Source organism: Lithobates pipiens, unplaced genomic scaffold (assembly GCF_037356315.1).
Source record: "Lithobates pipiens isolate NorthernLeopardFrog02 unplaced genomic scaffold, aLitPip1_a1.2 Scaffold_13, whole genome shotgun sequence".
Lineage (NCBI taxonomy): Eukaryota > Metazoa > Chordata > Amphibia > Anura > Ranidae > Lithobates > Lithobates pipiens.
The window spans coordinates 314,400,293-314,544,471 of NW_027507718.1; positions in this window are offsets into that span (position 1 = coordinate 314,400,293).

Here is a 144,179-nt window from a genome sequence, read left to right on the forward strand (position 1 = left end):
TGGTGAAATGTGTTTCTTGTACACAGAGCACATCGCTCTTAAGCGACAGGGCTGTTTTCCATAGGGATGCTCGTTTAGCCGGGTGGTTTAACCCCTTTGCATTCAGGGATAGGATTGTAAATGACATGGTGGTGAGTGATCGTGAGTGAATATTGGTTGCACTTACAGTTGGAAGATGACTAATTCAGCGTCCGCTGGCTGCTGTTGTACCTTATTCGTACAGGAAATTGCGGTGATTAATCAGTTGCGAGGTTCACGGTGGGAGTAGCAGTATTCGGAGGTGCGATACTGGAAGTATGATGTGTCTCCGATCGGTCACGTTGCGTCTGGAGCTGGTGTACTTGATACACATGAACACTGGTGTAAACTGGAAACAAAAACACACAAAAAAAAAAGAAAAGGAAAAGCGAAAATTTAGCAAGTCAAGATGCAGCTAACAGTGGCTGAGTATTGAGGCAAAACAGGTCAGCTAACACCCGCCTTGAGCGGGAGCTGATTAAACTAGGGGGTAGAGTCTAGGTTCAAGTAGAAGCGAGCCTGGGGCCGGCCCGGATTATACATTGTAGCTCACATTGAGAACGGGCAAGAGTTCTCACTTTGGTTTGGTTTGAAGACGATCCCTCTGACGGCCATGGGGTGGGGAGGCCTGTTTGTTAGGGCCTGGCTGGTTGTTCTGAGGTGATTCCTGGTGTATACCCCAGGAGTTAAGCAGTTTCAGTCCGCCTTCCAGGGTAGAGATCGTGTGCGGGATGCCGTTGTATGCCACCAAAATGGTAGCCGGATGGCGCCACTTGTAGAGCACTTTGTGATTCGTGAGGGCTTTTGTGATTGGTTTCAGTTGTCTCCTTAACTGAAGCGTATACTGTGATAAGTCGGCAAATAACTGGATGTCTGCATAGGGTGCAGGGAGAGTGACCAGTGCCCTGGCCTTAGAAAGGATCTGTTCTTTTGCCTGAAAAAAGTGGATTCTCAGGAGCACATCTCGTGGGACTGACTCCGCTAGGTGCTTTGGCTTGGGGATCCTGTGGATGCGGTCAATTGTCAGTTCTATAGGAGAAAGCTCAGGTAGCATGGCAGCAAACATGGTGCTAGCAAAATTGTGGAGATCTGCGGGGGGCACCGTTTCCGGTATTCCGCGTATTTTCACATTGTTGCGGCGAGAGCGGTCCTCGAGGTCCGCTAATTTGTGTTTGATCCATTCCGTGTCCTCCTTCTGTGCCATACAAGAGTCAACTAAATCATTTACAGTCTCTGTACATTCCTCCATTTTGTCCTCCATATACTGCACCCTGTCACCCATGTGTCTCATATCTGCTGAGAAATTATGTATCAGTGAGGACAGGTTGGACATGAGGGATGACTGGAGGGATAATAGCATGTCTTTCATGGTTGAGTCCAGTACCGGTTGTCCCGATGTGGGAAAGGCCGCTATGGAGGACTGTAGTGAGGCTATTGTATTAGCATTATGGAGGTCTGTACTCACTGTGGCTCCGGCCTGGTAAGCTGCATCCAGGCGCATCCGCGCTTTGGCTGGGCTCTGGGAGTTCGGAGTAAGTGGAGGTGAATCCGCCCGGGGCGAGGATGGGCAATCCCTGGCTAGGTCTCCCGGATCCCCGTCAGGAAGGTCGGTGTAGGCCGTCGAATTCCGTGCTGCTGCTCCGGCGGCGCCATCTTGTCTGAGCCCTCCGTGCTGAAAGGAGAGGGCTGTCAGCTTCTGAACGTTCCGTTCTTCTTTGCGCTTGCGGGACGACATGCCGGCGGGTTGTGCGGGTCTCCCGGTGGTCGGTAAGAGTGTCGATGGGGTAATTCTTGCCCGTTAAGCGGTGGATGTCCGGTCGGCTAGCGGGAGCTTCAAGCACAAGCGGCCATCCGGTTTGTGCGCAAGCCACGCCCCCCCCCCCCCCCCAAGTCAGTAATTTTGACATAGTGTATAGATAGAGTAGGGGCAGTTCAGAAAGCGTCAGGTTAGTGATGGTTGAAAACCGTCTATTTGATTGTGTTACTGCCAGTTTAACGCCATTTACTTCTGTGTGTGTTACTGCCAGTTTAACACCATATAGTTCTGTGTGCATTACTGCCAGTTTAACGCCATATAGCTCTTTGTGCATTACTGACAGTTTAATGCCATATAATCAAAGAATAGAATAGTGCTGCACTATACAGGGAATAGGGTGCAGGAGTAGGCAAGGGAGGTATTGGACTATTTAGCAAGAGGCAATGGTATGCATAAATTTCATAAATATACAAATAAGATTGGATGCAATATTCCATGGAGAAAATAAATATGAATAAAAGAGGTGACACTCTATCTGCGTGAAAAACCTCTTCTAGTAATGTGCAAAAAAAAAAAAAAATAATAAAAATAATAAAGCATTTCTCCAAAATATATAAAGTGCTGGTGCTAATAAATATTGTTAGAAAACATTTGATCTGTATAAAATGAATCATAACATGAAAAAAAGTCCATCAAAATAAATGTCCGTGCATTCGTTGCAAAAAATAAATAAAGTGCAAACTTATAGTGACCCAGTATAAAGCATATAAAGTGCTGGTGCAATAGTTGCAATAGTAATAATGTCCATGCAAACAGTTGCAAAAAAATAGTGCAAAACTTAAGGTGGCCAAAAATATCACAAATCAAGTGCTGGTGCTGGTAAATATTTCTGCAAAGCAATGCTGGAGATGAGTGGTTTCCTCCCTTCTTTGTGATGAGATAGATGGGTGTCCCCTTACCTTACTGCTGTAAGTTCACAGCATAAAAAGAGGCTTTGTAATGGGACCCTTGTGTGTCCCCAGGAGGGGCGTCTCCAATGTGGTCTCACAGGTATCTGGTCATTATGGTGTATAGCATCCCTTTAAATTCCCTTAGAGCAGGTATGTGGCATCCCCTTTAGGATCGCTGGAGTAGGTGAACCTCATAGACAGGGCAAGGGGGATGCTCGATAGTGTAGTCATTTTTAAAATATTTATTGGTAACAACACAGTAAAAATAGGTACATGTTTTGACATCCCAGAAAGCTCACAGTTTCACAGGTGTGTGTAGACTTTTTATATCCACCGTGTGTGTGTGGAATGACTAAATTATATATATATATATATATATATATATATATATATATACACACCGTATTTATCGGCATATGTATAACACGCACATTAATTTTAAGAGGGAAGTTTCAGGAAAAAAATAAAATTTAAAATTTTTGTATTGACGTATAACACGCACACACTATTTGCACCCGATTTTCATGGTGAAAAAGTGAGTGTTATACACCAATAAATACAATGTACATATGTGTATGTATAGAGATCAAGAGTGAGATTGTGTTCATGGTTTGTATTTGCATGTCTTGTGCTAAATTTATAATTACTTTCCTTTATGTCCCCCCCACAGATACTACTGAAGAAAAAATATGATGGCAGGCAGACTAACAATCGGAAGTGGAACATTATCCGCTATGTCCACCACCGGCTGTGGCAGCGGTTTCAACATCAACCAACACTGCTGCAGGTGCAGCACTGTTGGTCGGATGTGAAAAGGCAGAGGAAGGACTTTCTCTGTGCCGTGAGTCTTCACATCGCTGGTAAGTCAATATACTTAAAAGGTGTTTGCAAATGATCTTTGTAAGGAAGTGTGGTGTAGTAACTTTGCAGTTGAATTTGGGGTGGTAATTTTGATGACGGTATGTGCTGATTACCCTGGGTGTGCCAGTTGTAGATCTTTTTCTCTTGTCCTAGCCACAGTTGGTCGCAAGCCAGTGGTGCTTTTGTCTGTTTCCCAGGGGAGGAGGACTGCCTGCCTCAAATTTTTGCAAGCTGGGGCACCCCCTCAGGGACCCCTACAAGTCATTCATTGTAAGCATTATTTGATCAGTCTGATGTGTCTCAATCTATATCTCTCTCTTTCTGTAGAGGACAGAGACCAGGAGGAGCAGGGGCAGCAGCAGGCGGCAGATTCTCCAAATCCCTGTAAGTTGCTTTCACTTGATTGTGTTTGTATGTAGTACCAATTGGTTTACTTGCCGGGATATTTCCAGATTCCAATAAGCCCCCCGCAGACCTCCACAACCACCGGCCAGGGTTGTGGGGATGAGGCCCTTGTCCTCATCAACATGGGGACAAGGTGCTTTGGGGGAACCCCAAAGCATCCTCCTAATGTTGAGGGCATGTGGCCTGGTACGGTTCAGGAGGGGGGGTGCTCCTGTTCCCCCTCTTTTCCTGTGGCCTGCCAGGTTGCATGCTCGGATAAGGGTCTGGTATGGATTTTGAAGGGGACCCCCACGTGATTTTTTTATTTATTTTTTGGCGTGGGGTTCCACTTAATATCCATACCAGACCTGAAGGGCGTAGTATGGAATTTTGAGGGCACCCATGAATTTTTTCTTAATTATTTTTTTCCTTAATGCTAACATGACCTGTGTGCAAATACCCTAAAAAAACCTATAGAATTGAACCAGCGCAAAAAAAGGCGCACATGCTTTGTGAATACGAAAATGGCCGTTGCTCAATGATGTGCTCCGCTCATGGCGCAAACCATTTATAAATCAGCCCCAATGTTTTTTATTACTTGCCACAAATGAGACTCAGGATTGAAGCCTTTTTTTCCCCACAGACCCCATTCAATGGGAAGTGAAGGTGGTAGTGGGCTGGCTGCACCAGCGGGTGAAATATATGGTGGAGCTGATGGGCTTGCCACCCTTGGACGATCAGCCACCGGAGCTCAGTAGTTGTATTTACTTGTGTTCCTGTGTCTTATGGTGTGAATATAAAATAGGCACCTGCCCCCGCTGCCGTTGGCACTGCCCCCAGCCGTTGCTGTCACCGCCCCCTGCCATGGCTCGCATTACTTCCAAGGACATCATTCCAAACCCCCATGGGAGCTGGGCGATGGGAGAGACAAAAAACAGGCCTCTATGTGCTTGATGGAGGAGGGAGACTGGTGACTCTGCATTTTCTATGGCATGGTCACACTGCATTTTCTATGGCATGGTCACTCTGCATTTTGAATGGCAATGGTCACTCTGCATTTCATGGGAACTGGAAAATATTTTAGTACACCATTTTGTTCAGAATTTTTTTTTTCTTGTTTTCAACCTCTTAAACCTAGGTGTGTCTTATGGAGTGAAAAATACAGTAATTTTACGTTTTTTATTTATTATTTTGAGATATTTTTGTAAAGATGTTTTGTTAAAAAATAAAATAAAATAAAGGTATCCAACCCTGCAATACCTTGTCAAATGTCAAAGCCGTTATATCTGATTAAGACTGCCAACTTGAGGCACAATGGGCAGATTTTGCCCACTCCAGCTGCAGTGTTAAAGATTCTCTCAGGTGATTAGTTAAAAACTGAAGGATGTGTAGCAGCTGTTAATAGGAAAACAACCACTTCCAACTTCAGCTGTTACCTTTTTAAAGTTGAGGATTTTCAAGGTTTGAAGATTGAAGATTGTTTGCCATGGATTACAGCTCATACAATATTTAGTTTGGGGATTCTTCTTTTTCAAAATGTAAAACATGGAAACCACATCTGCCTCCTTTTAAATTTGCCATGGATAAAGCTAGCCAAAAATCACAAACAAACTCAATTTTTTTGTGGGTGCAAATTTGGGAAGTAGTTTCCCTTTGGGACTCCTCAGTGGTCAAAGTCTCAAGTTAGCTTTTAGTGGATGTGGCGTGTGCTCCATCTGGAAGTAGTTTCCCTTTGTAACAGCCAGGTTGGGGAAAGAGAAGGCAGCAAACAGTTTAAAGATGCCTTGTTTATGACTTGCAGCTAGGCCAAAACACACTTATGTGCACTGTTGCAAACCAGTCAGGGTGACAACTGTGGATGTAGCTAGTCATTTTTGTCGATAGTCTCCAGACATCACAGGGGAGATGTCGGTTTGAGAGTGTCCAGAGGAGGTGTGTTTGTGGCGGAGGGCAAGGAAGTATAGGGAGTTGAGGCAGGTGCAATGTGAGGTGACATAGGCTGGTCAGGTGGGGGCATATTTTCAATTTGGGAATGGGGAAATGCTGTGTATTGCTGAGAAGTTTAATTGCTGGTTTGAATCACTAGGGACAGATTGTGTTTGAGTCTGTAGGGCCATGTGAGTAAGTGGGGAGAATAACCAACTGTAATGAAAGGGTCCACCAGGGGTAAATCGTGATCAGCCATACCCTGGCCTTCTGTCCCTGGCCTTGCAACATGCACATCTTGTTGCAACACCACACTTTGCTCTTCACTGCCCCTGTAGTGAGAGCGTCTGGCAATTGCTGCATTCAGTTGCTGTACCACTAAATGCAGGGCCTGAATGTCTTCACCACTTTGCATGAGGACTACAGCCTGATTGTTGATGGCTGTAGTCAGTCTTTGACATAGTGAAGCCTGATTCTGGCCCATACGCTGCAATTATTCTTTTAACTGCTGGCAGTCCTGAACTTGTTGGCCCAAGTCTTGCTGTAAGAGTTGCAATGTCCTTTCTACATAATTCATTTGTGTAGGCCAGGTGGCAGGGGTGTTGATCCTGTTGCCTCCAATGTGGGCTGGAAAGCAAAAAAGAAAAATAATCTACAATTTGAAAAACAGTGTTTGCATGGCTGAACACACAAACGGTAGTAGAAGTGTGTGCCATTTGCCAAAGTACTAGAACATGTTCATGTTCTCAAGGCTGGGTTACTTAGCACAGGAGACTTAAACTTAACATTTAACATTTTAAGCTAACTTATGCCACGTACACACGACAGGATTTTTCATCTGAATAAATTTTGATGATCTTTCCGATGGAGTTTCCGATGGAGTTCCGACCAAACGGACTTCCCGATAGGAATTGATTCCGTTGGAAAGATTTAAAACATGTTCTATTTCTAGGTCAGTAAGGCTTTTTGAAAAAAAAATCAGCTGAAGCCCACACACGATCGGAATATCCGATGAAATTATTCTGTCTGACCTTTTCTGCCGGAATGTCTGGTTGTGTGTATGCACCATTAGAAAGACGACAAAAATATGTACACACCATCCAATTTGGGGACACAGTCACACAAACAAAATGCAGCTTACACAGTTTAAAAGCTAAGATCACATCTATGCAAACTGGATGCAGGTTTCCCTACATCCAATTTACTTGACATAAGAGTGTGTCCGGCTATCTATGAAGCCAATTTTTTTTTGTTTTTTCGCTGTTCGTTGTGGACATATTTGTTTACATTGTGAAGAACTTTGATCAATGACACATCCATCATGGGGTACAGGACAGCCAACTGAGACATTCAGCACATGGACATACCCCCTACCTTATAAATAGACCCGATCTGGTGGCCATTTTACATTCTGTCTTTTGTCAGTGTAGGGAAAGGACGCTGTGTGAAGCAGGGACAGTCAGTCTAATCACTGCCCCAGGGGACATGGATCAATGTGAATTTTTTTTTTTTAAACGCCCGTTTTTTTGGGAGCTCTGATTTTAATGACAATTAAAGTGAAAAAAAGTGAAATATTCCTTTAAATATCGTGCCTGGGGGGGGGGGGTATCTATAGTATGCCTGTGAAGTGGCACATCTTTCCTATGTTTAGAACAGTCCCTGCACAAAATGACATTTAACGGGAAAAAAAGTCATTTAAAACTGCTTGCGGTTTTAACGTAATGTCTGGTTCCGGTAATACGGATGAAAATCCTTGGAGGAAAAAAATGGCATGGGTAGCCCCCCCTTCCCACTACCAGCCCCTTTGGGTCTTGTACAGATATTAAGGGGAACCCCATACCCAAATTGAAAAAAGGAAAGGTGTGGGGCCCCCAGGCCCTATATACTCAGAACAGCAGTATACAGGTGGTGCAAACAAGACAGTTTGTTGTGTTAAGTAGAATCTGTTTGTAATTTTGAACTGGTACATTTTTAAAGTGTGGCTCCAGTCAAAAAATCTATTTTTAAGCTTTTTGGAAAATATAGGGAAGGGTTATCACCCTTGTATAATTTTTTGGGCAGTCCGTCTTTTTTCATCTGACTTCCTGTTGCCTCCTTCCATTTGCAAGTAGGAAATGTTTGTAAGTTGAATGTTTGAAAGTAGGAGCTTGCCCTATATGCTCTGCAGAAATGTAGGCCTAAGGTGTTTTTGCCACAACACTGTAAGCCCTCAAAGTGACTCTTGGTGGGCGCAGGAACGGGCCCTGCTGACATCCCTTCTGGCTCCAGATCCTGCTTGCTGTTCCATTATTTGATCCCTAACTTCTGCTTGGCTAACTATCCATTCCAGTTACTGAACTTTGGCTATGTTTTGACTATGTTTTTTCTTTTTACTTTTATTATTAAACAACTGGGATTTAATTGTACTTCTGTCTCGGTCTGATTTCATGGTTTCTGACAGTAGGCGAAGTCCATAAATTCAGAAGATACAGTCAAACCACTTGTTGGTAATATTTTTTCCAGATTGAATGAGCAAGATCACCACATGGATCAGTTTGTATAGCATTACAAACACTCCTGTGTTGGAAGGCTTACCCGAAACCTCCCACTGTGGCTACTCAACCTGAGTTGCAGGCCATCCCTGCTGCGCCAGTCTCTGTGCAGGCACCCGCTGGGAGTATTGCCTCTATAAAAAGTATGTCTGGTTCTGATGCCCCATTAGAAGTCCTATTAGGATGAAAAGTGTAGGGCTTGTTTTTTACCACTTCTCATATTGCTTTTTTTTAACTGTGATCACATTTTTAGCTTGTATGTTGGTTTTTATGAATAAAAACCTGCGTTTTTGATCTGCACCATTGGAAGTCCCCTTCTTTTTTGCATATTCTCCTTGATGTGAGTCTGTTTGACCCTTCCATTCGAACCTTAAGGTCCTGTGACGGAAAGACCTTAGATGGCGTTGTTTTGTCCCCAGTTATCCAGAGGGATAAGCCACTGGTTTCAGTCACTCTTTCTTGGGCTGAGTTATCCATCGAGATACAGGCTCTAATCGACTCTGGGACTGCAGGCCTGTTCATTGATGATGCTTTTGTATCGAAGCGTTTAATTCCGATGCAGCTGTACGACATGCCACTTGCCATTGAGACGATTTATGGGAGACCTCTACAGCCTGCCCATGTGACTCATGAGACAGTTCCATTGTCCATGGCCGTAGGGACACTTCACCATGAGTTAATCCAATTCCAAGTTATTTCCTTATCTAAGTTTCTTCTGGTTATTGGTTATCCTTGGTTACAGAGGCACAACCCCTCTTTTGATTGGTGCCATGCGGAGGTTCTCTCCTGGGCACCACAATGCAATGAGATATGCTTCCAGAAGGTAGTCCTGTGCACCTCTTCACTCGCCTCCCTGCTGGTGGAGTAACATGATTTTAGAGATGTCTTTGACAAAGTTAAATCCAGTAGTTTGCCTCCACAGCGGATGTATGATTGCACAATTGACCTTCATCCTGGTGCAATAACCCCCCCCCCCCCCGTGGCCGAGTTTACCCTTTGTCAGTCTTGGAGGAGTATGTTGCAGAGTCACTTTGTCACTTGAAAATCCTCATCTTTGTGAAGAAGAAGAGCAGTGAACTGAGACCTTGTATTGATTATAGAGGTCTCAATTCACGATGAAGAATGTCTATCCGATTCTGTTCATTACAGAGTTATTTGACCGACTCAAAGAAGCAACGGTTTTCACAAAGCTTAATTTAAGAGGGGCATACAATCTCGTGAGGATTGTCTTTGCGGAGAGGGAGGGGACTCTGGAACCCCCTTTCCCTCCCCAGCTCCCCTCTCCTCTTCCTACTTTTTTTTTTCCATCTTTCTACCTCTTTCTACCTCTTCCTCCTCGCCCTATAAAAAAAATAAAATAAACACATACTTTTTTTTTAAATCAACAATATCTCTTAAAATATAAATAGAGCTTTAGATTATATATTGGCATTAACAACCCTATTTTATGTTTTTTTTTTTCGTTTTTCCGATTAGAGAATAATAAATCGAGCTGTTCTGTTACAAATATTATTGCTCTTTAATATATGTTTTTTTTTGTTTTTTTGTAATCCTCTAAAACTCATGTGACTCAATTAACTACCTGTTAAATTAATGTTGTAATAATCTCAAAATGTGAGATATGTTACCTGTATGTATCTTAAACTTCAATAAAACATTTATGAAACAAAAAATAAATGAAATTAAATGAAATGTATTATTATTATATGTATTATTATATGTATTATTATATGTATTATTATATGTATTATTATTATTATTATTATTATTATTATTGTTATTACTATTATTTGTATTGTTATTATATGTATTATTATTAATTTATTATTATTAAAATCTTTACTGAATTACAGTTTTCCAAAGCACTTGGCGTCATATACATTTGTATTTTTTAGAAACCACTGTTTCCACAGTTTTGGGTCATCTTACTGTAACTGGCTCTCTTCTTCTTTTTTGCTGTCTACATGCATGCTGTCATGGAGCAGTTGCACATCATTGCTCAGAATGGGCTTCTTGATATTGGTAACAATAAAGGCAAATATCTACGCAATACGAAATTATGACAATGGAAGACCGCAATAGGCAGACAGAATGTTTTCCCCCAAAACAGGAAGTGCCTAAACAAAGGCATTCATTGCTGGATCATCCAGGCGTTATTTCATGAAAAATGTAGTTTCAAAAATATTTCACATACTTTTGGTAATTACATAAATGTGCTGAGTATTATATGAGATTTTAGTGACAGCATTTTGAAAGCAATTGTCTGCTTGTGTTATTGTTTGCATTATATTTGTTTGATCCCACTTGGTTTTGTAAAAAAAAAAAAAAAAAAAGAAGAACAATGAAACCACTAGGGTTCTTTTAGTAAAGTGTGAAAACACAGCCTGCAGCTGTAATGTCACTTTGAAATGAACTGAATCTTCCTCTGAGCAAATACTTTTTTTATAGTTAGTGTATGAGTTACCCAAGCCATCCAGACACAGCAATGCATAAAGGTTCAGGATGCTTAAACCTGGATATTAGTTATAAAGTATATGCTGGCCATAGTGATAAAAATATTCCAGGATGATTAAGAAATGATAAAAGAATACACAAAATAAAACATTTCTATTTTTAATTGCAAAATACACATAGCAAAACTGGTGAATGGCTAATCAGCAATTCACTATACAGAGCAATATTTAAATGTGGCATATTTTGCTTTAGGCTTCTGAATTATTATGACACAGGATCTTGACAGCAAGTACAAAGATGTGCTTCCTCTTTCCAGCCCTTCATCAAAATAGTATAATTGTTAGTTCAGCCAGTGAAGAGGAAACAGATACAGTATATGTGGGTCACAGTGAGTTCAATCTAAAGACACTAACTCCACTTCAAAGTACCATGAGTAATACCGTCCATACCATGGGCTAGTGTTGACAGGATAAGGAAGGCTAAAGTACTACTTTCTTATTCATGCATAAATGATTCAAAGAGATGCAAAAAAAAAAAAAAAAACTCAAAAAGAAATCCTTAACGGATACATGATTTTCTCTTGATGCAAGTGTACTATGTGTAAAATATAGTTGTTTTACACACACAAAAAAAAAAGTACAAAATAAACAAAGTCAAGAAAAAACACCAAAAAGCAGCTGCCAGTGATAACTTAATTGTTATTTATATTATATGTGAAGACATTATTTTGCTTAAAGGTAAAAATCAAACATAGTTAAGTGAAAACACTATAATAAGCCAGAAACTGTTTTAAAAATTAATTTCTAAACTATGTAAAATAAACAGAAGTGGCTATTTGCCTGAAATGCACAGTTGCACTATTTGTGTCAAATGCACAACTTATTTATATGTTGTTTTATTAGAAAAATCAGTAAAATCAGATGAGTTATGGATATTTGAATGAAACAAGCATTGTACCTCCTATTCTATTTTTATTTTTTATTTCCTAATCCTGTATAACAGATACCTTCAGTGTGACTGGGATTTTTGAGAGAGTTTTATAAAATAAATGACATTCAATTAAGTTCAATGCTTTGAAATGCTCATTAATACATTGATAGCTGGGTAGTTTAGGTTCTGACTATGATTTTGGAAGGTGATACAAACCTGACCACAAAAAAAGTAAAAAAAATGCATAGGACCCTAAATTCCTTCGTTAGGTGTGAAAAGAACCTCAATATAGGATTTGTCTGTCTTTGTGTGCCCATAATAGGTGGAAATCAAACACTAATGCTATTTTGCATGTTGACATTACTGTTCAGGAGAGGATTTACAGATAGTTGTCTTTTGTAACCTCAGATAAGCCACTAAAAGTCTTCTGTTAAATAGCAGTAAAGCTTTTTTTTATAATTGTTTTTTTTTATTGAAAATTTTCTAAAGAGATAACAAAGTATTTAAACAGACAGTAACAAAATTGTGATATGAAACAAGATGTTGGATAAGAAAAGTCCACATATGCAGGACACAGGAGTGAACTGGAAATCATATGTAGAGATGGGGACAACTCATATGTAGAATAAAAGATAAAATAGAGGTCATACATGAATAACAACAATATAAGCTAAGGTAATACTGGAGAGATCGTATAAGACTTATACCTTGTACACAAAATCTGTCTGATTTTTTCTGACGGATTTTGTCCTAAACTGGTGTTGTATACACACGGTTGGACAAAGTTGTGGGAAAACCTGATCGTTCGGAACATGATGACGTTCGTTCGTTATGACTACGTTGAGGCTACTAGCCAATAGCTTTAGTCTTGTAATTTTATCTGAGCATGTGTGGCACTTTGTCTGATCAGAATTCTCTAAAAATGATCGGAAAAAGTCCAATCGGATTTTTTTGTTGGAAAATTTGAGATACTGCTCTCAAATGTTTTCCATCTGAATTCCCAATGGAAAAAGTCTGATAAAACCCACACACAATCGGATTTTCCGACCGTGTGTATAAGGCATAAGAGGTACCATAACGCAAACATTTGGGAAAAAGGAATTCACAAAAGCAAATTGTCGAAAAGAGGGTTGGGTCTTTCATGACACAGTGGCTGGCAGGGGAGTCCCAAATTCCGACTGGTCCCATAAATCCCAGATTTTATTAACCACTTCCCGACCAGCGCACGACAATGTACGTCGACAGAATGGCACGGGCAGGCATATTGGCGTACATGTACGTCCAATATTCGTTGCCGCTGTGCCATCGGGAGCCGCCGCCGGCGGTGCGCTCCCACGCTGGTCGGGACCCCCGTGAGTCCGGTCGCGGGACCCGCGGACTCGTTCGCCGCGGGCATCCCCGCGATCGTCTCACGGAGCGGCCGAATGGAGGAAATGCTGTATAAACAACATTTTCCCATTCTGCCTAGCAACTAGTGACGCTGATCTCTGCTCCATGTGATTGGAGCAGAGATCAGTGTACACTAAATGACAGCCCAACCCCCCCACAGTTAGTAACACACCCCTAGGAACACTTAACCCCTACACTGCCACCCACTGGTTAACCCTTTCACTGCCAGTGTCATTTACACAGGAATCACTACATTTATATAGCAGTGATTACTGTATAAATGACAATGGTCCCAAAAATGTGTCAAAAATGTCCGATGGGTCCCCCACAATGTCGCAGTCACAATAAAAATCGCAGATCGCCGCCATTACTAGTAAAAAAAAAAAATAATAAAAAATTATTAATAAAAATGCTATAAAACTATCCCTATTTTGTAAACGCTATAACTTTTGCGCAAACCAATCAATAATCGCTTATTGCGATTTTTTTTACCAAAAATATGTAGAAGAATACGTATCGGCCTAAACTGAGGGAAAAAAATGTTTTTTTATATATTTTTGGGGGATATTTATTATTACAAAAAGTAAAAAATAATGTGTTTTTTTCAAAATTATCGCTCTATTTTTGTTTATAGCGCAAAAAATTAAAACCGCAGGGGTGATCAAATACCACCAAAAGAAAGCTCTATTTGTGGGAAAAAAAGGACGTTAATTTTGTTTGGGAGCCACGTCGCACGACCGCGCAATTGTCAGTTAAAGCGACGCAGTGCCGAATCGCAAAAAGTGGTCTGGTCTTTGACCAGCAAATTGGTCCGGTCTGAAAGTGGTTAAAGTAGGAACGTTATCATGGACGCAGGCCATCAAGTATTCCATTCTGCGAATGTCAGCTATAAGTTGGAGTAATCTAGACCCTGGGGGGGTGGTGATGGATAGCCAACATGGGGGGGATCATTTTCTTAGCAGCTAGGAGAATATATTAAATCAATTGATTACCATATTTTGTAATGCTTGAAAAAGGGAGGCCTAATAAATAATATAGAGGATCAAGTGGTAGGGACACATCTACCACGTTCTGAATCAACAATATCACTTCTTGCCAAAGGGGTTGGATCATAGAGCACTGCCAAAAAATACGAAACAGAGAATCCACTTCCAAACCACAATGCCAACATTTAGCTGAGATCGAGGGGTCATATTTGTTGATGACTTTGGGAGTTTTATACCAAAACATAAGAACTTTAATGGACGTCTCCTTCTGCAAGACGCACTTGGAAAATGTAAAAGTCGAAGACCATATCCTGTTCCATAACTGAGGAGTAATGGGCCTGTATAACAGTTGAGCCCATTTTCTTGTGTATAAATGAGTGACCTCAGTAAGGGGAGTTGACTCAAGGAGGATGCAGTGGATAGACGATACTGAGTGAAATTTATGGGGGACCTGAGCACATAAATATTCAAAAGGAGTGGGTTTATCTAGGGTCGGAATCAGAGATCAGGAATGGGAAAAGTGCCTGATTTGTAGGTAAAAATAGAATAATTGAGAGGCAATATCGAACTTCACACGGATAGTGTGTCAAATGTGTGTAATCGATGGGAAATCAGGTTAACTAGATTACAAAGTTGAAACAAAGAAGCATTTACCCATGGCAAAATACATCCCAAGGATAAGCTGTCTGGGGTGGATAGGTTATATAGTACATTCATGGGGGGGGGGGGGGGTGGGGGGGGCAGGTAGACGGGAGAGAATAATTCTGTTAACATTTATACCATATAGATAGGGAGAAGTTCATAGGGGCCGTACATTGACGTCTAAAAATAGGATCTGTGTGCAGTAAGAGAGACCAGATCAGGGAGCATGGGTGGACCAGATTCAACACTCCTTTCTCAATGTCGGCCCAGTGGCTGGGAGCCTGCAAACTGGACCAGGAGGTGATAACCCTTAGCTGAGTTGCATAATAATATTTTATAATATCTGGAGCACCCAGTCCCCCAGATCTAAGGGCAAAGACCACCAAGCTCGTAATGCGGTGGGCCCTACCATTCCAAATAAATTTTAGGGAACTGCTTTCAATTGCTTTAAGTTGAGGAAGGGGAATGGCCACGGGTAGTGTTTCAAAATAATACAATAACCTGGGTAGAATGGACATCTTCAGTACATTTACTCTACCTAAAAGGGAAAGAGAGTACTTAGTCCACCTTTGCAGGGGTTTGTTGATATCTAAAATTAGAGAGGGAAAGTAAGTTAACAGAATAGAGGGTGGAGTAAGTAGTTGTCAGAGGGATCAACAAATATTTAAGGGAGGTGGAACACCATTTATAATGGAAAGAGTGCATCAGCTGAGATATATGAGGAGGAGGGATATGTAAAGAGAGGTCCTCGGTTTTGGTAGGGTTAACTCTATAACCAGATACTGCACCAAAGGAGGAGAGAAGACCATGTAATGAGGGGAGGAACAACAGCGGTTGGGTGATAGTTAACAGAATATCATCTGCAAACAGTGATAATTTCTATTACCTCTGTCGCATCACCACCCCACAAATATCCAGATGTAAAAGGATGGACTCAGCTAGGGGCTTGAGGCATAAAATGAAGAGCAATGGGGATAAAGGACACCCCTGCCAAGTGCCATTACTCATGGGGAAGCAAGGCGACAGAAAAGAAGACATCTGGACTTGGGCCGTGACTTGGAAGAGGCCTTTAAAACCAAACCTAAGTAAAGTAGAGAACATATAAAGCCAGGTCAGCCTGTCAAAGGCTTTTTGTGCATCTAGACTTAAAACAAGAGCTCGACGTGAGGATCTATTAAAAAGGTCGATCAATTCTATGGTGCGGCAGGTATTATCTCCCGCGTGCCTAGTCAGAACAAAGCCTACCTGATCCCTGTTGATCAATTTTGGGATGTATTTAGAAAGTCTAGAGGCAAGTATCTTGGTAAAAATGTTGTAATCTGAATTTAAAAGAGCAATAGGCCTATAATTGTCAGGGAGGGAGGGATCTTTTCACGGTTAAGGAATAATGGAGAGGAAGGAATGAGAAAAATGGAAAAATGGAAGTGCGGGGTTGACCTTTGAGGAGGGTGCTATAGAGAGTCAATAAATGGGGGGGATAGAATGTCAAGGAAAGTTTTGTAATAGAAGTAGGGAAGACCATCTGGGCCAGGGGATTTATGAAGTAGGAGGTCCTTAATCGTGTTGTAAAAGTTCCTCCGCATTTATGGGAGCATACAGGTCAACAAGGACGACAATTTTGGGAGTCTAAGACCATCAAAAAAATCATAAAATTTTTCTTTAGTGGAATTAAAGTGATTTTCTGGTGTTAGGGAATTTAATAGCTTGCGATAGAAATTACAAAAATCTTGGACATTTCAAGATGGCAGTGTGTTCTGGTTCCTTCACCCTCGAAAAGGAAATCAGGGAAAGAGTTGAAAGGGCATGGGAGTAGCTTGTTTACTAGCATCCTGTGAAGTTTATTTGAAAACTTGTAGAATTTTTGTTTGACCCAGAGTATAGATTTAGCTGCCTTACTAAGATTGATAGATTTAATCTGTTCTCTGAGGGATGTAACCTTGCAAACCTTCAACACTGTGGGTTTGCACAAAAGCTGATGTTCTGCTGTCACCAAGGCAGACGTCAGAAACTGCAAAAGTTTGTTCCTATCTTTTTTCAGGCGAGTGCCCTCCACGATGCACGCACCATGGAACACCACCTTGTGTGCCTCCCACAATGTGAAAAAATCGGAAACAGAGCCCGCATTAAGCAAAAATAATTCCTCAAGGCCTGCAGCCAGTTTAATGTGGGAGGGCTCAGAATGCAGGAGTTGGTCATTTAGACGCCAGTGACATGACCTAGAAAGTATTTGAGACAACATGACATGCAGTCTGATAGGGGCATGATCAGACCATGTAATGGGAGATATGTCAGAATCAATAATATGGGGGATGAGAGGGGCTGAAATGAGAAAGTGATCTAGGCAGGAGTACATTTTATGGCCCATGAAGTAGAAAGTAAATTGCTTAGCAGTGGGGTGCTTGATCCTCCAAGAGTTAAACAATTGGTGGGACCTAACACATTTATGGAAGGCATTAGCTTGGGAAGCCGACTTCTGCTAGGGAATGTCATTTATGCGTATACAAATACAGTTTCCCTATCTCTAGTAGGAGACATGACCAGATTGAAATCCTCTCCTACGATCATGAAGGTTTGGGAGCAATATTGGGGTAAGCCAAATATCTTATTAAGAAAATCCACCTGACTGTTATTGGGTGCGTATATGTTAACTAAAGTGAAGGAGGAGGGCATACAGTCACATTTCAGGATAATAAACCTCCCCTGAGGGGCATCATTTGTACTTTTGACACTAATGGGACAGGATTTTTTGACTAAAATAGCCACTCCAGCCTTGCCTGTAGAGCCAAATGCCAGGTAGGAGGTAGGAAAGAACTTTGAGGCAAATTTCAACGAGCCCCCAGCCCGAAAGTGCATCTCCTGGAGCATAACTATATCTGCACCTGAGGATCTAAACTCCTTCAGAGCAATCCATCGCTTCCGAATAGAGTTCAGGCCCTTAATATTATATGACAGAAGCTTTAAGGCCATGGTGTCAAGTCTGCAGCAAAGGGCAATAGTTGCATATTAAACCTATACAGACATATGGCATTACTGACATAAGAAAGGGTATGCATATAAATTATAAAAATATAGTGGAAGAGACAAACCCAACAGTACTCAAAAGTGGTCCAGTATACCTCAAAAACAGCAGTGTCTATAAAAAAACAAGCACAAGAAAGAAAATACAAATTTGGTGAGGACAGTCAACCAAAAAAGCATCAAAAAGAAAGTGTCAAAAAAGTAATACCCCACCGGGATGGGAACAAATTACCCCCGAAAAGGTTCAGGGTAACACTTGAAAACTGAAGTCCAGATCACAGCACTGTGTATTCCATGGACTAAAAGGAACAAGAAACAAATAAGAAGGCCGGCCGCAGACGGGCCTGAGTTTGTAGGAGGAGTCGGGGGGTATTTAAACCCGCCCTCCTCCTCCTTGCTCCTGTCGGCGTGTTCAGTGTTTCCCACCCTCCCGTCCCCCTTTTTATTTCTATTTTCCTTTCTATTTCATATTTGGGTATGCCCCATTTAGGCATACTGACCACGTGACCTTTTGGCACACCTCAGGTCTTTTCCTTTTGTGCTCTTGCATATCGTTCTCATAATTACGTTAAGACTCCGAGTACAAATGAGGGTCAGGAAGTCTTATCCAGAGACATCAGGGAGGTTGCTTGGAGGGTCGAGAGTGTTGAGGAGTGGAGAAGTGTTTCTTCGGCTTGCCCCTCACGGGGGTCCAGAGACAACTGGGTGTAGATGGAAAGGGATAAGTTTGTGGAGGTGCGGATTGTAGATCATCATCAGACAGTGGAGGGAGAGCGAGACTTTTCATGAAGGCTTCTCCTTTCTGGAGGTCACGGAGGCTGTGTTGGACACCATCTTTTGAGACAATGAGGAAGGGGAACCCCCAATAATATGAGACCCGATGTTGCTGCAGGTGGGCTGCTATTGGGCGCACTGAAGATATGTAGCTTGGCCCCCTTATAGGTAATTTGGGACTTGTTGCGTGTGGCCAGGCTCAGGGCTTCTTTATTGTCATAAAAATTAAACCGCACAATGACATCCCTGGGCCTAGCTCCAGCAGAGGGTTTTGGGACTAGGGAGCAATGAACCCTGTCCAGGTGCCAATCCACATCTACCACCATGGGAGCTAGAGTATTAAAGAGCCCCAGGAGATATGGGCGCAAAGAGGAGTCTCCCACTGTCTCGGGGATACCACGGAACTTGATGCTCTGGCGTCTCTCCCTGTTTTCCAAATCTTTCTGTTGCAATTGTAACTGGGTGACAGAGTGTTTAAGATTATAGTTTTCCTCCTCTATGGCCTGCGCATAGTTCACCATTTCATCAAATTTATGCTCCAGAGCATCAGCACGTTCCCTGATTTGATTGATTTCCTCCCTTAGTTCTGTGGAGATTTTGCTCACCTTTTCCAAGATGTTCCGGGTGATCTGCTGGAGAAGAAGCTGGAACTTGGCATCTAGGTTTTCATCCAGGATGTCCGGTGTTAAAAAACCCTGAACGGGGGGAGAGCGGGGCCCAGAGTGTGACCTGTAGCTGTAGAGGGGTTAGCCGCATCTCCTGTCCCCAGAAGTGGATCCATTATGGCGAGGGGTCAGCGGGAGAACTCAAGGCCAAGGATTGCGGCCTAGTGATGAAGCGATCCATGCCTGATCCTGTGCACGGCCAAAACAGCAGGTTGTATTATTGCTGCTGCTTGCCAACCTTTCCCATAGTGTGCCTGCAGAGTAGAGTGGTCAATCAGGCTTACCCCCATTGATAATGCTGCCTATCATTACTGAGCAGAGGTCTCGGAGAGCAGACAGGACCCAGAGCGCACTCAGACCATGTCTGCCATGCCAGGAAGCCGCACATGCTCAAAGCATGACGCTTTAAATATATGTGTCCAGGGGCATGGCTAGCTGGCGGAGTGGATGGCTGCATACTGAGACAGCTCCTAAGAGCAAGCAGAAGATAACTTCCTTACCAGAAGACGCCGAGGAGGTAAGCTGCTTTAACTCCTCATTAGACGACACCAGGGAGTTACAAGACTCCATAACTGACTTTCCCGCTACTAATCAGCCAGTCATGGACATCACGCTTAAAGATATGCTGGTGTCCCTGTGCTCCAATTTACATGCAGATATAATGGCAACTCAGCAATTTAAATCAGAGGTGTCTGCAGTCACTAAGAGAGTATCTCATATTGAATCCAAAATGGGGGAATTTGCATCTACTTTCAATGACATGGTTGATGCTCACAATGACAGGGATGACAAACTAGTGATAATAAAAACCAAATTGGCTGATTTAAAAGATGAATCAAGACAAAATAATATTAAAATCTGGGGATCCCCGAATCCATGAGCATTCACATTTATGATACCCTATTAATCCATTCCCTGATGGCCCAGGAGAATGCCACAAAGTTTTTTCTTTTACCTCCCAAGCTATAGCGGTTAATTTTCCGCACAGATTCTAAACGGAATCACTTGTTTTTATAACCTTGTTTGTTTTTCCTTTTTGTTTTTCATTTAAATGGACATCTCCTGCAGGGTTTATCCAGGACGGACTGCAAAATTGACACATTGGGATGATAGTTGACAACTTCTTCTAACACAGCATATGTACCTGCCACCATGACCATGACGACAAACTCTGCACCAGGTAACTGAAGGGCAAAGCAGCCCACCTTCATACAGCAACATCACATACCTCAGTGGTGTCTAATATCACATCCTTCAATGTGAAGGGTTTGAATAGCCCTCACAAACAACAAATGGCCTGGAAAGAAGCGATCAGGCTCAACAGTAACATGTTTGCTTTCAAGAGACTCACTTTCTGCCTCACAATCCTCCAAAATTTCAGAACCACAAATTCCCACGTGTATATTTGGCCAATGGAACCAAAAAAAAGGGGGAGTCACAATAGCCATCAAAGGTTCCACACCATTCAAACAATTAGATACTTATCTAGATGAGTTGGGCAGATATATAATTCGCATCTGTGAAATCAACAAAGTCAAGTATACGTTGGTTAACCTCTATCTCCCAAACACGAAACAGCTATCTTTTTTTTAAAAGAATTGGAAAAACGTATCTTCCATATGACAAGGTTATGTGGGGACTTTAATACAATTCCAGATAAAGACTTAGATCTCTCAAGTTTCACACAAATTCAACAATGCAGGGCAATGCTAGCCCAGTTTATCTCATCCTCTTGATTGTTTGACGTGTGGAGATGGCATCACTGCACAGAAAGAGACTTTACGTTTTTTTTCCAATGTGTACCTGTCATAAGATGCGCATGGGTAAGGCGCTCTGGCGCACAGTTGTGCGCAATAGGAATGCACTAAAGCGCATGAGCACACGCACACAGGGTGTGACCCCTCGCTGACCTATAAAGGAAGTGAGGTCATCCAAACACACTGCTGGTTCGTCTTCAGCTTCCTGAGATTCCCACGTCTGCTCTTGTGATCTGTATTACCCCTTGTGACCCAGATTGCCTCATCGACCTCGCTCATCTTCTCCTGACCCGACCTCTGGCTTGACCTTGAACTCCCACTTTCTGAACGTGTTTGACCCTCAGCCTGTATCTGGACTTACCTGCTATCTCCTGTGATTGACCCCTGGCTTGTCTTTGGATTACCCTTCTGTCTCAGCGTTCCTGGTACTTGTTGTCTTCTGATCTGGATTGTGTTTGACCCCCGGCCTGCCTCCTGGATTCGGCCTTTGCCTTACGGACTTGCTACCATTGCTTCTGGACCTTCCCACGGGACCTCACCTTTCAGCTCTGCTCAAACTACCTGCTGATCTACTAGCAAGTGACTCTCCTACTGGTAGCTTGTGCCTCTTGGTGCCAACCACCCTCTGTGCCACCTTCAGGGTTGATCTGCGCTGAGTCGCAACAGCGACTGCTCTCGGGAACTTGGCCTTGGTGATTACATTTATATGATAGTATGAACCAGCCATGACAGAGGCCAACAGAGCGGGTTCTCCCTTAGAAGTCCTGTGCCAGCAAGTCTCAGCAGTCACAGAAGCAGTACAGAAACTACAGGATGGCTATGCACAGATCGACAGCAGGCTTCAGCAACTAGCCACAGCTCCGGCACCCACAAATCCTACGCAAGCCTCTGCCAGCGGTGCCTCCACACCTCAAGTCCAGCCTCCACCCACTATGATGATGGTGGTACCCGAACCACGAGTACCCACGCCTGAGCAATTTTCAGGTGAGCAAAAGAAATTCAGAGCCTTTAAAAATGCATGTTCCTTGTACTAGGCCTTGCAACCCAGGACCCTTTCTTCGGAGATCGTCAAGGTCGGGTTTATTATTTCTCTTTTGGCTGAGGAACCCCAGGCCTGGGCCCATAGCCTTATGGAACAGAAAAGTCCCTTGTTAAACTCCATGGACCCCTTCTTTGAAGCCTACATTGACGAAAATCTTGAAAAGGGGTTCATTCACCCATCTTCTTCGCCAGAAGGGATAGGTATTTTAGGCCATGTGTTGACTACAGGGAACTTAATAAAGTTACAATCAAAAACCGATATCCACTTCCACTCATCCCTGAGTTATTCCAGCGCTTCTGATCTGGCAAAATATTTTCCAAATTGGACTGGGCCCTACAATCTACTTAGAATCCGTGCTGGGGATGAATGGAAGACAGCCTTCAGATCGAGATTTTGCCACTGTGAATATCTTGTTATGCCCTTTGGCCTGTGTAATGCCCCGGCCACATTTCAGCATTTAGTAAATGATATCTTCAGAGACTATCTTGATGATCTTATAGTGGTATATTTGGATGTATATTTGGATGATATCCTTATTTTCTCTGCTTCTCTTGAACTCCACAGGGTCCACGTATGGAAAGTCCTCACCATCCTCCGACAACATAGGCTGTACCTTAAGGCAGAGAAATGTGAATTTGAAATAACTACAATTCAATTCTTAGGATTCGTCATTTCTACCGAAGGCATCTCCATGGACCCCCAAAAGATCAAGGCAATCTTGGAATGGCCTGCTCCAAGGGATAAGAAAGCCGTGCAAAGGTTTATAGGCTTCGCTAATTTCTATCGCAGATTAATCCCTGGGTTCTCTTCAATAGTCACCCCCATTACTCAGCTAACCCGCCAACACACCTGTCATGAAATGTTCCATCCGCTGATAATATCTGTCTTTTGGCATGCAGTACTGAGGTCCACCAGCAGGTGTCTCCTGGCAGTTTGGAACTGCCAGGAGAGCTTTTCCCTGCTGATATGTCATCTTTGGGCTGCAGTACTGGCATCCACCAGCGGAGGGATCCTGGCAGTATGGAGCAGACAGCACCTCCTGCAATCAGGTGTCACTTGAGGCCAATCACAGGCCTATAAATAGCTGGCAAGCACTCACATGTTTGCCTTGGTATTGTCCTTGTGCCCTGACCTGCTGCTGCTGATCCTGATCCTGATCCTGATCCTGAACCTGAACCTGAACCTGAACCTGTTTCCCTGTCCCTGTCCCTGTCCCTGTCCCTGTCCTGGTCCCTACCCTGTCCCACCGGTTACCATCATCCCTGCCCTGCAGTCTGATCCATCCATCCTTTCCCTGTCCTGTGTTCCTTACCCCATCTGCTGATCTCCCCATGTATGACCTTGGCCTGGCTTGTGTCTCTGATTCTGGACTGCGCTTGTTTATCTACTGATCCGCTGTGCATGACCCTGGCCTGCCTATCATTTATAATCCTGGTATTTCCCATGTTTTGTACATATCTGTCTGTTGTTATTTGGGGGTCTCTGTTGGTTGATTTATTGCACTGTGTGGTTGTACTTATATTATTCACTTTCCTTAATAAATCATTATATTTCACTTATACACGTTTGGGTTTCCTCTGTTGCAGTCCACACAGTTCTGGTCTTATCTGATATATCACAGAGTACCAAGGCCATCCCTGACCAGAATTGGCTACACAGAGGAACCATCTTGGTTCAGGTTGCTTACTGAAATTAATTCAGAGGTGATTCCTTATTATGCTTTGCTGGCGTCTGAGAGTAGTGACCATCTCCGTCAGACACTGAAAGAGTGGACCAGTGATCAGCTGTTGGAAACCATTCGTTTAGCTCACTCCTGGGTTGATCAGAGCTGTATGCTGTTTGGGGATGTTCCGCCATTAATTCAAATCTGCACAGAGCTGGCCCTGCCCTGCATCCCAGAGGGCCATGATGATTGTTCTCCCCCTTTCACTATTAATCAGGTCACATCACTGGTATGGTTTCTGGAAGATGATTCCCCTTATTTTTTTGAGCATTACACAGCCTGTTCCCAACAGATGATAAAAGAATGTGTTGATTCCATACAATCCCTTGTCAGACAGGCAGTATGTAACCCGCAGTTTGTACAACCACTACTTTTAGCATGGTCTGGTATTTTGCAATCAGCCACAGCCAGCCCACAACAAACCATCTCTGCTACCAAACTCCTGCCTGCCCAAGAGTCTCTTCCTCCATCACCTATAGGAACCTCAGTTTCAGCCCAATATACTCTAATCCCCACCAAATATCAATACCCTGTTTCTTCCTGCTGCACATACCCTGCCTTTAATCCAACTGCCTCTTTCCCATGGCCTACTATCCCTCAAGAACTTCCCCCAGCCACTGTTACCTCTTCCCTGTCATATTCCAACCCTTCTCTCCATTCTGCTTCATCCCCTACCTATAGATCTGCAGCTACCTATAGGACTTCAGTAGCTAAATCTAAAAAGAGATGGAAGTTCTTTCCTAACCCATTTGATCCTGCCAGTAACTCTACCTGCCTCCAACCAACCAACCTGCTCCAGTCTGCCTGCATGCCAGCTGAACCTGATCACCCACCTGATTCTGCCAAACATCTGCCTGCTATCCAGCCAGTGTCTCCACCTGAAGTTCCTGTGCCCCAGTCTGATGTGCCTGACGTCCCAGTGCCTGCTGTCCAGCGTGATGTCCCAGTGCCTGCTGTCCAGCCTGACGTCCCAGTGCCTGCTGTCCAGCCTGACATCCCAGCCTTCCAGTCTGATGTCCCACTGCCGTCCTTCCAGTCTGATGTCCTGGCCTTCCAGTCTGATGTCCCGCTGCCGGCCTTCCAGTCTGATGTCCCGGCCTTCCAGTCTGATGTCCCGCTGCTGCCCTTCCAGTCTGATGTCCCGGCTTTCCAGTCTGATGTCCCACTGCCATCCTTCCCATCTGATGTCCCGGCCTTCCAGTCTGATGTCCCGGCCTTCCCATCTGATGTCCCGGCCTTCCCGTCTGATGTTCCGGCCTTCCCGTCTGATGTCCCGCTGCCAGCCTTCCAGTCTGATGTCCCGGCCTTCCAGTTTGATGTCCCGCTGCCGGCCTTCCCGTCTGATGTCCCGGCCTTCCCGTCTGATGTCCCGCTGCCGGCCTTCTAAGTCTGATGTCCCGGCCTTCTAGTCTGATGTCCTGCTGCCGGCCTTCCCGTCTGATGTCCTGGCCTTCCCGTCTGTTGTCCCGGCCTTCCTGTCTGATGTTCCAGCCTTCCAGTCTGATGTCCCGGCCTTCCAGTCTGATGTCCCGCTGCCGGCCTTCCCGTCTGATGTCCCGGCCTTCCAGTCTGATGTTCCACTGCCGGCTTTCCCATCTGATGTTCCGGCCTTCCAGTCTGATGTCCCGGCCTTCCAGTCTGATGTGCCGGCTGCCCAGCCAGAGGTGTTCCTGTCTGCTGCACTGCCTGATGTGCCTCTGCCAGCTTCCCAGTCTGATGTGTTCCTGTCTGCCTCCCTGTCTGAGGTGTTCATGCCAGCTTCCCAGCCTGATGTGCCAGCTTCCCAGCCTGATGTGCCTCTGCCAGCCTCCCAGCCTGATGTGTCTCTGTCAGCCTCCCAGCCTGATGTGTCTCTGCCAGCTTCCCAGCCTGATGTGCCAGCTCCCAGCCTGATGTGTCAGCTTCCCAGCCTGATGTGCCTCTGTCAGCTTTATGTGTTCCTGTCTGCTTCCCAGTCTGAGGTGTTTGTGCCCGCTGCCCAGCCTGAAGTGCCCACTGCCCAGCCTGAAGTGCCTGTGCCCGCTGCCCAGCCTGAGGAGCCCACTGCCCAGCTTGAGGAGCCCATGCCTGCTGCCCAGCTTGTTGTACCGTGCCCTCTACCCAGATTGATGTTCCTGTGCCGGCTGCCCAGCCTGATGTGCCTGTTGCCCAGTTCAAGGTGACTGCCGCCCAGCCCGACAACCCAGACCCTGCCAACGAACCGGAGCCTGCTGCCCAACCCGACGACCCAAAGCCTGCCGCCCAGTTTAATGTGCCTGCTGCTAAGCCTGTTATGACTTCGCCTGATGCCCAGCTTGAGCTGCCCATCGCCTGGTTTAATACTTTAGATTGTCTTCATATCCAGCTTAATGTGACTCTGCCTGCTGCCCAGCTTGATGCCATGGACTTGTCCCAGCAGCAGCTAGTTGGAGCGTCCAGAGGCCGCTCCTTTGGGGGGGGTACTGTCAGGAAATGTTCCATCCGCTAATAATATCTGTCTTTTTGCATGCAGTTCTGAGATCCACCAGCTTTTCCCTGCTGATATGTCATCTTTGGACTGCAGTACTGGCATCCACCAGGGGGTGGATCCTGGCAGTATGGAGCAGACAGCACCTCCTGCAATCAGGTGTCACTTGAGGCCAATCATAGGCCTATAAATAGCTGGCAAGACATGTTTGCCTTGGTATTGTCCTTGTGCCCTGACCTGCTGCTGGTGATCCTGAGCCTGATTCTGAACCTGTTTCCCTGTCCCTGTCCTGGTCCCTGTCCTGGTCCCTACCCTGTACCACCTGTTACCATCATCCCTGCCCTGCAGTCTGATCCATCCATCCTCTCCCTGTCCTGTGTTCCTTACCCCATCTGCTGATCTCCCTGTGTATGACCTTGGTCTGGCTTGTGTCTCTGATTCTGGACTGCCCTTGTTTATCTACTGATCCTCTGTGCATGACCCTGGCCTGCCTATCATTTATGATCCTGGTATTTCCCATTTATTGTACATATCTGTCTGTTGTTATTTGGGGGTCTCTGTTGGTTGATTTATTGCACTGTGTGGTTGTACTTATATTATTCACTTTCCTTAATAAATCATTATATTTCACTTATACACGTTTGGGTTTCCTCTGTTGCAGTCCACACAGTTCTGGTCTTATCTGATATATGACAACACCCGATTTCAGTGATCTCAAGAAGCCCAAGAAGCCTTTACCAAACTAAAGACTTTGTTCACCTCAGCTCCTATTTTACGGCACCCCGATCCAGTAATACCCTTTGTACTGGAAGTACTGTAGATGCCTCCGAGACAGCCACAGGAGTCATCCTCTCGCAACGACAAGGGCCTTGTTACACCTGGTGGCTTTCGCATCTCGGAAGCTGAGCCCACCGGAGAGGAATTATAACGTAGGCGACCGAGAACTATTGGCCATCAAGTTTGCTCTGGAGGAGTGGAGATACCTCTTGGAAGGAGCCACTCATCCCATCACAATATTCACAGATCACAAGAATCTTTAATATCTGTGGATTGTCAAGTGCTTAAGACCCAGTCAAGCCCGTTGGGTGCTATTCTTTTCAAAATTTCAGTTCCATATCTCGTACCGGCCCGGATCCAAGAACAACAAAGCGGATGCTCTCTCGCGCATGTTCCCTGAGTCCTCCCAGGTAACGGAGCCTAGTACGAGCTTGACGCCTCAAAACTTCCTTCTACATCCACAGCCTGACTTAATTACGGCCATCAAAATGGCTTCAGTCCATTGCAATGACCCAGTCCTATCTACCTTGGAAAAATCTGTTTTGGGCCCAAAACAAGGTCTTCCTTCCCCTTGAGATTAGGACTCAAGTTCTAAGGACTTGTCATGATCACAAATTGACCGGCCACTTTGGGACACAGAAAACAGCAGAACTGATCTCTCGTTCCTTCTGGTGGCCAGGTGGGAGACAGGACTGCCAGACTTACATTGCCTCTTGTGTACTGTTCCAGCGTAACACGGGTCCCAAGACCAAGCCCTGGGGCCTGTTAAGGCCCTTGCCCATTCCTGACCGGCCTTGGGCAGATGTGTCAAAGGATTTTATTGTGGAGCTACCGCCCTCACCACAATCCTGATAGTAGTCGACCGTCTTTCAAAGATGGCCTATTTCTTACCTATGGTCAGTACCCATTCTGCTCTGGAAACTGCCAATTTCTTTATTAAGGAGGTTGTCAGGCTCCATGGGGATCCCAGCAGTATCACATCAGATGGAGTTCCTCAGTTCACCTCTAGATTCTGGAGAGAACGCTGCAAGACACTGGAAATCAAGATCTGTTTGTCATCGGCAAATCATCCCCAAAGTAACGGGCAAACTGAATGGCCAAACCAAACCCTTGAGCTTTTGTTCAGGATCTCAAAATGATTGGGCGGCCCTGTTGCCATATGCAGAATTTGCCTACAACAATTCAATACATACAACTACCAACCAGACTCCCTTTTGGATCAACTGTGGGTTTCACCCTTCTTTACGCCATCCCAGAATCGACTGTTCCTGCGCTCCAAGATCGGATAACCGCCATCCAATCTAATTTACAAAGGATCCAGGAGACCATACAGAAGGCCCAGGATGATTACAAGAAATACCATGATAGGGGAAGGAAGGAGAACGCTACCTTTAAAATTGGCTGGAATGTCTGGCTATCAGCCGCTAATCTTAAACTTCCTTGTCCCACACGCAAGCTGGGTGCCAGTTTCATAGGACCGTTCAAAATCAAGAGAGTAATAAATCCTTTAGCCTTTGAACTAGCTCTCCCTGGATCGTACAGGATACACCCTGTTTTCCATGCCTCCCTTTTGAAGCCATTGGTCCCTAGTCCTTTTCCCGGAAGAGAAGTGCCTCCTCCTCCACCCATCAAGATCGATGGAGAAGATGAGTTCAAAGTGGAAGCTTTACTAGGATGCAGGAAAGTCGGTAGGCAAATACAATACCTGGTAAAATGGAAGGGGTATCCTTCAGAAGATAACTCCTGGGAACCATCCAAGAATCTTCATGCTCCCAGATTAATGAAGACATTCCATCAGCAACATCTGGAGTTGATGGCTAGCTTGGGTGTCCGGAGGCCGCCCCTTAAGGGGGGGGGGGGGCACTGTCATGACTTGAATTTTCTTCAAAGAATTGAGTTCATACTTTCTTTTTTTTAATAGATGTTAATGTGATTTATTGAATGCTAATTTTTTGCTTTGTATTTATGTAAACTATACACAATTTTATAAGAGTAATATTTAGGTTACATCTGGAGAAAGATAAAAACTGGAGGGTCAATAACAGAATAATTTCCTTTTCTCAACTTTGTGTAATGTGCAGGGATGATTAAGTGCACATCCATCCTTCATCTTTGGAACAATCAGCCAGTATCCTTTGAGATACCATTTAACAAGCCAAATGTATGACCACAATGTAGTCGGCATATATCAAAGGAAACAACCAGTGTAACATGCAATAATCTAAACCATACAAGTAAGAGTTAAAAATATTTTATAAACTGACCATTTTGCGTAAAAAAAAATACAATTTAATTTTCTTTCCACATTTTCCGAAGACTTGTGGAAAAAAATTAACTCTTCAAAAGACTAATTATGCCTCATAGAATAGACGTTGGGGTGTAATTTTGTGGGTAATTTAACTGTCCTGGTGCTCCAGGGCCTTCACAAATGTTATAGGTGGTTAGGAAATTAGAGGTGTAATTTATGCTTCTAGAACCCCTGATAGTGCTCCCTGCATGTTGGACCTCTCTGTGTGGCCAGGCTGTATAAAAGTGACACAAATGTGGTATCGCCATACTCAGGAAGAGTAGCAGAATGTATTTTGGGGTGTAATTGGAAGTATGCATATGCTGTGTGTGAGAAATAACTTGTTATTATGACAATTTAGTGAAAAAAATCGTAATTTTCCCAAGAATTGTGGGAAACAATAACAACTTAAAAAAACTCACCATGCCTCCTACTAAATACTTTTGCCTGTCTTTCAAAAAAGGGTCATTTGTGGGGTATTTGTACTTTCCTGACATTCCAGAGCCTCAAGAAATGAAATAGGTTGTCAGTGATCAGGTGTGATCAATTTTCAATGATTTGCACCATAGCTTGTAGACTCTATAACTTTCATAGAAACTAAATAATATCCACTAATTTGGGTTATTTTTTTACCAAAGAGATGTAGCAGTATACATTTTGGCCCACATTTATGAACAAAAAGGACTTATTTGCAAAATGTTATCACATAAACTAAAAAAAATGTGTTTTTTTTTTCAAAATGTTTGCTCTTTTTTCACTTATGTCACAAAAAATAAAAAAATCCAACAGTGATTAAATACCACCAAAAGAAATCTCTATTTGTATGAAAAAAAAATGATAGAAATTTTGTTTGGGTACAGTGTTGCATGACTGAGTAATTGGCATTCAAAGTGTGAGAAAATGCTGAAAGGTAAACATTGGTCTGGGCAGGAAGGGTGTAAAATTGCCCTGTATTGAAGTGGTTTAACAAGAAGTATTTTTTTCCAATATAAAATTAAGCATTTGAATCAAGAATTCAATTGTAAGCACAGAGTAAAGACAACATTTCTGAAGTTTACAACCATTAACCCCATCATCATGGAAAATAGATCTATATGGACTGGCGACGCCCCAGCTAACCAGGTACATTTCCATATTCAGCAGTGCCAATGTTTCTTTTTTATATAATCACTTTTTCTTTATTAAGGCAAGTTCCAACATACAACATAAAATACACATTGCACAATATATCTATATAAATCTTTTCATTAACATACACCACACTAACCCCCCTAGCCTGAGAAAACACACCGTGCCAGTGATCATGACCTCTTCAAAAGAGAAAAAAAAAATACCCACTTACCTATCCATAACCAAAACTCAGGTTGTGCAAAATATTATTCAAAGTACCGTATATACTCGAGTATAGGCCGACCCGAATATAAGCCGAGGCCCCCAATTTACCCCCAAAAAAACTGGCAAACTTATTGACTCGTGTATAAGCCGAGGGTGAGACATGCCTGTCCATCCCTGTGTGTGTGTCCGTCCATCCCTGTGTGTCCGTCCATCCCTGTGTGTCCGTCCATCCATCCCTGTGTGTGTGTGTGTCCATCCATCCATCCATCCCTGTGTGTGTGTGTGTCCATCCATCCATCCATCCCTGTGTGTGTGTGTCTCCATCCATCCATCCATCCATCCCTGTGTGTGTGTGTCTCCATCCATCCATCCATCCATCCCTGTGTGTGTGTGTCTCCATCCATCCATCCCTGTGTGTGTCTCCATCCATCCACCCATCCCTGTGTGTGTGTGTATCCACCCATCCCTGTGTGTGTGTGTATCCATCCATCCCTGTGTGTGTGTGTGTGTGTGTGTGTGTGTGTGTGTGTGTGTGTGTGTGTGTGTGTGTGTGTGTGTGTGTGTGTGTGTGTGTCCAGCCTACCTGTGTCCCGAGCCTTTGTCCCGAGCCTCCGTCCCGTGCCTTGCCTCCTTGCCTCCGTCCCGTGCCGTGCCTTGCCTCCGTCCCGTGTCATGCCTTGCCTTGCCTTGCCTCCGTCCCGTCCCGTCCCGTGCCGTGCCTTGCCTTGCCTCCGTCCCGTGCCCTCTTCGTCGGCGCCTCAGCGGCCATTGTAAAATTTAAAAGCCGCGCCTCCTCCTTCGCCTGTGATAGGCGGAACACTGAATTTCCCAGCAGCCTGTGTTCCGCCTATCACGGACATCGTATCATCCTCGTCCGTAGTACGAGGATGATACGATGTCCGTGATAGGCGGAACACAGGCTGCTGGGAAATTCAGTGTTCCGCCTATCACAGGCGAAGGCGGAGCCGGAGGCGCGGCTTTTGAATTATAGAATGGCCGCTGTCTGTCTGCTCGACACGCTGATCGAGCGGGCAGACAGCGATGACTCGAGTATAAGCCGAGGGGGGCACTTTCAGCCTCAAAAAAGAGGCTGAAAATCTCGGCTTATACTCGAGTATATACGGTATAATTAAGAAGGAGGCATTATAGTGCCCTATTATGTGTGTCAAACAACCAACAATACAAAAAAAAAAGTGTTTACTTTCGATTGCCAATTTTTCTAACATTTTTTTAATTACTCCCCCATGTTATAGGTCTCCCTATAGGATGAGTAGGATGTTTATGCACTTTAGGCAATGTGTAGAAGATGGATGTAATAGAATGCTGGACCCAAAGAAATTCAGTTAACTAATGGCTGGAATCACATGCAATGCTCCTTAACCCCTTCAGCCCCGGAAGGATTTACCCCCTTCCTGACCACTTTTTGCATTTCGGCACTGCGTTGCTTTAACTGACAATTGCGCGGTCATGCGATGTGGCTCCCAAACAAGAATTATGTCCTTTTTTTCCCCACAAATAGAGCCTCCTTTTGGTGGTATTTGATCACATATGCGCTATAAACAAAAAAAGAGCGACAATTTTGAATAAAACATTTTTTTTTTACTTTTTGCTATAATAAATATCCCCCAAAAATATATAAAAAATATTTTTTTACTCAGTTTAGGCTGATATGTATTCTTCTACATATTTTTGGTAAAACAAAATCCCAATAAGTGTTTATTGATTGGTTTGCGCAAAAGTTATAGCGTCTACAAAATAGAGGATAGTTTTATGGCATTTTTATAAAAAAAAATGTTTTTTTGCTAATAATGGCAGCGATCAGCAATTTTTATCATGAATGCGACATTATAGCAGACACATTGGACAATTTTGACACATTTTTGGGACCATTGGCATTAATACAGCGACCAATGCTATAAAATTGCATTGATTACTGTAAAAATTTAATTAGTAGTGAAGGGGTTAACCACTAGGGGCGAGGAGGGGTTAAGTGTGTCCTAGAGGAGGGTTTCTAGCTGTCTAGGGGATGGGCTGTGTGTGACGTGACACTGATTGCTGCTCCCGATGACAGGGAGCAGACAATTAGTGTCCTGTCATTAGGCAGAACGGGGAGATGCTGTTTACATTGGCATCTCCCCGTTCTTGAGCTCCATGACACGATCTCGGGTATCTCCGTGGCGATTGAGTCCATGGTCCCACGTGCATGGTCACAGAGCTTGCGGCAGGCGCATGTGCCACCGGCGGCATGCGAGTGGCACCCGGTGGGAAATTCAAAGTAACGTACGGGTACGTTACTTTGCCCAGCCGTGCCATTCTGCCGATGTATATTTGCCAACAGCAGTCGGCAAGTGGTTAATATGTACACAGCAAGTGAACATTTCCTGGAATACTTCTTGGAAATATCCCATACTGTGGGGAAGGTAGGAACTTCAGTGGGAAATCTTTTTTTTAAGTGGATGTAAATAGAACAGACAAACAGATTTCATCTGTTTACATCCATTTATGTCCACAAATCATCTGAAAAAAAGACAGATGGATCTCTTTTATTTTTTATTAATTTTTTTTATTCTTTATTTTCATTTTTTTTTTCCAGTATTACAAAAAATACAGTCTATACAACAATTCTTTATATTAATTACTTTACACCTATTTCCCTCCCCCTCCCCCCAGAACAACTTACACCCGTGAGGGCTTCCGTTGTCCTTTTACCCCTTTCTCACTCGCTCATTGCTTCTTTATATCCTCTAACATTCAAGTAACTTCAAATAATTTTCCGTTTCTCTAAATTGCAGCCATTGCTGCCACCTGTTATGGTATCTCTCCTCTATTTCCTCTGTCTTATATATTATTTCCTCAATGTTTTTTATTCTTTCTATTCTTTCTAACCACTCTTTCATTGATGGAGGGTCCTGAGTTTTCCATCTTTGCAGTATTAACGCCTTCACTAAATTCAATAGACAGGGGACCAGGGAGTTCCCATATTGCCTCTCCCCCTCCTCTGAGTCGTGAAACAGGCAAACCCATGGGCTCTTCCTGATCTTTACTCCTGTTACTTTAAAACTAACTTAAATTATTTTTCCCCAGAAGGTCTGTATTTTGGCACAATCCCACCACAGATGTGAAAAAGTTCCCACTACCGGCCAGCCTCTCCAGCATGTTGAGGGGTTCTCACCATTTATCCTATTCCCTTTTTGTGGAGTTATATACCACCTTACTAATAATTTATAAGACATTTCTTTTGTTTGTGTATCCTTAGCCACCGAATAAGTTCACCTTAAAATGTTATTTATATGTTCGTCATTCCATAGGGGTCCCAGCTCCCTTTCCCACTTATCTAAATATGGAAGGTATTCATACTCTGTCTCGTGTATTAAAATTTTATATACTTTAGATATCCTTTTTTCAAGACTTTGAGAGGTCTCCAATAACTTCTCTAAGGGTCTAAGTTTCTCCTTTCCCCTCAGTGGCTGTGGTAAGGACTGGGTAAAGTAGTGTAATTGTGTATATCTCCATTGGTCAAGTGCTTTATGCCCCCAATTCCCTATAATTTCCTCATATGTGCATACTCTATTACCTTCCATAATATCCTGCAATCGTATATTATCCTTTTTTGCCCACCTACTAAAATACATGTACTCCTCTTCCCCTGGTCTAAAAAGTTTTGTGTCGAGTAACGGGATTAATGGTGAGTTGTGCTCCCAATTATGTCTCTTATTTATTGTGTCCCAAACCCAAAATGTGTTTTTTGTCAACATACTTGTGTTAGATCCTAATTCTCTAAATCGTGCAGGTATCCATATTAATTCCCCTATTTTCCTCTTACTTAAATTAAATTCTAATTCTACTCAGTCCTTACCCTTTTTATTGTGAGTCCAGTCAATTATTCTAGATACAACAACGGCCTCATAGTATTTTTTGAAATCGGGTGCTGCCAAACCACCTCTGTCCTTTCCTCTGGCTATTATATTGTATGCAACCCGCGCACGTTTACTTCCCCAAATAAATCGTATAATCATGGTTTTTAATTTATTAAAATATATTTGTGAGAGAGAGATTGGGACCATTTGACATATACATATAAATATTGGTAGTACAAACATCTTAAGAGCGTTTATTTTACTAATGAGAGGGCTTTATATTGGATCTTAGTTGGTTCTTAATTTTATTCAGGAGGGGGATGTAATTGGCCTCAAATAGCTATAGAATTGCACTCTGATCCTCTTCAGGTAAGTTTAAGTTTAATATCTCTGATGTTCACTTTAAAATTGGAAATTTTTTCAAATTTCAAGAGTTCCTTCCAGATCGCCGGAATAGAGGTTCTAGGATTGGAGATATAAAGCAGTCTTATACTCCCTCCCTGCAGCCCATATGCCTTGGATGTCTTGGTTCTTCCTTATGGCCGCAAGAAGAGGTTCTAATGTCACTATAAAACAAGAGCGGGGATAATGGGCAACCCTGTCTTGTCCCATTAAAGAGATCAAGGGGGCAGGACAGGGTCCCATTAACTCTTATTCTAGCTTTGGGACAGGAATACAGGGCCTCGATCCATCTCATCATCCTTTCTCCTATCCCTCGATGTTTCAAAGTCTCAAGGAGGAACCCCCAACTGACCCTGTCAAATAAATGTATCTCAACAGAACACCTGTGTGACATAAACAGAATGGATGTATATTTACAACTGTATAAATCAGTTCAGGTCTGTCTGAAGGGTAAAAAAAAATGCAACTGTGATGCTTTAAAAAAAATGGACCTGAATGGACATGTGTAATTTGCTTTGTTCCAAATTATTATTTTTTTAATAAAATTCAACAACATTTCTTAATTTGGAAATATCCAAATTAATGAAAACATGTTTAACAAATTTTTCTGAATATTCATAAATTTGAATATTCAAAAATTCTTAAATTCCTAAATTCGAAAATTCCTAAATTCAGAAATTCTGAATTTGAAAATCCAAAAACCTGAAAATTCGAAAAATCTGAAATAATAACTAACTAATAATAACTTAACTATTACTAACTATTAAATTATAGGTATTGGAATTTCCTTTCAAATTTGGCTGTTAGTGAATTTAACAAATATGAATTTATCTGAAGTTATGAATTATGAGAAATAATTCATGTTGTATCTAAACGTAATGATTTAATAAAAATAAAAAAACAATACAAATAATACATTTTCATTATTATTATTATTATTTATTTTTAATTTGTTCCATTCCATTTGTTTAGATGCGACATTTGTTATTTTGGATAATTCTTAACTTTGGATAAATTAGTATTTGTTACGTTCACTATCAGGCAAATTTGAAAGGAAATTCCAATACTTATAATTTAATAGTTAGTATTGTTAGTTAATTAGTTAGTTATTACAAATTTTAAGATTTTACAAATTGACAAATTTTCTAAATTTTAGAATTTATGAATTTTCTAATTTATGAATTTAAAAATTACAATCATAAAAAATTACCTGAAAAAAAAAACGAATGAAACTAAAGGGGTTAAATGTGTTCCCTCAGTGTGTTCTAACTGCCTGGGGGAGGAGAATGATCATTGTTCCCTTATCCAGGCATGCATTCAATATTGGGAGGGTACCTTGCAAAGGGGGACAACAAAGAACCATGTAATCCCCATGACAGCCAATTATAGTGATCACATGGGTTTGTTTACAAGACAAACTCATAGAGCTGTTTTTGTGTCTAACACAGAAAAAAAGGCACACTGGCTTCTTGCTGGGGCCATTAGAGCAAAGGACAGACCAATAAATAAGTTAACTAAAACAATTTTCAAATTAATATAGAATGTTAATTGTAAAAGGTTTCCATGTTATATGGTCCCAAAATGTAAACCATTTGCCCTTCTTGTTCTTTAACCACTTCCCGACCAGCGCACGACGATGTACGTCGACAGAATGGCACGCCCTGCCATCGGCCGCCCTGCCAACGGGAGCGCGCCGCCGGCGGCGCGCTCCCACGCTGGTCGGGACCCCCGTGAGTCCAGTCGCGGGACCCGTGGACTCGATCACCGCGGGCATCCCCGCGATCGTCTCACGGATCGGCCGAATGGAGGAAATGCTGTATAAACAACATTTCTCCATTCTGCCTAGCAACTAGTGACGCTGATCTCTGCTCCATGTGATTGGAGCAGAGATCAGTGTACACTAAATGAAAGCCCAACCCCCCCACAGTTAGTAACACACCCCTAGGAACACTTAACCCCTACACTGCCACCCACTGGTTAACCCTTTCACTGCCAGTGTCATTTACACAGGAATCACTGCATTTATATAGCAGTGATTACTGTATAAATGACAATGGTCCCAAAAATGTGTCAAAAATGTCCGATGGGTCCCCCACAATGTCGCAGTCACAATAAAAATCGCAGATCGCCGCCATTACTAGTAAAAAAAAAATAATAAAAAATTATTAATAAAAATGCTATAAAACTATCCCTATTTTGTAAACGTTATAACTTTTGCGCAAACCAATCAATAATCGCTTATTGCGATTTTTTTACCAAAAATATGTAGAAGAATACGTATCGGCCTAAACTGAGGGAAATTTTTTTTTATATATATATATTTTTGGGGGATATTTATTATAACAAAAAGTAAAAAATAATGCGTTTTTTTTCAAAATTGTCGCTCTATTTTTGTTTATAGCGCAAAAAATAAAAATCGCAGGGGTGATCAAATACCACCAAAAGAAAGCTCTATTTGTGGGTAAAAAAGGACGTCAATTTTGTTTGGGAGCCACGTCGCATGACCGCGCAATTGTCAGTTAAAGCGACGCAGTGCCGAATCGCAAAAAGTGGTCTGGTCTTTGACCAGCAAAATGGTCCGGTCTGCAAGTGGTTAAACATGTATTTTGGAACTTTTAAAACAATTTTTTGAAATGTTGTATTTTAACATGTACTTAGAGTCATTAAAGCACAATATGTTTGTATATCCATATATACTGTATATTGATGTGTATTAAATTAATACTTTGCTTTCTTCAATAATTTACATGTAAATGCATTTAAAAGTAAAATGACTATTGCTTTGAAAAACAAATTAAATAAAAATCTTGGAAACTAATAAATCAAACCTATCCAGATTGACACGTTATGTTTGAACAAATAATTGATCATGTTAGCAAAAAGGTGTTGTTTATTCTGCTGAAATGATGCTAATTCACATTAGCGTAATTCAAATTAACCTTAATAATCTTGAAGAGTGACTATTTTTTTTATCTTTACTTAAGTTGCAATTAGATATACATTGTTTAAATGCCCAACAGCCTTGCATACACTAAATGTTACTTTAGATTGAAATACCAATTTACACATCACAGCTTATTACAGTAATTGGCTTTAGAATTTACTTTTTTTACAGAGGCATATTTTGTAGCGTTCTCTTTCTCAACAGGTTGTACAATGCAATCTATGCAAGTATGTAATATATGATACAGAAAACATTCTTATAAGTAACACAAGCACAAAACTGTATCACCACCTTTTAGCAAGGATATTTCCAACAAAGTCTGGCTCTAGAAAATATGCTCTTGCCCTCTTTCATACATGAACAAAGAAAAAGAATATGTGCTGTCAAATTTATAGCATATTAAACAACCACAAATGAAAACTAATAGATATGTTAGAACAACTGCTAAATAAGGATACACAGCTGGAATACGAGTAGGAGGTGAACCTCACTCAGATTTGCTCACCAGACTGAGGCACCTATTTGAGAGTTAATTACTGCCAATCACCACCAGCTGTGAGGAAAGATATTTTTATCAGTGACATTGGTTACAAACATAAAGTATCTTTTATTTGTTAGAATTGTGCATTGAAAATATACATATAATTAGAAAGAATATTTATATTTTTAAAACTGATGTTTTCCAATAACTGTACATTAACAAGGACTATTTAAACAATTTTGTCTGCAATACAGGTATTAAAGGCTAAGTTCACCTTTTTGGGCAGAATTTCACTTTTCATTATAAAAAGAAACCTTTTGTACTATCATTTCTGTCCCAGTCATCTCTCACTCTTCCACAGAGGGTTTGACATTTCTTGGCAAAGGGCGACACGAGGGGTGTACTAGAACACTAAATTTCAAAAGAGCAAACTTTTCTCAACTGTGCTCAATGCTGCAGGATATTAAGTGGGACCAAATCCTTGAAACATTGAACACAGAGGAAAAATGGAAATGCTTTAGGAATATATTAAATGTATCACTGAATGCATTCCAAGGGGTAATAAATATAGAAGAACAAAGATAAAAACCTGGGTGGCTGAACAAAAAAGTAAAATGTCATAAGAAGGAAAAAAAATGGCATTTAAAAAGTACAAAGCGGAGGGGTCAGCATCGGCATTCAAACAATACAAGGAATACATTATGAGGTGTAAGTACACAATCAGGGCGGCTATAAAAGACTTTGAGAGACATATAGTGGAGAAGAGTAAAAATAATCTCTAGAAGTTTTTTAAATATATTAATAGTAAAAAGGCAAGGATGGAACCCATAGGACCCATAAATGATGAGGAAGGGAAAGTGGTTACAGATGGCAAGGAAGGCAAGATGGCAGCTGTACTAAATGCTTTCTTCTTCTCAGTCTTCACCAAGGAAAAGGAGGGGTATTCTGACCAGGACAGTATTGTTAGCTATACGCCACAGGATCTACCTTTGTGGCTAACAGAGGCTGGAATCCAGAAATAATTAGGCCGCGTACACACGGGCGGATTGTCTGCCCAACTAAGTTCGTCAGACAATCCGACAGACAGTCCGTTCAAAATTTGAATGAACGGACTTGACCACACACGATGAGCAGACAGTCCGCTGAAAGCGTGCGTGATGACGTGTACAGCAAATACGACGGGACTAGAAAAACGACGTCCTATACACTGCAATGCAACCTTCGGCCGTGTAAACCCTTTCTGAGCATGCGCCATACTTAGTCCATCCAACTTGCCTACACACGAGCGGACTGTCCGCTGAAACCAAGTTTGGACGGACAAAACCAAGTTTGAACGGACAAAATTACGGAAATTCCGTAAGACTTTGTTCGTCAGACAGTCCGCTGAAAAAGTCCGCTGAAGCCCACACACGAGCGGATTGTCCGCTGAAACACGGTTCAGCGGACTAAGTTGGACAGACAATCCGCCCGTGTGTACGCGGCCTCAGAGTCGATCTTGCCAAACCCACCTATTAACATTCTACGAGGAAGTGAGCTCCCATCTGAACAAAGGTAGGTCGGTGGATGTGGTGTATCTGTATTTTGCAAAAACATTTGATACAGTTCTCCATAAACGCTTAATCTACAAGCTAAGGTCTGTAGGCATGGACCATAGGGTATGTGAAAAATAATTTAAACTTTGCGGCAAAATTTTTTTAGAGTAATAATATTAATCCCTATAAAGTGGAAAAAAATATATGAAAAATTACAACTGCTGACCCTCGTGCTAGACAGAAAATCTAGATTGAACGTGATAAATGTGATGAGGTGCACTGAAACAAATAAATGTTGCCACTAATAATAATGGCTGTGGCTATTTATAAGTGTGTGTATGTACCTGGATAGAAATTTTAAAAGAAGACCCGAATAAAGTAATTGAGTGGGCTACTACATGGCAAATGAAATTTAATATTGGTAAATGTAACTTTGGGGGGTGAAAATATAAACGCAAGTTACTGGGTGGTGTCGGCAGGAAGTATGGATAGATTTAAAAGACTCTTGGACGTGCATCTTAATGTAAACAATTTAAGGGGATATGGGAAATTATTTTTCTACACACATATACCTACACAGTTTAAACTGGATGGGCTGATGTCTTTATTCAACCTTACCAGCTGTGTTACTATGTTACTAGGTTCATGTCATTCTTTCTGCTTGAATCACTTCCTGTAGGTCATCTCCCATCATTCACTGTGTTGTTGCATCACAGAAAAGGGTGTGATAGGGTGTGTATTACCAGTCTTGACCACATACACATTACTATACCACCTCTTTTTTTTATTTCTATCTAATTTCTTACTTCTTCCCTTAAGGTGACCAAACACATTAGAATCTGATTGCACAAGCTCCGTTAGAGCTCCCATTTGCTATGTAGTGAAAGGGCCTTCCTGATTTGATACAAATTAAATTGATTGTTCAGGTGGGTCCTCTTATTCCATAGTTCTGGTAATTCATACAGATATTGTGCAATCAGATTGCATAGTGTATGGCCATCTTTATACAAGTACATAGGAAGGAGTGGATGGAGACACTCAGCTGTCAGGCACCATTCACATAGCGAGAATTCATGTTCCCACGCGCTTTTCTTTTTTTGAGGGCTGGGGGCATTTTGGAGCATTTCCAGTTGTCGTGCATCGGGTAACCTATTTATTTAAATGGGCTGCCCTACACGCAACAATCACCCCAAAGAAGCTACAGAACTTTTTTTTTTACAGTGGAGCATGGTGCATTTTTTACAGTGCTTTTTGGTGTGTTTGCAGCAAGTTTCTGAAATGTACAGCAAAGCATGTATTTTCTATGCAGTTTGCCAGGCTTTCAGAAACACACAGAAGTGAATAGAGCCTCATTGCTGTTGTGTAAACACACCAATTCCACTTTCATGCCCCATTTACATCTAGCATAGTGGGAGCATATAATTTTTGGCTTGTTTTTCCCAAAACATGCATAGGGCAATCTATTGATTTCATTGGGCTACCTTACACTTGGCAGCCCATGAGCATAGTATCTCATCGGACAGTTTGGCATGTTGTAGGCTATACATTTTTACTGTGCGGTTTGCTGTGTTTGTTGTTTGTTTTTTCACGTGGCAAAATGTGTGTTTGCTTCTGTGTTTGGTATGCCGTGAACAATTAATGCCACTGAAAGCACAGCTAGTTAAGGTGTGTAAAGTGACCATACACTATACAATCTGATTGTACAATCTCTGTATGATCGTCTATAGATTTAGCAAAACTATGAAATAGGGGGACACATCAGCTACCCAATCACTCTGATTCCAATCAAGCAGGCCCTTGCACTACATAGTTCATGGTGGATCTAAAGGAAATTATACAATTGGATTGCATAGTGTATGTTGAGCTTCACAGAACCTAGGGCATATGTCTCCTGATTTCACTACTACAGCTCTATCTAAATAGGCTGTTATCTGATCACTCAGATCCTGCACACCCTTCCTAATGAATGATATATGTCTATGTATTTTGTGAGAACGGCATTCACTGATTACATTGTAAAAACATACACCTGAGGAGGTGGATGGTAGTGATCTGCTGGAAAGGAGGAGGGGTGGATGATGCAGGGTGTGTGCTAATCAGTTTAAGGCTGGGTTCACACCACAGCGATGCGGGAATGCAGCGAATCCGCTGCGTTTTCCCGCGCATGACTCCCGCCGGCAGTTCACACTGCCCTATGCGAACGGCTGGGAGTGTCAATGAAATGTTAATGACACCCCCAGATCCGTCCGCATATCGCAGTACGATCTGCAGACTCGCACAGGAATCGGATCGCATGGTGTGAACACCCATGCGATCCGATTCTGCTGCGGACCAAAAAAAGGGTCCCGTGCGAGTTTGCTGCAGGAGCGATGCGAATTCAGCCATACTATCTGTATGGCTGAACTCGCATCGCTACGGAGATCGGATGTGATTTGCACTGCAGTGCGGTGCGAATCACATCCGGATCTCCCCCCGCAGCAGTGTGAACCCGGCCTAATTGGTGAACTCTCTCCTGTGTCACATCCTAAGGTCTATCCAGGAGGTACTGAAGAAGTAATGGAGAAGTTAAAAAATAAACAAACAGCTAGTTGGACACTGAGGTAAGGGGTGTGTAGAATAAATAGAAAGCTTTTTTATTTCTGCAAAATAAGTACATTAATGGTGTATTGGTACATTAAGAAGCTGGAATTTAGAAAAAAAAAGGTGAACTTACCCTTTAAATACTTTAACATCTTAAAGGCATTGCATATGTCCTTTGGGCCATCTTTACAAAACATTGGCCATTTTTATGTTTAATATATTTTTCCACATGAACGATGGGAGTTACATCTAAAAAGTGGAAACCTTAATGCTACAGCTTGTGCTGTATCTAAATGTGTCCTGGCAGGCTTAGATCTAAAAATTGTAATGTGTTGTCAGTAAATACAAACTATCAGAATTTCAGCTCTATTAATATTTTCTGGTGGGGCATGGCCAAGATGGGCATGTGAGTGTACATGCTTCACATCATGGCTCCCTGCTTCGATCCTGCTGTTATCCTCTCCCTAGCTCCGGTTCTTCTCTGTACCACCAGTGACTGATTCCTCTTCACCTCAGCTCCCTGATTTTTGAACTCCACGCCAAAATGTAAAAAAAAAATTAACGTGGGGTCCCCCAAAAAGCCATACCAGACCCTTATCTGAGCAAGCAGCCTGGCAGGCCAGGATGGGGGGGAAGCCCCCCTCCTGAACCATACCAGGTTGCTTTTCCTCAACATGGGGAGGGTGCTTTGGGGTCATCTCATTTCTGATCTGCTCTCCGCCCCTCACCTCCTGCTGCTATAATAACTTTGTTTTCTTCCTAGAATTGCCTTGTTTAATTAAGTTATGTGCCCCAGTGTATGTGCTTTAAAAAAAATGCAGCTTTATACCTTATTTCAGAGCGCTGCTTGGCACTTACGTGATGACCCGCCACTCTCCTTCCTTCCTCCTGGCTGACATCAGCAGGAGATTCTGAACCCCTCCAACTGTAATTTTCAGGTCGGGTGAGGAGAGTGGCGGGTGGTCACGTGAGTCCCAAACGACATTCTGAAAAAGGTTATAAAGCACATACACTGGGGCACATAACTTAATCGAACACAGGAGATTCTAGGAAGGAAACAATTCTGCTGGATGTGTTGCTTTGATTCACACTGTAGCGAGCAACAGGGATTTTTTGAGTTTGAACATAATGATATGTCTGCTGCTGCCTCACCTGTGGAAAGGGAAAAAATAAGGCCTAGTTTTAGTATACAAGTCTGTACAGGGCTTTGTCAAGCTACATAAAGGTGACCCCTTAAATGTAATAGTGCTTGTTTTTGCAAACAGACACCTAAATGAGATTGATAGGCACCTTGCAAGACCCGATGACCATAGTCCACTATCTTAATTATTCCTGGAGAATGCAGTTAACAATTGCAAGCAGTACAATGATCAGGCAAAAGACGAAGTGTGTTTTTCAGCTGTGGTTCTTGTTAAGGATGCATAATCTTTTAAATGTCAGGCTTTTCATAGTTCTGTTAACGCTTTCTCAAACTGTTCCCCTACCTACAAAAAAATGTGCCTGTCTTGATATTACTTCTATTCAGTGGTTCTGAAAAAAATATTTAGAAAATGAAAGAAAAAGTATGTGTTAGTTTTTGATTGTTTTTGGCTTTAGACCCCTTTTAACCACTTGAGACCCGCGCTATAGCCGAATGACGGCTACAGCGCGGATCTCCTTTGCCAGGACGACGTCTATTGACGTCGTCCCGTACACGAGCGGCCTGCGCGCCCCCTGAGGGGCGCGCGCGGCACGCTCTGTGATCGGCGAGTCTATGAGACTTGCCTGATCACCGATCCGAGCAAGGGGTCGATCCCGACCCCTTATCACGTGATCAGCTGTCAGCCAATGACAGCTGATCATGTGATATAACAGAGCCGGTAATCGGCTATTATTCCTCCTCGCGCTGTCAGCGCGAGGAGAAAAAAAAAGAGCCGATCACCGGCGGCCGTGATCGGGACATCAGTCCCGATCACGGCCAGCCCTGCCAGTGCCCACCTGCCCCCTGCCCCCTGCCAGTGCCCACCTACCCCCTCATTACTAAACATAATTAAAAAATAAGTGCCCCCGTCAGTGCCACCCAGCAGTGCCCATAGTGCCACCCAGCAGTGCCCACAGTGCCACCCAGCAGTGTCCACAGTGCCACCCAGCAGTGCCACCCAGCAGTGCCCACAGTGCCACCCAGCAGTGCCCACAATCTGTCTCACCAAAGGTGCTGCACCCCAGTGCCACATATCCGTGCCCATCAGTGTCATCTACCAGTGCCCATCAGTGCCCAGCAGTGCCACCTATCAGAGCCACCTATCAGAGCCACCTATCAGTGCCCATCAGTCCCATCTATCAGTGCCCCTTAGTGCCACCCATCCGTGCCATCTTATCTGTGCCCATCTTTGCCCATCAGTGCCGCCTTATCTGTGCCCATCGGTGCCGCCTTATCTGTGCCTATTAGTGCCGCCTTAACTATGCCTATCAGTGCCCACCAGTGCAGCCTATCAGTGCTCACCAATGCAGCCTATCAGTGCCCACCAGTGCAGCCTATCAGTGCCGCCTCATCAGCGCACTTCAATGAAGGAGAAAAATGACCTGTTTGCAAAATTTTATAACAAACTATTAAACATGTTTTTTATTTTTTTTTTGTTTAGCAAAAAATAAAACTCCCAGCTGTAATTAAATACCACCAAAAGAAAGCTCTATTTGTGGGGAAAAAAATGATAAAAATTTCATTTGGGTACAGTGTTGTATGCCCACGTAATTGTCATTCAAAGTGCATCAGTGCTGAAAGCTGAAAATTGGTCTGGGACTGAGGGGGGTTTAAGTGCCCAGTAAGCAAGTGGTTAAGACACCTGTGCATTATCAATGCCAAGCCAAAAGCAGATGCTCTGGAATACAGTACATATATAACAGTGTTTTTTACAGGGGTGGTGGTAGGTAGGATGACCCACTTCTGGCAGTTTTTAATATAGATGGGCCAACCACCCCCTGTTCATTTCGCTCCAGAATTCCCTTACACCTGAAACGTGAAGCCCATTGAAGTCTATGGGACCTGAACTTGAAAAATCAAAAGTCCCCATTTTGAAGGCTTATATGCAAGTTATTGGCCATAACATGGTTAAGGAGGCCCAGGTACTGCCCTGAGGGACATGAACCAATGCAAAAAAAAAAAAAAACTTTTAAAAAATATTGTTTTTAAAGGAGCAGTGATTTTAATTATCCTTAATGTGAAAAAATAAAAATGTAAATTTCTTAGTGTGTATAGAACATGCTGCAGCGAAACTGACAGTTATAAAGACAAACATGACATTTAAATTGATTTTCCCTGCAAGCCTTTTTTGGACAAGTTGGAATTTAGATGCTGGGCATGTGGGTGGCAGCGAGTGTATTTATTTATTTTTTTGCAGCAGGTGGGGCAGAGAAATTTGCCTGCTTTACTCTACAGCTGGTGATGTGCTGCTGGCAGATGTGTTGCACGAACCTGTGATACCCTTTGCTATTCCATCATCCCTGTCAGTGGAGCTGCTGAGAGGTCATGGGATATAGCAGGGGTAGACATAAAAGCTGAGGACTGAGGAGAAGAAATTAGTCCCTTGTGTGTGGCTTTCAGGTGCTCTTGCCAACGGGCTGAGTGGTGGGAGATTAAATGCCTTGTCAAGCATGTGGTACCCAAATGGCTGATGTTTTTGCCACGCTTGATCTGCTTGCAGCAGAGATTGCAAATTGCAACAGTGCGATCGGCTGCACATGTGCTAAAAATCCCACACATCAGAGTTGTGAGAAGTGGGCCGGGATATAACACCTCCACAATCTGATGGAATAGGGTGGCTGCTCTCTATTCATGTTGGCTGCCTGGAGGATACCCTGCATTTTTTCTCCCCCTCACTTTCCTCCTCTGCTCTATCCAGCACCTAAGTTGCATCAGCAACCTCATCATCATCACCCCCTCCATCCTCATCATCGCTGGAGCCAACTTGGCAATATGTTTCGGCTGGGGTAACAGCTATTTTTCCCTCCTTGTAGGTTCCCTTCCTCTACCTTAGATCCAAAATCAAAATCAAGTAATGTCTGTGCATCCCCAATAATCAAGTGGCTGATACTGTGTTCAAATAATTCAGCTGACTCCTCCATGCATGATGCTGGAGCTATGGCAGGAGTAGCTATGGACAAGAAGGCAGAATAAGCCACTCTGGCAGCCACGGCAGACTGTGCGCTAGTGTCAGCTTGAATGATAGAGTGTGAGGATGATTTAGTAATCCAGTCCACCTCCTCCTTTGCATGCTGTGGCTGGATAGCACAGGCAACATAACCAAACAGAGACAAATGTGCCCTGCCTAAGTAGGGACCACATCCAACTTTGCCTATGGACACAGACGCCCTCATTGTGGCATGGGAATGTCTGCCTCCCCTTGTTGGCCTCCCAAACATGATGGTGGGTTATTACCCAAATTTGATTTACTATATTGAATGAAAAGTGGTGTTTGGTGCACTTTAAATTGAGGACTGATGCTGACATGGATGTAAAAACTATAAAAAAATTAAAAAGGGGGAACACCAACATCGCAGTCAGAAAAACTGTGGCTGACAATTGAAAAAAAAGGGGCAGGCACTATACAAACTACTATTAACTTGTCTATTCCTATAGTTTATAAAACCCTGCTAGGCACACTGATACAAGGTTAATTATGAAAACACACACACTGCTGCTAGTAAAACACTATCTTATTTATTTCCCATGAAATTGGGAAAGCTAACATTAAGTATTAAAAAGACATTACAATATCACAAAGCTTACAATCAGAACATATAATACAAGAATATGAAAGATACTTGCTACTAGATGCACATGCTAGTAGCTGGCCTTGTGATGGAATAAGAGATCTGGCCCACATGGTTTAGGCCTGAGCCATCACCTAGGGTAGGCCTCAAGATGTCCGAGTTATCAGATTAGCAGAGAACACAACCTCATGGTAAGGCCACAGGGAACAGAGAGAGACAGAACTCTCTGTAACAATCCTTTTTTTACAATCACACACCATCCAAACTGCATCCCACTGCCAGCCCCATTTGCTTTGGACCAATCAGTGTTCACATGAAAATCCTCCTTATATTACTGACTGTACTGCCATACTTGGCTTCTGGGGACCGTATTGCAGTCTATGTGCGCTGGTCCGTCTTTTTCATCATCATTCTATTTGACGCTTCGTGTACACCAGGTGGGCTGAAGATAATTCCTTTTGCAGATTCTGTTTGGTGCCACATTCCTCTGTACCTTTTAAAAGTGTGGGACTGCAAGTGTCAATATGGCTGATCTTGGCTGTACAAACAGATATGTAGAAAATTTAGAAATATAACATTAATTCATGCTGAATTCCAACAAGGGGACAAAAAGAAGACAAATAAAAAGAAAAAAAACACACAGCAACCCCCCGCCCCCCCCCCCCCAAAAAAAGGGTATACAACAGTGTATAGAATGCTATGTAATTCTGTGTTAAACACTACACTAACACTACACTAACACTACACTATACTCATACTTAGGGATGAGCCGAACAACCCCCGGTTCGGTTCGCACCAGAACTTTCGAACGGACCCCACGTTCGTTACCAACGTTAGAACCCCATTGAAGTCTATGGGACTCGAACGTTCGAAATGGAAAGTGCTAATTTTAACGGCTAATATGCAAGATACTGTCCTAAAAAGGGCTTGGGGACCTGGCTCCTGCCCCAGGGGACATGGGTCAATGCCTAAAGTGTTTTTAAAAATGGCCGTTTTGGCGGGAGCACTGATTTTACTGACGATTAAAGTGAAAAAAAAAGTGAAATATTCCTTTAAATATGGTGCTTGGGGGGTGTCTGTAGTATGCCTGTGAAGTGCCACGTGTTTCCCGTGTTTAGAACAGTCCCTGCACAAAATGACATTAAACGGAAATAACATCATTGAAAACTGCTTGCGGTTTTAATGTTATATCTGGTTCCTGCAATATGGTTGAAAATCATTCAGAAAAATGGCATGGGTAGCCCTCCCTGCCCATTACCAGCCTATTTGGGTCTTGTACGCATATTAAGGGGAACCCTGTACCCATATTAAAAAAAGGAAATGCGTGTGGCCCCCAGGCCCTATATACTCAGAACAGCAGTATACAGGCGGTGCAAACAAGACAGGGACTGTGTAGGTTTGTTGTGTTAAGTTGAATCTGTTTGTAATTTTCAACTGGTACATTTTTAAAGTGTAGCTCCAGTCAAAAAAACTATTTTTAAGCTTTTTGGAAAACATAGGGAAGGGTTATCACCCCTGTATAATTTGTTTTGTCGTCCATCTTTTTTCATCTCACTTGCTGCTGTCTCCTTGCGTTTGCAAGTAGGAGATGTTTGTAAGTTGGATGTTTGAAAGTAGGGGCCTGCCCTATATGCTCTGCAGAAATGGCGGAACAAGGTGTTGGTTTTGCCACAACATTGTAAGCCCTGAAAGTGACTCTTGGTGGGCGCTGGAGCGCCCTGCTGTGAACGATTATATCAAGAATTGTAATTACATGCCATTGTTGAACAGTGGTAGAAAAATTGACCTTTGGTGGTTGTGGTGCTGGTGCCACAACACTATAAGGCCGCGTACACACGGGCAGACTGTTCGCCCAACTTAGTCCGCTGAACAGTGTTTCAGCGGACAGTCCGCTCGTGTGTGGGCTTCAGCGGACAGTTTCAGCGGACAGTCTGACGAACAAAGTTTTTCGGAATTTCCGTAAGACAGTCCGCTGAAACTTGGTTTCAGCGGACAGTCCGCTCGTGTGTAGGCTTGTTCGACAAACTAAGTTTCGCGCATGCTCAGAAAGGATTTACACGGCGAAGGTTGCATTGCAGTGTATTGGACGTTGAATTTCTTGTCCCGTCGTACGTGCCGTTCACGTCATCGCGCACGCTTTCAGCGGACTGTTCGTTCATCGTGTGTGGTCAAGTCCGTTCATGCAAATTTTGAGCGGACTGTTTGTCGGATTGTTTGACGAACAAAGTTGGGCGAACAGTCCGCCCGTGTGTACGCGGCCTGAGTCCTCACCGTTACTCTGGGTGGGCACAGGAAGGGGCCCTCCCGTGAAATATTATATCAAGAATTGTAATTACATGTCCCTGTTAAACAGGGGCAGAAAAATTTGGCCTTAGGCACTGCTGCTGGTGCCACCACACTGCAACCTCTTCCATATACTCTAGTTTTTTTGCTGGAATTAGCCCTGCTGCAAAGCATTGCATCAAAAATTGTACTTAAACGCCCCTGTTAAACAGGGGCAGAAAAATTGGGCCTTAGGCACTGGTGCTGGTGCCACCACACTGCAACCTCTGCCATATACTCTAGTTTTATTGCAGGAATTAGCCCTGTTTTATTGCAGGAATTTGCAGGAAATAACCCCAATTGGGCTCAAATAGAGAACAGCTATGTAGGTGGATTATAGCGGTATGTACTGGGTACAGAGCACGCAGACAGCACGCACTATCTCCTAACACTACTGACTGCAAGCTCTATTATTAAAGATAGATCACTAGCTATATAGGTGACGTGAATATCGCGGTGTATACTGCGGTCAGGGCACGCAGACAATAACCAGAAAACAGCAGAGATAAAGGGGTATATACAGATGTATACTGTGCTGTGCTGGAGGCACACACAACTTCCAATAACTCCTGCAGATGGCAATTGGGCTCAAATAGAGAACAGCTATGTAGGTGGATTACAGCGGTATGTACTGGGTACAGAGCACGCAGACAGCACGCACTGTGCTAACACTACTGACTGCAAGCTCTATTATTAAAGATAGATCACTAGCTATATAGGTGAGGTGAATATAGTGGTGTATACTGCGGTCAGGGCACAGACAATAACCACTACACAACAGCAAGATAGGAAATCAGGCAAAAACGATCGGTGTGTACTGTGTTGAAGGTACACAGAACACCCACTGCTTCAGATGCCAACATACTACACGAGGCCGCCTCAATGGCGGCCTTATATAGTGTGGGGCGTGCACTACACAGCCTGAGCTATGATTGGCCACAGGCATCCTGCCTGTGGCCAATCATGGCTCTCCTCGCTGCTGGCGCTGCGATTGGCCAAGCATGCAGGGTCACAGTGCATGCTTGGCCAATCATGAGCCAGCAATGCACTGCGCCATCGCAGTGCATTGTGGGCCGTGAGCGCCATGCGAATTTTGACGCGAACGGACCAAGTGTTCGGATTTCACCGAACGGACGAACAGCCAATGTTCGAGTCGAACGTACGTTCGACTCGAACACGAAGCTCATCCCTACTCATACTATACTCACACTACACTATACTGACACACTATACTCACAGTATACTAACACTACACTAACACTCTACACTCAGAGTCACAATAAGTGAAAACACTAACTCGCTAGTAGCAAACAGAACCCTGTTCTATCTACTGTATCTCCACTCCAATAACACACTGCAAATGCTTCTTGTGGGAAGGAACCTTTTATAGTGTGAGGAGGGACACTGATCACTTTATCCAATCAGGGCTCTGACAGCTCTCTCTGCCCTAGTCTTGCACCTTCCAGTGGTCAGGTGCAAGGTTTCATCCAATTACGGCCCTAGAACGCTCAGCATGCGAACATCCCGCTGAGCGCCTGGCTAATTCAGGTGTCCGCTGAATTGGGGAACAGGCGATGTTTCGGCTAAACGTTTGCTCAGCCCAAAACAACCATTCACCAAACTCTAATTTGTAACCACTTTCCCTCTGTAACACATGGGTATTTCAAAAGATCTCAGCCTCTCTATAGATGAAGTCAGAGGACTTTCCTGATTCTTTCACAAATACAGTGGGATTGAATTACTAAAAATGGAGAGTGCAAAATCTATTGCAGCTCCCAGCTCTGCAGAAAAAACATGAATCCTAGTGCCTCAACTCAGAGGGGTCTTGGACTTTGCAAGTGGTACATCACCCTGAGAACACCATGTCTCTAGGCAGTAACATATACTTTGTTTTGTGTATATATTTAGGTACAGTCCTTAAAGCGGACCTTCAGTAATTTTTCCAAGTTTTCATCTATTAAATCCTCTGCCCTTGTTGTTTTAACTTTGGATAGTAAAACATTTTTTTTCTGCAAGTAAATTCCTTATACAGCCCACTTCCTGTTTATTGTCTGGTCAGTAGCCTAGGCTTATGGCATCATGAACAGCTCTCTCACTACCTCTTGTGAGAATTTTCCAGGAAGCGAGGGGTTGAGTCATAAGAGGCCAATTAGATCTGCAGGGCTTCTCTCATTGACCAGACCTGGGAAAATTGGTGAGCCAATCATACAAGCAGACAATTATGTGTCTGGAGGGTGTTCCGTACACACTCTGTATACAGTACAGCTCAAGGTAGCCATATTGCATTGAATTTTCAGAAAATTACAGAGCTGTAGATTGAAAAGGAAAGTACATTTTTTTTTGTTTGTTTCAATAGTTTTTATTGAAGTTTTACAGAAAACATCAATAGGTAATGAAAATTGTCATATATCTAGATTCATTATTGTGAAGTTCGCTATACAGGTATCTATGACATAGTAGAATACGAACATTTGTAAACAATTTCAACAAAGATATACAGTATGGGTGCTATGGGTAGGTTTAAGAGTGCCGCCTATCAACCCCAAACACCCCAACTGAGTACTTACTGTGTCTGGAGGAGGGAGACAACGTCTCTTGTCCCTGTGCTTTAGAGGGAAAGGTAGGCAGGAGCAGTAGGAACACAAGTAGAACATATTAGTCAATTCAGAGGTTGACAAGTTTTTCGTACCAGTTGATCCAGGGAAACCAATTTTTAAGCAGTTTTGCGTGAATATGAGCCTCATTCGTCATTAGACGATCATAGGTGAAGTGAGTCTGTACCATGGTAATCACATCTAGTAATGTAGGGATTCTATCAGTCTTCCAATTTCTAGCAATCAAAAGTCTTGTAGCTAATAGTTCTATACTTTATCGGATTAGGTCCATCCGGCCCAGTTGGTCGGCAAATATTTCCAACATGTTGGAAATTTGGATCAGATGGAGATTCGGACGGAATCAGTCCGATGCATACCACACACAGTCGGATTATCTGACGACGCGATCCGATAAGACTCATTCCGACTCTCCGACCGTGTGTACAAGGAAAGCCCCGAATCTCCGTCCGATCCAAATTTCCAACATGTTGGAAATATTTCCCGACCAACTGGGCCGGACGGACCTAATCCGATCATGTGTAGAGCATTTTGATCGGACCAAGTGCCACGCATGCTCAGATCAAATTCCTACATCAAAGCTATTGGCTACTAGCCTGAATATAGTCCCATCGTAAGGAAATTACGTCATCACGTTCTGAAAGATCGGATTTTTCGCCAACTTGGCCCGACCGTGTGTATGCAACAGTTTCGGACACAATCCGTCAGACTAAATCCGACGGGCAAAATCCGACGGATTTAGTTGGCAAAATCTCAGACCGTGTGTATGTGGGTTAAGAAGGACTATTTTTTTTCTGTTCTTGTCGATGTCAGGATTGGATTGGTTTATTTTCTCTAATTCTTTAATGGGTGAAGTGAGAGAGTTTAGACACTGCCCCCTTTTCCTCTTCTCGCTAGCACTTAATTGAATAAGGATTCCTCTTATTAATGCCTTATGGGCATTCCAGAAAGTAGCACTGTCTGAGATGGATCCTTTCTTGGTGGTGAAGAATTAGCCCAGTTGCTTGCATAGATAGGTAGCATATTTGAGAGATTGTAAGATGGAAGAATTAGCTCTCTATAGTTTTGCAGCTGTGGACTTTGGTAGAGTGTCAATACTGATGGTAGTAGGTGCATGGTCTGACCATTTTATCATAGAGATGGTCAATTCAGTGATGTTGGGTAGTAACCATTTGTCTATGAGGAAGTAGTCAATTCTACTGTATGAGTATGCCGGTGGTAGAAAAACATGTAATCACATTCAGTGGTGTGATGGCATCGCCACACGCCATAAAGATCATTGTTTCTTAAGAAAGATCCCACGGGTGACGGGTATCTGTTGGTTTGGGAGGAGTTATCTAATATGTTGTCAGGTACCAAGTTAAAGTCCCTGCATATTATAAGATGGCCCTTTCTGAACTGGTAAATTTTTTTCTTGAGTTTTGTCAGGAATTTGAGTTTCCTGGTGTTAGGAGCTTAAGTGTTAACTAAAGTACATCTGGTATTGCCTATGGTGCACTCTAGGGCTAGGTATCTCCCCTCAGTGTCTATAAGGCTGTTGTGGTGTGTGAAGGCTGTAATATACTTAACCGCTATTAGTACCCCATTTTTTTTATGTGGACCAGAGGCCCGTAAAGATGTGGAGGAAATTCTTGTTGGTGCAGCGGAATTCTTTGTGTAGCTTAAAGTGTGTCTCTTGTATACACAGCATGTCACACCGAGATTCGTGGGCTGTGTGCCAGAGCGAGGCTCTTTTAGCTGGGTGGTTCAGTCCTTTAGTATAGAATGACATGAATTTTGGCATTTTGGCTGAGGTGAGAAGACTGGTGTGGTGTGCATCAGAGTTACTTACAATTGGAGGAGGGTAGAGGCATCGAGGTCTGGATCTCTAAGTAGCGGTAAATTGGTAGACAGGATTCGCTGAGCATAAGATACACGGAAGCCTGTTCTGTGTTTTTGTGTGTTCCCAGGAACAGTACTCAGAAGGATGGAAAAGATAGAGAGTTAACAGTAGGATATACAGTAAATGTTGAGAACTTTCCTACGGAATTAAGCAGGTTTTGAGTTAAGAGCTACTGAGCTAATTCAGGGTAAGAGTTTGTAGACTAGCTGAAATGAGTGTAGCGTGGAAGCAATCACATTGAAGCAATAGAGTTGACATTTGCGTGAGGGTGTTTGAAGGAAGAGGGGTTGTTTTTTCCCTGTGTATCCTGCACTTGGAGTGTAGGATCAGGAATGATACCCCAAGACTGCAGTAGTAGGAGGCCTTCTTCTACTGAGTGGATGTTGTGTTTTTTCCCATTTTTAGTGCCCATTAGTTTCATAGGGATTCCCCATTGATATGGGATCTTGTGGTTATTGAGAGGTTTGATTATTGTATTCAGTTGGCACCTGAGTTGTCGCGTATATTGTGATATGTCAGCGTACAGTTGCAGTTTGGAGTACGGTGGTGGGAGTTGACCCAGTTGCCTTGTTTTGGACCGAAGCTGATCTTTAGTGTGGTAGAAATGTATTTATTTGCATTAATACATCATGGGAAACGTCGTCTGGGAGGTGAGGGGATTTGGGCAAGCGATGGATCCGATCAATAATGGTTTCCATGGGTGACAGCTCAGGAAGCAGGGTTGAGATTATCTGCCTGTTGTATGTATGTAGGTCGGATGGTAGGACACTTTTGGGTATGCCGCATATTTTTACATTATTATGACAGGACCTGGCCTCCAGGTCTGCCATTTTGGCCCTCATCCACAGATGTTGCGTATGTGTTTTTGTGTAGGGTTGAGCAGACACCTGGATGTTCGGGTTCGATGGGTTCGACCGAACTTCGCAAAAAAGTTTGAGTTCGGTACCCGAACTTGACCCGAACTTGACCCCGAACCTGAACCCCATTGAAGTCAATAGGGACTCGAAACTTTTGAGGATTAAAATGGCTCTAAAAAAATAATGGAAAGGGCTAGAGGGCTGCAAATGGCAGAAAAATGTTGTTAAGAGCATGACAAGTTCTCTGCAAACAAATGTGGATAGGGAAATAACTTAAAATAACATAAAATACATAAAAATAAAAAATAATATGCTGGAAGCCCCCTTCTCAGAAGAAGAGGTACAGGAAGTCATTAAGAACCTCAAATCAGGTTCTGCTCCAGGCCCCGATGGTCTCCCTAACCCCTATTACAAGACATTTACCACCACTCTGACTCCCCATTTGACAAAAAATTTTAACAAAAAGACATTCATTCATTCATTCATTCATTCATTCACATAGGGTGGGGGGCCGGGATCCGGGGGCCCCCTTATCAAAGGGGGCTCCTGGATTCCGATAAGCCCCCCACCTGCAGACCCCGACAACCAATGGCCAGGGTTGTCGGGAAGAGGCCCTTGTCTTCATCAACATGGGGACAAGGTGCTTTGGGGTGGGGGGCCGCGCAAGGCACCCCCCCATGTTGAGGGCGCACGGCCTGGTACTGCTCAGGAGTGGGGGGGTGCTCGCTCGTCCCCACCCCCTTTCCTGGCTGGCCGGGTAGCGTGCTCGGATAAGGGTCTGGTATGGATCTGGGGGGACCCCCACACCGTTATTTTGGCGTAGGGGGTTCCCTTTAAAATCCATACCAGACCTAAGGGCCTGGTATGCTCTCGGAGGGGGAACCCACGCCAAATTTTTTTAAATAAATTTGTCTTGGAGTTTCCCCTTGAGAGCTCATTCTCTGATTTGCCGCGGCAAAAGTCGCCTGGCCTGGGGCGACTTAAAGTCGTGTTGTAAGTCGCCCCAAGTCGTGTTCAGGTTGTGTCCAAGTTGCCTCCAAATGTCGTGTTGAAAGTCGTGTTGCCCCTGTGTGAACGAACCATTAGTGTCTGATTTGTCCTCCGCAATGTTGAAGTCCTGCTATAAGTTGCTGATTGCCACCATTACTAGTAAAAAAATAAAAATAAATAAAATTTCCATGAAAATATCCCATAGCTTGTAGATGCTATAACTTTTGTGCAAAGTAATCAATATACATTTATTGGGATTTTTTTACCAAAAATATGTAGAAGAATACATATTGGCCTAAATGTATGAAGAGTTTTTTTTTGAATTTTTTGATTGTGTGTATTTTTTCAAAATTGTTGGTCTTTTTTGTTTATAGTGCAAAAACTAAAAACCATAGAGGTGATCAAATTCCATCAAAAGAAAGCTCTGTTTGTGGGGAAAAAAGTGAATCAATTTTGTGTGGGTACAGCGTTACACAACTGCGCAATTGTTAGTTAAAATAACGCTGTGCCATATTGCAAAAATGGTCATATGGGGGGTAAACATTCCAGAGCTGAAGTGGTTAAATATTATTGTTTTGATCGCAATCTAAAAAAAAGGAATCGCATATTTTTATTCAAAATGCTGTATCTTAAAGCATTCTAGTCATGGGTGCCTCTCACTAAAGAGTTTGTCGACTGAGATTGCAGAAAAGAATGATTTTCCTGGTCTAATGCAATTATCCTTAAATTAGAAGTATATCCCTTGGTTTCTTGGATTTGTAATGCAGAGATGAGATGCAAATGCATCTTTTTTTTTTTTTAAAAGACAACACAGCACATTACAATAAAAAAACTAACAGGATTTTGTTTTGATATATCCCCTGGGCCTGTGTAAACCAAAGGTTGAGTATCCAGCAATGCTATATCAAGGTCCCCAGCACACATTTAAAGGGGTTGTAAAGGTAAACATTTTTTCACCTTAATGCATTCTATGCATTAAGGTGAAAAAACATCTGACAGTGCCGCCCCCCCTTGCCTGCCGTTTTACTTACCTGACCCCTCAAAAGTCCCGCACTCGCCTCCGACATCCTCTTCGCCGCTCAGCCTGGCCATCGATTGGCTAGAGTGGATGGATTGAAAGCAGCGCTGCTGTCAATCACATCCAATGACGCGGCGCGCCGGGGGGCAGGGCCGAGTGATACAATGAGTGGCTATAGCTGCCAGCTGTATCACGGGAGCTCACCCGCAAGCACTTCTCACCATGTGAGGGAGCTCGCATGAACGTGATAAGTATTTGTGGGAGGAAGCCGAGACAGCCGCCGAGGGACCCCAGAAGATCAGGTTCGGGGCCACTCTTTGCAAAACAAGATGCATAGTGGAGGTAAGTATAACATGTTTGTTATTTCATTTTTTTTTTTTATTCCCTTTACAATCCCTTTAACCAAGCCAGAAAAAAAAAAAAAACAACCCCCCCTCCAAAAAAAAAAAAAAAATAGATAAACTTTCAATGATATAATAAATACATTTATTTTGGTATTATTTTTGTTGTTAAAATACAAACAAGATTTGAAGAATGCTTTTGTTTCAGAATTCTTTAAAAGTTACAAAATGTTTTTGCTGTACAAATGCATCCACATTTGCTTTCTAATTTCAGAAAGATGTTTTTCACAATGGTAAGTGTACTCATTACTGTTTTAGCTAATTCTACCTTTTTAACCGCTTGCCCAAAACACCCGTTGTGCAGGTTTAGCACAATAACTGATTAGTTGTGTAATTTTCTTAATAGCTACATTTTATTTCTGTGCTTTCTTCAAGTATTCAACTGGCTCATTTTACATGCACAAATTCTGTAAAAAGAAAAATGACAAATCTTGGAGGAATCAGAATTTGACAAGTGGTAGGTTAATCAGATGGTTAAGAGAAAGAAAAGTGAAGAGAAAATCCACTACAACTATAAAAAAAAGGGAAGTCAGTGGTAAAGTATAAATTACAAATGTCACATAAAGAATGTTCAAAATAAATGAAAAAAATTGAGAGGACAAGATTAACTTGTGAAATTGTAATACTATATACACATCAAGTTATCAAGCTCCCAAGACAAGCCACATAAGAAGCTGTTAAACTCCAGTGAAAGTGAAATACTAGAGAATATGCTTGCTGCATGCTTGGATATCCAAAAATCCTGACATAAAGATAGGACATATTGAGAGAGGAAAATAGATTGAAACAAATGTGTAGGTTTGTTAACCCTACCTTTAGATAGTGGCCGCTGTTTAATTTGATTAAGACAAATGCTATTGGGGTAGGTTTTCAGTATACCATTCCTTTTCCCAGTTTTTTCTCACTCTGATGTCATGCCTTAAAACCAGGAATCCAGTTTACTACATATGTTTTTTTTTTTGTACATGGATGTAGTCCTTATGAGGAGGTCTGTATGTGTTACTGCATGTAAATAAATAACTCATCATGTGTGTACAGTGTATCGATGCACTATATATATTTTTCTATTTGTTTCCCTTATCAAGACATTTCTTTAAACTGCATTTTCTTGAGAAGGTTGACAATGGACATTGGATCTACATATGCAGGATCTATGTCAATGCATATTATAGATATGAAGGTAAACATCATGTGGTTGATTTACTAAAGGCAAATAGGCTGTTCACCACATTAACTAAACATAAATTCAGTTGCAAAGAGAACATGCTCTACTTTTATAGTAAATCAACCACTATATCTCTATGAACCTACAGTATGTAATGATTTTAAGATTTTTATACTCAGATTCTGATTTTTAAAACATTTGCTGTCTAATTACTGCATGCCACAACTTCTGTAAAATGAGTATGCTTTCATTTTATGATAAGTTATGTTAACATCACTTTATATTCTCCTTGCTGTGTTTAAATTTCAGCAGTGCCAGGGATCTGTAAAATTGCAACAGGGTGAGTCATCATGTTAAAGGGTTCAACATCATCGGGTGTTGCTCATTGTGATTGTTGAGAATTTACACCCCTGGATGACATGTTAGATTTATACTGGGGGACATTTTTTCTATTAAAAGATTTTTTTGCACAGTATTGGTTTTATTTACTACTCAATTATTTTGTAAATGAGTAACACGAGAACTATGTACCCCATACACATTCACCTAGGAGGAGTGGATATGTGGGGCCCCTTAATTTTAAGCACTTCCTGATAAGAGCACTTTTTGCGATTTGGCCCTGCTTCGCTATAACTGACAATTGCGCATTTTTTTCCCACAAATAGAGCTTTCTTTTGGTGGTATTTGATCACCCCTGTGGTTTTTATTTTTGCGATATAAACAAAAAAGAGCGACAATTTTGAAAAAATGCATTATTTTTTACTTTTTGCTATAATAAATTTCCCCAAAAATATATAAAAAATATTTTTTTCCCTCAGTTTAGGCCGATATGTATTCTTCTACATATTTTTGGTAAAAAAATCTCAATAAGCAATTATTAATGGGTTTGCGTAAAAGTTATAGCGTTTACAAAATAGGGGATAGTTTTATGGCATTTTTATTAATAATTTTTTTTTTAAATGGCGGCGATCAGTGATTTTTATCATGACTGCGACATTATGGCGGACACATCGGACATTTTTGACACATTTTTGGGACCATTGTCATTTATACTGCAATCAGTGCAATACAAATGCACTGATTCCTGTGTAAATGACACTGGCAGTGAAGGGGTTAACCACTAGATGGCAGTGTAGGGGTTATGTGTGTCCTAGGGGCGTGTTGATAACTGTGGGGGCGTGGTTGGGTTTTACATATCACTGATCTCTGCTCCAATCGCAAAGATCAGTGTCACTGTTGCTAAGCAGAACAGGGAGATGCTTGTTTACTTTAGCATCTCCCTGTTTTCTCTCTCCGTGAGGCGATTGCGGGTATCCCCATGGTGATCGAGTCAGCAGGATCCTCGACCCGACTCACAGCCCATGCCCCGCCGCCTCTTAAAGGGCAAAGTATGTGACTCTACCTGTACATGCCTTCTGCCGACGCATATCGGTGTGAGGCGGTCAGGAATACACCTTCCAAAAAGTTACATTTTTGTCTCAACAGTCCACAAAATATTTGTCTAAAAGTCTTGAGGTTGGGGAGATGTGAGATTAGCCTGTGTGTTCTTTTTGGTCGGCAGTGGCTTTGGCCTTGGAACTCTCTGATGCATGCCATTTTTACCCAGTCTCTTTATTATTGTTAAATCATGAACACTGATCTTACCTGAGGCAAGTGAGGCCTGCAGTTCTTTAGATGTTGTTCTGGGTTCTTTTATGACTTCCTGGATGAGTTGTCGTCATGCTCTTGGAAATAATTTTTGTAGGCTGGCCACTCCTGGAAAGGTTCACCACTGTTCCAAGTTATCTCCTTTTGTGGATAATGGCTCTCCCTGTGGTTCACTGGAGTTCAAAAGCCTTTAAAACCCTTCATAGACCAATACAATTAAATTAATTTGTTTCTAATCTGTTCTTGATTTTTTTTTTAGATTGTGACATGATGTGTGGCTTTTTGTAATCTGTAAGCATGCTTCACTTTGTCAGACATGTTCTATTTATGTGATTTCTTTATTCAACAAGTCTGGCAGTAATCAGGCCTGGGTGTGGCAAGTGAAATTTAAACCTGCTTTCCAAAACATTGTGGTTAATCACAGTTCATTCATGATTCAGCATGGGAGGAGGCAATTACTTTTTCACATAGGGCCAGGCAGGTTTGAACAGGTTTTTTTTCCCCTTAAAACTGAGTTCCAGCTGAAATACAGTACGAATTTTAAGATAAAAATACCCCTGGAATACTCATGCCTCCTGCAATGTAACAAAGGTATGCTGTAAACTTTGCCCAGTTTTCTATCTGTGCAGCATTGTTTTCTTACTTTGTGATGTTTCTGCACAACATGGCCATCTCCAGTGTCGGCATCTGAAGCCGCAGTGTCCTTCTTCCTGGATTCCGCTCATGCTGGCTACCCATTTTGGTCAGCTTGGCATTTCATTTTAAGTATTCACATTAGTGCTACATGATGAGGAGTGAAAAATGTGGGTGGAACTTTGCTTTATTAAATGAAATAAATAATTTAAAAACTGCTTCTTGGATTTACTCGGATTATCTTTGTAATATTAATAATTAGTAATATAAAAATTTGTTTGATCTGAATTGTTTAAGTGTGAGAAATATGCAAAAAATAAAAAATCACCAAGGGGGAAAATACTTTTTCACAGCACTGTAGATCTGCCACTTATTGGCTAAAAGAGAATTATATGATCCTTCTGCTAGTCTGTATCATGAAAGCTCAATAAAATGTGTGTCATAGCTGCAACTACAAAAACTCTAAGCACTGTATGTTTCCAGGCTATTTCAGTGATATCATTTAAAGCATATCTATAGCCATTTTTGTAGTTTTCATTGACAATTGTATTTTTTGTGTTAGTCCCAGTGAGTAGATTTTCCTTTACTTCTTAATTTAAGAATCATGAGAAAATGAGATGTAACAGAATTATCGGACCTCACGGGCACATTCCGGCTCCCATTCTGGAATGCACTGCAGATACATAACTTTCTCCAGAGTATCCCAAACCCCTAATCTTATTCTAGACCCCTGACCTCGTTCGAAGAACTTTCTGCAGGCACGGAACCACTTAGCCCTTGTACACACGGTCGGAGATTCCGACAACCAAATGCGTCGGATTTTGTCCATTGGATTTTGTCCGACGGATCTTGTCCGAAACTGTTGCATACACACGGTCGGATAAAGTTGTCGGAAAATCCGATCATTCGGAACGTGATGACATAATTTCGTTACGATGGGACTACGTTCAGGCTAGTAGCCAATAGCTTTGATGTAGGAATTTGATCTGAGCCTGCGTGGCACTTTGTCCTATCGGAATTCTCTACACATGATCGGAGTATGTCCGATCGGAGCATTTTGTCAGAAAATATTTCCGGCAAGTTGGAAAATTTGGTCCGACGGATATTCCGACGGAAACAGTCCAGTGCAGACTACACACAGTCGGAATATCCGACAAAACGCTCAGTTTCGGACACATTTCATCGGAATCTCCGATCGTGTGTACAAGGGCTAACACGGGTCCTCTCCAAGATGTATACCCTACTGAATACACCCTCCCAGCCACCGAGTCTACCCTGCATAGCAAGGTGGGAAGCGGCGCTCCACCGCACCTTCACTACAGCCCAGAAACAAGACATGATCGGTTTCTCCCTCAAGACCTCACTGTGTACTAAAATACAGGAGACCAATTACAAGATCCTGATGAGGTGGTACTTGACGCATAGTCTTTTACACACTATTTTCCCTGACACGTCAGAATATTGCTGGCGGTGTCACGAGGAAAGAGGAACGATGCTGCACATGTTTTGGTCTTGCCCCTAGCTGACAGCGTTCTGGACTGTAGTGCGCAATATATCCCAAAAATTCACAGACTTTCAGATCCCAAATGACCCAGCCTTCTTCCTATTCCATATATCCACTCTGCCCTCAAGATGCTACAAAAAGTCCATATTGCGCCACCTGACTAATGCAGCCAAGTCTTGTGTTCCTATACTCTGGAAGCAACAATGTCCTCCAACTGCAGACATGTGGTTGAAGAAAGTAGAGGATATAAATAAAATGGAGGATTTGATACTAACAGCCCAAGATAGACATGACGCATACAAGAAAACCTGGTCCCTATGGAACATGTCCATACATTCAGAAGAAGGAAAATCCCTACTTAAGACCTGAGATATTATAATCTGACATAATTAAGAAAATTTATACCGATTCTAACACCATGGAAATGGAAATTAGCTGAACACCTCTTACTCCCCCACCCATCGCTCCCCTCCCCCACCCCTTCCTCCCCCTTTCTCTGCTACTTATCTTTCTTTAATTCTTCTTTCTCTTTTCTGGTAGTCACCTCCTGACCTATCTGGAGACAACTCTATTTATACATGCAGACTGACACTTGGAGACTCAGGGCAGTCAGTAATCTTACCTTCTTTGTGTTGTTTCTACCTCCAGGACAATGTCGCCGGGTGATAGTTAGACATATCTCCTGTGGATCCTTCCTGATACATACTGAATGCTATAAACTTAATTTTCAGTTACTAAGATATGTCACTGGGAGGCTGCGACCTCTATTGTTAAATTACTGTTGTATGTTTGATGGGCTCTTGCCCTAATTTTGAAAAATTAATAAAGATATATTTGCAAAATAAAAAAGAAAATTAGATGAGATTGTTTTACTTTCAATAGTTTTTTATTAAATTTTCAAGAAATTTTACATGAAACATACACATAACAAATGCTTTCCAGCAAATATTAGTACAGCCGACTTATAGACAGTAATCAGAACATATAAAACCTGAGGTTACACATAAGATCTTCTGTAATACAGTAATAGTAACAGTAAAGGAGGAGAATCTTTATAAGATAGTGCTGGGCTAAGCCCAAGGCGTCTGTGCACACCCCGAGCTACGCCTCTGTCAATCGTAGGCCCTATGGGTCCCCTGCCCCCGACCGCCCCAAAAGGGATCACACTGCAGCCGGAGGCCGAGGACCCGCCCTATATCTCCTCACAAAATGCAAATAAGTGATGAAACATTTGACAGCAGCAGCAGATTTAACCTCTAACTTGCTTCAACCTAGACCCAAACTAGCTCTTAGAGAATACTCAAACATCCCAGTCGGATCTGTAATCATGAATGTGCATCAGTATCAATATGCGAAATAACATAGAAAAAAGAAAGAAAACAAGTAAAAAAGAATAGAGATGAAGGAGAAAGAGAAGATAAAAGAGATCAAAGAGGTGTAGGTACCCAGGTCCCATTTGCCATTTCCATTTACACGGTATTGCGCCTATTACCGTATTGTTTATACCATTCCACCCAAGGCCGCCAGATTTGAATTCTAGATTGGAGACTGTTCTGGGAAGTGAGAAACATAATTTCATACGTAACATGTAAGTTAATTGTCTCGATTACTTTCGCTACAATAGGAGGGTCTGGGTTTGCCCATTTCCTCGTTATCTCTAATCGTGCCCCTAGTAGGATTTGAGACCGGACGTGTCTATGTGAGTGGGGGAATGAATCTATACCTAAGGATAGGAGTGCAAGACCCGGATCACCCCTCCTGTGCGTACTTAAGACGCCACTTATAATTTCAAAAACATCCCTCCAGAATTTTGTTAGTTTTGGGCAGGCCCATAGAATATGTTGTAGGGATCCCCTCTGCCCGCACTGTCGCCAACAAAGAGGCGACCTGCCCGGGTCGAACCCAGCCAATCTTGTGGGCGTTAGATACCACCGCAACAAGATTTTCTGGTACAATTCCCATAGATTTACGCTTTTAGTGGCTCTATAAACAGACGCTATAGCGGTCTGCCATTGCTCGATGGTCCAATGCTCTTGTAAGTCTAATTCCCAAGTTCTCATGGAGGGGGATTTAAGAAAGACCTTCTTCTGGTGTAGGGAACCATAGAATAGAGAGATACCTCGGATGGAGGTTTTTGAATTATGGAGGTAAGCATAAACTTGCTGAGGAATAGCAGTAGACATGTCCCCAATGTTCTGCAATAAGTGCGCGATTTGGGCATATGCATAGTGATCCCTTGGCTGCAAAGCGTATTCAATCTGGAGAGTGCGAAAAGTTTTAAGGGCAGGCCCAATTTTCAAATCGTCCACTAAGACGATTCCCCTGGGCACCCAATGAGCAATGTGTAAATTCGGGATCAATACTTGTAAGCTCGTAATGGAATGCCGTACGACTCTGACCGGAGTTGTGTTTAAGGAATCCTTAAGAAAGAGATTCCACGTCTGCAATGTTGCCTTGACAGTGGGTGGCAAGTGTGACGGGAAGCGTTGCATGAATCTGCTAGACATAAGTAAGTCGCACAACCTTCCATTAGGAGATTGGTATGATTCCATGTCCCTCCAACGGGGAACATGGTCCTCCAGAAACCAGCATTTCAATTGAGCTAGAACTGCCGCGACGTAATAGTCCTGGATAAGCACATGTCCCACTCCCCCAGCTAACCTGGCTTTAAGCAATTTGTGGAAAGCACATCTCGCCCTTTTCCCCTGCCATAAGAATGCATTCAATTTAGCTTGTGCTGTGCGGAAAAAGGCGCTTGGCACTGGGATGGGCAGAGCCTTAAACAAATAAATGAACTGGGGGAGTACCATCATTTTGAAGGCCGCTTATCGGCCGGACCATGTCATTTCCAACTTGCTGATTGTCTGGAGCTTCAGGGGAAGTTCATTCAAAAATGGCAAGATATTTAATTCCCCTGGCGCTCCAGACATAAGGAAATTGAGCCCTGAGCGTGCTGCTAGTATAATTATCAATACCCAATCCCAGGATATAAGACTTTTTAGTGTTCACCTTATAGTAGGACACTTGTCCAAACAATTTCAAAGTAGCATGCACTGCCGCCAGGGAGGGGCCCACCTCTGTCATGATTACAACTACATCATCCGCAAACAAGCTAATAGAGTGCGTCTGGTTACCAAGAGGGAAACCCTTAATATTCGGATGGGTTCTAATAGCAATGGCTAAGGGTTCCATCAGTAGATTAAATATTAGAGGTGACAGAGGGCACCCCTGCCTGGTACCATTCGAGATTCTAAATGGGGTCGAGAGGATGCCTGATGTGTAAACCCTGGCTGAGGGTTCCGAATACAGGGCCAGAATCGTGGATAATGCTAAATCAGAGAAACCAAAGGACTCCAGAGACAGGAGCAGAGAAGGCCTTCGCTGCGTCTGCGCAAGGTGAATAACATTTATCATGCGGCGCGTGGCATCTGAGGTTTGTCTGTGCTTGGTAAATCCGGTTTGATCCGGGTGTATAATCGTAGGTAGTATGTCAATCAATCGTAAAGCTATCATTTTAGCATAAAGCTTAATGTCAGTATTCAATAATGATATTGGTCTAAAGTTTGCCGGAGAGGTGGGTTCCTTCCCCGGCTTTGGCAGCGCGACAATCAAGGCCTCTAACATTTCCCGAGGAAAGGAGGACGAGGCAGCAGCAGATTGGAAAACCTGGAGCAATAGAGGTGACAGTGTAGCTGTAAATGCTTTATAATATTCCCCACTAAAACCGTCTGGGCCCGGTGACTTATTGATCGGAAGCAACTCAATAGCCTTTTGCACTTCCGCTATAGTGAACGGGGTATTTAAGTATTGAAACTGGTCCGCTGTCAATTTGGGTATCGGTAAAACTGTCAGAAATTGTTCGATAGTCTCCGATGTAGGTTGAGTAGTCAGTGGGTCGTCCTTCAAGTTGTACAAGCTACTGTAGTAACAGCTAAAGGCGTCAGCTATCTGTTGTGGGTGATAAAGTTTCTGATTAGTAGTGGGGTGTAGAATGAATTGAATTCTATGTTTGTATCTATGCCCTCGGATAGTGTGCGCTAGCAACTTCCCTGCCTTATTACCCGTGGAATAATAAGTCATTTTGAGTCGTTTAGATGCTTTTTCAAAGTTTTCCAGCAAGTGTAGTCTAAGGTCAGACCTGAGTATAGACAACTTTTGGGAGTTAGAGAGGGAAAATTGAGTTTTATTTTGCGTTTCCAGGTCCGTTATCTCTTTAAGTAAAGCGTTAAGTCTCTGCTGCCTCCTCCTCCGGACCCCCGCTCCCAACTGAATAAATATACCCCTCATATATGCTTTTTGTGCATTCCATAAAACACCTGGATCAGTCACTGACCCTACATTATCGCTTAGAAAATTCAATAAATGTGTGCTTAATTTTTCCTTCAATTCTGGTTGTTGCAATAGAAAGGTATTCAATCGCCAGACCGGTGCTGTACCCGGGTTATACGAGTCTGCCACGGACAGGGTTATCGACGCATGATCCGACCACGTTATCAAGTTCACACCAGCTGAAGCTGTCTGTAAAAGTAGCTGTTGATCCACCAAAAAAAATCAATTCTTGTATAAACTCCATGTGGTGGGGAAAAAAAAGTATAATCCTTTTCATTGGCGTGTAAACAACGCCAGGCGTCATATAACCCCTGCCCGTGGACAGACTGTGACAAGGAAGGTTGGGTTCTAGAAACACTGGAGGTGGAGTCCATCTGAGGATCTAGAGTGATATTAAAATCGCCACATATAAGCAACCGACCCTGCTTGCAAGAGTTAACCCGTTTCATCAACCTGTTAAAGAAATGCACCTGTCTACTGTTGGGGGAATAGACATTCACTAAGGTGTATACAGTAGAATTCAATTCACAAATCAGTATTAAGTATCTACCCAAGGAGTCTGATATCTGCTCAATTAGTTTAAAGGCCACCGTATCTCTGATAGCCACTAAAACACCCTTGGTCTTCGTGTCCGCATTTGCAGTGAATATAAAGGGAAACCGTTTGTGCGTGCATTTGGGTGGTGCCTGCTTACAGAAATGTGTTTCCTGCGCACACACAATGTCACTATTATACATGGATGCCTCTCTCCACAGAGATTTACGCTTCACAGGGTGATTCAGACCCTTGGTGTTAAGTGAGAGGATGTTAAGTGGCATAATTGGATGGGAAATATGATGATTTGATCCTGCCGGGTCTCGGTGTCATAGCGTCAATACTCACAAAATAGGGCACCCAGGGAAACGCAAGAAGCGTCGACACATCAAACAAGTCCTTCATGTACCGAAGAGGAAGGCAGGTCCGTGGATCGAGGAAGTTCAAAAGTCGGGACCGAATCGCATCAGTCAGGTACCTCAGAGGAAGAATAGAAAAATAGGAGGAAGATGAAAGAAGAAAAAAAAGATGAACAAACAAAAGGGAGAGCATAAATGCAGCAGGTGGGAAAGCCCCCGGATGGTACGAGGCGTCTCCAAGTCACTGCCATCCATCCTCGGGGAAGGTGATGAACCTTTTAGCAGCACGAGGCCGAACCCGTGCTGGGGGGGTAAGTTCAGTTCTGGTACAAAAGCAGTCCTGGACCGGGACTGATGGTAAAAATAACAAAGCTGTTTGGCCCGCTTCAGTTATGCGAAGTAGCATTTTTAGCGGTGACTCGTCTCCATTCCTGTGGGAGGCCATGTGGCGTGCTAGTGGTGGAGCCCTTCTCATCTTCAGCCGACATAATGCCCCATTCTCTAAGCAAATCGATCCCTTTTTCCAGGGATGTGATGGTAAAGGATTGATTATCTTTGGTAATAGAGAGCTTAGTGGGATAACCCCACCTGTACAAGATCGTGTGGTTGCGTAGAATCTTTGTCACTGTGTTGAGGTTTTTCCTCTTTTGCAGAGTATATTGCGACAAGTCACTGAAAAATTGCAATCGGTGATATTGTGGAGGGAGCGACTCTTGTTTCCTCATAAATAGCATCAGCTGCTCCTTTACATGGAAAAAGTGTAGTCTCATAAGAACATCCCTAGGCACTTGTTCCGATAGGTGGGATGGTTTTGGTAGGCGATGGATCCTATCAATAGTAACGTCCAAGTCGCTGAGATCAGGGAGCAAGGCTTTGAACATATTGGCGACATAGAGGGTGAGGTCCGACTATTGTACTGATTCAGGGATGCCCCTTATTTTAAGGTTATTCCTCCTGGATCTATCCTCCATGTCCGCCATCTTTGCTTTAACCCATTCCATGTCAGTTTCCCGCTCATCATGAGCATCTACCAAATCGTTGATAGTGCCTGCAAATTCCTCCATTTTTGCTTCCACATGATCCACCCTGTTTCCCAATGCTAGTATATCCGTGTGGAATCTGTGCATGTGCTTAGCCATATCAGATTGCAATGTGCTACGCAAGGATAGTAACATATCCTTTAAAACTGTGTCCAACACAGGCTGGTTTTGTGTAGGAAATGTCTCAATAGGTTCAGGTAAATCTCTAGTGTCCTCCCCTGAATCCGAGGCCTGGCTCGCCGCCGGACTCAATCCATCCTCATCTAGCCTGGGTTTAGCTTTAACAGGGCTGCGGGATGATGGGGTGGAGGGGGAGGCAGATTTCTCCTCATCCAAGTCTGTATTTAAGAGAGATGTACCTTTCGCCGTCGGTTTGTGTTTAGATGCCGGTCTCCTCACTGTGTAGGCCTCGGCGCCATCTTGCTCCACCTCTCTCCCGCTGAGCGGATAGAAATCGGTTAAGCGTTGCGGTTTGCGGTGCTGGCGACGTCTCCCCGACATGGTGGGCAATGCTGTGGTGAGTCCCGCTGCTATAACGAGGCAGAGGGCCGTTGAGCTGAGTCGCTATTAGCCGCTGTAGTCCCGGTTCGCTCGGAGCTCTGGGCTCACACGTCCATGCAGCTCCGCAGTCAGGCCACGCCCCTAGATGAGATTGTTTTAAAGTACAGAACAAATTATCTTACATATTTTTTACTGGAACAAGCATTCCCACTGGAGGATTTACCTTCTGTTCCCGTTACCATGAAAAGTAAAATTTTTAAAATTTTCCCCACTTTTAACAATGGCAATAATGGTCACAGAGGACATATAGAGAGAATGAATATCCCCAGCAAGATCACAGACAACATGTAAAAACCTAATTCGGGTCCTAATCAATCCCCAATTTATCTAAAACTAAAAAAAGGAAGAAAAGTTGGCTTTATTATTTGACACATATAGTATGGGTCACAATAAAGTTTTCTTTTATTAACATTCAGCTATCATTAATAAAAATACACTTACATAAGTACTTAAATTTACATGTGTATGTAAATTTCACATTCATTAACTGCATCATAAAGGCACATCTATAGCAAGAAGACTCAATAAATATATATTACACAAAGAGAAAATTTGCTTTTCATATGAAAAAAATATTTGATATTTATTTTTACATGTACTATATTAAAATGAAAACGACAGTTGCATTTTTCATCAAAGATATGACATTAAAATTAATAAGCAGTAATATTCCTGACTGGTTTCAGGCTTTGGTTGAAGGTAAAACCAAATGACTTTTCTTACAAATTAAAGAACAGACTTATTAAAAAGAATTGTTTAAGCCTTTGAATGCTATATATGTATTACGTTATAGCAATGAATATTTCCAAGGTTAGATGACAGTAATAATAGCCTTCTACAAAATGCAATTGTTTCCCTTATTTAGTATATACAGTTCCATAGGTATTTCCTAAAGGAGTTGTAAAGGTAGAAGTGTTTTTATCTTAATGCATGGTATGCATTAAGAATAAAAACCTTATGTGTAGGGCGCATGTGCGGTAGCTTCCAAGATGGCCACATAAGCCCGGATCTCCACACAGCCTCAGCCATCCAGCAACCCTAATGCCGGATCGTGACCAGCAGGACCCCCACAAACAATGGGAACCGACCGAGGAACCCCCCAGGAGCACCTTCATGGCGAGCTAGGTGAGACCACGGACCGCAATTCTCCACCGAGAGCAAACGGGCTGAATCCATAATGGCGAACTCTACTCAGCCATGAGACCAGCACTCAGGAGGACAGCAAGAACACAGGCAAGTCCTGACTCCTGCCACACTGGCCTATACCCCCTGGCCTCCACTAAAATTAATTAACATTGCCTCCCTATCTCTTGCCTCAGACAGAAACAGACTCAGAAACAAACAGAATCGCTTATTGAGTGATCGATGGACACATACAGGCTCTCCTATATGGGGGAAACCCCAGCCCGCATGGACAATATCACTACCCAATATCACTACCCCAGGAGGCCCAGAGAGGGACATCCCCTAAACGCAGGAGACCTATACCTCAGATTATCTGAGCTGTTTTATAGGGGTCTCATTCACACTGCCTACAAAATTACCAATGACATTCTTTCTGTCTTTCAAAGCCTGGGTTTCAGAATGGAAGCGATCAAACACAAGCTTGACGTAACATTGTCCAGGGTCAACCAAAACACTGACCATATACAAGTTATACAGGAGCAACTGGACACAGCCCTTGCCAGGATCTTGAAAATGGTTCAAGGAGGGATAATTTTAGAATTGGAGGCCTGCCAGAATCCATCACTGACATCCCCAAGACAGTCCAGGAACTCATCAAAACTCTTATTCTGTCCATAGCACCACACAAACTTGAGCTGGATAGAGCACTCATATCTCTGGGACCACCCAGGAAAGATGGAGCCCCCAGGGATATAGTGGTCAAGCCTCACTATTGCAGGGTGAAAGAGGACATAATGAAAATCTCACGCCAACATTTACACATCTCCTTTCAGGAAAATAACATTCAGATTTTCACAGACATCTCTCCCATGACCATCCAACATCACAGATCTCTTAAACCATTACTAACAATTCTATCACAAAAGGAAATCAAGTACTCATGGGCCTTCCCCTTTGCCTTAAAATTGTCTTACAAAGGCAAAACCCACTCCTTCACCAGCTTCCCAGAGAGTGAATGCGTGCTACTTCACCTGAAATTCATCACCCAAGACTCCACAATGGATACCACAAACCTCCAATTAGAATCTATTAAATCGTCCACACCCACAAGCCCAATCTCCCCTTCGTGGAAAACCACAAAAAAACAGGAGCGTGAAAGAAGCCATGCCCACCTGAACATGACAACATGATTATCTCACTGCCACTTTCTACAGCTCGGCATTGCCTAGCTGATTGTACTGTGGCCCACCTCCCAGAAACAGTTGAACCCCAGGAACCACATTGGAACCCCAATCCAATTTTTCTTCCCAAGCTGTTTTTTTGAGACTCCTGTCCTGGATCACCTTTTTGTCCCCAACACAATGACGACCAATTGGAGGATCTCGTTCTCCCCACACTTTACGGAATCATTTATACACTTTGATGATGCCCTTACATGAATGCTCTCCAAACACACCCTAGATGACTTGTGGGAAGATACCAGACTTTCGCAACCCACTGGGAGTTGACCAGAGGAACTCTTCTTTCGAGGTCCCTCAACTTTATCCAATCTTCCACTTGAAAGGACTCGGGTCACCCCTGAATAACCAATTCCCCCTAATACCTAAATATGACCTAACGGCCTAGTTCTCTCTACACCCGCTAGTTGCGATTCTTAATTCAGTTAATGTTACATTATTTACAGTTTTTATGTTTTCTTTTTTGCAAAATTGCTTCCTTTCCAGGATTGTCTTTGGCTGAGGCAGCAGTCGTGCGCCTCCACCCATCTTTCAACTATGGATAATCCATACCCGAAGGATGCGACTAAAGCCCAATTTGAGGGCTATGTTTGTTCAATGATTGGTGAGACATTTTACTCTCTCCTTTCACCTTTCACCACAGGCCCAATACGGGCTACCTCTCTTTATGCTTTCTTATCCTCTCTCTATCTCCCACTAACCTCTCTTCTATTTTTGCCAGTGCACAGACGTCACCACACTTCTCAATTCCTCCAGGTCCCAGGCTCTTCTTCCAGCCACAGCTTGATCCTCCCTTGACCCCAAAGCTAAGGGTTAATGATGCCTGTAATGATATTGCCTTTTTCTCCGTCTGCCACACCACATAGTCCCACACCTACCCCTGCACTCAGAGTAGTCTCTCACAATGTTCAGGGCCTAAACTCAGCAGTCAAGAGAGAGAAAGTGCTCCAGGCTTATCACTCCCAAAAAGTGGATGAGGTAATGCTACAGGAGATGCACTTCCCAAAACGGTACATGCCCTCTTTCCTCCACGCTCGCGTTCCACAATTCTATTTAGCGAATGTTGAAGATGAAGGGGGTGGCCATATTATTCACAAAGAAATGCAAGTTTTCAGTTTAGCTTGAATATAGAGACCCAGAAGGTAGATACATCCTAATAAAGGGAATATTGAATGATCATCTATTCTCCCTCATCTTTTATTAGGCCCCTAATAAGGGTCAGGTAAAGTTTTCCAGACAACGTTCCATTCACTAGGACCAAAGTTAGAAGGTACTGTCATCTTCGGAGGAGACTCCAACACAGCTTTTGATCTGTTGCTAGATAAGTCGAAACCCCGGGCCTCACGACTAACCAGAAGTAGCTGTAACATTGTCAAACTAATATACCAACAAGGTCTTGCAGACATATGGGGGGATCTTGCAGACATATGGGGGGATCTTAATCCCACAAAACGTGACTACACACACTAGTCGTGCCCTAACCAATTTTACTCCAGAATTGATCACATATTCATATTCATGTCAGCAAAGCCCACATTAAAGACTCATCACTATCTGACCACTCCATGGTTCTCATTACCCTACGAGGGCAACATTATAAATTAGCGACCTCGGACATAGATAAACTAGATAAGGAGTTTGCGATATTAAGCAATGCCACAAGCAAGACCCCTCTTCACCACTCATAGCACAACTTGATTCTGCTTGCTTAGCCTTAAACCTAGCGCTCATGGTCAAGGTCGAGAAATCCAGCCATTGGAATGGAGCAAAATTCTACCAGCACAAAGACAAGATGAGCACTATGCTAGCCACCAAACTTACCCCCAAGTCTCGGTCCCGCGCATTACCAAAAATGTTTCTGAAAGACGGTTCTATGACCCTAAACCCCAACGCATACTACAAACATTTCAATAATTCTACTCCAAACTGTATCAGGGAGAGACCAACACTGACGAGTCTGAAATGCATTCCTTTTTAGACGACTGTTAAGGAAATTTGTAAGTTCTGTATATAATTGCATTCTATTATATATATATATTGCACACTGCCCTCACTTTGCACATGGCGCTAATAATGTTTTAAGTACATGTTTGCATTCTTTTATCCTGATTAGAATTATCCTGCCTATGTAATGCCCCTTTGTTACCATAAATGTACAATTGAAATATTAATGTGATACCTACGTAATAATGTGTATAAAAACCTTCAATTGCATCATAATAAAACAGAAAAGTTATTTTGTGTCTGTTCCCTACTGCAGTAGTTAATATTCATTTGGAACCACTAATCAATGAGGGTTGCCTAAGTACAAAATGTTCAGGTCAGGTGGCAAGCTTTGCCTAGGAGTAGGATTTACAGGTGACCCTGAGTATCACAAGGAGCTTGAGACAATCCGGGAATTTCTGATAATCAGCCGGCTGAGGTAAGCCTTTTGCTTACATTTGAGTTATTAGACTTCCTTGATCGATAAGGCATTTTTGGGACAAAATGCCCTGTCACAGTGGATAAGCATGATACGATTAATCTTATCATGCTTATCCACTGTGACAGGTGTCATTTAGTGTTTTATAAGCAATAAAATATTTTGGAAAAAAATTATTTGATGTCTCTCAATTTGCTGCCTTAAAATCCCACGGGGAACATTTAACCTTACCTCTATTAGTCCAAGATTATATAAAGAAAAGATTCGACAGAGAGAAAATATTCGACATAGAGAGAAAAGATTCGACAGAGAGAAAAGATTCTGGAATTGGGTGGGGGAAGTAAAATAAAAATAATGATGATGATGAATGTTATTGGCTGATTGTAAACAAAGAGGAGGAGCAGTAAAATAGCTAGAACTAAGTACACACGTACAGCCAACTTACTTTCACTTACGATTGCTAGCAGAGAGAGACACACACACTGAATCATTTCAGAAGACAGTCAATCTTAGCTGGTCCGTCTGAATTGTCACTTGTCAGAGAACCCAAATTATTATTAAGCATAAGCACAGCAGCAGAACAATAGTGAAGCAAGCTACAGTTCAACTTAGCATTTTCCTAATAATCTGCTGCTATTGTGTTAGTGTGAGAACCTTATAGTGATACTAGTGTTGCTGCTAGTGTTGTTGTGATAGCCTCAGGGGCTGCCTGTGTTGTGGGGGGGATTTATTATTATAGAATCTTGTTACCTGTCTGATCAGTGAAGCTATCACCAGTCCACCAGTTTCTGTTTGAACGAGTATATAATATATACGGTATACAGAAACACTTCTAGATGGCCCAGGAATGTCCTCCAGTGCCTCCACGTCGCTCTCACAATGGGTTGCCCCCATATTCGTTATTATCAGTCACTCACTTTCTGACACCTGACACTGTGAGGCTTAGACCATTCATTCAACATGAACAACGGAGATTCAACAAAGCAACCAAAAACACACACACGTTTATAATAATATTCAACGGAGCATCAAAACTGTACGACGCTGCAATCGTACGTTTCTGGAGTCAAATGCTCTGCCTATAGGCTATATAGAGTTTAGCAGCTCCGTTAAATCTTCTTTATACATTCGACAGACACCATAAGCCTTCAAAGACAGATTCGACCGTAATTCATGTGGATTTTCGGACGAATGCAATTTTTGAACAAAAAACAAAATAAGTAAAAACTAATTTCGGGAGTAACTAAATACATTTTATTTTTCGTACGAAAATGAAATTCCGAAAATGAAATATTTTACTCTGCACATGTCTACTGGCCAGTCATTATGGGCATTACATTAAGTAACAAAATGAAGGGTAAGAGACCCTCAAAAATGCCCAGCGCAAGAGGAGCGCTATATAAGAACCAAAGGTGCGGTTCCGCCTATACTGAGCTCCTATATGAATGGTTAAAGTGGGTAGGGATCCACAATGGGTAACTGGGTTACCACCAAAGTCCACAGGGACTAAGAATCATGCAGAGTAAACAGCTAGAGAAACAGCTATCTATGTGACAGGATGGATCAAGGGTGACAATTAACACTAGACAGAAAGGAACATTTTGATGTTAAGTTGTGGGATAAATTTGGGGTCACTACAACTAGTAAGTCATGACAGAGAAATGAGTTAAAACAGAATGCTTTATATGTTGTCAGAGACAGAAGATGGCATGAGTGCTATGGCTACCTCATAGGTCATAGAACAATATAAGCTAGAGTATGTGACGTATGGTATTATAATACATGGGATGCAAAGATATCACAAAAAAAAGGAAAGCAGAATTTAAGCAGAGAAATATTGAAGAGAGTTAAAAGAAAACGATAGAATCATATGCATGTGTCGTGTACAAATGGGAAAAATGTAAGCACTTTTAGAGAGATGTGTGTGAATGCTGAAACCTTTAGTTCTATTTGTGTGTGTGTCATGTATGCAGATGTAACCCCCTCCTTTGCATTCTCATGAAAGAATGTAGCTGGGATGAGGGTCAGTGATAAGCTGGAAAGACACCATGCCAATTTTCAGTTTTTTAGACAAGACATTTATAACAAAATGTGGCAGGTTAATTAATCTAATGATAAACAATGTGATCACAATTGTTTTTGAATCTGTTTTCCAAACATGGTAAAATGAAGGTTACGTTTAACTGTGTATTAGACAAATTGAATATCCTTTGACAGTGGAAAATGACCTCCTTTAAGGAAATGTATCTGGGGATATTTATTAGTATTAGGGTGTGATATTGAGATTATCATTTGAGTATTCATTTCTGATATGAGTTTAACAATTTTATTAATAATATAGATATATTGTAACTGGTTTAGACAACCTTTGGTTGGAAATGAAATGCAGGTTATTCGGGAAATTTGTAAGATGGGGTTAGTTTAGTTTAAGATAACAATTTTGTAATTTTACATTTATACAATAAGCCCTTATTGAGAGAAAAAAAGTTTAAGATGAGGTTGTTATTTGGAATACAGCTGCCATAATATTTAACAAAGCCAAGATGGATGGGATGCAAAGGAAGTCTTTCTACAAAAATTAGATCTAAAGGTCTGATAATAACTTGATGTGCGGTCCATGATGTGAGAGTAATAATAAATAAAATGTAAAAATAACAGACCCATCACATCAAGTCTACACACCCTGTTAGGATAGATCCCACCTGCAGCCAATTGTATAGCTGTTGATGTGGCTGAGAACTTTCTGGTACATCATATACAGATTGTTGGTCCTTTTGTTTTTATTTATTATTATTTTTAATATCCAAAGCAGAATGTATGGATTGTGAAATGATGTGCCCCTTTTCCTTGTAAGAGCAGTGGTATAAGCAGAAGAATATTTTGGATTTATAGACATCTCTCCATGACTTCAGGGTATTGTTATCATTTATTATAATATTGCCAGGAAAAGTTGTCTTTTTGAAACATGAAACTGGAGTTCTTACACAAACAGCATGATAGAAAACAAGCCATTGCAATATATTTATGCAAGCTGGACCCGGTAATGAAGGGTGCACCCCGATATATCAGAGCTGTAGCTTTATGCTATGGTGCTTTTAGACAATGTTAGACATTATTTTGGTTAAATATTTAATTTTGGTCCCACATTCTGCACACCAAATATACAGCTAATGAAATGTTTGTCTAAAGAAAGGTTCAAAATATGAATTGGCTTTGTTTGTTTATGTACAAATATAATAATGAAAAATGTGTACATTTGAATCTAGCCACCTTATTGCCTCTATTGGAGGAGGCTGTAGACAAAGAAAGCCACATGCGATAAATTGATGACGTAGGAATCAGCTGCTGTGAGCCCAGTGCAGGACACACTCCCTGAAGACCCAGATGTTTAATTTTTTGTAAAGTCATTCCTAGTTTTATACTGAGGATGCAGTTTATCACCCAGAAGGATACTCTGTATTCAGAATAATTAGATCCATTTTCCCCCAGCTCAAGAAGCAGAGCTTCAAGATTTAGCAAGCCTGTGGTGGTGACGGAAGCAGACACGTGGAGCCGCTCACTGACGGAGAAGTACTTAAATCTTCCTGACTACACTACTACTGCTCTATTGAACAGATTAGCACAGAGAAATTTCTCGTGTTCAAAAACATATTCTGTTCAAATTTCATCTGACAATATATGGGGTCCGCTGGTACCGGGCACGTCCAACTGGTTCTAGTTTAGTCACCCTCTTGGTATCACCAGATTCATGGGGGGGGGAATGGGGGATCCCTAATGGTGCTCTCGCCGCGATCCGCCTGTTTGATGGTAAAGGAGGAGAAGATAATTTATCCTCGCCTAAGCACAAATTGATGTGTATAATATTTGGAAACAACGATAAACATTTATATAAATTCATCAGCTATATGGGTTTTCTATTGATTGCTGTATGCTGCAATTGTCCTGAGGAAGCTCAGAAGAGCGAAACATGTAGGAAAGAAACAATGCAGTTTAAATCGTATATGAATGTGGTAATCTGTGGAGTCTTGTAGGCTTATATACCAACTTTTGTATACCCGCATTTTCTACTCTGTATGTAAATGGATGAAGTTGTCTTTTTGTCTGAAAGATGTTCTCTGTACACTAAATAAAACTTTATCGATTTTACTTACCGTTTAAATATATTTGGTGCCGTCATAAAAGTCCCGGGGGTTGATTACCCTCCAGTCCCTTTTCTCAATTTCCCCTTATCTCTAAATAAGAAGAACAAGTAATCCACAGGGGGCAATTTCTTATAAAACAGAACTTTGGAAAAATGTGATCTTTATGTCTGCCAACCACTCTCTTCCCTCCAGCTTGACACATGGACCGTGTCATCAGTCACAAGAAGTTATGGCTGCCTTAGTAAATGAGCATGGGATAGATCCAGGATTCTCCACAGTTTGGGGTAGCAACTAAAGCTACCCCAATTGCTGGTGTTCTCATCTCCCTGCAGGCCATTAGTATGTCTGGAAGGCCAACAAGGAGAGACAGGCAGTCACAAGCCAATAAAAGAGGGCAAGCAGGCTCTATGTCTAGTGGCAACAGTGCTCGTCGTGGACGCGGTGCATCCTCATAAGCACATGGCCATGGGACACGCTTGTCCTTATTTTTGGCAGCTGGACGTGTTGAGCTGCAACATGTCGAAGACTTGGTAGAGTGTATGACCAAGCCCTCCTCATCCTCCTCATCCTCTCTCCCCCAGGCTCAGGGTAGTGGCAAAGCAGCTTCCAACATGGCCTCTTCCCTCATCTCAATGGCATCAGTCACTCCTTCCCTAGACCCACCATGTCCTCCTGAGGACTCCCCCAAACTGTTTGAACACCGTGTTGGGTACATGCTCCAGGAGGATGCCCAGCGTTTTGAAGGCTCTGATGAAGATACCAAGCTAGAGAAAGGCAGTAGCGTGAGCCCAGAGAGAGGGGATGCCCAAGAAGGACAGCAATCTGGCAGTCATATTCCACCAGCTGCAGTATACTGCCAGGTTTGCTCCAGTGATGAGGAGGAAGGGGATGATGAGGTCACTGACTCCATGTAGGTGCCTGAAAGGAGAGAGGAGGAGAAGGCACATCTCCAATGAGGCAGGATGCCCTACAGGGGCCAGTTTAAGGGCAGCACACCGACTGAATCACACTGCAGAGCTCCGCCTGTGCAGGGCGCTGCCTCTGCACGTTATTCCAAAAGTTCTTTGGTGTGGGCCTTTTTTGAGATTAGTGCATCAGATTGCATCATTGCTGTTTGCAACATATGTCTCAAGTGTATTTCACGTGGCCAAAACATCAGCCAATTGGGCACCACATGCTTGACCAGACATATGTTGACCTGCCATGCAGTTCATTGGCAAGCGTACCTTAAAGACCCACACCAAAGAACAAAGCGGACCTCTCCTTGCTCCTCATCAGCTGGGATCTCCAACCCCACTATACCTTAAGTCCTCTCTGAAACCTGCACTGAGAACCTGTCCAAGAGCCGCCTAATCTGTGACATGCCCACCAGGTAGAACTCAACGTTGGCCATGCTGCAGCAGCTGCACACGCAGCAGAGGTCCATCAATGAGTACCTGTACCAATGCGACTACGGCACCAGGACAGGGTCAGGGAGCTCGGTTTTTTTCCCCAGGCCTGTGGGCCATAATCAGGGATGCACGCACTGTCCTGTCACCATTTGAGGAGGGCACGAGGATGGTGAGCAGTGACAGTGCATGCATCAGTGACACTGTACCTCTTGTCCACATGTTGGAGTACATTCTGCGTGAAATAATGGACAGGGCACTTGAGGAAGAACAGAGGCAGGAAGAGGAGGACTTCCTTGCCTCTCAAGGCCCTCTTTATCCAGACAGTGTTTCTGCTGGCCCGCCGATCACACAGGAAGAGGATGAGGAAGAGGAGGAGGAGGATTGTGTCAGCCTGGCACTCAGCATCGGCAACAGTCTTTTAGGGATGATTTACAGCCCCAAGAAACCCATGGATTTGTACGTGGCTGGGAGGAGGTGGCTGCGGATCATGTCATCTTTAATGACCCAGAGGACTCCGGACCAAATGCCTCAGCTAACCTATGCTGCATGGCCTCCCTTATCCTGTAAAGCCTGGGGAAGGATCCTCATATTCAGCGGTTCAAGGAGAGGGATCATTACTGGCTGGCAACTCTCCTTGATCCACGGTACAAGGGTAGGGTTGCAGACCTTATCTTGCTGTCACAGAGGGAGCAGAGGATGAGACATCTCCGGGAGGCCTTGCAAAAAGGTCTGTGCAATGTGTTCCCAGAGATTGGGAGGTTACAAATTCCTGGTCCTGGCCAACATGTCGCTGAGGCTTCAGTCACTCACAGAAGGAAAGGTGGAGAAGGTGGCCGTCTGACCAATGCGTTCAGACAATTTTTTAGTCCGCAGCCCCAAGGTATGATCGGTTCCAGCAACCATCTCCAGCATCTGATTTACATGGTGCAGGAATACCTAGGGGCAAGATCAGACTTGGACACCTTTCCCACCAAAAATCCTCTGGGTTACTGAGTCTTGAGGATGGATCACTGGCCAGAGCTTGCACAATATGCAATTGAGCTACTGGCCTGTCCTGCATCCAGCGTTCTTTTGGAACGCCAATTCACTGCTGCTGGAGGCTTTGTAACTGATCACAGGGTGCACCTGTCTACCAACTCGGTTGATCGACTGACCTTCATAAAGATGAATCAGTATTGGATCACCTCCAGCTACCAAGCACCTGAAGCTGATATAACCGAATAATTTTTTTTTTAAATGTCACATTCCTTCAAGACTGCCTATGCTGATGCTGAGTGACTATCCTGTTATGCTGACTGACTATTCTCTTCCTCCTCAATTATCCTGCTGATAGCTTGGAATAACATTTTTGGTTCTGGGCGCCGCCACCAGTGGCTAAGTCCCAATTTTTCAGCCCCTGTTTAACAGGGGCATGTAATTACAATTTTTGATGCAATACTTTGCAGCAGGGCTCATTCCTGCGCTCAAACTAGAGTATCTGTGAGGGGTTGCAGTGTTGTGGCACCAGTGCCTAAGGCTCAATTTTTCAGCCCCTGTTTAACAGGGGCGTGTAATTACAGTTTTTGATGCAATATTTTGCAGGAGAGTTCGTTGCTGCGCTTAACTACAATATTTGTGAGTGGTTGCAGTGTTATGGCACCAGCACGAGTGGCTAAGGCCCAATTTTTCAGCCCCTGTTTAACTGGGGTGTGTAATATACATTTTTGATGCAATACTTTGCAGTAGGGCTCATTCCTGCACTCCAACTAGAGTATCTGTGAGAGGTTGCAGAGTCTTGGCACCAGCACCAGTGGCTAAGGCCCTATTTTTTAGCACCTGTTTAACAGGGGCATGTAATTACAATTTTTGATGCAATACTTTTGCAGCAGGGCTCATTCCTGCTCTCCAACTAGAGTTTATGTGAGGTATTGCAGTGTTGTTGCACCAGTGCCTAAGGCCCAATTTTTCAGCCCCTGTTTAACAGGTGCATGTAATTACAATTCTTGATATACCGTAATATTTTACAGCAGGGCCTGTTCCAGCGCCCACTGAGAGTAAATGTGAGGACTTTACAGTGTTGTGGCACCATCACCACCACCACCACCACCAAAGGCCCAATTTGTCTACCACTGTTCAACAATGGCATGTAATTACAATTCTTGATATAATAGTTCACAGCAGGGAGCTCCAGTGCCCACCAAGAGTCACTTTGAGGGCTTACAGTGTTATCTTGTGGCAACACCAACACCTTAGACCCAAATTTCTGCAGAGCATAGAGGGCAGGTCCCTACTTTCAAACATCCAACTTACTAACGCCTCCTACTTGCAATCGGAAGGAGACAACAGGAAGTGAGATGAAATCTACCCATAGGAAGGAAAAATCTCTCCTGCAAGAGTTGATATGGGAAAAACCTGTCTCCTCTCCACTGATGCTTTATCCCAATCCTTGTTTTACTGAAAACCCCAAATTTTCAAAAAACATTGGTCATTGGGACAGAAAGTGGGGTGAAATCTTCTGAAAAGGTACACAGACGGAAAAAAATGTTACAGGGGTGATAACCCTTCCCTATGTTTTCCAAAAAGCTTAAAAATAGATTTTTTGACTGGAGCTACACTTTAAAAAATGTACTAGTCCAAAATTACAGATTCTACTTAACAAGAAACCTTGTCTTGTTTGCACTGCCTGTATACTGCTGTTCTGAGTATAATAGGCCTGGGGGACCCACGCCTTTCCTTTTTGTTTATTTGGGTATGGGGTTCCTCTTAATATCCATACAAGACCCAAAGGGGCTGGTAATGGGCAGGGGGGCTACCATGCCATTTTTCTCAATGATTTTCCAGAACCAGACATTACATTAAAACCGCAAGCAGTTTTAAATGATGTTTTTCCATTAGAAATGTCATTTTATGCAGGGACTGTTCTAAACACGGGAAACACGTGCCCCTTCACAGGAATACTATAGACACCCCCCAGGCATGACATTTAAAGGAATATGTCACATTTTCCACTTAAAGCGTCATTAAAATCAGTGCTCCCGAAAAAAAACGTCTGTTTTTAAAACTTTTTATGCATTGATACATGTCGCTTGGGGCTGGACCAAGGTCCCGAAACCCTTTTTAGGAAAATAACTTGCATATTAGCCTTTAAAATTAGCACTTTTGATTTTGAATGCTCGAGTCCCATAGACTTTAATGAGGTTCTAAAGTTTGCACAAATTTTCGGTCCATTCATAGTTTCTGGTGCAAACCGAACCGGGGGGTGTTCGGCTCATCCCTAATTAAGATTAGAAGGCCAGAGGTGAGAGTCCACGCTGAGTAACATCATCTGAGGAGTTAAAGAAAGAGAGAGGCCTGTAGAGGAGGTGATGAATGTTGTTATGTCTGACCAGAATGTCTTCAGGGCAGGGCAGCTCCACCAGACATGTAACATTGACCCATGGTGACCACACTGCCTCCAGCAGGTGGGGGAGGCTCCTGGGTATATGTGGGCCAGTTTAGTCTGGGTCAGGTACCAATTGTGGAAAATTTTATGTGCAGTTTCCTAATGGGAGACGCAACGTGAGGCTTTAGAAGCAGAGTTTAGGGCCAGGTACCATTGTTCCGTAGTATAGGTTGTATAGGTTGCTCCCAGTGACACATGGAAGAAGATTTACTGCAGAGAAGTAGGAGTCTGTATATATTTCATATAACTTTGGTGGATGGTCGTGCAATGGTGTAGAAGTAAATGTGATTCAAGGTGACAGTATCAAAATAAAACTGCAGCCTATGAAGCGCAGACCATAGTTGGTACATGTAAAATTGCTGGGGTCTGAGTAGATATGACCGACATTGTTGTTCAAATGATTTGAGTACTGAGTTTGTGTAAAGTGACCTTAGAGTATCGAGGCCAGCTTCAATCCATAATGTAAAAGATGTATTTGGGATAAGAAGCTCCAGTGTAGTAAGGGGGAGGTGGAACAGCAGTGCAGGTGGAACACCATTGGATTTTTGATGAGTTGCTTTCCATACTCGAGTCATAGCTGTAACAGTGTCTAGAAAGGATCTAGTTGGTTGCATGTGGCACTGAGTAGATTTTTTGGGGATGTTGTCAAGGCTGCACTCTTGATTTGGAGCCAGGTCAGTTGGTGGAAAGGGGTCCACCACCCTTTAGCTTGATCCAGTATGGCTGCTTTATAAAAGGCTCCAATGTTGGGGACACCCAGACTGGCAAATTTAGTTGGTGTGCATAGTAGTTTGCGGTGGATTCAAGGGCGATTGTTTTTCCAGATGCAAGTGTTGAATATGGCTTGAAGTTTTGCAATGTGCGATGAAAGGATAGGTACAGGTATTGCTCTAAATAGATATAGTACATGTGGTAGCTAGGGATGAGCTTCAAGTTCGAGTCAAACTCATATTCGACTCGAACATTGCCTGTTCGCCTGTTCGGTGAACAGTGAACAATTTGGGGTGTTCGCGGCAAATTCGAAAAGCCTGACCCCCCTGTTTGAAATGGTAAGGGGGTACAAAAGTACCCCTACCATTTCACAAAGAAAGTGTAAAAAAATAGTTAAATAAGACAAACACACTTTTGAAAAATTCCTTTATTAAAAATAAAAAAAATAAAAAAAAGATTCCAGCGGTGGTAATCCACTCTTGCTATCCAGCGACGGATGATCATCTCTCCGGGGTCCAGCGATGGCTGATCTGATCCAGTGACAGGTAATCTCTCACTCCAGTCCAGCGCAGAGCAGTCTATCCATGCATCCTCTGTCTCCACTGTCGGGAACACTGCAGAGATCCCGGCGGCCTGACGTTTCTTATATGAGGAGGGCGGGGACACACGTCACCTGACCCCACCCCCTCTGATGCTAGTACTTTTGTACCCCCTTAACATTTCAAACAGGGGGGGCGGGATTTGGGGGTCCCCTTGTTAAAGGGGGCTTCCATATTCTGATAAGCCCCCCACCCGCAGGTAAGGCCCTTGACCCCATCAACATGGAGACATGGTGCTTTGGGGGGGACCCCAAAGCATCCTCCCAATGTTAAGAGCATGTGGCCTGGTATGGTTCAGGAGGGAGAGGCGCTCTCTCGTCTCCCCCCCCCCCCCGTCTTTTCCTGCAGCCTGCCAGGTTGCGTGCTCGGATAAAGGTTCTGGTATGGATTTTGTATGGATTTTTAGGGGGGCCCCCACATCAATTTTTTTTTATTTGACGCGGGGTTCCCCTTAATATCCATACCAGACCTGAAGGGTCTGGTATGGATATTTAGGGGGAGCCCCACGTCAATTTTTTTTTCAATTGATGCGGGGTTCCCCTTAATATCCATACCAGACCTGAAGGGCCTGGTAATTAAATTTGGAGGAACCACACACTTTTTTTTTATCAATGACTTTCAATGAGTGTTCACTGTATTACGGGAGCTGACAATTCATTATTGCCACGAGTGCTTTTAAATATCTTTTTTTTCTGCAGAAATGACACTTTGTGCAGGGACAGTTCTAAGCACCAGAAACATGTGCCCCTTCACAAGCATACCATAGACACCCCCCAGATATGAAATTTAAAGGAATATTATACTTTTATTGTTTCACTTTAATCATTATTAAAATCACTGCTCCCAAAAAACTGCAGTTTTTAAAACTTTTTTTTGCATTGATACATGTCCTCTGGGGCAGGACCCAGGTCCCCAAACACTTTTTAGGACAGTAACTTGCATATTAGGCTTTAAAATTAGCACTTTAGATTTTGAACGTTGGAGTCCCATAGACTTTAAAGTGGTTGTAAACCCTTACAACACACTTTGACCTACTGGTAAGCCAAGATTAGGGCTTACCTGTAAGCCCAAGAAATATCTCCTAAACCTACATGGTTTAGGAGATATTTGCCGAAAGACAGGCACCGCTGTCTGCGGCGCATGCGCCGTAGACAGCAGCACACAGGCGCACACCGAGGGCGGCACCCGTCAAGGGCGATATGCCGTGCGTGGCAGCTTCCGTGCGCATGCATGGGAGTGACATAATCGCGGCTTTGCTGAATGACGGCGGCGGAGCGGCGAGACCCACCGAGAAGATGGATGCGCCGGACTACAGGGGACAGCGGTGACTTCGCTGGCTCCTGTGTCAGGTAAGTGACACATAATGGGCTACTATGCGATGCATAGTAGTCCATTATGCTTTACCTTTGCAGGGAATGAAAGAGGAAGTAAAGCAATCAGGATAAAATTACCTTTTTGGATGTCCAAATGAGGCGCACCCCCGAGAACCAAATTTCTACCACTCTTTTCTGAAAAAGCACCGCAGGAAACATGGTGCTCCATGCGGAAAGCTTTCATCCCACAGTGCTTAAAAAGTCCAAATACCTTCGGTTACGTAGGAATTGCTCTGACAATTTTCTTTTCAAACAAGAAGCCTGTAATCTTCAAACTAGACTGTTAGCACGTGGCTACAGTTGCTCCTGCCTGCGTAAGGCCTACAATAGAACGGTCGTACAATCTTGATGCGACTTACTGTCCAAGAAGAGGGTTGGGAAGAGTCCTGGTATGGATCCAACCAGGATCATCCTATGTTTTTCCAAGCAGCACAATGTGATTGTCACGTACCTAGTGGTGAGCTCGGAATGCAGAAGGAGACCTCTCTTGCGTCCCCGACTCACGGCCCCTGATGATGATGACAGGAGGCGCGGGAGTCAAAGGTAGCACAAGTGCCTAGCAGGATCAACAGCCGGTGGATGGATCAGGCTGGCTTCAGGAACAGTAGCTGGACAAGCAGGCCCCAGTGGCAGTGGACAGGGACCAGTAGACAGCAGGAGACCAACAGGAACAGGTGGGTCACTCAGGGGCAGGCACACAGAAGAGTCAGGCAAGCCGGGTCAAACCAAACAGTCAGTACAGGAACAGATGCAGCAGGCAGAGGCAGGAACGTGGAACAGGCCGGGTCGGTAATGAATGAGCACGGATGGACCAGAGGACGAGACAGGTGCAGAGTCGTAGACAAGCCGGATCTCAGAGGCAGGCAGAAGGCAGGGAAGGTCACAGGTCAGGCCGGGTCAATACACAACAGATCAGATTCAGGTAGTAGTCTCAGGAACGCTGTAGATCAAGCAGCAAGATCTGAAGGGAGAACTGGGTTTAAATAGCCCACCTTGTGCGCACGCCACCGCGAACGCGCGCAGCCGCGAACACGCACACCAGGCACCCGCAGGCGCGCACAGACAGGTGACGGACCACTGTCCCCAGCCAGCCTTTCCTGACATTGCCCCCTCCCAAGGGGCAGCCTCCGGATGCCCAACCGGGCCATTTTCTCAGGATGGGATCTCTTGAAGGCTTGTATCAGATGCTTGGCATGTATGTTGCTTTCAGGCTCCCATGAGTTTTCCTCGGAACCGTACCCCTTCCATTTAATGAGAAATTGGACACAGTTATTTCTCTTCCTGCAATCCATTATTGCCTCCACTTCGAACTCCTCTTCACCATTGACCAAAATAGGAGCAGGGGGATCTGTGGCTCGTCCTGGTAAAGGATTAGAGATGGCGGGTTTCAGGAGAGAAACATGAAAAACCGGGTGTACCCGAAGTGATTCTGGCAGTTCCAGTTCGTAGGCCACCTCATTGATTCTCCTCTTGACTGAGAAGGGACCCAGAAACTTAGGGCCCAATTTCTTTGAAGGGCAAGCGAGTCGGAGATTAACTGTAGACAGCCAAACTTGGTCTCCAGGTTTCAGAATCAGTTCCCCCCGTCTGTTCTTATCAAAAGTCTCTTTGTTTAGTGCTTGTGCTCTGGTCATGCTTTCCTGCAACAGTTTATTGTTGGTATTGAAAAAATCCACAGTCTTGAGAACGGCTGGCACAGAACATTCAGGAACAGAGTTAGGTAGAAATAATGGGTGGTAACCATAATTGGCAAAAAACGGGGTCTGCTTGATGGTAGAATGGATGGAATTATTATAAGCAAACTCGGCCAGTGGCAACAGAGAGAACCAGTCGTCCTGAGAAAAGGAGGAAAAGCAGCGAAGATACTGCTCAAGAGTCTGGTTAGTTCTCTCTGTCTGCCCATTTGTCTGAGGGTGGTACGCAGAAGAAAAAGATAGCTCGATGCCAAGGGAACTGCACAGTGCTTTCCAGAAACAAGAGGTAAACTGCACCCCCCTATCTGATACAATGTTGGCTGGAACTCCATGAAGTCTGGTGACTTCCCTGATAAAAACTTGTGCAGTTTCTGGTGCCGATGGTGTTCCTTTCAAGGGGATGAAGTGTGCCATCTTGGACAGCCGATCCACTACCACAAAGATGGCCGTATGGCCTTCTGAAGGGGGGAGTTCAAAAATAAAGTCCATGGAGATTAATCTCCAGGGTCTCTCTGGAGCATGTAGAGGTTTGAGCAGGCCCCAAGCCCTGGCCTTATTACCCTTATTTCGATTACAGGTGGTACAAGACTCCACGTATCTTTTGCAGTCCTTTGCAACTTGCGGCCACCAGAACGTGCATTGCACGAGGTCGGACATCTTGGAGACACCGAATTGGCCGGCTAGTACATAGTCATGGCAGAGCTCGAGTATGGTGGCCCGAAGATTTTCTGGAATGAAGATTTTGTCCTCAAGCCAGAACAGACCGTCTTGCGCAAGCAGCCTTGCTTCTGCCGGAGAGGGGACTTCACTGGAAGCTTGCTTAATCCGACTTAAAAGATCTTCCTGAAGAAGGAGAAAGTTTCCTTCCGACAGAATAGTATCCGGAGAGGTAGGTACTTTGGGATCATTGAACATGCGGGACAATGCGTCCGGTTTGGTATTTTTTCAACCCGGTCTGTAGGTGACATGGAAGGCAAACCTGGAAAAGAACAGCGCCCACCTGGCTTGACGTGGCTTCAACCTTCTAGCAGATTTCAGGTACTCCAGGTTTTTGTGATCCGTATAGATCAGGATCGGGTAAGCTGCTCCTTCCAGAAGGTACCGCCACTCCTCCAAAGCTGCTTTTATTGCTAATAGTTCTCTGTCTCCCACATCGTAGTTTCTTTCAGGAGCAGAAAGCTTGCGTGAAAAGAAGCCAACAGGGAACAGAAGAGACTTGGGACCTTGTCGTTGTAAGAGTACTGCCCCAACGGCGACTTCGGATGCATCAACTTCCAGAACAAACGGGAGAGCCGAGTCAGGGTGTTTCAGTATGGAAGCGGAGGTAAAAAGTCTCTTAAGGGTGTCAAAAGCAGTTTGGGCTTCGGGAGTCCAATGAAATCGAACTCCCTGCTTGGTCAGCTGGGTAATAGGTGAGATGATGGCTGAGAATCCTTTAATAAATTTCCGATAAAAGTTCGAAAAGCCCACAAACCGCTGAACACCCTTTTTATCCACAGGAGCAGGCCACTCAAGGATAGCGGAAATTTTTTGAGGGTCCATTTTAATGCCCTCAACAGAACTGATTAGTCCCAGAAACTGTATGCTCTGTTGTTCAAATTCACATTTCTCAGGTTTTGCATAAAGGCCATGCTGACGGAGTCACTCCAACACACACTTGACATGTTGACGATGGCTACTGATGGAGGCAGAAAAGATCAAAATGTCATCCAGGTAGATGATGACGAATAGGTCCAGGAAGTCTCTGAAGATGTAATTTATAAAATGCTGGAAGGTGGCAGGGGCGTTACAGAGCCCAAAAGGCATAACTAGGTATTCGAAATGTCCGAATCGGGTGCGAAAAGCTGTCTTCCATTCATCACCCTCCCTTATGCAGACCAGATTATAGGCCCCCCGTAGGTCTAATTTAGTAAAAATGACTGCTGCCCCCAGTCTCTGGAAAAAATTTATCTGGGGCAATTACGTCCAAGACTAAATTATACCAGACTCACATTCCCAAAATTAAAAGGGGGCTTAGGTGTGCCAGACCTAAAAAAAAATACCGACAAGCTTGTCATTTGACTAGAATTATTGATTGGAATATACACCCTGACACTAAGGACTGGGTCCATCTAGAAAGCTCCTTCTCTCATATCCCTATTGCCCAAACTCCTTGTTTAAATGACACTCACATTCCATCCATGTATAAGTCACACCCCTTGATTGGCCCTACTCTATGAATACACTTCCACTAAAAACAAAGTATCGTCGACCATAGGCCCAATGACCCTGATTAGACTGAACCCAGCGTTTCTACCAGGAATGTACACTTCATTCTTGGCAGAGACTTGGCCACAACTGAAATTGCAGGCTACCCAGTTCTTCAAAGAAGGCAAATTTATTTCCTATTCCTCCCTCATGGTAAGTATACAACCGAAAGTGATCCCATACTGGATGTATCTACAAATCAGACATTTTCTCGAATCGACAGCAAAAAGCTTGGAATAGTCGAGACCACTTACTCCATTTGAGGAAATGTGCCTAAAAACTGATCCTCATAGACACCTTATTTCTTTTGCTTAAGCACTACTTTTTTCTGATTCAACCTCAACCAACCACTGGACCAACGATCAATGGGGCAAAGACCTATCTATCAACATCTTAGACAAAGATTGGAAGTCAATATATTCAATTGCTCACAGATCCTGGCTCTCTTACATCTTTGGAGGACTTGCTCTAAAATTCAACCTTTCTGGACAGAAGTACATAAATTAATATGCAAAATCACCACATACGAACTGGACTTTACTCCAGCACAATTTTTGTTACACCACTGGACACGACCGATGCGTAAATACATTCATTCATTGACTATGCACATGATATCAGCAGCTAACATGTGTATTAGACATGTGCATGCATTTTCGTCCGAATTTCAGCTATTTTCGTTTTCGTTTTAACGATAACGAAAGCACAGAATCCGAAAACGAAAGATCCGACATAAATAAATGCTTTATTTTCGTTTTAATTGTTGAAACAGTTCGATATAGAATAGGAGATTCGACGTGACTCTGACAATAACAATCTGTGTCTATAGAACCTGTGGTCGAATGTGCCTAACCTTACCTCTATTAGTCCAAGATTATATAGAGAAAATATTCGACAGAGAAAAAGGATTTGACAGAGAGAAAAGATTCTGCAAGTTACTGTCCTAAAAAGTGTTTGGGGACCCGGGTCCTGCCCCAGGGGACATGTATCAATGCAAAAAAAGTTTAAAAACTGCAGTTTTTTCGGGAGCAGTGATTTTAATAATGATTAAAGTGAAACAATAAAAGTGTAATATTCCTTTAAATTTCGTAGGGGGGGGGGTGTCTATAGTATGCCTGTGAAGGGGCACATGTTTCTGGTGCTTAGAACTGTCCCTGCACAAAGTGTCATTTATGCAGGAAAAAAAGTCCTTTAAAATCACTCGCAGCTATTATGAAAAATCTGATCCAGCGCAGCGGATCCATCCATCTTCTGTCTTCACGAAGGAGACACTGCGGGGATTCCGGCGGCCTGATGTTTGTTATATGTGGAGGGCGGGGCCACCCATCACCTGACCCCACCCCCCTCTGATGCAAGGGGAAACCCGGGTTTCCCCGTGACGTATGGGTGACCCCGCCCCCCTCTAATGTAACACAGGCAGGTTTCCGTTACATCAGAGGGGGCGGGGTCACCCATACGTCACGGGGAAACCCGGGTTTCCCCTTGCATCAGAGGGGGGCAGGGTCAGGTGACGGGTGGCCCCACCCTCCGCATATAACAAATGTCAGGCCGCCGGGATCCCGCAGTGTCTCCTCAGTGAAGACAGAAGATGGATGGATTCGCTACGCTGATTCAGATCAGCCGTCGCTGGACCCCGGAGAGATGATCGTCCATCGCTGGATAGCAAGAGTGGATTACCACCCCTGGAATCTTTTTTTAATTTTTTTTTATTTTTAATAAAGGAATTTTTCAAAAGTGTGTTTGTCTTATTTAACAATTTTTTACACTTTCTTGGTGAAATGGTAGGGGTACTTTTGTACCCCCTTACCATTTCAAACAGGGGGGGGCTGGGATCTGGGGTCCCCTTGTTAAAGGGGGGTTCCAGATTCTGATAAGCCCCCCGCCGGCAGACCCCCACAACCACCGGCCAGGGTTGTGGGGATGAGGCCCTTGTCCTCATCAACATGGGGACAAGGTGCTTTGAGGGGTCACAGACCCCCAAAGCATCCTCCCAATGTTGAGGGCATGTGGCCTGGTATGGGAGGGGGGGCCGCTCTCTCGTCCCCCCTCTTTTCCTGCGGCCTGCCAGGTTGCGTGCTCGGATAAAGGGTCTGGTATGGATTTTTAGGGGGAACCCCACGTCATTTTTTTTTTTATTTGACGCAGGATTCCCCTTAATATCCATACCAGACCTGAAGGGCCTGGTAATTGAATTTGGGGGACCCCCACGCTTTTTTTTTAAATGTATTTATTTTTTTATTTTTTTATCAATGACTTTCAATGAGTGTTCTCTGTATTACGGAGCCGATGATTCATAATAGCTGCGAGTGATTTTAAAGGACTTTTTTTCCTGCATAAATGACACTTTGTGCAGGGACAGTTATAAGCACCAGAAACATGTGCCCCTTCACAGGCATACTATAGACACCCCCAAATGAAATTTAAAGGAATATTACACTTTTATTGTTTCACTTTAATCATTATTAAAATCCCTGCTCCCGAAAAAACGGCCGTTTTTAAAACTTTTTTTGCATTGATCCATGTCCCCTGGGGCAGGACCCGGGTCCCCAAATACTTTTTAGGACAGTAACTTGCATATTAGCCTTTAAAATTAGTACTTTAGATTTTGAACGTTGGAGTCCCATAGACTTTAATAGGGTTCTAAAGTTCACACGAAGTATGCTATATACTAGCTCCGTCGAATCTTCTTTATACATTCGACAGACACCATAAGCCTTCAAAGACAGATTCGACCATAATTCATGTGGATTTTCAGACGAATGCAATTTTTGAATGAAAAACTAAATAAATAAAAACGAATTTCGGGAGTAACTGAATAAATAAATTTTTCGGACGAAAACGAAATTCCGAAACGAAATATTTTACTCTGCACATGTCTAATGTGTATCCCACGCAAATAGTGCTCCCCAGATCCACCAAGCATAAAAGGCTGGCTTAGCCGTATCCAAAAGACAGCAGACATGGAAAATTTAATCCACTAAGCCAGAGAGTCACCCTCCAAATACCTTCAGATATGGTCTTGCTGGATACGATGATAAATACTTGGTAAATACTTATGTTCACCTTAATACCATATCTCGCATACGCTGGTAATATACCACCATCTAGATTATACCTAGAGGACAGAATTAATGCTGTATAAGATACTCAAATGAAAATTGACTATCAATCGGGAAGCCGCTATCTGCAATCTTCCATTTAACACAATTATCTCAGATGTCCTCTCAGGGAGCATAGAATTCACCCAGGCACATCTCCCTCCCTTATCAAACCATAAACACACACAGAAGACACTGACACTTGAAGAATGGACCACATAATAGAACTAAGGTCTACGACCTGAATAACATAACCCTACCCCTTTTAGAAACAACAAACATACAATTTATTTTTGTATTTAAACATAGGTACTGTTTATGTTTTGTTACTTTGACTGTTAATCTTTACAATAGACAGTTTATATACCCCTAAACCTTATAGCGGCTGCGCCCGCACTTGATTTGTTTCGTTCTTTAAACGTTCGGTTTTCTCATGAGATCATACCCGTTAAACACCTACTGGAGACGAAGCTCACATCTCCGACATCAAGCCCTGGATAAACAAAAACTAGGACGAACTCACACTCTCGATCCACAGCCGGTCACAGGCAGATCCCAATTGGGGTGACCGAACGTGGTTGATACTGCCTAGGATGTAAGCTCCTAATGCTAGCCAGAGCCACACACAGGTAATCATTTCCATCCTCTTGTACAAAGAATCAAAATTAGCATGGAACACCTGCTCAGATCTAGAAGCAAACACCTGCGATCCCATCTTCTGCAAATGTTCACTTCCACTAGGTGTTTAATACAACATGACTGCCCGCAACTCTTATGGGGGTATGTAGTATATGTTATATGCATCTTCTTCAATTGTTTTGCCGATTGTACAACTGTATCTTATAAGTATAATTACTGTATACCAATTTCATGTTAATAAAATGCATTTAAAAAAGTAAATAAATAAAGTCCAAAATAAAGTCCAAAAAGTCCAAAAGAAGAAAAAGAAGAGATGTTTGGAAGAGAATCTTTTCCATTTATTTTTGCAATAGCGAGCACACAGAGTGTCCTATAGAATAACACTGCCAGGGGGGCAGCCTAGGCCATTTTTGGTAATATATAAAGACAAAGACACTATACTTCAAAGAGCAAGAGAAAATAGGGATATATTCTATAATGGAATTAGAATTTAGATATTTCCAGACTTTTATCCAGAACTCCAGAAGAAGAGGACTAAATTTGTGGAGGCTAAAAAAAGATAGCAGCAGTTAAAAACAACATATGCTATGCTGTATACCTCACAGTTATGTGTAGCTGCTCTTGGTGAAACACATTTTTTTAATACACCAAATGAGGCACTGGCGGGGCTGGAAAAAAATTACTCTATATAAGACTAAATATGGATCCAGAGTTGCCGACTTGGAGGAAAGATCACATTGTAACAATCCGAAAACCTGAGTACCAGAGTCAATCCAGCAATCACAGCTTTCGCAATATACACAAGACCTTTTTGTGTTGGTTCTACCATCTATCACATCTTATGATTTTACAATTGACAGGATACACAGCATCCCCAAGCCTGATTACCTTACTCTTCATGTACCAAGAGAATCATCCTATGTGTCCACTTGTCCACGTGTCCACAAGTGAAGGAAAAGGAACTGGAGGCATCTTGGCATACAGACCAGTTCTCTGAGAGATTTTTAAAACTTCAACCTGATCTTTCTAAACACACTCTTTAGCAGCACAGGAATCTCTTAATAATTACCAAAGCCCTTTGCAATCACAAAATCCTGCACCATTGGAAATATTCTGCCTAGTTGACCATTATGCACAATGGAGTGACCAGGGCGCATGTGCGGTTCTTGTTGATGGTGGACACATAAACTCGGAGCTCTGGTTCCTGCCCACTCTCCGTAACCCTCGCGTATCTTCTATCTTCATCAGCAATGGGGGTATGGGATAAACCTCTTCCCCTCAGCAGTCCCCTGGACACCCCAGGGACAAGATAAGGAAATAAAAAAATGCCTCTACGCTGCCCCCAGAGGAGGTATGCAGCACTTCCTCTCTAGGTCGCTATCCCTGGCCTCAATTACATAACAGGACCAGGGCTAACCCGCAGACCCCCTCCTGGGCTCTGAGATGGCAATCCACACCCCACAGGCAATTACAACACAAGCCTCTTAGATGCTATAATGCCTGAAATGTTTAATCAGAAGCTACAGCTTCTCCTTTGTTAATTGACCCACAATATTGTCCTGGAAGTGGGGAAACTTTCACAGGAGCTCCGTGGGGAGATAAATAAAATTGGGGAGCGCACGGATGCCCTGGAAACAAAGTTTGATGAGCTAGTGAATTATGTCCAGGTCCTAGAGGAGGAGAATTCTACTTTAAAATACACCGTTTCTCAGCTGCAACTTCAGCAGGAAGATCTTGAGAACAGAGAACGCTGCCAAAATTTGCGCGTAGATGGGGACCTCTCCTCCTTCCATCCTGTATGGAGACTGCCATGTTCCCCCATTTTTTTCCTGGCTAAGGCCATGGAACCCTGAGACATTGTTGCCTCTCAGGCTTATTCCTGTTTTTGTCCTTTCAATTTTTTCAGGTCTTACCTGATCTGAATTTGACTACTATATGTTCTACAAGTTCCTTTGTTTTTTCTTTGGCATGTTTTACTATGCTGGGGCCTACTTAAACACACCAATTTATTGTTTACCTTTTTCTATGCATGGTTCTTTCTCCTTGATTTGCTCTTATAGCTTTGAGGCTAGCCTTGAAGGAGTTAAAATCTTCTGGTGCAGATATAGTCTTGGTTTAGGAGACAGTGTGCCCGTGGATCATTCAAATTTGCTTCTAAACATTTTCTTGTTTACTATGTCTCCTCAGACTCTGAGAAGGCAGAAATAGCAATACTCATCAATAAATCTTGCCAACTGCAGGTTAAAGATTAATTTATTGATCCCCACAGTCGGTTCATCGCCCTGAACTGTGACTAGGTGTCTTCATCCTTCACCCTTATTACTATATAAGCCTGGAACTCTGGACAAATCCAATTCCTTGAAGATGCTTTCAAAGCTATTTCTAAGTGTACACTTGAATTTGATCATGTCTCCACATAAAGACAGGCAAATATTATTCCACATTACTCCCTCACAGAAGGTGTTATCCCAGGTTTCCTCCTTTCGCAAATGTATTAGAAGACAAAAGCCCCTGAATTCCTGGAGAATTAAACAGACAGCTTTACTACTATTCTGCCCTCATAAAATGTTCTCTAGATCGGACTGCTTCTTTATCTCTGCCCCGTTACTGACCCACACGGTGGCCTCTGAAATGTTCCCTATTATCTAGTCTGACTATGCTCCCATTACCCTAGACATTACCTTAGTCACTTCCTCTTCAAAAACTTGCCATTGGCATCTTAAAGACTTTCTACTTCAATCACTGACCTCTAAGGCTAAAATTACTATGGAACTGGTTTTTGTATTTTTCCAAATCAATACAGGCTATGTGCAGGATGCTGCCACACTGCGGGAGGCTCATTAGGTGTTTTTTTTTCGGGCTCTGTGTATCTCTGAGGGCTCTCATCTCAAGTGAGAAACCTCCAATCTTAAGGCCACTTTACTCAGCAAATTGCAAGCCCCGGAAAAGCTACTTTTGTGCTCCCCCATTGTGACGTGACTTTGCACGGTCACCTCCCTTTGCAACTAGCTAAAATCCTTAGCCATGAATAAAAATGTGAAATCTCTATTGTGGGTCAAGCAGAAATTCTATGTATTTTCTAATAAACCCCATAGGAGGATGGTAAACAAGCTTTGACCTCGCCCTTTCCATTCCTTCCCTGATTTGCTTTTGCAAGGGGATGGTACTTATTGTCCTTGTGCTATGACCAAGGTTTTGGGGCTTTCTATAATTATAACTAACTATCTGGAAATTATTGTATCAGACATACTCTCTCTCTTCAACATATTATTCAACCCAGTCATTTCTGAAAATGTTCCAAAATCTTTTCTATTTCTATCTGCAAGCCAAGAACTTCTTCCAGTCATTGTCACCGTCTCTTACCCTAGATAGACCTACTACCTTTGAATATGTATGTGCTCAAGGGCCCTATCAACCCCATTTATTTTTTTCTATATACAAAATCCTCTATGAGGTAGCCCCCCTCACAGAAGTAACCTACCTCCTATATGCAGAATTGGGCACACATTCTTCAAAGGCCTAGCAAACTACACCTATGAAATAAGATTTGGATGTCTGCTTTTAAATAAGCCAGATGTGTGGTGGAGAGATAGACTGTTTTAAAGATACTAATATTCTGGTACAAGACCCCAGAGGTAATACATCGCCAAGATACTTCACTTTCAGGCTTGTGTTAGTAATTAGCTGGATTCACATTATCATATCTTCTGGCAATATACTCCTATGAAACTGTTCTGGACTGATGTTAGATTGTTATTTGAACAGTTGTTTCATGTGTCTTTCCAATTGGACCCCATTCATTATTTACTAGGCCTTCCATTCACCAGTCTTGCCAAATATGCTAAGCGTCTGATTTTCATACATACTGCACACCCGGAGAGAAATTCCTCTCTGCTGGATGTCCACCGATCTAGTCTTCAACTTCTACATATTGTGACCAATATTTGTAAAATGGAATTCCTTACTGCCACTGCAACTGACAATCGAATGAAATGTAATAAATGCTGGGAGATTTGAGACTAATCTGAGTATGGCGATTCATCTCTCCCCATTACCTCCGACCCCAACCATTTTACATCTTGTTCATAGTCATTGCACTCCAACCCCCCGTCCCCCCCCCCGTCCCCCGTCCTTGATGTGTGTTTGTCAAAATGCCCTATTTTTCATTCAGTCATATCATGTTGTTTTGATGCTCAGTAAGCTGTATCTTGGATTATTTCCTTTCCCTGACATATGTGATGTTATGTTTTCTTTTTCTGTTTCCTGAAAGCCTTAATAAAAAATATATAATCACAATAGAGTGACCAAAACCATAACCCAGCTGGAAGAAGGTATTTAACTTCTTTGAACCCTCATCTACTCAGGCCGCTCCTGCACACCTCTCTCTAATGGCCCTGGAATGGCAGAGGGTGTAGCGTGAACACCCTCCATCAAAGAAAGTTACAGAGGGCTCATGATGGACTTGCAGAAGTTTCCTTTCATTTGAAGATCTCCGGCTCCATGAGAGCTTACCATTCTACTCCAATCCCCAATCCTTGGAAGCAGTGAGTACTGCCTATGGTTCTAGCTTAGGACCCTACTGTTTTTAATATCTACCTTCTTAGTTTGACTTCTTAGTTTCTATTCAGTTTGGCTTCATTTTGTTGTTGTTATTTAGCCTGGGCGAGGTATATTTGGTATACCTTGCCCAAGTTTGACTTTCTACCTGTTATTAGCCATGCAGAAACAAGATTATATGAACACTGGTGCTACCTCTGACTATTCTATTCAGACTCTACTTAGAAACAAAAACTTATTTTCCTTTTTTTGCCTACATATTATTATGGGACCTAAAATTATGTCTATTCATACCCAAGGGTTGAGTGACCCAGCTAAGTGTTAGAAGCTAGAAGCACATAATACCCACAATGACATTGTATGCACCCCAGGGACACACATCCACCTTCACACCACTCCTAAGTGCATGCATAGAGATTTCCCACCCATCTTTGTGGTCCAAGCACCATTAAAAAATTCTCACCATTAAGAACTCCTTAGCCTTTACACTCCAGGATTTTATCACTGACACCGAAAGGCCAGTACTTAATTCTTCTTTGTGACATCAACAATCATCCTTATATGTTGGTAGGAATGTATGTCTTGAGCATGCACCAATTATGGTTTATAAGTAGGTCATTTAACATATAGTGTTGGGTGAACAGTTCAGCCCGAGCATGAGTTAGAGCCGAACATTTGCCTTTTTCGGCTGTTCACCGAACACCCGAATTTGCAGGGTTTTGCAGCGTACTCACCCTTTGGGGTCTCTGCCCTCACCCCAAAGCAACCTCTCCCCATGTCAATGGGGACAAGGGCCTCATCCCCTTCTACATGCTGGGCCAGTGATGGTACAAGGGAGTGGGGCCACCAGGTGATGTTGGCAGATGGCTCCGCCCATACTTATATAAGAACTGTCAAAGCTCAGAGGAGGCATTCAGCAGTCAGTTGTCCCAGACAGCAATGCAGCGAATGGCATGATTGAGGATGGATTTATATCAAGGGAGACAGTTTTTTTTATTTTTTAATAAATTATTTTTTTGTACACTTTTTTGGTGAATGGGTAGGGGAACGATGTACACATGGGGGGACCTGGATCTTGGGGCCTCCTTGATAAAGGGGACTTGCAGATTCCAATAAAATTGGGACAAGGTGCTTTGGGGTGGGAGACATTTAATTTTTGCTGCATGTTACACATAATTAAAATCACTTCTCCTGAAAAAAACAATTGTTTAAAAAAAATATGTTTGCATTAATACATGTACCCCAGGGCAGTACCCAGACCCCCATACCCCTTTTATGGGCAATTACTTGCATATAAGCACTTTTTATTTTTCCTGTCCTCCCATCGACTTCAATATAGTGTTGGTTAGAACATTTCCCTCGTTCGGGAGTTCTGTTGCGAACAGAACAGGGGGGTCTTCAGCCCATGTCTATTAACAATCTTGCTAAAGTGAAATATGGCAACCTTGTTTTATGCAGGGATTTTAGCCTAACAGTATACCTCCATCGAAACATTACCTCTCCTATGTGGCATTGTTTGCCCTCAACCTCATTACTAAGCCTGATGTGTCTGTAAAATAATTGATTAGCATTATTCATCTCTGTTATATGATTTTTGTTACTATGTATAATGCCAAATGGTAAAGTTATAATGATTACTGAATGTACTCATTGTTAAGATGGTTACTCCATATAGAGCAACCTTGCCAATGTTTTCTTAAATACTTTCTATTTTGTTACTCTGAATTTTCAATAAAACTCTTTTAACAAGAGAACTAATTTTGCCTAGGAAAAAGCAACTCTTATGCTATCTTTTTGAAATTATGGCAACCCTGGGTAGACTGGAGTAGTGACGATACTGCTGACTGAAGTTTCCTACTTGAGGTGTCTCATTGTACCATTGTAATAATATCACTTTATTGAACCCTATTGGCTGTATAACAATGTTTATTGTCTATTGTTTTGTTTTTTTCTGTATTCTGTGCAAGGCCTTTGACAACTGCACCCTGGTGTGTTCTTGTACTATCTATGAAAAACCTAATAAAAAAAAATATTGCTCTAAAAAAAAAGAAAAAGGTTATGACATATTTTTCAGATTATGATCACTATTGTGTAATGTATGTTTAACATTATATACCGTATTGACGTTTTTGTACAAAAATATTTACACAGTAATCTGTTCTTGTTTGTCATGTGTGACATTTCTATCAATGACAATTGATTCATGTAAGAACAAGTTTATGCATTGTATTATTTCATATTAATCATAACTGTTTGATATGTTTTGTAAGTGTTTGATTACATTTTCAATTAACTACTGTATACATTGTTTCCTTTTCAGATAATTGTTTTCTTTAATACACATGTTACAACAAGTATAACACTGACACAAAAACAAAACACTTGAAAAATGTAGCTTGGTTTTGTTGATGTTTATTATTAACATCATTATTATTATTTTTATTCAGTGACACTAAACTCTGGTTTAAAAACAAAATTTGTTCAATTGAAGTAATGCATTGCTAGATATTATAATTACTTGCTAGATCTTTTAATTACAAATTATAGAGATCTGATTGCAGATGAGGAAATATGGGACATTATTCCTAATCTTCATGGACAACATACTGACAGGATTGGTACCAGCTGATTGCCGAAAGGCCCATATGGTACCAATATGCAAAAAAGGGGGCATATCCAAAGGGTGGTGATAAATAGCGTATACTCAGAATGGTCTAGAGTGGTTAGCGGGGTGCCGCAAGGCTCTGTCTTGGGAGAAATTTTGTTTAAATTATTTATAAATGATATAAAGGGTGAGATAAATAGCTCAATCTCATCGTTTGCTGACGACACAAAAATATGCAGGGCAATAGCAACACAACAGGATATAGAAAATTTACAAGAGGACCTGAATAAATTAATGGAGTGGACTACTGCATGGCAAATGAAGTTTAACAACTTCAATACCAGGCACTTTCCCCCCCTCTCTGCCCAGGACAATGTTCAGCTTTCAGTGCTGTCACACTTTGAAGGACAATTGCATGGTCATACAACACTGTACCCAAAATACATTTTTATAATTGTCTTTTCACAAATATAGATTTCTTTTGGTGGTATTTTTGAAAAAAAACGTTTCTTTGTTTCTGTTATAAAATGTAATTTTCTCCTTCACTGACGGGCACTGAAGAAGCTGTTTTAATGGGCCCTGATGAGGTGGCACTGATAGGCACTGATGAGGTGGCACAGATAAGGTGGCACTGATGGGCACTGATAGGCGACACTGATATGCAGCACTGATGGGAACTGATAGGCTACACTGATATGCAGCACTGATGGGCACTGATAGGTGGCATTTATGAGCACTAGGGATGAGCCAAACACCCCCGGTTCAGTTTGCAGCAGATAATGCGAACAGGCAAACAATTTGTGTGAACAACATTAAAGTCTATTAGACGCAAACACGAAAAATCAAAAGTGCTAATTTTAAAGGCTTGTATGCCTTTCAGTTATTGCCATAAAAAGTATTTGGGACCCGGGTCCTGCCCCAGGGGACATATATCAATACAAAAAAAGTCTTAAAAATGGCCGTTTTTTTCTGGAGCAGTGATTTTAATAATGTTTAAAATGAAACAATAAAAATGAAATATTCCTTTAAATATCATCCCTGGGAGGTCTCCTTAGTCGGTCTGTAAATTAGCACATATTTACCATGTTTATAACAGTACCACAGCAAAATGACATTTTTAAAGGAAAAAATGTAATGTAAAACTGTTTGCGGATGTAATGTATTGTCGGATCCTGGCAATATAGATAAAAATCATTGTAAAAAATGGTGTGGATGCCCCCCAGTCCATTACCAGGCCCTTTGGGTCTGGTATGAATATTAAGGGGAACCATGTGCTAAAAATACAAAAAAAAATTGCGTGGATGTCCCCTCCAAGATTCATACCAGGCCCTTCAGGTCTGGTAGGGATATTAAGGGGAAACCCACATCAAAATTAAAAAAAAAAAAACTGCCATGGGGGTCCCCCAGGCCCTCAGGCCCTGTATACTCTGAACAGCAATATATTCTATTTGGCCTGCCCTATATACTCTGCAGAAAAATTGGACCTTAGGTGTTGGTGGTGCCAGAACACTGTAACCCCTCACAGTTACTCTTATGGGTGCTGGAACGGGCCCTGCTTTGAAATATTACATCAAAAATTGTAATTACATGGCCCTGTTAAACAGGGGCAGAAAAATTGGGCCTTTGGTTTTGGTTGCACCAAACACTGTAACCCCTCACAGTTACTCTTGTTGGGTGCAGGAACGGGCCCTGCTGTTAAATATTATATCAAAAATTGTAATTACTTGCCCCTGTTAAACAGGATTAGAAAAATTGGGCCTTTGGTTTTGGTGATGCCAGAATACTGTAACCCACCACAGATACTCGTGTTGGGTGCAGGAACGAGCCCTGCTGTGAAATATTATATAAAGAAAACATAATTACATGCCCCTGTTAAAAAAAAGAGTAATTGGGCCTTGGGTGGCGGCGGTGGTGCCCTAAACCAAAAATATTGTTGGAAGCTAGTATCATCAAGATTGAGGAGGAATAAGTCAGCATAGGCAGTCTTCAAGAGATCCCACATCCATAGCAAATTCAATCAGTTATACCAGCATCAAGTGCTTGATAGCTGTTGATCCAAGATTTTTTTTTAATGTAAGCCATCTGAGTCTGGACAGGTACACTCTTTGATCCCTTAAAAACCCTCCAGCAGCACTGAAATGTGCATTCAGAAATCACGCTGGATGCAGGACAGGCCAGTAGCTCAACTGCATATTGAGCAAGTTCTGGCCAGTGGTCCATCCTCAAGACCCAGTAACCCAGTGGATGCTCTGTTGGAAAGGTCTCCAAGTCTGCTCTTGCCCCTAGATATTCATGCCCCATATAATGCAAATGCTAGCGATGGTTGCTTGAACCTACCAGACCTTGGTGCTGAGGACTGAAAAATTGTTTAAAGGCATTGGTCAGCCGGCCACCTTCTCCACCACTCTTCCTCTGCCTGAACGAAGCCTCAGCAAGACGTTCTTAAGCACAAGGATATGGTAACCTCCCAGGGTCTGGAAATGCATTGCACAAACCTTTCCTCAAGGCTTCCTGAAGATGTTTCATCCTCTGTTCCCTCTGCAAAGACAGGATGAGTTCTGCAACTTTACCTTTGTAACATGGGTTGCCAGTCAGTAATGATCCCTCTCCTTGATACCACAAATCCTAGGGTCCTTTTGCAGGCTTTGCAGAATCAGGGAGGCCGTGCAGTGTAAGTTTACAGATTCTGAGTCCTCTGGGTCACTACGGATCACATGATCTGTAACTACCAGACTGAAAACTATCCCTTGAAGACTGCTGCTGAGTGTTATCCTGTACATCAATGCTGACAATCCTCCTCCTCCTTCTCTTCTTCCTGTGTGTTTGGCGGTCACACAGGAGTGCTATCTGGATAAAGGGGGCCTTGAGAGCAAAGGAAGTCCTCCTCTTCCTCATGCTATTCTGCCTTAAGTGCCCTGTCCATGATTCCACAAAGCGTGTGCTCCGGCAGGAATACTAGAAGGATAGTTTCACTGATGCATGCATTGTCGCTGCTCACCATCCTTGTGGCCTTCTCAAATGGTGACAGGACAGTGCTTGCATCCTTGATCAGTAGCCACTGGTGTGGCAAAAAGAAGCCAAGCTCCCCTGACTCTGTTCTGGTGCTATACTTGCACAGGTACTCATTGATGGCCCTCTGCTGTGTGTCCAGCTGCTGCAGCATTGTCAACATTATGTTCCACCTGGTGGGCATATCACAAATGAGATGGGAAGGTTGCATTCCCTTTGAATATAAAAGAAACAAAAAAGAAATTGCACTAAGATGTATAAATGCAACTAGACAGATGCACCAAAACAACATAAAATTTCTATGAAAGATAATGGAAGCAGCAATTCTCCTGCATAATATCAATACAGTGAATGGAATAGAAAACTAGAATCACGCTAAACCTATGAATATAAAGTGAGTATAAACCACTAAAATAACCCACCGATTGAGGAATAATCCGAATTTGGCGTGAATATACAAATCTACATGTGTTATATACCAGAGCTAATAAACTCATATGCATAAATACACATAGAAAAAGGGACTTCTAAACCACCAAATAATAAATAATCAGAATTTGGCTGTACCAAATAACAAAATGTGTTTGACATATATATAAATGAAAAGTGCATAATGTCCAACCGTATATGTATAACTAAAATATATGTGACATCCACCCGTGCAGATTAAGTGAAATAAAGTCCATCTTCAAGTAAGATGAATCTTCAATGTTGGTATAGAGAAGATTGTGCTAAATCCACCACCTGTGTAGCATCGACGGTAAAATGCTGCAATTTTTAGTGGCGTTTTACCATCGGATTTGTAGCACATTTCGGCCACCAGCAGGGCGCTTTTACCCCCCACCAGCGGCCGAGAAAGGGTTAAAACCGCCCACAATACACCGTAATAGCTGCGTTTTTCCGGCGGTAATGCAGCACTGCCCCATTTATTTCAATGGGGAGCAGCGGTGGAGGAGTGGTAAACACACCGCTCCAAAGAAGCTGCTGGCAGGACTTTTCCTGACGTCCTGCCAGCGCACTGCTCCAGTGTGAAAGCCCTCGGGCTTTCGCACTGGAGTGAATGGAGCAGCAGTTTGAGGGTGGGTTGCAGGCGCTATTTCTAACGCTATAGCGCCTGCAAAACGCACTCGTTGTGAAAGGGGTCTAAAAGTGAGGAGGCAACCATCCTCAGAGGGTGTTCATAACCTCTGTAGGCAAACAAAAGGAAAAAGAAGGGGGGAGGGGTTGGAGGCACCAACTCTAGTAGTTCTATCACATAATTACTTGTTAGTTTTTGACTTACTGGTTCACATGTTCATAAGGTGGCGGTGCCCATCAGGGGTTGAAATGTCCAGGGGTGTGCTGGTGCTGGGGTGCAGGCTCCACTGGCAGTCCTTTTGCTGTGGAGATGTTGGTTATTAATGGCTATTCCATGTTTTCCATGGTGTGGGAAGCTCCACGCTAACCACCCTGGAATGCAGAAGTGGAAGTGACATTAGCAGTGCTCGGCAGACATCCAGACACAAAGTAAAGAACATACAGGCTACATGCTCTGGGCTCACAGCTCCTTCTACTGGCCTGTTTGCTCTCAGGAGGAGAGCAACTTAAATACAAGTGCAGGACATCTAACTGAGAATATGGGCAGTCCGCGGCTGTGGAACCATAACAGCCAGCTGACCTGCATTTTTACAAAAAAGTGAGTGAAAAAGGAATTTGGCCAAGCTAGCATTTAGAAGCTGAGCATGTGGATGGCTGGGACCAAATTTCTTTTACGGTTCAGCAACTGGTGTAAGGAAATTTGCCTGCTAAAATCAATTGGTGGTGTACTGCTAGCAGATTGGCTGCAAGTACTTGGGAAACATATTGCTATATATTCATTCCTCTCAGTGCAGGTTTTTTGAGAGGACTGTAGGTATAGTAGGGTTGGAGATCCCAGATGAGAAGCAAGGAGAAGTCTGCCTTTTTATAGGATGTGGGACTTTCAAGTTCTGATTGTGATATGTCTGGTCAAGCATGTGGTGCCTGAGCGACTGCTGTTCTAGCCATGCTTGATCTGCTTCAGACATAGGTTGCAAACAGCAATGGTGCGATCTGCTGCACAGGTGTCTAAAAAGGCCCACACCAAGGAACTTGGTGAAGTCAGCAGGGAGTCAGCAGCGCCTTGCACCTATGCCCTTAATCTGCCCCTAGAAGAAATCCTGCCTCATTGGAGTTGTGCAATCTCCTCCTCCTCTCGTCTCTCAGGCACCCAAGTACAGTCAGTGACCTTATCATCCTCTCCCTCCTCATCACTGGAGCAAACTTGGCAGTATGCTGCAGCTGGGGGAACATGACTGCCATTGACTTGTCCTTCTGTGACACCCCATCTCTCTAGGCTCACGTTACTCCCTTTCTCAACCTGTAAACCAACATAGGAGCATTCAGATCGCTGTGCATCCTCCAGCATCATATAACCGACACTGTGGTCGAATAATTTTGGGGACTCCTCCCTGCATAATGGTGGGGCTACCGATAGAATGACTGTGGACAAGGAGCCGGTGGAATAGGCCACGTTGGTAGCTTTATTGGAAAGCAAACTACTCTGATCCTGGGTGATAGAGGATGAGGAGGATGAGGACGGCTTTGTTATCCACTCCACCAACATGCCTGCATGTTGTGGCTCAATAACATGGCCAGCAGCAGAAAAAAAAGGACAAGCGTGCCCCACGGCCACCTGCAGAGGATGCATCATGTCCACAATCACCACTGTTGACTGTAGACACAGAGAATGCTTGCCCTCTTTTAGTGGCCTGTAAGTGTCTGCCTCTCCTTGGTGGCCTTCTGGACATGATGTATTTTTTTTTTTTTTGCAACACTACACTACACTGTATTATATACTGTGTACACCGCTTGAATTATACTAGAAACCTATACACCACCAAATTCACTGTATATATAGGCTACACTTAATATATATGTATATATATATATATATATATATATATATATATATATATATATATATATATATATATATATATATATATATATCAAATACACTGCCACTAACTTAGTGCCCTGCCTGCTTAATCTAACTCAAGCTATCTCTCTGTCCACGCTAACAATACTACATACGGCCGCTATGTAAGCAGCCTTATATAGTGTGGGGCATGGACTTAGTCCTCCTGAGGAACCCTGCCTTTAGCCAATTATGTCTCTCTCAGCAGAGTGCGCTGTGATTGGCCAAAGCATGCAGGTCAGGTGTATGCTTTGGCCAATCATCATACAGCAATGCACTTTGATCACGCAGTGCATTATGGGGCATTCATTTCATTTTAGAATAAACAAACACCCGATGTTCCAGACAAACTTACGTTTGACTCGTATTAAAGCACTTTGGGTTGAGACAGAAGCACCATTTGACAAAATTTGCAGGCACTGAAGGGACTGTTTATATTCATGCACTATATATATCTATGCACTATGCACTTTTTTTACAGGAGGAATTAATGCACTTGTGACATTAATAGTATATTATGCCATAGTGTGGTTTATACTGTATGTGGTTTACAAAAAGTATTTTTGCACATTGTTGGAGTTGTTTTTTTGTGGATTACTTTTATTCACAGCAACCCTATATAATTTTGGGTATTTTAGTTATTTGTGGTCTGAGTGGTCTGAGTAGGATAAATTATATATACATTCTTTTAAATATTTGATACCAGTGCAGAGGTTGGTGACCTAGTTGACAGGCATACCCTGCAGTGGTACCATCAAATTTTTTGAGTTTATAGTTTGTGGGAGCGGTGTGTTTTTGGTAGTGGTATTAACCTATTATATAAAACATGTAGTCACAGCTTCCCCCGAGCCTACGATGTTCCACTGCTGATTACTGATGAGTTCCTGTTGTTTCCGGCTTCCCTTTGTTTCCGTGGTAACACTGATGTCACCCAGTGCGTCCGGCTCCTAGTCTGCCTGCTCAGCTCTTTTGGCTTCCTTCTCCCTTGTGGTTGTTTCTGTCTAGCCTTCGCACAGCTCAGCTAAGCTACACAGCATCCTCATAGGACCGTCCTCCCACGTCCCATGGTAGGGCTTGCTGTGCCCATCCTTACCATGCCTACATGTGTGTTTGTAGGCTGAGTGCTTTCATCTGGCAGCTATAAGATTTGAGACACCATCCTCCCCCCTGTCATACTGGGATTTTCATACCATCTATTGAGAGTTGTGACAGCCCTCTCCACGGTTCAGCCTGAAGCCAATTGGTTGATGTTAACCCCTTCTCATACTGACTCAGCAGTGGTATTGTTTATTATTTATACCTGTATCTTATTTAGCTATATGCTTTTATGACTGTTCTGCAACCACCTACAAGTATTTATACTACTATTGACTGTTGCTGCAACTTTTTATATTTGACTCTTAGTGCAATAAATTCATCATGTTACTTATATAAGGACTAATACTAATACGTTTTCATGCGATTTCTATCGTGCGCTGCTTTTTGATTTCTGTCTCCTGATATCCATTTTTCCAGTGGTTGGTAGCCACACTGGAACTTAGTTGACTTGATATTTTTCAGGTTGTACATGCCAATGCACATGACTAATGCCACGTATACATGACTGGACTTTTCAAGGGACTAGGTTTGACGGTCTTTCCGACTGACTTTCGGCGGAGTTCCGACAGACTTTACAAATGAACGGACTTGGCCACACACAATCACACCGAAGTCCGACGGATTCGAACGTGATGACATACGACCGGACTAGAATAAGGAAGTTCATAGCCAGTAGCCAATAGCATACACACGAATGGATTTCTTGGTCTGGCGGAGTTCCGGTAGGAAAATTTAAAACATGTACTATTTCTAAAGTCCGCTGGATTTTTGGCAAGCAAAGGTCCGATGGAGCCCACACACAATCGAATTGTCCGACTGACTCGTTCCGTCGGACCTTTGCTGTCAAAAAGTCTGGTCGTGTGTACGTGGCATAATAGTTTGTAGCGCTAATAGGAACTGTATATATGATTACTGAACATCAATACTGCTCACTGATTAGTTGCTAGAGGTTACTGGACATCCTTACTATTCACTAATTGGTTTCTAGAGGATACTTCACATTATTATTGCTCACTGATTGGTTGTTAGAGGTTACTGCATATCCTTACCCCTCAATGATTGGTTGCAAGAGGTTAGTGAACATCATTACTGCTCACTCATTGGTTGCTAAAGGTTACAGCATATTATCTCCCCATTGCCTGTAAAACCATAGACAGAAAACTTCTAGGGATCATAGGACTTCTTGGAACAGTGCCAATGCTGGGCAGTTGATGGGATCAGTGGCAGTGGTGGGAGATGAGATTAATTAGGAGGCAGTATACTGTGGCAAATTCAGAATCATGTAGAGCAAAGCTGAAAAACTTTGGCAAGTATATAGTGGGGGATTCTACACTGATCACCAATGTGAGGGGGGATTTACACGGACCACCAATGTAAGAAGGGAATTTACACTGGCCAACATGTAGCCGGGGATTTTTTTTGCCACCCACCAATATAAAGAGGGGTTTCTACACTGACACAATGTAATAGGAGCATTTACACCAACCACCATTGTAAGGGGTAATATACAATGACCTCCATGTAAGGGGGAATTTACACTGACAACCATTGTTGAGGATATTTGTGCCGACCACCAATATAAGGTGACACTTCTACACTGACTACAAATGTTAGGGGGGGATTCACACTGACCACCAATATAAAGGGGGATTTAAACTGACCACCAGTATAAGGGCAATTCCGCACTTACCACCAATGTAAAGGAAAATGTACACTGATTACCAATGTAATGAAGAATTTACACTGAACCAATGCAATGGGGGATTATACATCAACAACCAATAACTGGGGATTTCTACATTGGCCACCAATGTAAGGGGGGATTTACACTCACCACCAACTTAAAGGGGGCTTTTTTGTGGACCTCCAATGTAAGGGAGGATTCAAAACTGAGCACAAATAAAAGTTTTGATTTTAATAAAAAGGAGTTTCTACACTGACCACCAATGTAATGGAGATTTACACTGACCACCAATGAAAGTGGCCATTTGCTTACCTTTGTAGAACAGCCTGATGTTAGGTTTAAGGACCACAGTTGTCAGGATTTTCAAGCATGTCCCTTTACTGGACAGCATTGAGCAAAATTAATGGTGGATATGACCTCAGGGGGGCATGATATACATATGAAAGCTGCCTCTATTTACATAATAATGCAGGTCATTTACATGTAAACACAAGGTCTGCAGGTGAATCATCTGGGGGTCTTGGCAGAAGGCACACTGAGCAATAGCAGGAAATATCAAGCTGCAGCAAGCAAAGCCAGCAGACTATTAGCTTGCATAAAAAAGGGAATTTACTCCTGAGATAAAACAGTTATCCTGCCACTTTATAAATCTCTTCGGCCACATCTGGAGTATTCTATCCAGTCCTGGTCACCAGTCCTTGGGAGGGACATGGTAGCGCTGGAAAAAGTCCAGAAAAGTGCAACTAAATTGGCAGGCAGATTGGAGGACCTCAATTATGAAGAACAACTACAAGCACTGAAATTGTTCTCCCTGGAGAAAAGACGCTTGAGAGGAAATATGGTAGCAATATACAAATATCTCAATGGTGATCCCAGCATAGAAATTTAACTTTTTTTCACTGTCAGGGCGATAAGGATGTGGAACTCTCTTCCACAACTGGTAGTGTCAGCTGGGGGAGTATTGATATTTCGAAAAGACTCTTGGCTGTGCATCTTAGTGAACACAATATACAGGGATATGGAAAAGTATTATCAACGTTGACACACATACACCTACACAGGTTGAACTGGATAGACTATTGTCTTTATTCAACCTTACCTCCTATGAAACTGTGAAACTATGAATGAAGAAACCAATTATCATATATATAGTTACATAGTAAATCTGATTGAAAAAAAGACACAAGTCCATCTCATTCACCCAATAAAAGGGAAAAAGAAAAAAACATATCACAACACCAAGTTCACTATATGGACCACTTATGTGTTTATACATGTTAATCATATAACCCCTTAATCTTCTCTTATCAAGAGAGAATACATTCAGTTCCTCTAATCTTTCCTCTTAGTTGAGCTCCTTCATGCCTCTTATCAGTTTGGTTGCCCTTCTCTGCCATGTACAGGACCCCGGAAACCAATCACAGCCTTGTCTTTCTTTCTTAAGGGCGTAAAATGGTGATTTCACTTCTTCATTACCTATCACAGTTTCAGAGGCCATGAAATACCCAGATAGCACAAAACTTCCCCCAAATGACCCCATTTTGGAAAGTAGACACCCCAAGGTATTTGCTGAGAAGCATGTTGAGTATTTTGCAGATCTCACTTTATGTCACAAAGTTTTGAAATTTGAAAAAAGAAAAACAAAATGTTTTGCCTTTCTTTATTTTACAAAAATAATAAGAGCTGCAAAATACTCACCATGCCTCTTAGCAAACACCTTAGGGTGTCTACTTTCCAAAATAGGGTCATTTTGGGGGGTTTGTGCTATCTTGACATTTCAGAGCCTCTGAAACTTTGATAGGTAGCGAGGAAGTGAAATCACAATTTTACGCCCTTAGAAATCCTGAAGGTGATGATTGGTTTTCGGGGGCCTGTACGCGGCTGGGCTCCCAAAAAGTCCCACACATGTGGTATCCCCATACCCAGGAGAAGCATCAGAATGTATTTTGGGGTACAATTCCACATATACTCATGGCATGTTTGAGCAATGTATCATTTAGTGACAACTTTGTGCAAAAAATAAATAAATAAATAAAAATAACACAAAATCAAATAAATGGTGCTGCGCTCCCTTAACCAATAAAATACGTGAATAAGTTAATCTGTATCAAGTGCTAACAATTAATTATACATAAAGTACCAGTGAGTAAAATCTAATTATCGTGACCAATCGTGATCAGTAATTAAGGTGTCTTGTGCTAACATATAATAAACATATAATATATATGTGCAAAATTAGAATATCTAATAAAATATGCAAAATCGCATAGAGAACACACAGTGGAGGTGATAAATACAAGCGAAACAATACCTCACAGAGTGTAATTAAAACTAAATTAAGCTAAATTAACATATATGTGAATCACACGGTGCAATTCAAACAAAATAAATAAGTCTTTTGGAATGCGGCATAATATAAAGTGACATGTGATCCGTAAAGTGCTTCTCAAAGTAGCAGGTGCCAACAAAACCACACAAGGTGTACACACTCTGGTGTCTCTTCAGTGTCCCACACGTATCGAATAAGGTGGCCCCTTACCTTACTGCTGTAAGGCAAACAGCATATAGAGGACAAGGTCTCAGATGGTTTAAGCGGTGTACCCCTAACTCCAAGTAAAAGGTCTTATCTCCACATCAGTATGTCACAATGGCAGGATCTAAGTGACCTGCACTGCAGCAAGTCATTTGCTGCAGTGCAGGTCACTTAGATCCTGCCATTGTGACATACTGATGTGGGGATAAGACCTTTTACTTGGAGTTAGGGGTACACCGCTTAAACCATCTGAGACCTTGTATTTGATTTTGTGTTATACTTTTCAGTGGTAGGGTCTATACCTCTGTCGGTGTTCTGCTGCAACCCACTCTTAAATTTTAGGTAGATTGTATTTATGATAGCGCAGGGATACTTTTATTTTCAAATAAATAAAAAATGTTTGCCATTTTCCCAAAACATGCCTCTCAGCACATAGCTTGGGGTGTCTACTTTCCAAAATGGGTGTCATTTGGGGGGGGGGGGGGGGGGTTATGCTATTTTGGCATTTCATGGCCTCTAAAACTGTGATAGGTAGTGAGGAGCGAAATCAAAAATGTACATCCTTAGAAATCCTAAAGGCAGTGATTGGTTTTCGGGGTCCTGTACGTGGCTAGGCTCCCAAAAAGTCTTACACATGTGGCATCTCCATACTCAGCAGTAGAGAAGGAACAGAATGTATGCATATACCCATGCCATGTGTGAACACTTAAAATACCTATCAGCAAATAGCTTGGGTGTCTACTTTCCAAAAAGGGGTCTTTTGGGTGGTTACATGTGCACATCATTAGAAGCTTATGCCACACATCACCCACTCTTCTAACCACTTGAAGACATAGGCTTTTCTGACACTTTTTGTTTGCATGAAATAATATTTTTTTTTTGCTAGAGAATTACTTTGAACTGCCAAAAATTATATATTTTTTAAGGCCCTACAGATTTAAATGGTGGGTGTTGCATTTTTTTTTTCACCCTGTATTTGTGCTGGGATTTTTCAAACGCAATTTTTGAAAAAAAAAAACTATTTTTTTTAATTGTAATGCACGAAAACACAATATATTGCCCAAATGTTTGTTAAAATATAAAAGAAAATCTTATGCTGAGTACATAGATACCAAATATGTCATGTTTTAAAATTGCTCACAACTGTGCAGCATCGACAAACTACAAGAAATGTTAATAGCCTTTAAAAGCCTTTACAGATTACCACTTTAGAGGTCTACTGCTAGAATTATTGCCCTTGAATTGATGTTAGCGTGGTGCAATTGCTGTTTACATACGACACCGATGCTTACACCTTTGCGCACGAGCATGAGGGGACAGGGGTGTTTTTTTTTTTTTGTATTATTTATTTTGCTTTTTTTATTTTATTTTTAAACTGTTCCTTTCATTTTTTTTATAATTTTTATTGTTATCTCAGAGAATTTAAATATCCCTTATGATAGCAATAGGTAGTGACAGGTACTCTTTTTTGAAAAAAAAAGATATCTCCTCTGCCCTCAAAGCATTTGATCACACCCCGAATGGTGTGATAAGATACTTTCCAAATTTCTCAATGGCGCTGTTTATATCCGGCGAAACCGAATATAAAATCATGAATAAGTCATGAAATGCTCATAGCTTTCGGTTTCTTAGGCCATAGAGATGTTTGGAGCCATTCTGGTCTCTGATCAGCTCTATGCTCAGCTGGCGGAACCACCGGCTGCATTCTCAGGTTCCCCAGTGTGACAGGAGAGCCAGAGAAATCATGGAAGATAATGGGAGGGGATGATCCGTCCCACTGTTTGGATACCTAAATATTAGAAACAATGGCTTTGAAATGACAGAGCTGAATTCTTTGAATCGTAACTCCAAAAAAAATTCCTCCCTGGGTCACTATGTACATTTAAGTATTTTAACAAACTGTGTTGCTGATTCCTCCCTTTTGTTATTCTGAAGAAATCCCTGTGTCTGTGTAGCAAAGTGGGTCTAATGGGAGTGGCCTCATAATTTTCAATCAGCAGCAGCTGCATAGTTTTAATGAGGAAAGCTGCTGGGCCTGCATCCCTTTATACGTGATTTCCTATTGGATGTATCTCACCAAAAATGACATTTTTGTTGCAGGGAGTGCCTGAAATCTGACTTGTATCTTAGTGCAGATTTCTTGGACAATCAGTGGGTACAAGCAGGAATTTATGTTTCTGGGGGGTGGTCAGTACACATTCAGTGTACAGAACACCTCCAGGTAGCCATTAGGGATGAGCCAGCGTGTTGAACGTACGTTCAACTTGAACATCGTGTGTTCGTTTGTTCTAATACGAATCAAACATATGGGGCCTTCACTGGAAATTTGAGCACAGCGGAATGCCCCATTATACACTGCGAGATCGCAGTGCATTAATGTTGGATGTTTGGCCAAAGCATACACCTGACCTACATGCTTTGGCCAATCACAGCGCATGCCTTTGGCCAATCATGGCTCAGAGGAACTAAGTCCACATGCCACACTATATAAGGCTGCTTACATAACAGGCATGTGTAGTGTTGTTGGCGTGGGCAGAGAGATAGCTTGAGTTAGATTAAGCAGGCAGGTTATTCCATTAGTGGCAGTGTATTTTATATATATATATATATATATATATATATATATATATACACTCTGCATTCAGTGTAGCCTGTATATACAGTGTATTCAGTGGTGTATAGTTTCTATCTAATACACTTCAGGCAGTGTACACAGTATATAATACAGTGTCGCGTGGTGGAGGGGATAACAAAGCCATCCTCATTCTCCTCATCCTCTGTCACTCAGGCTCAGAGTAGTTTGCCTTCCAATGCAGCTTCCAAAGTGACCTATTCCCCTGGCTCCTTGTCCACATTCTCTCCTTCCATAGCCCCACCTTCATACACGGAGGAGTCCATAGAATTATTCGACCACAGTATCGGTTATATGCTGATGTTGGTTCACAGGTTGAGGAAGGGAGTAACATAAGCCTATAGAGAAGGGGTGCCACAGAAGGACAAGAAACTGGCAGTCATGTTTCTCCAGGTGCAGCATACTGCCAAGTTTGTTTCAGTGATGAGGCGGGAGGGGAGGATGAGGTCACTGACTGTACTTGGGGGCCTGAGAGAAGAGAGGAGGAAAGTGAGGTGACACAACAACAACAAGGCAGAATGTCCTCTAGGGGGCAGCTTAAGGGCAGCAACCCTATTGTATCACACCGCAGAGCTACATAGGTGCAGGGCACTGCTGACTTCCCACTGACTTTTAAAAGTTCCTTGAGATGGGCCTTTTTCGACATGTGTGCAGCAGATCGCACCGTTGCTGTTTGCAACCTATGTCTGAAGCGGATCAAGCGTGGCAAGAACAGCAGCCACTCTGGCACCTCATGTTTGACCAGACATATGACAACCCACCATGCAATCCATTGGCAACAGCACTTGAAAGGCCCACATCATAGAAAAAGGCGGACTTTTCCTTGCTCCTCGTCTGGGATCTCCAACCCTGCTATACCTCCAGTCCTCTCAAAAATCTGCATTGAGTGGAATGAAGGTCTAGCAAAAGGTGTCCCAAGTCCTTGCAGCCAATCTGCTAGCAGTACACCACCAACTGATTTTAGCAGGCAAATTTCCCTTCCCCAGTTGCTGAAACATAAAAAGAAATTTGGTCCCAGCCATCCACATGCTATCTTGGCCAACTTGCTATTTTTTTTTAGATTTTGATACAATATTTTTGATATAATATTTCACAAGAGGGCCTGTTCCTGCGCCCAAAAAGAGTAACTGTGAGGGGTTACAGTGTTGTGGCACCCCCATCACCACCCAAGGCCCAATTTTGCTGCTCCTGTTTAACAGGGGCATGTAATTACAATTTTTTTTTTTTTTTTCAAAAAGAGTTTATTGAGATATCACAATAACAAGCATGCGAAGATAACATATTGTACACTATATGTTAAAAGTCATGAAATTGTAGGACCCGATATACATTTACACAATAAGTATTCAGCAGGGAACGTATGCTGCTAGTACCTGGGATCACAGGCTTAGGGTCCTGCAGCTATGGTCCGTGATCCGTGGGTGATAAGGTCCGGTAAGTCCGGAGGTGAGCCATTCCCCCCAGACACCCCTATGGGCTGTGCCTAGGGGGGATGCAGCACCACCTAGCAATGACGAGACAAGTATGACAATGTGTAAAAGGTAGTCCCTCAATATCTAGTAGGTAACTGCGAAAGATATCTAAGAGCTACACGTGGAATCTAGCTAACTTATAACAGATAGATAAGTAACAAAGGACAACAATCAGGTGATTCTCACTGCCGGCTCTATCTGGTCTGGGTGGAATGCTGAGAGAGGTCATGTGAGGGTTATGCAGCCAGGGTGGGCCAGCCAGGAGGACCAGTGTTTGTCAAATCTAGGTTCTGTCATGTGAACTTTTGAAAAAAGAAATTCCATGCGACAATGTTCATTGAGGGTGGCTATGAGCTCATTAAGGGATGGAGGAAGGGGTTTTTTCCACGCACGGGCTATGAGCAGGCTGAGATTAGTATATGATGTATCAGAGGTAAACTGGTGATGGGCGAGTGAGTGGGGAAGATAGCTGCTAATTTGTCGGGTGTGTAATACCACTTATGAAAGATTTTCATGAGTGTTTCCCAATGGGAAATGTTCTTGGAGATGACTAGTGGGGTGCGTAGAACTCGATGCCAATCGTCTGTCGAAAAAGAGTGTCTTAACTGCGATTCCCAGTAGATCACATTCGGGGGTTTAGTAGAGGAGGTAGGTCTGGCGAGAAGAGTGTAGATGAGGGATATTCCTTTAGTAGCACTAATGGGACGGTTGTAGTATTTAAGAAGCTCCTTGGAGGTGTTTTCTGTCGAAGTCAACACTTTGGAGAGGATATGTCTGATTCTGAGATATATGTAAAAGTCCTTATGCGAGAGCCCGAATTCCGAGGACAATCGTTGAAAACATTTTAAGTCCGAAGAAAGATAGAGATCTCCAATCGTTTTGATTCCAGTTGTATACCAATGCTGGATAGGGAGGTCTGGGGACAATAATTGTAGTGCCATGAAGGGTAGATTTCTTAATGATTCTCCATGGATACCTTGTGGGGCAAGACATATTGCGACCCATTGCTTTAAAAAGGCATGAACTGTGGGAAAGACAGGCCGTGTGATGGGCAGGGACATCCAGATTGCTGCTAAAGACAGTTGAGGGCTATCAGTAAATGCTATTGATTCTATTTGTTTCCACCTCGATTCCGAGCTGGGCGACCATAGTTGCTTTCCTTGATCCAATATTACCGCCTTATAATATTTTTTAACCTCTGGTGCTCCCATCCCACCATGAACAGTGGTGACATAAGACGGATGACTTTAAGCGGGGCTTACGCCCGGCCCAAATAAATGAGTCCAGGATACGCTGAATTCTAGATAGGTCCGCAGTCAGAATGGGAAGTGGAAGAGTTCGAAAAAAATAAAGAACATGCAGGAGGAGAAACATTTTAGTAAGAGCAATCCTGCCAACCCATGATGCTTTTACGGGTGCCAAAGTCGAAGGCAGGCTGTTCAGCTTCCCCAATAAAGAGGCTAAATTGTTCCTAAGCATTACAGAGGAGGGGGAAGCCAGTTGAATGCCTAAATACATCATAGAAGCACTGGGGGCCCAGGAGAAAGGAGAGATTTTTGATATTTCTAACCTCAGCGTTGGTGGGATATTAATGCCGAGCATAGCGGATTTTGTGTGATTCAATTTGTACATGCACACTTCACTAAAATCATGCAGGACTTCAGTCAGGGCGGGTAATGACTTAGCCGGGTCAGTGAGAGCTATGATTACATCATCTGCATATAATCCTATCTTATGACATGTATCTTTCACATTTATACCTGCAATCTTAGGGTGTAAGCGAATCGTCTGGGCCAACGGTTCCATCACCAGAGCAAAAATCAATGGTGAAAGCAGGCATCCCTGCCGAGTACCATTAGTGATTTTAAATGGGTTGGAAAGGATGCCCGAAGTACGAATCCTTGCCGTGGGTGTTGAGTACAGGCCCATAACAGCCTTCAAAAAATTGCCCTCCATCCCAAATTTTCTCAACACTGCTTCAAGATATCCCCAGTGAACCCTATCGAACGCCTTCTCTGCATCCAAAGATATCAGCAGAGAAGGCGTTCGATTCAGCTCAACCCAGTGGATGAGGTCTACAAACCTACGGGTGCCATCCGAGGCTTGACGTCGGGGGATGAAACCTACCTGGTCCGGGTGTATTAGGTGAGTCATGTGTTGTGACAAACGCGTAGCCAAAAGTTTGGCAAATATTTTTAGGTCGGAGTTGAGAAGTGAGATCGGACGGTAGTTTGCTGGGTCGTGCGGTACTTTACCCGGCTTATGTATAGTGGAAATAGTGGCCTCTAGGGATTCCGTGGGGATCTCCCCGGTGGTGAGCATTCGAGTTACATAAATGCGGAATTAATGTTTCTGCAAATGTTTTGTAATATTCATTGCTAAAGCCGTCTGGGCCCGGAGCCTTGTGTAAAGGTAGGTCCTTAATGGCATTCCTAATTTCCTGGGGCGAAAAAGGTAAAGCTAAGTCAGTTGATTGTGAAGGGGTTAGGGAGGGGAGAGATACGTTGGAGAGAAAAGTCTGGATATTTGTGGTAGTGGGCTGTGTTTCAGTCGGGGAATCTTTTAAGTTGTATAATTGTTGATAAAACTAACCAAAACAGTTGGCTATATCTTTGGGATTGGTAAGCCTGGCCCCTCTAGGATCTTCCAAGTATGCAATTGTGTTTTGGGCTGTCTTACGTTTATATTGCTGGGCTAGGGTTTTCCCAGACTTGTTTCCCTGTGAATACCATGTAAGCTTGAGTTTGCGGAGGTAAAACTCATGTTTGTTCTGCAAGTGGGCACTCAATTCTGACCTAAGTTTGCCCAGTTCAGCGTGGGCAGCATCAGAGGGAGCAAGCATGTTTCTGCGCTCTAGGAACTTTATTTTGTCAAGAAGGGTGTTAAGAGTCGCAGAGCGTTTTTTCTTCTCCTGGCCCCCCAGCTTTAATAGAACCCTGCGAATAACCGCCTTATGGGCATTCCAATATGTAGTGTCATTGGAGACAGAATGTTGATTCAAGGTAAAATATTCATCTATGGCAGACTTGACCTGTTCCTTAATGTCCTTAGTGCTGATTAAGTTAGCGTTCAAGCGCCACAATGTGAGTGGGGAAGCGGACGAAGATAAATTGATAACCATTGAGATAGGGGCATGGTCAGACCACGAAATTACTCCAATACCGGTGGAGGACACCGCTTGAAGCAACACTTTAGATGTCAGGAACAGGTCAATCCTGGAATATGATCTTTGGGCATTAGAATAAAATGTTTAATCTCTCTCAGTACCATGGTGACACCTCCAAGGGTCATAAAGGTCTTCTAAACGAAGCAAGGAGGAGAGGGCGGTAGACCGCCTCCTTCGAGGGGTTGAGGAGTCAAGCGTGTGATCAATCACTGTGTTGAAGTCCCCGCATATGATAATTTGGTCTCTCGGATAATGTTGAATTTTGGCCAGAATGGATTTGAAAAAGGGTTTTTGATGTGAGTTGGGAGCGTAAATGTTGACAATTACCAAGGGCTTATTATTGAAACTAGCAGCTAGAATCAGGAATCTACCATCAGGGTCTTGTTCTACGTTGGATACTGTGAGTGCGACATTAGATCGCACTGCTATCAACACACCTCTGACTTTTTTATTCGTGCAGGAATGGAATATATGTGGGTACCATTTATTGGTACATTGGGGGGGATTCTGGGAAGACAGGTGGGTCTCCTGGATACATAAGATGTCTGATCGGGAAACAGCTGCTTCCCTCCATAAGAGGGAACGCTTAAAAGGACTATTAAATCCCTTAACGTTAAGGGAGGTAATAGTAAGGGACATGCTATACCAGATGCAGTTGTCACTATGGTACTGAGGATGAGCGAACCTTATTAGGAGGCAAGTGGTTGTTAGTTAGGCTGTCAGCATAAGAGCAATCGTAAACTTTAACAAATACTAGTAATTATTACTAGAAATAACAAGAAATTAATACAACAACAAAACTGTGTTTTCGCCTTAGTATCACTGACTGGGTGACACAGAGGCGGTAGCAACTTAATGAGCGGTACCTGTAGGGAGTACAGACAGTGAGAAAAAAAAAACAACAAAAAGGAACAAAACAGGATGCCGTGTGCCTAGCACACAATGGCAAGTTGGCGTGGAGGGTTCGAGGGAGGTGAGACTGTCATCCACACTTCACTCGTGTACAAAAAACCAGCCAATAAAGAGGGTGAACTGAGGCGTACCCCGATGTCCTCGGAAAATTATGCTTTAGCTTTGGTAGCCCATTTAGTAGGGATCCTGGTGGATCTAGCATTTAGTGGTGGCGCCTGTGGAATGTTAGGCGAGATGCCCCAGTTATGTAACTGTTTGAACCCGTCTTTGGGAGTCAGGAAGGCGACCTGTTGTTGCTGGTAGCTTACCAGGAGCTTAGTGGGGAATCCCCATTTGTATGCGATTTTGTGTTCAATGAGTGTCGCTGTAATCTGTGAAAATGCTTTGCGCGCCTGTGAGGTGGCGGCCAAGATATCATTATACAGCTGAATTTTAGTGTAGGGATCAGGGAAGATGTGCATGGTTCTTGCGGCTCTCATAATCAGTTCCTTAGAATTAAAGAAGTGTATCCTAGCCAGGATATCTCTGGTAATGAAGTCGGGCAGGTGCTGCGGTTTGTGGATTCTATGTGCTCTATCGATGAGGAGATCCTGCGGTGTTAAGGTAGGCACAAGCTTACGAAATAGTTGATGCAGGTATGGGGTTATGTCAGGAGGTGACACATTTTCTGGCACTCCGCGGATTTTAATATTGTTCCGCCTCGAGCGGTCTTCAAGGTCTGCGACTTTAAGACGCAGCTGTTGAATGGCAGCAGAGTGTTCATCTTGAATGTCCACCATAGTATTATGGGAACTGGTAGCTGCAGAGAGGTGGTGTTCAATGTGATCAATGCAATCTTCCATGTCATCAACTCTGTCTAATAAGTGGTTAATGGATGATCTAAGTTCTTTCTGCATATCTGCTTGCAAAGAAAGTAGCATGGCCTTCAGGGTGTGCTCAGAAGCAGGACTGTCAGATGTATTGTAAGCTGCCAGAGAGGAGCAGGAGTCTCCTGATGCTGCTGTGGGACTAGAAGTGTCAGCGCAATGCTGTCTCTTCACTAGGGGCGGCTTAGAGGGAGAATGTGCTGGAGACATCGCTGATCTCTTACCTCTATCAGCCGGTGACAGACTTGGTGGACGCTGCTGAGCCCCAGATTCCTCCATATCAGAGAGGGGATCCTCCGTGTGTGTGAGGGCCGCCGAGGCCGCAGGATTCGCCAGAGGCGCTGGGGGTCCATCCCGTTCGGCGCCATCTTGGGCCTGTATGCTGGCGGGCTTCATATAAAACTCGGTGAGTTTTCGTGCTCCGTGGTCGGCGGATCTGCCGCGGGTCATGTCCCTGGTGATGCGGGGAGAGCTCTGTCTGTCCGCGGAACCGATCGGTGAGGCTGATGGGGCTGGATGCTGCTTGTTGCTCGGTGGATGTGAGGAGCTCCGAGACTATGCGGCCATTCCAGTCAGCGGCCAAGCCACACCCTCCTTTTTCTTTTTTTTTTTAAGGTTTAAAAGGTATTTATTGAAACAAAGATGATACATGGAACAGCCCGCTCTCACGCAGGAGAGTCAGTAGTAAGGCACATTTTAAGGAGCAAGAAACAGTATGCCAAGGAAACAATACAAAGGGGGAGGATAGCACCTGCGAACAATATCCACGAAGATAAAGGCTATGGATGCAGGGCTCGTATAAACTAGGGGGGAGAGAATGATGCACATGGGAATCCGCTACCATAAGAAAAGTCAAGGAGAGGGGGAAGGGGTACGGTTTAGTAGTAGGGGGAATATACAAGTTTCTTTGGGGAGCCCGGCTTCCAGACACCCCACATGGGCTCAGACTGTGCCTGGAGCTCAAAGCCCCCCAAACCCCCAACCCCCTAGGAATACCGTGTGCATCAAACCTGACATAGGGCAACTCAAAAGGAAGAGTGTCAACCATACAAACGCAGTGAATAATAACATAGTAATTAATGCGATCCGACTCTGGATCCCCCAAAAAGAAAAAAAGGGGGGGGCAGAGTGGGATTGGCCCTACGGGCCAAAAGACAGCAGTGCCATTGCAGGCAGATAGGTAGGAGCGAGTACTCTTGCTCAGACTAGGCTCTGATCTTGTGCCATAAATTCACCTCCTCCCGACGAAAGATGTCGAGGGGAGGGGCGGAGTAAAGAGGGAGAGAAAGACAAGACAGAAGTAGAGGGGACAGAAGAGGAGGAGGGGGAAAGGGGGGGGAGTGGGTCGGGGAGGTACCTATGTCAAGGGGAGCTCCTTAGGGAAGACGGGGATCTCACTGTGGCGTTGGTTGTCAAAATTGCGTCCAGTTCTAGGTCTAGAGGAGAACCCCTACGTAGCGAGCCCAGGGATCCCAGATTTTTTTGAATTTTTTAGATTTATCAATGATGAGACTAGAGGTCCTTTCTTGGAACATAATCCAGGAGATTTTTTGTTTAGCTGCTGGGAACGAGACCCTTGGGGACTTCCAAGACCGGGCTATGGTCATCTTGGCACTTATGAGAATGTAGTGGATCAAACATTGTTGGTATTTAGAGATTTTAGGGATTGGCTGGTTCAGGAGTGCTATAGTTGGAATTTGGGGGGCCGCAATGTCAGTGACCTTGCGGATCAAGGAGAAGATCTTGTTCCAGTAGCTTCTGACCCGGGGACACTCCCACAGGATATGGAGAAGGGAGCCCAAGTGACCACAGCCTCGAAAGCATAGAGGCGAGGTTTGAGGGTAGAATTTAGCTAAGCGGGTCGGGACCAGATACCACCTAGTGAGGACCTTAACGTCTGCTTCAATGAGAGAGACATTAAGAATCCCTGCGAAGGCCCTCGTAAAATAGGAGTGCCAAGTGTCCATGTCCCATTCCAAGTCGAGGTCTCGTTCCCAGCTCTGCATATAACTTGTTTTCTCCGAGGGGGTGGACAGAGCTGAGTAGATCAGGGAGATTCCCCCCTTCATGTCCATGGCCGACACACACCACTGTTCATAGGGAGTGACCCCGAGGCGATCTGAATTGGTGGGCAGGAGAGTGCGTAAGAAGTGAGCTATCTGGTGAAATCGGAACTGCTCCATGGGGGGCATGGCAAGTTGGGAGGTGCATTGCTTCAAAGTGACGGGGCCATTCATGTTAAAAAAGTGCCTAATCCTGTAAAGGCCTTTGTCCAGCCACCATTGAAAAGCTTTAATATTTAAACCGGGGGGAAGACGGGATTATTAAAAATGTGGGCTGGGGGTGCCAGCTGGAAGTAACATTATTTAGCTTATGAAGGGTGTCGCAAATCGCAAAGGAATGTGAGAGGGTAGGGGACATGATCGGAGGTCTGCTTTTCGAGGGGCGCCATAGAAGAAAGTCGATGTTGAAGTTGGGGATTGCCTGTCTCTCCATTTCAATCCAATCTGGTTTGGGTCCTCTCGAGTAAACAGTTGAGATTTGGTTTAAGTGAGCAGCGTGATAGTACCAACGGAGGTTAGGTAAGCCCAAGCCTCCTTTCCGTCTGGGTCGGAAGAGAGTGTTTTTGGGGAGTCTATGATTGGAGTTGCCCCAAATAAATCGGTTAATGGACAATTGAAGGTTTTGGATGTGGGATTGGGGAACAAGAATGGGGAGCGAGCGGAACAGGTAAAGAATCCTAGGGAGAAGGGTCATTTTAACCGCATTCACCCTACCGATCCATGATAGTTTGTGGAGCGACCAGTGATCTAAATCCGTCTTGAGCTTCTTAAACATAGGGGGATAATTGTGTTTGTAGAGTTGGTCAAATTTGGGAGTGAGGTGAACTCCCAGGTAGGGAATGGAGGAGGTGCTCCAGGAGAAGGGGAAATGTTCTGTGAGCCGGTCTACTATAGCTTGGGGGGAGGAGATATTAAGGGCTAAGGATTTGGACATGTTAACCTGTAAACCTGAGGCCTGCCCGAATTGAAGAAGAAGTTGGAGGATATTGGGAGTAGATATAAGGGGGTTGGTAACAAAAAGGAGGACATCATCAGCAAATAACGCACACTTATGTACGGATTGGCCGCATTGAACTCCATGGATGTCTGGGTGATTCCTAATGGCGATCGCAAGCGATTCGACGCCTATGGCAAAGAGAAGGGGAGATAGGGGTCAACCCTGTCTGGTGCCTTTAGAGATCGGGAACGGGTCAGAGAGGTGTCCCTGAAGTCTGACTTGAGCCCTGGGCTGTGAATATAAGGAACCCAGGAGGGTCCTGAAATGAGAACCGAATCCCCAATTCTCAAGGGTGCGAAATAAAAAAGGCCAAGTGATAGTATCAAAGGCTTTCTGTAAGTCAAGCGAGAGGAGGAAGCCCTCCTGTGGGGAGCTCCCATCCCACCAAGCCTGAAGCACAGAGATGATGTCTACAGCTCTCCTTATCTGGTCTGGGCCCTGTCTCCCCGGGATAAAGCCTACCTGGTCTTTGTGGACATAGGACCCTATAAAGGAGCCCAACCTGTTAGAAAGGTTTTTTTTCATTATTTTGAGGTCGTTGTTGATAAAGGAAATGGGTCTGTAGTTGCTCACTAGGCTCTGGTCCTTGCCAGGTTAAGGTATGACAGAGATGTATGCAAGATTGGAAGCTGGGTCGATGGGTGAGTTCTGGCCCAGGGAGTTAAAGAGTCGGGTCAGAAAGGGGGAGAGGGTTTCCGAGAAGGATTTATAGTAACAATTGGAGAATCCGTCCGGGCCAGGGGCAGAGTTTTTTTTAGGGACTTGATCACCTCACTAACCTCTTCCTCAGTGAAAGGGGCGTCCATGATTGATCAGTGGGCAGCAGAGATTTTGGGGAGGGGAATGCTGTTAAGAAACGAGTCGATCGTTTGGTTGTTACCTGGGTTAGGGCCCGAGTAGAGGTCGGAATAGAATTTGTGGAAGGCCTCTAAAGTTTGTTTGGGATTTTGGGTCAGAGTGCCAGACAGGGATCAGATTTTTGGAAGAGCTCGTACTCTATAGTTTGGGGAGAGTTTAGCCGCGAGATGGGGACCGAATTTGTCAGAGTTAAGGTAGAATCTACCGCTTACCCAGCGTAGGTGTTGTTCCGCGTTGGAGGTGAGAGCCGTATTAAGTGCAAGCCTAGCTGCATCCAGGCGTACGAGAGAAGGAGGGGAAGGGTTAGCTTTGTGGGCTTGGCTAATGGAGCGAAATTCTTTCTCAAGTTTTACGATGTCCACCCGTTTCTCTCGCTTTAGGCGTGAAGAAAGTTGTATGATTTTACCCCTCATGACCGCCTTGTGGGCTTCCCATAGAGTACTAGGAGAGATATCAGCAGTGTCATTGTGGCGGAAGTAATCCTTCAGTTCGTGTTCAAGCATAGTGCGGTGAGCCGCATTGGATAGGAGAGAGTCCCCAAGGCGCCATTGAGGGGTGCTTGCTTTGTTCAAAAGACCTGAAAGCGTGATAGATACTAGGGAATGGTCAGACCAGGGGACTTCGCGTATGGTAGCCTGAGAGGCCAGTGAGATGTCTGAAGAGTGCAGGAAGATATGGTCAATGCGGGCATACGTGTTATGAGGTGCAGAAAAGTGTGTGTAGTCCCTAGTTGTAGGGTGAAGCTCCCTCCAGGCATCAATCATGCCCATCGAGTGGAGAAGTCGTGCGATAGTGAGGCTCTGTTTGGGTGGCCTTTTAAGGAGGGTTTTGTGGAGGGATGATTTGTCAGAAAGGAGGTTGAAGGCGACATTGGAGTCACCTCCTAAGACCACTTTACCTTCTATGTGAGGAGAGAGGGAAGTTAACATCGAGGATAAGAAACGGGTCTGGCCCTTGTTAGGTGCATAGTATGAGATGAAGGTGAACAAAGTCCCATTCACATGGCCTTTGACAAGAAGGAATCTAACCTCACCATCTCTGACTATATTGGAGAGGGTGAACGGGATGTGTTTAGAAATGAGGATGGCCACTCCTCGCTTCTTATCCTCAGCGTTAGCAAGAAAAAAGGTGGGGTAATTACGATGTAAGAAGGTAGGGTTAAAGCTTTTCGGGAAGTGGGTCTCTTGTAGTAGAATAATGTCAATTTTTCTCGAGTGATAGCTATAGATGGCTTTGCGTCCCTTCATTGGGGAATTCAGGCCCTGCGTGTTGTGTGTCGCTATCCTGAGGGATTGGAGCGTGGGGGGATCATCAGCCATGGACATGGGGATGGAGGAGCAAAGAAAGGCTTAGAGGTCTCACCTGATCCGGCGGAAAAGAGTTCATTGGAGACGACAGGCGGGATCAGTCCCGGGGCCGCTTGGAAGACGGATGGGGAGCTCCCCTTGGAGGTACCTGAGGAAAGAGGGAGATGGAGCAAAGAAAAGGAGGGAAAGCCAGAAAGGGGGAAGAGAGAAAAAAGGGTGAGGAGAGAACAAGTCCAGGAAAGAAGTTATCCTGGACTGCGTGTCAGCAGGGCTGGGCGGCCAGCACCTGCTCCGATTCCCTAAACAGAACAGGGAACGATAAGAAGGCATCCCTGCAGTGGGATGAGGTCCTGGTGGCATCCTGAGGGAAAATAAGGAACCCTCAAGACTACACCAGGAGGAGCGGCAAGAAGTTCCGCTCCGGCCGCAAGGCATTACACATTTCAAAATAACGGGGGGACCACCAGGGGTCCGATCCGTAAAGGTGAACCACCAATAAATTGGGGTTAAACAGACAGACCCAAACAAACAAAACAAAACAAAAAAACAAAACAAGAAAAGGTTCCAAAAAAGTGTTCCAAAAAAAAAAAAGTTCAGGAAAGCAAGATCCGTCCGGGTATATAAATGGATCATTCCGAGAGAGAAAAAGACGGCCTAGGCAGAGGATTGGGGCCGTTCCCAGTAGGGAACGCAGGCCGAGGGAGTCATCTTGGAGGGATGGAGTCATGGTGTCTCTTCGACTTTTGTTTCATCCACATCGGGGAAGCGGGCTAGTCGGAGGGGGCCTCTTAGAGGAGCTGGAACGGGTTTCCATCTGGTCGTGGTCGACATCCTGGGAGATGAGTCCAAGCTGAAGAAGTAGGCATTCGCCGTTTTGGAAATTTGTGAAGTTATAGGATTTCTCCATATACTGGAATTGCAGGCGAAAGGGGAAGGCCCATCTGTATTTAATCATTTTCTGGGAGAGGACTTTCAGGAGGAGTGGTTTGAGGGATCTCCTCTTCTGGATAGTGCCCGGAGAGATGTCAGCAAAAATCTGGATTTTATTGCCATGCAGGGATATGTCGTCTCTATTACGCGATCTCTTCATGATTTCCTCTTTGACCCGATAAAAATGGGGTTTGACAACAATATCCCTGGGGAGGCCATCTTGACGAGGGGCTTGAAGGGCTCTATGCGCCCTATCCAATTCCAGCCTGTGGTCAGGAATATCAGGGATAAGTTTTTTAATCAGGGCTTTGACTGTGTCCTGCACATCTAAAGTGGATTCGGGGATGCCTCTGACACGGAAATTGTATCTTCTGCTTCTGTTTTCCAAATCCTCTAATTTGGAATGGGCAGTTTCAAGTTGTCCTGAAGTGATTGTATATACAAAGTATTCTGGTTTGTGCGTGCATTAGAGTCATCAACCGCTTGCTCAATCACATCTATCCTGGCCCCTAGGCTCTGTATGTCTGCTTTAATGGATGTAGTAATCTGTGCAGCATTTTGAGCTAGGCCCGATGCCAGCATGTCAGAAAAGCTGTTCAGAAGCTGTGCCTTGTCAGGGGAGTGAATAGCCTGCATGACAGGGGCCTGTGGGGAAGCTGGCATACTGCCAGGTGTATTGCTGAGGGGGGAATAAGGCATTCCGGCCTGCAGTCTGCCCAGGAGAGATTCAGTGGATGCCGGGGATGAGAAGGGATGCTCGCAACTACTCACAGGAGGAAGAAGAGTCAGAGGAGGGTCCGTATCGATGGGGCCTATAGCAGTGTTGCCGCATGGGTTCGGCGCGGCCGCCATCTTGGAAGGCTCAGGGGGAACCAGGCCAAAGTTGAGATGCCGGTTAACGTCCCTCTTAGGAAGCCCCTGCGACATACGAGAGGTGTCTCTGCCGTGTCCGGAGTGCGTGGGTGGTCTCGCTGTAAAAATCCGCTAACGATCGCGCGGTCTGGATGCCTTAGACGGCCGGAGCGGAGCTCCCGGTTAGCGTGGCGATCCGGAAGTCCCGCACATGCGCCGCGCTGTAATTACAATTTTTGATATAATATTTCACAGCAGGGCTCGTTCCTGAATCCAACAAGACTAACTGTGAGGGGTTACAGTGTTCTGGCACCACAAACACCTAAGGCCCAATTTTTCTGCAGAGTATATAAGGCAGGCCGTATAGTATGTATACTGCTGTTCAAAGTATATAGTGCCTGGGGGCCTGGGGGACCGCCACTTCATTTTTTTTAATTTTAGTGTGGGGTTCCCTTTAATATAAGATACCTGAATGGTCCGATATGGATTTTGGGGGGGACATACATGCCATTTGTTTTTGGTATTTTTTTTTCAAGGATTTTTATCTATATTGCCAGAATCCGACAATACATTACAGCCCGCAAGCAGTTTTAAATGGAATGTTTTTCTTTAGATATGTCATTTTGCTGTGGTACAGTTATAAACATGGGAAAGATGCTCTACTTTACAAGCAGACTAAGGAGACTCCCCAGGCACAATATTTAAAGGAATTTTTAATTTTTATTGTTTCACATTAAGCATTATTAAAATCTGTGCTCCCAAAAAAACTTCAGTTTTTAAAACTTTTTTTTGCATTGATGTCTCCTGGTGCAGAACCTGGGCCCCCAAACACTTTTTATGGCATATAAGCCTGTAAAATGAGCACTTCTGATTTTTCATGTTCATGTCCCATGGACTTTAAAGACTCACACATTTTTTGCCTGTTCACATGTTCGCATTTTCAGACAATTACAGAGCTGAAGATTGAAAAGGAAGGCATTTTTCAATAACATTAAACCACAATATAACGCGTGTCGCAATTGTATACGCCATCTTATTTTTTCTTTATTTCCTATTTTATTTCCCCACTAAAGTGGAGTTACCCTTTAAGGATCCATGGATGTATGCCATCTGGTCCAGATGCCTTATTCATCTTTATTCCATCTAAATATTTCTAGACAATACCCATTTTAAACCCTTGTGTATCATTTGGGGCTGTGTCTTTACCATCCCCATTATGGACATGAGCTCCCCATGCTTCTTTGTATACACAGAGCGGAAGAAGGTATTTCATACATTTGCTTTCTCTTTGTCCGAAGTCACCCACTGTAGATTATTTTTTAAAGGGCCTACATGCTCAGACCTGACCTTTATGGTATTAATATATTTAAAGAATTTTTGAGGGTTTGCCTTACTCTCTTTTGCAATTTGCAGTTCATTTTGAATTTTTGTGGCCTTAATTTACCTTTTACATGTTCTGTTATTTTCTTTGTACCATTTAAACAATGATAGTGTTCCCTCATTTTTATATTTTTTAAGGTATTTTCTTATTATTTATTCTAAATTATTATTCTTATTATTTTATTCTAACTTTGGCCATGAAGTACATAGGTTTTCTGTTTATCGTTTTAAACGTATTGCCCATGGGAATGTATTTTGCAGTGTGTTCACATACCATCTTTTTGAAAAATTTTGATTTCTATTCTGTTTTCATCAATGTCAATATGTCTCCCAGTCTAAGACTTGAAGAGCAGCCTTCATCCTTGGAAAATCTGCACTTTTAAAATTAAGGTTTTTTTTTCTTTCCATTGTGTTTGTTGCTTACAGCTAACATTAATAGAAATCATGTTATGGTCACTACTACCCAGATGTTCTTTTATATGAACATTAGTAATAAGCTCTGCATGGTTTGAGATTACCAGGTCCAGCAGAGCTTCATTCCTAGTCGGGGAACTCTATGAACTGGACTTTAAAATTGTCTTGTAGTAGGTTTATAAATGTTTGCCCTTTAACTGTTCCTGCAGTGCCATTACTCCAGTCAATTTTCAGGTAGTAGTTAAAATCCCCATTATCACTGTCCCATCCTCTGCAACCCCTTCTATCTGTGCAAGGAGCTGAGACTCCATCTCCTCATTAACACTGGGTGGCCTATAACAAACTCCTATTTTTGTATTATGCACACCCATGTGCAGTTCCTCCCATAATGTCTCAGCCTCATCACACTCTCCATCAACTCGGTCCTCATTCACACTCACTTTGAGATCACTCACTCAGATACCACCACCCTTGCTCTCCAAAAGAAAGAATAGTTTAGCAATATTAATACCCCAGTCGTGAAGATTGAAGCCAGGAATCAGCAATACCAATTAAATCATAGTCCTCTTCATGCACCAAGCTTCCAACTCAACTATTTTGCTTGGCAGACTTCTGGCATTGGCAAACAAACACTTTAATTCATTGTCACATTTTGCATATGCATTTTGAATATTTTGTAGATTAGTACAATAGTACCATTTCCAATGGTTGTTTGATCGGACTAATTGTTACCATGTACGTGTCAGTGCAAAATGTAGGGAATGCCTTAACAACCAAAACTAAAGGAAAACAAAAGTAAAATGCCATCCAAAGCACTTTGAGCACTATTATACTAGATGACTTCAGTACTTACAAAAGCATTGCTCTAAAGTGTAACCATATCCATTAAATTAAGTAAACATTTCACACTAGTAAACATTTCACACCAGTTATACCTATTTGTCAGGTCCCGATATAACCTACAGTATTCAATCAACCTCATGACCTTCTTCATGTATTAGTTTATTGTTTTTAGTTAGGGCCTTGCCTATTTGAATCCCTAATGTTGGGGTTGTGCCTTTATCACAATTACACCATGCCATGTACAGTGTAGAGTTCATTCAATATTTTTTTTCTGTGCTGTAGTCTATTTCTGCTTATGTGTCCCCCCTACTCTGGCATACACTGGTCTATGGCTCTGTGGAGCGGTTATTTGTGTTCCTCAGCCCCATATACCCTTGTATTCTTCTGGTTGAAAATAACTTTTTTACTGAACAACCAGAGCATTTGACGTACAGCAGGGGTAGGCAATCTTAAAGAGTTAGAGATCTACCTTAACAACATGCAAGAAGTCAATGATCACTGGGCATAGTGGGAACACTGTTGCATCCTCACACCTGATTTAAACCTCTAATTGCTGTACTACCGTGTCACAATTGTGTACATTGCACGACAATCATGGCTTCAAATCAGATGATGAGTAGGCAACATATCGCCTCCTCACCACCTGTCAACACATACTCAGATTGCCTTTCAGAGAAGCAGCAGTGCCTGCTGCACTTGTGAATAAGTGCATAGTTGCATTTGGCAGCAGCACCTTTAGGGCCCATTTACACAAAAAGTTTGGGGGTGGTAAAACAGCAAGATATATTAGAAGTCTATCGCTAAGTGCAGCAAACCTGCAAAAAAGCTGCAGGTACACTGCACTGCACCCATAGTGTGGGTAAACGGCAGCACATCAGTGTGAAAGCAGCCCTATACTATTATGCCCAGTGTATAGCTTCACACTGACCTGAAGATCTCCTCTTTCCTGCTGCTTGCCAGGATTAGAGATGGAGTGCAGTCGGTATCACTCCACATGGGACAGGAGCGGGTACTACAGAGGAGGGATCAGCTTATGCAGCTCTCACTCCTTACTACAGCTCCAACTTTACAAGTAGTCACTCTGCAGTGCACTCAGTTTGAGGCTCTGGGTTGGCGGATCAGCAAGCCCAGACTGCGATCTACCAGTCACCTCTCCGCGATCTACAAGTTGCTGACCCCCGATGTACTGTATGCTACTCAAAATAACCCTGTGTTTGAAATGTAAAAACTTTAACCACTTCAGACCTACTTCAGCCCCAGAAGATTTTACCCTCTTTCTGACCAGAGCACCTTTTAAGATTTAGCACTGTCTCGCTTTAATGCTTTAATCAGGATCCAACTGGTAATCGCTGCAGCACCCACCATTTTATGAGCCATATTTGCCAGGAATGTGTGCGTTAGGAATATTGACCAGACAGTTGCACAGGTTTCTGTTATGCACCCCTGGCAGGCACCCAAACGTGGGGTTTATTACTTTCCATGCCCACAAAGCATGGGAGATGGTTGTCATTGATCAGTCTGATTAAGTGACTTTCCAAGGCCCTGATAGCATCCAACGAGGTAGTGTCTTCTCAATTCGACAAAGCCCCTGGCTGCATCTATAGCCAAGAAGATATTGATGCTATCTTGTTTCCACCCAATGAGGACAGAGCGTTTGAAACTGACACCATGAAATCAAGTGGTTGAAGAAAAGACAATTCAACCTTGAGTTGCATGGACAGACACTCTCAGAATACTATAGGACAAAGAAAATCCCAAGGGGTTTTCGTATCAGGAACAAACCAATCATTGGATGCCACAAACCTGAGTTCTGTTAGAAGTGGTGTGAGGTCTCCATGCAAAATTTGCTTAACTATATGTTAATCTTCATAGACAAAGTCAAAGTTCAACTGTGTCAATTTAAAAGAGAAGTATCGACTCTTGAAGCATCAATCCAGGATAAAGGTAGAATCTAGTAAACTTCATAAAATTGACAGTGAGATATCAGCATACTCGGAAAGTCAAAAGCAGGTCAAACAAGACAAATTGAGACTGGTTAATCAGGATCACCCGTGGGTCGCAGGCATCACATGCCCGAGAAGGAGGCTCCATTCACGTGGATGCATAATACAAAAGTACGGTCAACCCCCAACATTGGAAAGTGACCAATCAACCGAAAATCCATCGACTGACAGTGAAGTCGGGACTGTGAGAAACCATGAAATTAGACTGAGACAGAAGTACAGTTAAATCACACTTGTTTAATAATAAAAGTAAATAGAACAAACATAGTAAAAAAAAACAGAGTTCAGGAACTGGAATGGATAGTCAGACAAGCAAAATGTCAGGGAGCCGGAGATGAGCGCAGTAAAACAGCAAGCAGGATCTGGAGCCAGAAGGGATGTCAGCCAAGCTTTTAACAGTAATGCAGGAGAGCATCTCTGTGATTTTGACTAAGGCAAAGGCAAAGATCCTCTGGGGTGGACAGCTTAAGTAGGCAGAACTGACGAGCAGAATATTATCAACAGCTTTGTTACCTGAGGAGAGATAGGAGCTGGCAATTAGCCGACAGCTGAGCGGCCAGCTCAGAGAAGGAAGGGCTGAGCCCATCCCAGACAGTACCCCTTCATCAACGAACCCTCCCCCTCAGAGGACCACCAGGCTTGAGGGGAAAATGTCTATGGAAATCACGGAGGAGAACAGGGGCATGTACGTCCAAGGATGAGACCCAAGAGCGTTTCTCTGGACCGTACCCTTTCTAATGCACCAGGTACTGTATGGACCCACAGAACCTACAGGAGTCAACAATGGACTGTACTTCATATGCCTCATGGTTCTCAACCTGTACAGGGTGAGAACGTGGCACCGAGGTGGTAAAGCAGTTGCAGATCAAAGGTTTTAATAAGGAGACATGAAATGCATTCAAAATACACATGTTAGAAGGGAAGCCACTGGGTTAATCCTGCAAAGAATACAGAAAGGCCCAACAAACCTAGATGCAAACTTCAGTGAGGGAACACTAAGTCGTAGGTTGTGAGATGACAGCCAAACCCTGTCCCAAACCTGGTAGGAAGGCATGGACAGGCGTCTGCGGTTAGCATGGAGTCTGTACCTATCATTAGCATGTCACAAAGCCTGTGCCCAAGTGGAACGAAGACCACAGAAATGCTCCTCTAACGCAATAATACTCTGTGGAAAAAATGAGTCAGGCAACATGGAAGGTGGGGAAACATAGTTCACCATAAAGGGGGACAATCAGTAAGCAGAATTCATTAACTATTGTGAGCAAACTCTGCCCATGGTAATAGGTCTGACCAGTTGTTATGATGGTCTGAAATATAGCAACATAGACTGATTGGCTCATTATGTGGCCCCATTAGACTGCAGGTAGTACACAGAGGAAAAAGCAAGCTGAATACCCAACTTTGCACAAAAGGCACGCCAGAACCGGGACACAAACTGACTACCCCTGTCCAAGACAATCACCTTGTGTAGCCCATGTAAGCGAAAGATCTCCTGAGCAAAAATGGAAGCCAGTTCCTTAGAAGTGGGCAACTTCTTAAGTGGAATACAATGAGACATTTTTAAGAACTGGTCAACCACCAGAAGGATAAGTGTGTTGCCCTGAGAGTTGGGTAACTCCCCAATGAAATCCATAGACAGGTGGGTACAGGGCCTCTCTCCATTTGGTATGGGTTGTAGGAGGCCCACTGGAAGATGTCATGTAGTCTTACTCTGAGCACACACAGAACAGGCAGCTACGAAGGCAGTTACATCAGCATGTAGACTAGGCCACCAGAATTTTTCTCAAAAGGCCTTAACGGACTCTGGAGACTAACTCTGTGGGTTACCATGCTTTCTGGTCAAGTCAGGGGCTTGACCAGAGATGAGAACTTACAAATAAACTTCTGATAATAGTTGGCAAATCCCAGGAAACACTGCAGAGGATGTAAACTCATGGGTCGGGCCACTGTAGGACTGCAGAAAGTTTCTCTGGGTCCATCGAAAAATCAGCAGGGGACAAAGATTTGCAGGTGAAACCTTGAGAAAGTGTGTTTGCAACATACTCCTCCATGGCCTTATCCTCCAAGACAGACAAAGGGTAAACCCAGTCATGAGGTTGAAGGTCAATTCCGAAATCATACAGCTGGTGGGCAGGCTAACTACCAGCTTGACCTTTGTCAAAGACATTGCTAAAATCACAGTACTCCTCCAGCAGGGAGGAGCAAGAAGAGGTGCACAGGACCTTGGCTACCTTCTGGAAGCAGGTCTTACTGCATTGTAGCAACCAGGAGAGAACCTCAGGATGGAGCCAATCAAAAGAGAGGTTGTGCCAACTGAAACTTAGGTGAGAAAATAACTTGGAATTGGATTATCTCATGGTGAAGAGTCCCTACGGTCATGGACAATGGAACCATCTCAGGAGTCACATGGTGAGACTGTAGGCGTCTCCCGTCAAAAACTTCAATGGCAAGTGGAGTGTCACGCAGCTGCAGCGGAATTGAGTGCTTCGATACAAAGGGAGCATCAATGAACAGGCCTGCAGCCCTAGAGTCTATTAGAGCCTGTATCTCAATGGACTACTCAGCCCAAGAAAGGGTGACTGAAAGCAGGGGCTTATCCTTGGATAACTGGGGGCGAAAAAATGCCACCTATGGTCTGTCCATGACAGGCGTTTCCTGGACAGGTATGTCAAGATTTCAAAAAGTGACCTGCCTGGCCACAATAAAGGCACAATCTCTCCCACAATCTCTCCCTCCTCCTCCTAAAGGTTCTCTCATCCACAGAGAGACTTGTGAAGCGCAAGTGCATGGGTTCATCTTCACTGACTGACTCGGTACCAGGAGGGATGGGAAGTGAGGGAGGCATTGGTGGGACTGCTAAGCTCGGAGGCAAATGTACAGGTTTCTGAAAGCACTCCTTAAAAGAGAGTCTGGAGTCAATGAGGATGGCAAACGTGATCAACTTCTCCAGCTCAGTGGGTATCTCTCGGGCTGCTATCTCATCCTTGATGGAAACCGAGAGACCATGAGAAAAAGAAGCCACGAGGGCCACTTTTTTTCCAAGGAACCTCTGCTGCCAGAGTACCAAATTCAATGGCATAGTCGGCAACAGTTCACATACACTGTTTAAAGGACATGAGGCACTTGGCATCAGAAGTACTTATCACCAATACCCACGGGACCATTACTAAATCTATGTACACCAAACCCACTGACAGAAACACACTGTTTCATTTCCATAGTGCACATCCTGCACATCTGCGTAAGAACTTGCCCATTTCACAATTTGTAAGGGTTTTACACATTTGTTCAGATGAAAATGACAAAAGGAAGCAACTTAAGATAATGGATTACAAGTTTTTTAAATGTGGGTACCCCCCTTTGGTAATTGATTGGGCCTTGACAAAGCCTTGTCTGGTTGCACCAGGATCCCTAGCCCTGTTGCTCATCCATTGTTCTTTCACACATACAATCAGGAATCAGGTGCAATTAAACGAGCAGCAGAACATAACTTGAATATTTTACAATCCAACAGGTTCTTAGGACCCATTATCAGGACCAAACCCATGATAGTGTATAAACAAAGGACACTGTGTGTCCATTTGGTACAAGCAGATCCCAAACATAAATAAGCCAATGTTCCACCTAAGATATCCCAGAAAACGGGTTATTATAAATGGTATAACTTTAATGTGTGTAATTCACTTATTTGCGGCAAGCATTTTTCACATCCACATAGGGGTAACCAATATCTGATACAAGAGTATTTTAATTGCAACACAGTTTTTTGTGCATACATTTTTTAAATCAATATTTTTATTAGATTTTCAAAGTTAACAAGCATGTAAAAAGTCAAAGAAACAACTTTTGTTCACAGTTCTGAGAATTACACTTAGGACAATACAAAATGACATGTAAATGAGTATTACTTTAGCTTCAATTATGCATATTACAGTGTTGGTATCAGGCAGTTTTATATAATTCTTTCTAGGATTCCCATTGTTTATCGAATGTTTTACAAGGCAGGTAATTGATAGCCAGCAGGCGTTCAAAGGTTCGATTTCTGTTGATCACCTCAGATGTGTTGATGGCTGTGGTGCTCTTCCAGTTGCGAAGGATGAGGTTGTGGGTTGCTAATAATATGTGTGTGGTAGTAGCTCTGTGGTCAGGTGGGAATTTCTCTATCCCAATGTTTAAGATTGCTAGGGCTGGGTTTGGGGTTGTTAAAACCCCTGTAGTGGAGGAGATCATTTTAAAGGTATCATTCCAAAGACTGGTGATGCTCGGGCATTCCCAAAGTATGTGTAATAGATTACCTGTTTGTCCCCATTGTCTCCAGAACATGGGAGATGCTTCTGGAAAGAATTTGGAAAGTCTATAAGGTGTATAGTGCCATCTGTTGCTGATCTTAAGTGTCATTTCCCAGTGGTTGGTACAGTGTGATGTTTTATATATCGTCTTAAAAGCGCATTTCCACTGTTCGTCCGTGAATGTTGTACTTAAATCTCTTTCCCACTTCCTAATGGCCGAAGTTTTGCGAAAGACCTATTTGTTTTGAATGAGGTTATAAAAGAGTGAGATACCCTTAGTAAGAGAAGGTTTGCTCATGTAAAAATGCTGTAGAGGATAAACTGAATCTGGGTATAGAATGGGTTCTTAGGAAGTGGGAAATGTGTAGGCAAGAGAATAGTAAGTTATCGTGTAGGCGGTATGTGGCTAAAAAGTTTTTCAGGAGTTTTAGGAGTTGTTCCTGTGATTTTATTTAATCCCCCAGCTATGAGGCGCATAGGAGGCCCATAGATAGTCCTGAAGGTCTACTAGACCCACACCTCCCACTTTTGTGTGTGAGATAAGTTTGTTCCTTGAACATCTAGCCTTTTTACCACCCCAGATATACCTCCACACAATCGTAGACATTGTGCGGATGTAGGCCCAATGAATAGGGAGGGGGAGAGATCTGAATAAGTATAGGATCTGCGGGAGGACTGACATTTTGAACGCTGCTATTTTACCCATCCAATATATTTTTGTTTTGGAGATGTTTGCCAGCTGTTGTTCTAGTTTTTGTATGTAAGGTTTAAAATTGGCTTCTATTATGAAGGAGGTCGAGTTGGTTAAAGTGATACCTAGGTACGAGATGCCCTTCTCTTCCCACGCATAATGTAGAGTATCCTGTAGCGATCTTTTAACGAGTGCTGGAACCCTACGTTTAGTATTTTAGATTTGGTAAAATTGACTCTGTAGTAGGATACTGTACCAAACTCTTTAAAGATTTGGCAGGCTTGTGTTAAGGATGAGTGTGGGTGCGTCAATAGCAATATTACATCGTCTGCGAATAAATTAAGTACATGTTTGTTGGAACCTAGTTGAAAGCCTGTGATGTTTGTATTTAATCTGATAGATTCAGCAAGGGGTTCTATCATAAGATTAAATATCATGGGGGAGAGCAGCACTCTTGTTGGGTGCCGTTGGAGATATAGAATGGTTTGGATAGAAACCCTGATGTGTATACTTGGGCCGACGGATGTGAATATAATGCTAGTATGGCTGCAAGTATTGGGCCTTTAACCACTTAAGCCCCGGACCAATTGTCAGCCTAAGGACCAGAAGTCTTTTTACAATTTCGCACTGCACTGCTTTAACTGGTAAATGCAATGTTGTACCCAAATGAAATTTGCGTCCTTTTCTTCCCACAAATAGAGCTTTCTTTTGATGGTATTTGATTGCCTCTGCGATTTTTATTTTTTACGATATAAATGGAAAAATACAGAAAATTTTGAAAAAAAAGATATTTTCTACTTTTTGTTATAAGAAAAATCGAATAAACTCAATTTTATTCATACATTTAGGCTAAAATGTATTCAGCCACATGTCTTTAGTAAAAAAAAATGTCAATAGGCGTATATTTATTGGTTTGCGCAAAAGTTATAGCGTCTACAAACTAGAGTACATTTTCTGGAACTTACACAGCTTTTAATTTATGACTGCCTATCTCATTTCTTGAGGTGCGGAAATGGCAGAACAGTACAAAACCCCCCCAAATGACCCCATTTTGGAAAGTAGACACCCCAAGGTATTTGCTGAGAGGCATTTTGAGTCCATGGGATATTTTATATTTTGCCACAAGTTGCGGGAATATTACAAACTTTTTTTTTGCACAAAGTTGTCACTAAATGATATATTACTCACACATGCTATGGGCATATGTGAAATTATACCCCAAAATACATTATGCTGCTTCTCCTGAGTACGGGGATACCACATGTGGGGGAATTTTTGGGAGCCTAGCTGCATACGGGAACCCGAAAATCAAGCACCGCCTTCAGGATTTCTAAGGGCATTCATTTTTTATTTCACTGAGCCTGAATCTGACAGATGAGTGATTTTCTCTTCACTAGTGATGGACAAACTTCCGACGGGACGTTTCGCGAACGCGGACGCGGCCGATAGTTTGCGAACCGTAACGATCACGGCGGGCCCCATTGACTTCAATGGGAGGCGGACTTTGAAAACCTACAGGTCAAATTTGCAGCCACAAAATAATTACTAGCTGTGCAAACATAGTCCCACCACATGGCCAATGACATAACACATGTATGAGGTGAATCTGGGATCGACAACTACAAGCAGTATTTTTTTATATGTGAAATTGTGACAATTCAGGACTGTGGAGCGCATGAAGGCAATGGAGGAGAGGGAAGGTCAGGGTAGGCAAAGAAGAGGGTGCAGGAGATGATCACCAGCAGCGTGACATACAGCAATGACACCTGCACCGTGATAGAGTGATCTGACACCAGCACCGTGATAGAGAGCACTGACATCAGCAGCGTGACATACAGCAATGACACCTGCACCGTGATAGAGTGATCTGACACCAGCACTGTGATAGAGAGCACTGACATCAGCAGCGTGACATAAAGCACTGACCCCAGCACCGTGATATACAGCACTGACATCAGCAGCGTGACATATAGCAATGACACCTGCACCGTGATAGAGTGATCTGACACCAGCACCGTGATAGAGAGCACTGATATCAGCAGCGTGACATAAAGCACTGACACCAGCACCGTGATATACAGCACTGACACCAGCTCCGTGATATACAGCACTGACACCTTCACCGTAAGCAGCCCCAGGAGGAAGTCAGCATAGCACAGGGATGGTGGGAGCCCCTCATAATGAGCATAGCACAGGGATGGAGGGAGCCCCTCATAATATGCACAGCAGAGGTACAGCCCCAGGAGAAAGTCAGCACAGCACAGGGATGGTGGGAGCCCCTCATAATAAGCAGCCCCAGGAAGATGTCAGCATAGCACAGGGATGGTGGGAGCCCCTCATAATGAGCATAGCACAGGGATGGTGGGAGCCCCTCATAATATGCACAGCAGAGGTACAGCCCCAGGAGGAAGTCAGCACCGCACAGGGATGGTGGGAGCCCCTCATAATAAGCAGCCCCAGGAGGATGTCAGCATAGCACAGGGATGGTGGGAGCCCCTCATAATGAGCATAGCACAGGGATGGTGGGAGCCCCTCATAATATGCACAGCAGAGGTACAGCCCCAGGAGGAAGTCAGCACAGCACAGGGATGGTGGGAGCCCCTCATAATAAGCAGCCCCAGGAGGAAGTCAGCACAGCACAGGGATGGTGGGAGCCCCTCATAATAAGCAGCCCCAGGAGGATGTCAGCATAGCACAGTGATGGTGGGAGCCCCTCATAATAAGCAGCTCCAGGAGGAAGTCAGCACAGCACAGGGATGGTGGGAGCCCCTCATAATAAGCAGGCCCAGGAGGATGTCAGCATAGCACAGGGATGGTGGGAGCCCCTCATAATAAGCACCCCCAGGAGGAAGTCAGCACAGCACAGAGATGGTGGGAGCCCCTCATAATGAGCTTAGCACAGGGATGGTGGGATCCCCTCATAATATGCACAGCAGAGGTACAGCCCCAGGAGGAAGTTAGCACAGCACAGGGATGGTGGGAGCCCCTCATAATAAGCAGCCCCAGGAGGAAGTCAGCACAGCACAGGGATGGTGGGAGCCCCTCATAATGAGCATAGCACAGGGATGGTGGGAGACCCTCATAATGAGCATAGCACAGGGATGGTGGGAGCCCCTCATAATATGTACAGCAGAGGTACAGCCCCAGGAGGAAGTCAGCACAGCACAGGGATGGTGGGAGCCCCTCATAATAAGCAGCCCCAGGAGGAAGTCAGCACAGCACAGGGATGGTGGGAGCCCCTTATGATAAGCAGCCCTAGTAGAAATATGACACCGCTCAACCTCTTCAAACAGGAAGTTACGGGCATATAGTACGGTGTGCTTTTTTTGGACAAAGGAGTGAGCCAAATGAAGAAAGAAGGTCTGTGTGCTTGATTAAAAAAATTGTTTATCGACATATACATGGTCTACTGGTCACATGTGTTGAATTCCTCCGAGATCCATGCCTCATTCATTTTTAGAAATGTGAGGTAGTTAACACTGTCGTGAGCTAGGTGAGTACGCTTATCGGTCACGATCCCCCCTGCTGCGCTGAATGTCCTTTCGGACAGGACACTGGACGAGGGGCAAGCCAACAGTTCAATTGCAAATTGGGCAAGCTCTGGCCAGAGGTCAAGCCTGCCCCACCCAGTAGTCCATGGGTTCATCACTTCTCAGAGCGTCCACATCGGCCATTAACCCGATGTAGTCGGACACCTGAAGGTCTAGGCGTTCCCTGATGCTGGATCCAGATGACACCTGTCGATGGGTCGGCTGAAAGAATGACCTCATATCCGAAGTCCCCAACACATCTTCAAACCGGCCTCTTCTTGCAGGCGCTGTTGGATTGGTACCCGCAACTCCTTCTCTGGGAGTGGGAATTGCTCCTCTGCCAGCGCACGCAAAAGCAGAATGCAGCATTTCTTGAAGCAAGGCCTGGAAGTGCTGCATTCTGACAGCCCTCTGTGACGGCGGTAACATTTCCACCATTTTGTGTTTGTACCAGGGGTCTAAGTACGTTGCCACCCAGTACTGGTCCTTGACCCTTATGCTTTTTATACGGGGGTCCCTATTAAAACACTGGAGCATGAAGGCCCCCATTTGCACTAAAGTGGAAGCGGTGTGGTGGCCTGGCTCCTGCTCATCATCCAGGATAATGTCGTCCTCTACCTTCTCCTCTCCCCATCCACGCACAACAACAGGGATCCCAGAAAGGTTTAAAGCATGCTCTTCTTGCTCCTCCTCATCCACCCCGGCACCATCCTCCTCTGACTCCTCTTCAGACTCCTGTTGTTCACTTGTCTCAGGTAGAGTAGCCCCCCCTGGGAATTCATCCAGCATTGCGACTTCCTCATCTTCCCGCTCCTGCTCCTCCACAGCTTGATCAATGACACGACGCAATGCACGCTCCATAAAGAAGGCATAAGGTACCATGTCACTGATGGCGCCATGGCTGCGACTGACCAGTTTGGTGATCTCCTCAAATGGGCGCAGAAGTCTGCATGCGTCGCACATGAGCAGCCACTGGCGCGGTGAAAAAACCCCCAGCTCCCCAGAACCTGTTCTGCCGAAGAGTTCATACAGGTAGACGTTAACTGCACGTTTCTGCTGGAGCAGCCTATCAAGCATATAGAAGGTTGAGTTCCATCACGTCGTGCAATCGCAAATAAGACGTCTGACCGGCAGATTGTGTCGCCGCTGAATGTCAGCAAGGCGAGTCATGGCCGTGTAAGATCTTCTGAAATGGGCCGAGATTTTCCTTGCCTGCCGCAAGATGTCCTGGACCCCAGGGTATTTGACAACGAATCGCTGCACGACCAAGTTTAAGACGTGTGCCATGCATGGCACATGCATGATTTTGCCCTGTTTCAATGCGCTAAGCAGATTGGCACCGTTGTCACACCCCACTTTACCAACTGTCAAATTGAGCGGTGTTAGCCACTGATCTGCCTGTGAACGCAAAGCTGAAAGGAGTGCCGGGCCAGTGTGGCTCTTGGCTTCCAGGCACAACAGAGGCAGCACGGCATGGCAACGTCTCACCTGGCATGTCGAATAGGTTCTGGGGAGCTTGGGCGGCGCAGTGGAAGAGATGCTAGCAGCGGAAAAGGAGGAGTCAGCCGAGGAGGAGAGGGAGGAGGATGGAGTAGGAGGAGGAGGAGAAGAAGGGCCAGGCCTGCATGCAATCCGTGGCGGTAAAACCAAATCTACACGGGTGCCACGGGTTACATGCTTGATGGCCGTCAGAAGGTTCACCCAGTGGGCAGTAAAAGTGATATACATTCCCTGCCCGTGTTTGCTAGACCACGTGTCTGTGGTCAGATGTATCTTGGCACCAACACTGTGTGCCAGAGATACATTCACTTGCCGCTGAACATGGCCATATAGCTCTGGGATGCCCTTCTGTGAGAAATACTTCCTTCCTGGGACCTTCCATTGTGGTGTTCCAATGGCCACAAATTTGCGAAAGCCCTCCGAGTCCACCAGTTTATATGGCAGTAGTTGGCGGGCTATGAGTTCTGACAAGCCAGCCGTCAACTGATGGGCAAGAGGGTTATCCGGCGTCATCATTTTTTTACGCTCGAACATTAGGCCCACGGAAGCCTGCCTTTTTGCAGAAAAACGTGAGCTTGCGTGATGGAAGGTGGAGTGGAGGACAATTGTGAGGAGAGAGGAGAAGGGGAAGTAGAAGACGAGGCTGGACATTGAGAGCCTGGAGTGTGGCTTTGTGTGTTCCGTTGCTCCCACTCGGCTCGGTGATGGCTGCTCATGTGCCTTCTTAAGGTGGTCGTCCCTAGGTGAGTGTTGGGCTTACCACGACTAATGCGTTGACTGCAAAGATTGCAGATGGCAACGCTATTGTCAGCAGCGGACACGTTAAAAAAAGCCCACACTGCGGAGCCATGTGCCGGTGTCCTGGGAGTGCCAGATGTGACCGTACATGGTCGATGACTCGCTCCTGATACATTAGCAGTCTGCTTTGTCCCTCCTGTGCAATGTAAGTTATTCCTGCTTCTCCTCCCTATCTGCTGGTCCATATCTCCCTCTGAACTCCCCTCCTCTTCCTCTCTTGTGGGCACCCACGTGACATCACTAGACACGTCATCATCGACGTCACCTTCCCCACCGCTATAAGTAGAGATCTCGGAGTAGGCAGCAACACCGGGGACCAACCTCCTCCTTGGGCTGATCTGGGTACTGTCGTCAGACTGCTGAGTAGCGGTTGTTGCTACCTCCTCTTCCTGATCCAATACCAAGAGTGGCTGTGCATCAGAAATGTCTTGATATGGATCGGAAAATAATTCCTGTGACTCAAGCGGAAGGTATGTGGTTGTGGTGGTGTTGTTGGTGGTAGTGTCTTTGGTGGTGCACATAGCAGAGAGTGAAGAAGAGGGTGCAGATTGAGAGGATGAGGAGGGTGCAGAAGAGTAAGGCTGAGTGAGCCACTCAACCAAGTCTGGTGCGTCCTTTAAATGAATTGAATGCACCTTCTGCAACTTCCCACTTTGGCTCAAGCCTGTTGCTCCTGCCCTACCCCTACCACCCCTGCGGAAGGGCCTGCCTCTTCCTCTGCCTGTCATTTTTTAAATGACCCTGTGACAAAACTCTCAGTCCCTATACCGATGAAGGACTGCTGCAGTATAGGGCAGCGGTCAGCAGTAGTTCACCTCAACCCTATGTATTGTGGACCTATACCAGTCCTTATAGAATAGCAGACTGTACCTCACTCAACCCTATGTACTATAGCACCCTACACCAGGTTACCAGTCCTTATAAAGACCTCTGTGGAACAAGTAGGTTGTGTGTGACTGATTAGCAGACTGTATGTCAGTCCCTATACCGATGCAGGACTGCTGCAGTATAGGGCAGTGGTCAGCAGTAGTGCACCTCAACCTTATGTATTGTGGACCTATAC